The sequence below is a fragment of the Podarcis pityusensis genome (genome assembly GCF_964106645.2).
Source record: "Podarcis pityusensis genome assembly, chromosome: 1".
In the NCBI taxonomy this organism is placed as follows: Eukaryota; Metazoa; Chordata; class Lepidosauria; order Squamata; family Lacertidae; genus Podarcis; species Podarcis pityusensis.
This window is the reverse complement of record NC_138028.1, coordinates 138,674,243-138,801,296: the sequence shown is the minus strand read 5'-3', so window position 1 is coordinate 138,801,296 and position 127,054 is coordinate 138,674,243. Positions and strand designations below refer to the sequence as shown.

Here is a 127,054-nt window from a genome sequence, read left to right as displayed (position 1 = left end):
ATTCACCAATTATGTGCTAACTGGCAGCCTTCTGTAGTAAAATTTCTATCTGAACTTCTGCTGGGCTGTGGCAAAGCAACACTGTTCTTTACACGTAACCACAAGATGGCAGTGCAGGAGAACATATTAAAAACAAATATTGATGACAGGCAACTAGTATTTTGAGGCTAGCAGGAAAGAGGGATCCAGAGTATACCCTCATAATACTACTTTTGCCTCTTGTAAGCAGGTTGTTCAAGTTTTTTATTATATTGTTATATATATTATATGATATCGCCTGCAGAATCTGTTTGACTTGAGGTGACTCTCAGCCTGAAGAAATGTATTTGTACACCAAGAAAAGAGAAACCTCTCGTGTATTGCATTCAGGTCTCTCAGAAAACTGTTTGTCACCAGTCAGTGAGACTGGCTGGAAAAAACCTCTGATGCTATGCATCTTAATAGAATACTCTGAAGACCAGACATTTTTGTCTCTCTTCCTTGAATTTCTGTGACGTTTGCATCATATGGAAAGAAATACTGTGGCAGCCAGCCAATAATATGGACCAGCCACATCTACATCAGAGAAGGAATAGAGATAATTTGCAAGGCAGGACATCTGTTATCCTATATGGATGTGGTACAAAAAAAATCCTTTGTGGATTTCCTCAGCAAAACCCCCAAACAGCCCTGTGAAGCATGTTAGGTAGAAAGAGTCAGATCTCATAACAGATCATTTTAAGCCACTCTGGGAGCCCTTAGCTGAAGAGCATAATAAAATGCTTCAATATGTTGTGACCATTTCACGAAGGGGGTTCCTTCCGTTCTTGTCTCCCGCATGCATCAGCGGTGCATATAAACACACCATAGGCAACCCTGTTCCGCTCCTGTTCTGCCTTCTGGATCCAGCATGACACACGTGTCGTGATTGCACATTAATTGGACCTATTAAAATGACCATTGCCAGTAAAACTGGACTAAATAGTCGGGTGAGCTTTGTGGCTGAATGGAGATGCTAACTTGGGTTTGTGCAAGCACTGGACAAGGATCAGTACGAGAAATTAATTGTCCAGAATAGCTACATACGGCCTGCACTCAACAGCTTTCCCTATGCACTTCACTGCCCCTGTATCTCCATTGCTTCCCACATTCTGCAAAAAACAAAGATGCTTCAGTTCCTTGTGCTGTTACTGTGGTGGCACATACCTAACTCTAACCATAACCATAACCATGACCCCAAAATTAAACCAAACCCTAATGCTAAATATAAACCAAACCCTAACCCTAACCCTAACCCTAACCCTAACCCTGAGCCTGAGCCTGAGCCTAACCCTAACCATTAAGCCCAATCATTAAACTTACCCTTACCATAACCCTAACCCTAACCCAACCATAAAAGAAACCCTAACACTAAAACATATCCTAAACCTAAAACAAACCCTTACACTAACCCTTAACCCTAATAGTAACCCTAACCATAACCCTAACACTGACACTAACCCTAACACAAATCCTAACCTAGACCCTAAACCTAAACAAAACCCTAACCCTAACTGTCAGGGCTAACCCCTGGCCTTGACCACCGGCGCCCCCTTCTGGGAATCCTCTGATTCGCTGGAAAGACTCATGGAATCTCTTGAGTCATTGTCATCCTCTTCCTCGCTGTCCTGGGATTCATCCCCATCGCTCTCCATCTCCTGCCTACCCTGTGCCTCTGTCCCTGAACCCCTGACATCCATCCCCCCCTCGAAGCCCCCCCTTCCCCCCTCCCGCTGCTCGGGCGCAGGTTCCGGGAGCTCCGTTGTAGCGGGGGTAGATGCTGGATACAGTTCGTCGACGTCGATCTCCTCTGCTTCCAGTTCAGTGTATGAGTGCTCGAAACCGGGGTCCTCCCCCAACACATCCAAGTCCTCCCCTCCCCCTGTTACTTCAGGCGATGCTGCTTGCCAAGGCCCCCTTCGCCACCCCACTTCTGGTTGATCGTCCCACCAATAAGAGCGGTCCGTGTCCACCCCCGAGCACGATCCCCTTGGAGGGCTCGATTCCGGCGTGTTCTCCTCTGCGGAGGAGAACCCCCGGAAGGTGCTGTCTGAAAGTGTGGGCGTAAAAAGCCAGTCGTCAAAATACTCCGCTGGCATGGGCCTGTGTGGGAAGAGTGCATGGAACTCGTCTTTAAGAAGAGGTTCCTCCAGAGCATAATCTGGCACCCAACTGTTGGCGCTGGCCGGGGTACCTTCCCTGGCGAGGAGGTATTCCACTCCCTCCTTCCCCCATCTCGAGTCCAGAATTTCCGTGACCTCGTTGAGTGTCGGGGTCCTCGGTGACTTCCCCCCCCCCCGGTGACTTTCTACGTGGGTCTGGTGCCGTCCCTGGCTCCTGAAATCTGTGTGGGGCCTTGTAGGGTGTAAGCACCGACCTATGAAAGACCGGGTGCATTCTGGAACCTTCTGGGAGGGTCAACCGAAAAGCTACGGGATTGATCCTGCCCTCAACTTGGTATGGCCCTAGCTGTTTGTGTCCTAGCTTCTTCTTAGCTAACGACTTGGCCGGCACCGCCTGGGCTGCTAACCATACCCAGTCCCCCACCTGGATGTCTTCTCCTGCCCTCCTGTGCCTGTCTGCCTGCACTTTGTAGGCGTGTTTAGCTAGTTCCAAGTGCCGTCGTAGCTCCTCGTGGACCTCCTGCAATTCTGCTGCTAAATGCTCAGCTCCCTGCGACTCCCCCTGCGTCGTTGTCTCCAACGCCGGGAAAGTTCCGGGATGTCGCCCATTGTTGGCGAAGAACGGTGTCACCCCCGTTGACGCGTGCTTCGTGTTGTTGTAGGCAAACTCGGCCATCGGTAAGTAGTCCACCCAAGTTGCAGGCTTTTGATTGGCGTAACATCGCAGGTACTGCTGCATGATGGCGTTGACCCTCTCCGCTTGGCCGTTGGTTTGCGGGTGTCTCGCCGACGCTAAGTTGATCTTGACATTCAGGATGCCCAGGAGCTTCTGCCAGAAACTGGAAATGAATTGGCGACCCCGGTCGGACAGGATGGACCGCGGTAAGCCGTGCACCCGGAACACATGGTCTATGAACAGCTTGGCGGTCTGTTCCGCTGTTGCCACCTTCGCGCAAGGAATGAAGTGCGCCATCTTGGTGAACAGATCTACAACCACCAGCACCGCCGTCTTGCCCCGCGAACTGGGCAGATCAGTAACAAAGTCCAGCGCCACCCTTTCCCACGGCTGTAGTGGCGTCTCCAGCGGTTCCAGCAATCCTGCTGGCTTCTTGTGCACTGGCTTGGACCTCTGACAAGTGTCACACCTGGCGACGTAATCCGCGACCTCTCCCCGCATCTGGGGCCACCAAAAGTCTCTGGCTACTAAGTCCGCCGTCTTTTCTTTGCCGAAGTGACCCGCGCTGGGTGCGTCGTGTAACTGCTGTAAAACCTTCGCGCGGAGATCGTCTCCCGGCACGTAGAGAGCACCTTTGCGGGTCAGCAGGCCGTCGCGTATCTGGAATTCGCCGTCCTTTGCTGTCCCTCGTCGCACCTCCTCCATCTTGGATTGTGCGAACGGATCCGTCTGTAGCGCGCGTCGTACCGCGTCCAGGTCCACGGCGGCGGAAGCGCACGCCCACGCTTGCGGTGCGAAAATGTGCCTGGCTGCCACTGGTGCCGCTTCCTCGAGATACTGCGGTTTCCTGGAGAGCGCATCCGCTATGACGTTGTTGTCTCCCGGGATATACTCTATCCGGAAATCGAAATCCGCAAAGAACTCCGCCCATCTCATGGAGCTCTGGAGCTTCGCCGTGCGCCAATACTCTAGGTTCTTGTGGTCCGTACGGACCTGCACGGTGTGCTTGGCTCCGATGAGGAAGTGCCGCCACGCCTTGAAAGCCGCGTGGATGGCCAACAACTCCCTGTCCCAGATGGTGTAGTTCTGTTCCGACTTGCTGAGCTTCCGGGAATAGAAAGCGCAGGGCCTCCAGTTCCCTTGCGGATCTTCCTGCAAGAGGACGGCCCCCACTGCTCTGTCAGATGCGTCAGTCTCAACCCGCATGGGCCTGCCGGGATTCACGTGTAGCAGCTGGTCTTCGGACACGAAGAGACTCTTAAGTCTCCTGAAGGACTGCTCCGCCTGGTCCGTTCAGGTGAACTTTTTCTTCTTGGAACTGAGGGTGTCCGTGATAGCTGCCGTCTCTTTCGCGAAACCCCTGATGAACTTGCGGTAAAAGTTGGCGAAGCCGACGAACCTCTGGACCTCCTTCCGATTGCGCGGGCTATTCCAGTCCAACACCGCGTGGACTTTGGCGCTGTCCATGGCTAGTCCCTTGTCGGACAGCCGGTAGCCCAGGAAATCCACCTCCGTCACGTCGAACTGGCACTTCTCCAGTTTGGCGTAGAGTCTGTGCTCCCGTAGCCTCTGCAGGACCTCCTTTACGTCTCTCTCGTGAGTCTCCTGCGATTCTGAGAAGATCAGAATGTCGTCGAGGAAGCATACGCACTTCTTGTAGAGGAGTCCTGCTAGCACGTGGTGCATGAATGCTTGGAAACAGTGGGAGCCATTTTGGAGACCAAACGGCATAACTCTGTATTCATAGGTGCCCAGCGGCATGAACCTGGCCGTCTTCCACTCGTCACCTTCCCTCATGCGTATTAGATTGTATGCTCCGCGTAGATCCAACTTGGTGAAGATCCTCCCCTTCCTCACCGTCGCGAGCAGGTTGTCAATCTTGGGCATGGGGAAGGCCTTGGGCTTTGTCATCGAGTTGATGGCCCTATAGTCCACAATGAGCCTTTTTTGGGGCGTGTCCTTCTTCTTCACGAAAAACACAGGACTGCCCCCCACTGCCTTGGATTCTCGGATGAATCCCCGCTTCAAATTGTGATCTATGAACTCCCTGAGTTCCTGCATCTCATCTTCAGACATGGAATACAGCTTCGCAGTCGGCAGCGTCGCCCCTGGTAAGAGGTCAATTGCACAGTCGTAGGGCCGGTGGGGTGGTAATTGGTCAGCTTCCTTTTCGCAGAAGACCTCCAAAAACCCCTTGTACTTGTGGGGCACTGCCTGCACCATGCCTAGATGCAACTGTTGCCCTTCCTCCTGGCCCTCCTCCTCCTGGCCGGTCTGGATGCAATGTTGTGCGCAGTAGGACGAGCCAAAGGTGAGCTGCCGCTGGTACCACGCTAATGATGGGCTGTGTCTATCCAGCCAACTCATGCCTAACACTATAGGCGTGTCTGATAGTTGGGTGACATTGAAACTGATGACCTCACGATGATTCCCAATTTTCAGCAGCATGGGTGGCGTCTGTTGTACCACTTGCCCACCCAGCAACTTCCTGCCATCTACCGTGACGACGTTCAGAGGCAGCGTGGCTGGTAGTAGCGCTATGCGATGCTGCTTGATGAACTGCATCCCCACGAAGTCTGCGTTGGTCCCTGAGTCAATCGTAATGGGGACTTCCAGGGTGAGTCCATTAGGTAGCTGGAGAGTAGCAGTGAGCTGTACCACTGGCTTGGGTGGTAAGGGGTCTGTAGGCTGCAAAAGCGCTGGGGACTGCTTCACTGACTTGCCTGGTGGAGCCCCAGCATCTCTGCTTCCAGCCAGGCATTCTCGTTTCCCTGAAACTGTTCTCCTTGGAACGCTTCCCCTGTTACTGTTGCTAAGGCTGCAGTGTGCTTCTGAAGCCTCTGGGGACACTCTTTAGCCATGTGCTGTGCACTGTCACAGATGTAACACTTCCTGGTCCCTCTAGGAGGCTTCGCCTTGACTGCTCCGGACGCTGAGGCTCCGGCAGCTGTCTGAGCCTTTGCACCACCCAGCTCCATTGGTTCCTCCCCTCCCTTCAGCATAGGCGAGGGATTTGTACGTCCCAGGTCCCTGGGAAGAAAAGGAGGCGCTCTAGCTGGTGGGCGGACGTGACGCCCCTCCTCACTGTGCCAAGGGCGTTCTTCGTGGCGCACCCCTATCGTGAGTGCCCTCTGCACGACGTCTGCTAGGGTTTGAGGTCTGTCTCCCCTAGCCAGCTCATCTTTTACTGAGCCATGAAGCCCCTCCCAGAACAAGTCTCTCACTGCCAGGGAGTCCTTTTCCCAGCCCAGCACATTCAGCAATGCAAAAAAGCGAGAATGGTACTGACGCACTGTAGCCTTGCCCTGCCGCAATCCATGCATCTCCTGGCGCGCCACATCAACGTCAACGGTAGATTGGAAGCAAGCGTCCATGGCTTTGATAAATTCGTCAGAGTCCCTGCGGGCAAGACCATCTTCGCGCCACAAATTGCGTAACCAGGTTCTAGCTTCCCCATGCAAATGGGACACAATAAAGCCTACTTTCTCCTCCTCATCTTTGAAGTCTTTTCGAAGCAAATGCAGCGCGTATACGACGTCTGCTCTGAAATTGGGATAATGCTTCAGGTTCCCATCGGAGTGGGCTACTAAATTGCCCCCCCCTCCGTCCGAGCCCGATTCCCTCTGATCTGGACCCCGGGAACCCCTGTTTGCACGCCTGATCCCACCTGGCTTGCAGATCCTGGCATCGCGCTTCTGCTTCGGCAACTGTCTTCTGAGAGACCCGTACTGCAACGGAGAGTTCAGCGAGTGCGTTTTGCAGGGTTGTTATCTGCTCCTCAGTAGTCATGTCTGCCAAACTTCGTGAGCTTTGCAAAAAAAAATTTTTTGCGGTGGAAGGAGAGGGGACTTACTGTCAAGGCTGCCTCAAGTCTCAGCTCACAAAAGACCAACGCCTATCTCTTCTTATATACAAAAGTGTTTATTGCAGTTCATTGTTTGCTTCACATCCGAGGCGCGCAGCCCTACGTCTGCTAGGCTTAGACCGCTGAAGTCCCCTCTGAATCTGTCCCTCCCCTGCACCAGTTTAAGAGGCTTGCGCTGCTCCACCTCTTTCTCTCTTTCCTTTTCCGCAGGGTCTTTCTGCCCGCTGGGGTTTCGCCCCTCCTGGATTCCTCTGACGCGGAATCAGACTGCTCTTGCCCCCTCCTGCTGGCTTTGGGACCTGGCCCCTCCTCCGGGCTCCCTGTACTTCCGCGCGCCTCTACATTTGAACTTGGCGCGCGCGCCCAACCTCTAACCTTCCTTTTAACAGCTACACTACTCCCTTCACTACTCCCCTCCCCTTCCGGGAGGGTGGCTTGCTCCGACCTCCCTCCTTTCTCTGCTGCCGGAGCCGCTTCCCCTGATACACTGAAACCTCCACCCCCTTCGCTGCACTCTGGCGGGGAGGCTGGTCCTGACGCCCAGCTGCCACTTTGGGATCCCCCGCTGGCCCCCTGCTCCTGACCCGTGCCCCCTGGGGCTCCCCTGGCCTTGACCACCGGCGCCCCCTTCTGGGAATCCTCTGATTCGCTGGAAAGACTCATGGAATCTCTTGAGTCATTGTCATCCTCTTCCTCGCTGTCCTGGGATTCATCCCCATCGCTCTCCATCTCCTGCCTACCCTGTGCCTCTGTCCCTGAACCCCTGACAGTAATCTTTGAATTTCTTCCAATCTTCTTCTGTCGGGCAGATTGATTTATTGCTCAGATAAGCCTGAGGTCCGGCACACTTCCCATCGCAGGCCTCTGCATTCCAAAGTCCACATTCCTGAGCATAGCAGAGATCGACAGCGGTAAGAGAAAGACCGCAAAAACTCCAGTGCATTCTTCAGTGTGCTTAAATAAAGTCCACTCAGGATCTTAGCAGCTAAAAGCAGTTTTATTTACAGCAGACTATCCATTATCTATCACAGCGAACAGCATCGTGAAAACGCGTCCTCTCTCCTCAAAAGCGAAAGTAGAGAGAAAGAACAAAGGCTTGAGGCTCTCGGAAATGACGCAGAATTTCCCCCTCCTCTCAACAGTAGGCAGGGCGTACACTCTGAGCTGTTTAACCCTGTAAGCTCAGGTTCTCCTCACACCCCCTCTCGCCCTGCACTACTGTGGGGAAAGTAAGTACAGAACTTACCCCCAACTCCAAACCACCACAAAACTCCCCATGACGCTGGAAGCTTAAAGGTTTGGTAAATCCATCGGCCAGGTTACTGTGACTGGCACAGTACTTCAGCCGTATCAAACCTGACTGAACACTCTGACACACATTTTGGAAACGTATGTCCAGATGCTTGGTTCTGGCCTTAAATTGCGCAGATTCAGCCAATTTCAAACAGGGTTGATTGTCTTCCCAAACCGTGATGGGCAAGCTACAATCCCCATAGATCTCTTGCACCAAGCATCTATAGAACTCAAGTTCCCGGCACAAATCTGACAGTGCACTGAATTCAGCCTCAGTAGAAGACGGCGCAATGAGACTTTGCTTCCGGGACTTCCACCCAACTAGTGACTTCCCAAACTTTATCACCAACCCGGACACAGACTTGCGGTCCTGCGAATTCACCCAGTCACTGTCCGCATAGCATGTGAGCTTCGCCTCACCTTCAGCTGGCAGCTTAAGACAGAAGTCTTTGGTATGCTGCAGGTAGCGCAGTACCCGCTTGATACCGTGCCAGGCACTCACACTGGGCTTTGACGCTTCCCTACTTAGCAGGTTGGTAGGAAAGGCAATGTCTGGTCTGCTCCATTGGGACAGATACAACAGACTACCTAGAGCTGACTGAAAGAGCTCAGCATTCTCAAACTGAGCACTTTCTGCTTGCTGGCTATCTTTCACAAAGTTCGTCTCCATGGGTGTCCGAACTCCTGCACAATCAGACATTCTGAACTTCTCCAGCAACTGCTCAATCTTGCCTTTCTGACTGAGCAAGAAGCTACCATCCTCAGTTCTCGCTATCTGGACGCCTAGGTAGATCTTTACTGCACCCAGGTTCTTGAGCTGAAACCGTTTCCCAAGCTCTTTGGCAAACTTCTGCACCTGTTTGTCTGCCTTTCCAACATGGATGATGTCATCAACGTAAAATAACACCAGTTCCTGTGAGTCTCCTGATCCTCTAAGGAACAGGCAACTGTCAGCAAGACTCTTCCTGAAACCTAGCTTCTCCAAAGCTTCATTCAGGCACAAGTTCCAATTCCTGGCCGACTGCTTCAGGCCGTAAATTGACTTGTGAAGTTTCCACACAGTACCTCGCTCATTGCCCTCAAACCCTGGAGGAGGAAGCATGTACAGATCCTCCTGGAGGTCTGAGTTCAAGTAAGCAATATCCACATCAAAGTGGTGCACCAGCAAACCTCTTTGTGCAGCAATGGCCAAGACCAAGCGTAGAGATTCACTCCTACAGGTGGGAGCATAAATTTCCGTATAATGCAACCCCCTGCGCTGCGTGAATCCTCTTGCCACTAATCTGGCCTTATTCTGCGGTTCTCCTGTCGCTGTGGGCTTAAGACGGTAAACCCAGCGGCTACCCACTGTCTGTTCACCCACCGGCAACTTCGTGAGGGAGAACACACCTAGAGACTCCATTGAGTTCATCTCCTTCTGCATCGCCTCATGCCATTTCCTGGCTTCTTCCTGAGGCAGTTTCTGAACATCCTCAAAACTCTCGGGTTCACACTGTGCCATTCCGACCCACACACTAGTGACGGCAAGCCTTTCAGGAGGTTTCCCCTTTGTCGTCTGCGTTGAACGGCGCAGCACTACTTCTGGAACCCCCTCTGACCCACTAGGGCCAGCCAGAACGTCCTTGGCATCAGAGAGCTCCCCCTCTGACTTACTGCGCCTTCTGGACTTCTCAGCCGAACTTGTGGGGGAAGATGGAGCACTGCGTTGCTCAATCTTCACAGCCTTGGGAGAAGTTCTCCCCTCTGCCTGCACTGGGTCTGGACTCTGAGCCTCAGTAGCAGGTTCAACCTCTTCCTCTCCTTCATCAGCAGAGTCTAGCAGACTCTCTGACAGGATGTCAGGGTTCCCATGTATCCTTGCCCAGCCACTCTGCTCACAGAATTCAGCACTGTTGCTGAGCAGAATCCTGGACTGATTCCCTGACGGATAAGCAAACCTCCACCCCTTGGTCCCTGGCTCATAACCACAAAAAATCATCTTTTGGGACTTGGGTTCACCTTTCTTGCGTTTGGCCTTTGGTATGAGGACCCAAGCCTCACAGCCAAAAACGCGGAAGTAGTGCACCTTAGGTTTCTTTCCATGCAGCAAGAAGTACGGTGTGTCACCTACCACTGAATTGAACGACCTGTTCAGAATAAAGTTGGCCGTTCGCCAAGCCTCCCCCCAAAAGCGCTGTGGGAGCCCGGCATCAAACAAAAGAGCTGCGGACATCTCCCCTAGAGTCCTGTTCCTGCGTTCCGCGATCCCATTCTGTTGGGGACTGTGTGGAGAAGTCAACCTGTGTTGAATCCCCTTTTTGCGGAAGAAACTTTGCAGTGCAGACCCGGTGAACTCCCCGCCGCGATCGCTCTGAAAGTTTTGCACCCGTGTGGAAAACTGCAGTTCCACAGCCGCAATCCAGTCTTTGATTAGCGGCGCAGCTTCATTTTTGTGTCGGAGCAAGAAGACCCAGGAGTTCCTCGTATGGTCATCAATCAGAACCAGCGCAAATTTGGCTCCGCCCATACTGCTCACAGAAAACGGACCACACAAATCTGCATGAATTAACTGAAAAGCCCTAGTGGTCACCCTCTCAGACCTTGGGTATGTGCACGTTTTCACCTTTGCGGACTTGCACGCTCTGCAATCTAGAAACTTAGCACATGATTTCATTTTGCACCCTTGCGTATACTCTGGGATCTTCATCACTGACCCCCAGGACACGTGTGCCATGCGTCTGTGCCATAAGTGAGCACACGCATCATGAACTGGAACATTGGCACACTGTGCTTGAGCCTCCTCCGTGTCATCTGGACCTGCAAAAGAAGCATCTATCACAAACAACCTGTCTTTACATTCAACATTGACTAGGTGCTGTCCATTCTTAGAAATAGAACACTTATTGTTCTCAAAACACACTCTGTAGTTCTCCGCAAGAAGTGCACTGACAGACAGCAACGCGCAGGACAGTCCTGGAACAACAAAAGCCTGGATTGAATCCTGTAAGAAAGAACAAAACAGTGAGCCAGTCTGCGTGAGTGGGTGTCGAGTCCCATCTGCTAAACAAACAGTCTTCCCAGATTTTACAGAGGTGCAGTTCTCCAGGAATCCTGCAGATGGCACTAGGTGATGGGAAGCTCCACTGTCTATGACAAAAGCCAGCACAGCATCCTGTTGACAACTCTTGACTACAGCCATAGAGGCTGCCAAATGTTTACGTTCAGTGTCTCTGCCAGCTGCCTTTGGCTTGCCTTTCCCACGCTTTGAAGAAGAGCCCTTTATCTGGTTGCTACGGGAGACGGCCTTCGGCTGTGCCTGTGCCTCCACTGGACATTCTCTCACCAGATGGGAGGGGGAGCCACAGTGATAACAGCGGCGAGAAGCAAAAGCTCTCACAGTCTCCCCTCCGGCTCTTCCTGCATTCCCTGCACCGCCACTCCTGGGAGCACAGCCTGGGCCTGGAGCTTTCCCCCCAGCTCTCTGTCTGCGGGATTCTTCGTTGCAGAGGCGGCCCGCCACGTAATCCAGATTTAATTGGTCCGCAGGCATCGCTTCCAAGGTCAGACACAACGTCTCATAGCTCCTGTCCAATGAGCTCAAAAGAATGTACACTTTGAGCTCCTCAGAGAGAGGGACCTGTAGCTGCCGGAGCCTGTTGAACGCTGCCAGCATCTGGGTTATATGCTCCTGCATTGACCCCCCCGGCTGAAGCTTCAACTCAAAAAGGCTCCTAGTAGTATGGATCTTGGCCCCAGCCATTGTTCTCTGGTGGACACGCTCCAAAGCGTCCCAGACGGCTTTTGCAGTGGTCAGACCATCAACATGAGGGAGCTGGGATGAATCCAGGGCAAGGATTAAAAGCCCATGTTATGTACTGAGAACAATAGGATCCAAAAGGCAGCAGTCTGATTGGTCCTAGAACAATAGGATTCAGAATGCAGCAGTCTGATTGGTCCTAGAACAATGCAGCAGTATGATTGGTTGGCAGGAACCACCCAATCCTGCTCCAGATAGAAGTGAATCCACAACCTGATTGGCTTACAGTAGAATTCCAGAATTAGCCAATCATGTGCAGCCCATTGTGTAAATAATGTATATAAAGCAGATACTGTGAGGGGACATTCATTCATTCCTCCTCACCACTATGAGCTGAATAAAGAGCATGAAATCACTTTGCGACTCTGAGTATATTTCACTGGCGACGAGGATGGGATCCCGCTGAGCTGACTGCCACACACAGCACCGCAGCACCGCCAACTGCCGCACCGCTGCCTCGCACCGTGTATCCAGGCTTCAGCTCCGGGGCACAAGGAACTCAGAATGGCAGCCAACAGCAGCTTCTCGCCATTCAACCCAGCATCTGGAGACTGGGAAGCGTACGCCTCCCGTTTCACCTTCCTCCTAGAAGCCAAAGGGGTCACCGACGAAGAAGACGCCAAGAAGAGGGCGATATTCTTCAGCGTCTGCGGAGAGGAGACGTTTGAAATCGCCCGGGCTCTCCTTGCGCCTGAAGACGTCGCTACTGTTCCATACAAAACAATAATGGAACAGCTGAAGGGGCACTTTTCGCCGCAGCCCTCAGTGGTGGCTCGTCGAAATGCCTTCTACGCAAAGCGGCAAGCCCCTGGGGAAACCATAACTGGGTTTGTGACCTCTCTCCGCCAAGCCGCCCGGTTCTGCAACTTCTCAGAGCTGGAGAACATGCTTCGTGACCGCCTCGTCGGTGGCCTGAAGGATGAGAAGCTGCAACGACGCCTCTACGCTAAGAAGGACCTAACGTTCCAGGTCGCTCTGGAGGAGGCCCTGGCAACAGAAGCTGCCGAGAGGTCGACCCAAGAGGCACGGCCGAGCCTGCCATCCCAACCGAGGGTCCACCATGAAGACCTCACCGACGACTCAGGATCCGACAGGGAGGAGGTGCACCGAGTACAGCAGCGCACTCAAGCAGCGCACAGACCACAGCTGCCTCGACGAGAAGGAGGGAACTGCGCAAGCTGCGGGGAGAGTCACGAGAGGAGGACCTGCCGTTTCCGCAACGCAGAGTGCAGGCAGTGCAGAAAATCGGGACACATCGCCCGGGTGTGTCGGGCTCGGCCCACCCGACACCAGGCATCAGATGACCAATCCAAGAGCCCCAGGTCCCGGGGCCCAACGCACCAAGGCAACTCGACGGAGCTCACGGACTTCCAGGTATACCAGTTGCCCCACCCCAACGTAGAGAAAATTTATGTAGAGGTACAGATAGAGGGGGCCCCATGCCGCATGGAGCTTGACACGGGTTCAACTCTATCCATAATCTCGGCAAGGACCTTAAGGAAACTGTGTCCCACTGGGGGTCCCAAACTCAGGCCGGCCCCATTCACCCTCCGGGACTTCCAGAAACGTAAGGTCCCCACAATGGGGGTGGGGACCTTCAGGGTGCAATACCGAGGGCGGACGCGGCAACTGGACTTGCTTGTGGTCAAGGGCCCCTACATTAGCTTACTGGGATTGGCATGGTTTGGACCACTGGGGCTAGCTGTCACCGGGGTGAACCACACTAGCTTACAAGTGGACGTGGACGCCATATGCAAGGAATTTCCAGGGGTTTTCGATGGGAAATTGGGACAGTATACGGGCCCCCCCATTGCGCTACAGCTTGACCCCGCAGTACGACCGGTCAGGCTCAAGGCCCGCCGGGTCCCGTTCGCCTTGAAACCCCGTATAGACGAGGAATTGGACCGACTCGTAGAGCAAGGAGTGCTGGAGCCGGTGCCTAATGCTCCCTGGGAAACCCCAATCGTCACACCCGTCAAGCCTAATGGTTCGGTCCGCATCTGCGCAGACTACAAATGTACCATAAACAAGGCCCTCACGGCCCACGCATACCCAGTGCCAGTGGTCAGCCATGTCCTTGCCACCCTGGCTGGGTCGAAAATTTTTGGCAAGCTGGACTTGGCCCAAGCATATCAACAGCTGCCAGTAGATGAGGCCACAGCAGAGGCACAGACGATTGTGACGCACAGAGGAGCGTTCAGGGTAAAGCGGCTGCAATTCGGTGTCAGCGTGGCACCAGGCATATTCCAGAATATAATGGACTCTCTCCTTAAAGGGATTCCTGGCGTCACCCCCTTCTTCGATGATGTGTTGATTGCCGGCCCCACACCAGAGGAGTTTGAGGACCGCCTCCGCACCGTTCTGCACCGTTTCCAGACGGCGGGTCTCAAGGTGAAGCGGGAAAAATGTCTACTAGGAGTGCCTCAGGTGGACTTTCTGGGATTTATGGTGGACGCAGAAGGGGTCCACCCGACTGGGGACAAGGTACGGGCCATTTGTGATGCCCCAGCGCCCAAGAGCAAGACTGAACTTCAGGCCTTCTTGGGACTATTGAACTTTTACCATTCCTTCCTTCCCCACAAGGCGGCGGTAGCGGAGCCCCTACACAGACTCCTGGACAAGCGGGCCCCTTGGGTGTGGGGCCAGCGCCAGGAGGCCGCATTCCAGGCAGTCAAGGACTTGCTTGTCTCAAACTCGGTCTTGGCACACTTCGACGAGAGGCTGCCGGTGGTGCTAGCATGCGACGCCTCACCCTATGGCATTGGAGCTGTCCTGGGGCACCAACTCCCGGATGGAAGAGAGGTACCGGTGGCGTACTTTTCCCAGACACTCAACACAACCGAGCGGAACTACTCGCAAATCGACAAGGAGGGTCTGGCAATCGTAAAGGGAGTAAAAAAATTCCATGATTTCTTGTACGGGCGGCCCTTCACCGTGGTGACTGACCACAAGCCGTTGCTTGGCTTGTTTGCCCCCGAAAAGCAGACCCCCCAAGTGCTGTCTCCTCGCGTCCTCAGGTGGTCAATTTTCCTTGCCAGCTACCAGTATGCACTGATTCACCGACCTGGGAAGGCGATGGGCCATGCGGACGCCCTCAGCAGGCTACCACTACCGGAAACAGGCCCTGACCCAGCACCTGCACAAGAGGTTATGAGCCTGGAGCTGCTTCCCGACCGCCCCATTCAGGCACAAGAAGTTGCACACCATTCCAAGAAAGATAGGGTCATCTCCCGGGTCCTGGACTGGGTGTGGAGGGGATGGCCCAGCAGCAGCCCCGGGCCAGAATTCGCCGGCTACACAACCCGCAAACATGAACTGTCGGCCCACAAGGGGTGCCTGTTATGGGGAAGCAGAGTCGTTGTTCCCCAGCCCCTCTGCAAAAGGGTCCTCACAGCCCTACACGAGACACATCCAGGGGTAGTAAGAATGAAGGCCCTTGCCAGGAGTTATGTGTGGTGGCCAGGGATCGATGGAGAGATAGAGGCCTGGGTCAAACACTGCCAGGCCTGCCAAGAATCCCGCCCAGACCCCCCAAGGGCCCCAGTCCAGTCCTGGGAGTCCGCCCGAGCACCATGGTCACGCCTGCATGTGGATTTCGCTGGCCCCTTTCAGGGGAAAACATTCTTCATAGTGGTGGACTCCTACACCAAATGGCTGGAAGTCGCACTGGTACCGTCCACTTCCACGTCCGCAGCCATCCGGGTACTACGCAGGCTGTTTGCAACCCACGGGCTCCCTGACACTCTCGTCTCAGACAACGGGACTGCATTTACGTCAGGAGAATTCCAAACCTTCACAGCGCAGAACGCCATCCGCCACATCCGTTCGGCGCCGTTCCACCCTGCCACCAATGGCCAAGCAGAACGCATGGTGCGGACCACCAAGGACACCCTTCGCCGCATGACGCAAGGGGACTGGGAGTACCGCCTTGCCACATTCCTTCTAGCACAGCACAGCACCCCCAGCTCAACGACTGGCCGGAGCCCCGCTGAACTACTAATGGGTCGGCGCCTTGCAATCAGATTGGACCGCCTTCACCCCGATAGAGCTCAGGATGAGGTAGTGGTGGGGGAAGGCAGGAACCCCCGGACCTTCGAGGCCCAGGACCCAGTGTACGCAAAGAATTTTGGGGCAGGCCCAGCATGGGTACCCGCCACAATCACCAGGGTCACTGGCCCCGTGTCGTACGAGGTGCTAACGGATGGGGGGCAATGCTGGCGCCGCCACTGCGACCAGATACGGCGACGATTCCCGGGAGAAAACCAGGAGGAGGACAGGTCAGAGGAGTCCCAAGGGAACAGCGGGGCAGTGAGGCCCATAGAGCAGGAGGGGCCAGCAGGAGAGGCAGAATCAGTAAATACAGAGAGGACCCGTGAGGCCGAAAGGACACCGGAACCAGAACCACGACTGAGCGAGCCGGTTGCACCAGACCAAACAGCCGCATCACAGCCAGCATCCTTGGAACACGAGCCAGAACCCGGAGCCCGGACCAGGGAACACCCCAGGCCACAACGCACACGTAGGCCGCCGGCATACCTTGAGGACTATGAATGCGACCTCCCGGGCAGGACTGGAACTTAGAGGGGAGGGGTGTTATGTACTGAGAACAATAGGATCCAAAAGGCAGCAGTCTGATTGGTCCTAGAACAATAGGATTCAGAATGCAGCAGTCTGATTGGTCCTAGAACAATGCAGCAGTATGATTGGTTGGCAGGAACCACCCAATCCTGCTCCAGATAGAAGTGAATCCACAACCTGATTGGCTTACAGTAGAATTCCAGAATTAGCCAATCATGTGCAGCCCATTGTGTAAATAATGTATATAAAGCAGATACTGTGAGGGGACATTCATTCATTCCTCCTCACCACTATGAGCTGAATAAAGAGCATGAAATCACTTTGCGACTCTGAGTATATTTCAGCCCATAAGTCCTCTGGTCCCTTCTCTGTGCTGTAGCTGCCCGCACTCTGGCTGCCTCATCAGCACCAGCAGCTGCTGGGGTAGGTTCACGTTGAACACAGTCCCACAGGCCTTTCCCTGTGAGCCACGCCCGTGCTCTTCTTGACCAGTCCTCCCAATTTTGCTGATTTAATCTTTCAAAGGGGACGTTGAAACTCTCCTGGAGTTCTGCCATCTCCTCCCCCGGTCCCCCCTTGGGGCTTTGGAGTACTCACGCGTACCAACCGGCTCCGAGGATAGGCCTCCGGCGTCCCTTTGCAGCACACAGCTTGCAGCCAGCTTCCCTGCTTTTCTCCCAGGCAAAGCCTCAAAGCAGGACTTTTTTTTTCCTTCCGGCAGCAAAACAGCAGCTTCTCAGGTTTCTCAGCCTTTTTAAGCACACAGCACATCAAAGCAGGCTTCCTCTAATTGCAGTAACTGCCCCCATAACCTGTCGGGCAGATTGATTTATTGCTCAGATAAGCCTGAGGTCCGGCACACTTCCCATCGCAGGCCTCTGCATTCCAAAGTCCACATTCCTGAGCATAGCAGAGATCGACAGCGGTAAGAGAAAGACCGCAAAAACTCCAGTGCATTCTTCAGTGTGCTTAAATAAAGTCCACTCAGGATCTTAGCAGCTAAAAGCAGTTTTATTTACAGCAGACTATCCATTATCTATCACAGCGAACAGCATCGTGAAAACGCGTCCTCTCTCCTCAAAAGCGAAAGTAGAGAGAAAGAACAAAGGCTTGAGGCTCTCGGAAATGACGCAGAATTTCCCCCTCCTCTCAACAGTAGGCAGGGCGTACACTCTGAGCTGTTTAACCCTGTAAGCTCAGGTTCTCCTCACATCTTCCACCGACTCTTCTCCCTGGTCACGGATTCTGCCAGTCATTTCCGCCAATTCCATGTAATCCATCATTTTCATCTGCCATTCCTCCAGTGTGGGTAGCTCTTGTGTCTTCCAATACTTTGCGATGAGTATTCTTGCTGCTGTTGTAGCATACATGAAGAAAGTTCTATCCTTTTTTAACACCAGTTGGCCGACTATGCCCAAGAGAAAGGCCTCTGGTTTCTTCAAGAAGGTATATTTAAATACCTTTTTTAATTCATTATATATCATCTCCCAGAAAGCCTTAATCTTTGGGCACGTCCACCAAAGGTGAAAAAATGTACCTTCAGTTTCTTTACATTTCCAACATTTATTATCAGGCAAATGGTAGATTTTTGCAAGCTTAACTGGGGTTATGTACCACCTGTATATCATTTTCATAATATTCTCTCTTAGGGCATTACATGCCGTAAACTTCATACCTGTGGTCCATAACTGTTCCCAGTCAGCGAACATGATATTATGTCCAACATCTTGTGCCCATTTAATCATAGCAGATTTCACCGTTTCATCCTGAGTGTTCCATTTCAGCAGCAAGTTATACATTCTTGACAAATTCTTAGTTTTGGGTTCTAACAGTTCTGTTTCTAATTTTGATTTTTCCACCTGAAAGCCAATTTTCTTATCCAAATTGTATGCCTCCATTATCTGATAATAATGAAGCCAGTCTCGCACTTTGTTTTTTAGTTTTTCAAAACTCTGCAATTTCAATCTGTCTCCATCTTGTTCCAAAATTTCCCAATATTTTGGCCATTTGACCTCCATATTGAGCTTTTTCAAGGCTTTCGCTTCCATTGGTGACAGCCACCTTGGAGTTTTGTTTTCCAATAAATCCTTGTATCTTATCCAAACATTAAACAGTGCTTTCCTGACAATATGGTTTTTAAATGCTTTATGTGCTTTGACCTTGTCATACCACAGATATGCATGCCACCCAAATACGTTGTTAAAACCTTCTAAATCCAAAATGTCAGTGTTTTCAAGAAGCAGCCATTCTTTCAACCAGCAGAAAGCTGCTGATTCATAGTAAAGTTTAAGGTCTGGCAGGGCAAATCCACCTCTATCCTTTGCATCTGTTAATATTTTAAATTTTATTCTGGGCTTCTTGCCCTGCCAGACAAATCTAGAAATATCTCTCTGCCACCTCTTGAAACAGTCCATTTTGTCCACAATTTGCAATGTTTGAAATAAAAACAACATTCTAGGCAATACATTCATTTTTACGGCAGCAATACGACCCAGCAGTGAAAGCTTCAAATTTAACCAGATTTCTAAGTCTTTTTTCACTTCAGCCCAACATCTTTCATAGTTGTCTTTAAATAAGTTCCCATTTTTTGCTGTCAAGTTAATCCCCAAATATTTAACTTTCTTAACCACTGTTAGACCTGTCTCATTCTGAAACCTCTCTCTCTCTATTGGTGTTAGATTTTTCTCTAAAACCTTAGTTTTTACCTTATTCAATTTAAATCCTGCAACTTGACCAAATTCTTGAATCAATTCTAAAACCCTTTTGGTACTAGATTCTGGCTCCTGTAACGTCAATACTAAATCATCTGCAAATGCTCTCAATTTGTACTGTTTGGCTCCAACCTGTATACCCTTAACCAACTGATCCCTTCTAATCATGTTCAGCAAAACCTCCAGGACCGAAATAAAAAGCAATGGGGAGATTGGGCAACCTTGTTGTGTCCCTTTTTCAATCTTAAATTCTTCCGTCACCACATTATTTACAATTAATTTAGCTTTTTGTTCTGAATAAATTGCACTTATACTGTTTTCAAAGTCTTGGCCTACCCCCATACCCTGTAGGTTCTTCTTCATAAAACTCCAAGAAATATTGTCGAAGGCTTTCTCTGCGTCCACAAATATCAAAACTGCTTTAGTGTTTATATTCACATCTAGTTTCTCCAAAATATCAATTATGTTCCTCATATTATCAGACAAATGTCTACCCGGGAGAAAGCCTGCTTGGTCTTTATGAATCTCTTCCAACAACACTTTTTTCAGTCTCTTAGCCAAAATGTCTGCAAAAATTTTATAATCCACATTAAGTAATGATATGGGACGGTAGTTCTTAAGCTGCGTCTTTTCAGTCTCTGTTTTCGGTACAAGTGTAATATAAGCTTCTTTCCACGACTCCGGTGCCCATTTCCCCTCCATTATTTCATTACAGACCTCTTTCAAAGGTTGTACTAACCATTCTTTCAAAGATCTGTAATATCTAGAAGTCAGTCCATCCGGTCCTGGAGATTTACCCAATTGCATATTTTGAATGGCACCTTCTATCTCCTGTTCAGTTATTTTGTGGTTCAACATCAATTTATTTTCTTGAGAGATTTTTTGTAATCCATTTGTTTGCAAAAATCTATCTACATCAGTTTCTTTCAATGGCCCTTGTATGTATAATTGTTTAAAGTACCTCTGGAAACAATTTCTAATCTCAGCTGGGTTCTGTATATTCCTTCCTTCCACTTCTAAGTTTGTAACTGTATTTAATTTTTGTCTTTTTTTCATTTGCCAAGCCAACAGTTTCCCGCATTTATTGGCCAACTTGAATGTCTTTTGTCTCATTTGTTTAATTTTCCATTCTATCTCCTGATTCGTCATTTTCATATATTGTACTTGGTATAGCTTTAATTCTCTCAGAATCTCTTGGGATTTTGGTTTTGTTCTCAGTCTTTTTTCACTTTCCTTTATTTTCTCCAATATTTTATCCTTCTTCTCATTTTGAATTCTCTTCTTTAATGCATTCTGTTGTATCAAGAACCCTCTCATAACCGCTTTACTTGTGTCCCAGATTACTCTTTTTTCCACATTGGTGCTCATATTTATCTCAAAATAGTCTCTCAAGGTTTTTTGGGCTTTCTTTAGCACTTCTTCATCTCTAAATAAGGTGTCATTCATCCTCCATCTAAAGGAGCCAGTTGGTGTTAGTTTCATTTCCATCTTGACAGCATTATGGTCGGAGCAAGTTTTCGGGCAGATTTCCACCTTTCTTGTCTTTGGTGCCATTCCTCTAGTTACCCATATTTGGTCAATTCTTGTCCATGTCATTTTGGCTTCAGAAAAGAAGGTTCCCTCTTTAGCCATGGGGTTCCTTGTTCTCCAAATATCAACTAAGTCCAAGTTGTCTGTCATCTCAAAAAAGGTTTTCGGTAGTCTACCATACTTGGTGACTACCTGTCTTTGTGCCTTGTCCATATGTGTAGAATCATAGAATCATAGAGTTGGAAGAGACCACAAGGGCCATCGAGTCCAACCCCCTGCCAAGCAGGAAAGATACCACTCCATTCATGTCTCCCATCAAAATCATGTTATAATCCAGATAGTCCATCAAAGTCTCATGCAACTTCTTAAAAAAATCAGATTTCCCCTCATTTGGTGCGTAGATCCCTACTATCAAAATTTTTTCTCCTTGTGTTTGAATTTCAATTGCCACAAATCTTCCTTGGTCATCTTTAAAAATAAATTTCGGTAATAATCTGTCCTTTGCATAAATCACAACTCCTCTTTTTTTTACTTTATCCGATGAAATAAACTCCTGACCAAGTCTTTTATTTATCAATAATTTCCTGTGCAACCTTGTTATATGTGTTTCTTGTAAACAAATCAAATCCAATTGTTCCTTTTTTAATAAATGAAACACAGATTTCCTTTTCTGGGGAGAGTTCAAATCATTACAATTCCAACTTAGTAGTTGCAGGGCCATGATGTAATTATTTTGCTTCTCCTCCAACAGCACCCAGTGCCTGCTCCTGTTCCGTGGGTGGTATCACCTTTCTCAGGCGGTCTTTTAGTTCCAAATATAGTTCTGGTGTGTCTAAAGTTTCTCTTACAATTGCTCTTAACTCTCCTGTAACTTTCTTCTGTAGGTCTTCTCCGTGGTCTCTCCAAAATTTATCTTTGTCGTCTTCTGATCTTATTTTTATCTTCTTTCCTTTATAACTAAATGATAGGCCTTGAGGAAATTCCCACCTAAAAATAATTCCGTTGCTTTTCAGCAGGGTAACCAAGTCTTTGTAGTTAAACCTGAGGTCCAGAAGATGTTTTGGAATGTCCTTGAATATCTTGACTTTTGACTGTTGTATTTCCAAAGTCTTCTGGAAATGCAAACTCAAAATCTTATCTCTCTCTTCTTTTGTTCGGAGGGTGATCAAGCAGTCTCTCACCCTGTTCTTTCTCCCTCCTTTTCCAAGTCTAAAAGCACTCACTATCTTGAAGCTGTCTTTCCCCAAATCTGGGTTCCAAAAATCTAGGAATTCCTGCATAAGAAATTCAATCAAATTGTCTTTCTCCACTTCAGGTACAGCCCTGACTCTTAAGTTCACTTGTTTCTCCTTCAACTCGATCATAGACAGAATTGACTTATGGTCTTCAAGTTGTTTATGTAGCGGTGGTATCTTCTCTTGAACCACTGTAGCAGTAGCTGTAGCAATTTCTTTAGCCTCTTCGGCAGTCTTACGTGTCGAAGCAGATTCCTGTAATAATTTCTGAATAGTTTCTGTATTAGTATTTACTTTCTGTCCCAAATTATTAATACTTGCCGTATTTTGATTAATACTTGTCATATTTTGATCAGTCTTATCCGATGCCTCAGCTACTTGTTTACTTATTCTATCCAAAGATTCATTAATTTTAGCTAGTGCCTGAGCCAGGGCATCGTCACTTGCCATACCTTTAGTTTTGGGTTGTGCCGATGAGGTTGCTGTTGGAACTCCGGGGGGCCAGATGTCGAAGCCCTTCTTTGCAATCCACCGTCTGTGCGAAATACTCTGCCAGACCTCGTTGCTTGTAACAAATCTATCTTCTCTTTCCCATCTGCCATACCCCTCAAGATAAAACTCAAGGTCAGTCACACAGTCAAAATCAAAGTTGTTTTGAAATGGAAAGTTCCCAGGAAATTGTTGTGGAAGATTTCCTCAGGCCAGCTGCAGTTGTAACTAATTCCAAATTCCACTAGGGGGACACTGTAACAGTCATAAAGATCTTAAAGTAATTTACTTCTCCCTTTAGTCCCCCAATTCAGCAGAAAGACAACATTCTATCTCAGTCTGTTACTTTAAAACCAGGAGATACCTTTCAGCAATATTGTAACGAAGTTGTATCTCAGATGCAGAGCTAGCTGTCAAAATACGTTCAGAGACAGCGCAGTCTCTAATAAGGCTTCTTACTGACACTGGGAACCCGTTCCGGGGGTTTTGAGCGATGGTTTTTATCTCCTCTTCCTCTCTTTTTTTAGGGAAATAATGTTCAAACCTTCTCCCCCCTCCTCCCCCACATCGAGGGGTGAAAATCACAGTTTTGATGATCGGATTGTAATCCTTTTGCGCGTCTTTTAAAGCTTCCGCTTTCAAGTTCAATGCTTTGTTCTGTTTACATGAGCGGGAGGCAGACTTCCTATTTATACCTCTCCGCTTCGGTACCCAATTATTCCAGATTTTATACAGTTCCTTTAATTGCGAAATTATCCTACTCACGGATCGTTGTTTTCAAAGCCAAATTGTCACAGGAAAAAGGCAGCGCTCTCCAGCAACAGCTGCGCGGCTTCACTCCACAGAAGAAGCAGACGACTCACAGCACAGCGCCACTTCCCCGCTCTGCTCCGGAGCCCGTTGCCGGGTTCCTTTGCTGATTGGGGGGGCGCAGACAGTGCCCGCCGAGTCCCAGGGTCACAGGCTTCACCCGCCTGTGATTTAAGGGGTCCCCGCTGCGCCGAAGCGGTGTTATACCCAATTTCTGTGGAGCAGTTTCCCTCCAGATCAGAGGGAATCTGCCATTACCGTTGGCGCCACCTCCGGAATTGAGCCCAAGACATTTTGGCACCTGAGGCGAGCCACAAGATGGCTCCTCTCCACCCGCCAGTCTAGCAATTTAGAGGCTCTAGCCTTCAGCTCCACAGTCCCACCTGGCTTTGGTGCTGAGTGGAGGTGGGGAGAGCCCCTCAGTGGTGGCCAGAGTGGGTTTCCCTTCTGCTCCGAGTTCCCGAGGAACCAGTGTAAAGCACTTTGCACATTTAAAGGCCAATAGAACAATGGCTTCAAGTTCAACCATCTTACCATCAAGGGATGCTTCCCGCATTAAGTTGGCTACCATGCTGGGAACAAGGGCACCTGTTGCATTTCTGCCTCCTTCTAGAATCTCAGTGAGGGACTGAGGTGACAAGGACTGGAAGAGGAGTCTGAATCTACATCAATATTAAGTACACAGAGTGACAAAGAAAGAAGCTGGAGTTAGGAGATGTGTGCATGTATTTCAGTTACTGCGTGGGGAAAGATTATCACATCTTAAACTGCACTGCTATTTAAAGGCTGCAGCCCAGCTAAATTTGTTGTTGTTAGAATCATAGAATCATAGAGTTGGAAGAGACCACAAGGGCCATCGAGTCCAACCCCCTGCCAAGCAGGAAACACCATCAGAGCACTCCTGACATATGGTTGTCAAGCCTCTGCTTAAAGACCTCCAAAGAAGGAGACTCCACCACACTTCTTGGCAGCAAATTCCTTTTTTTAAAAAAATAATTTTTATTCAGTTTCCAATATACATTCCATCCAAATTTAACATCTACTTCTAACATATACATTTTTTAGACTTCCCTCAGCCTATCTGACAATTTCCATATAATCACAATTACTCACATTTCTTAAGTTTGTATTGCGCTTTAACAATCTTAATCTTATCATATCTTTTAAGCAACATTTCTATCCTTCATTCTCACAGAGCTTCTTGAAAGCCAACAAGCATTATTTGCTTCTCACATACATTTTTGATATACTCTGTAAATTTATTCCAGTCCTCCGTGAATCTCTGATCACGTTGGTTCCGAATTTTCCCTGTTAATTTGTCCATTTCTGCATATTCCATCAATTTCATTCTCCATTCTTCTCTCGTCGGCATTTCTTCCCGTTTCCATTTCTGGGCCATCAAAATTCTAGCAGCTGTCACTGCATACCTAAATAATTTCACATCCTTCTTTTTAATTTCATTCCCTAATATTCCTAATAAGAATGCTTCTGGTTTCTTAACAAAAGTATATTTCAACATTTTCTTCATTTCATTATAAATCATTTCCCAGAAGCTTTTCACTTTCTTACACTCCCACCACATGTGGTAAAATGTTCCTTCTTTTTACTGACATTTCCAACATTTATTACTGACTTTATACATCTTACCAAGTTTCACTGGTGTTACGTACCATCTATACATCATTTTCATAACATTTTCTTTAATTGTAGTACATGCAGTGAATTTCATTCCTTCTTTCCACAATTTTATCCACTCATCAAATTGTGTGTTATAACCGAAATCTTTGGCCCACTGAATCATGACTGATTTAACTTCCTCATCTTCCTTTGTATGCCACTCAAGTAATAGTTTATACATTTTTGATAAAATTTTAATATCACTGTCCAAGATTTATTGATGAAACCTAGATTTCTTTTCCTGAAAACCTCTCTCTGACAACTCTTTTTTAAACATTGCATTCAACTGAAAATAGTGCAACCAATCATTAACATTTTCTTTAACTTCTTCATATGGTCTCAATTTCAATTTGTTACCTTCTTTAATTATCAAATTCTCATAAGTGATCCATCTCCCTGTCATATTGATCTTTTTCACACTCATTATCTCCAATGGTGATAGCCAGTATGGAGTTTTAAATTCTAATAAGTTTTTATATCTATTTCAGACTTCAATCAACGATCCTCTAAAGATGTGGTTTTCAAAGCCTTTATGCACTCTATTCTTTTCACACCATAAATATGCGTGCCAACCAAATCTATTATCATAACCTTCTAAGTCCAACAATTCTGTGTTTTCTAACTTTATCCATTCTTTCACCCAGCAAAGACACGAAGCTTCATAATATAACTTTAAATCTGGCAGGGCAAAGCCTCCTCTATCTTTTGCATCCGTTAATATCTTAAATTTTATTCTCGGCTTCTTGCCCTGCCAGATATATCTTGACATTATTCTTTGCCATTCTTTAAATATTGTCACACCTTTAATTATTGGGATTGTTTGAAACAAAAACAGCATTTTCGGTAACACGCTCATCTTTATCGTTGCAATTCTTCCCCATAATGATAATTTCATTCTTCCCCACACCTCTAAATCACGTTTGATTTTATTCCATATTGGTACATAATTGTTTTGAAACAGATCAATACTCCTGGGAGTTAGCATAATCCCTAAATACTTCACTTTCTTAACCACATTCATCTCTGTTTGTTGCTGTATTCTTTCTATTATCTCTTGATGCATATTCTTAGCAATTATTTTAGTTTTTTGCCTATTTAACTTAAAGCCGGACACCTGACCAAAATGTTCTATCTCTTCTAACACCTCCTTAACACTCTGCATAGGATCTTCTATAGTTATAACCAAGTCATCGGCAAAGGCTTTAACCTTATATTCATTACAACCAACTGTCACACCTTTTATTTTTTCATTGTTTCTTAGTGTTCTTAGGAAGACTTCTAAGACCGAGATGAATAGTAACGGAGATAAAGGACACCCTTGTCTTGTACCCTTAGTAATGGCAATATTTTCTGTTATAACATTGTTAACAATTAGTGTCAGAGCTGCTTCCAGATCCTAGCTCACAGAGGATCACGCTAGCCAGCGATCATTAAATAAAAGTCTTTATTGAGTTACAGTTTCCATTCTCAAGCTGCTGCGTGCAACTCTACGTCTCATGGTTAGATCGGCGAAGCTCCATCTGAGTCTCCGCCCCTTGTACACCAACTTAATATCCTAGCCTTGCTCCACCTTTTCCGCCTGACTGTTCTTCTCTGGGTCCCTCTGCCCCCCGGGGTCTCTTCCTTCCGGGATTCCTCTGACGCTGACCCCCCTGACTCTTCTCCCTCCTTTCGGCGGGCTTTAGGACCTGGCTCCCTTTCCGGGCTGCCTACTGCGCCACCTTCCTGTGCATTTGAACTTGGCACGCGCGCCCAACCTTCCACCTTCCGTCTGACCGTTTCTTCGCTCCCCGATGGAGGTGTGGCCACTCCTGACTCGTGCCCTCCCCCCTGTTGTGAGCTGCCAGCGCTTGATCCCTGGCGCCCTTCCTCTTCCCTGCTCTCTGGCGGTGACGCTGGTCCTGATTTCCAACTGCTCCCCTCTGAGTCCCCTCTGGCTCTATCTTCCTGGGGTGTCCCCCTAGGCTCCCCCCTTGCCCTGGCCACTGGTGCTCCTTTCTGTGAATCTTCTGATTCACTGGAAAGACTCGGAGATCTCGGGTCGTCGTCATCACTCATCTTTTCTTCTGCCTCCTCTCCCTCGCTCTCTGTTTCCTCCCTTGCCCTTGCCTCTGCTCCTGAACCCCTGACATCCATCCCCCCCTCGAAGCCCCCTCTTCCCCCCTCCCCTCCTTCCGGTGCGGGATCTGGGTGCTGCCGTGTCAGGGGGACGAATGTCGGATACAGTTCGCTTCCCGTGGCGGGCCGCCATCCGAAGTCTTCCGGTTCTTCCTCCCTGCTCTCGTTGACGACGGTCACCTCCGCTTCCATCTCTGTGCCGCCGTGTTCGAAACCCGGGTCGTCCCCGAAAACGTCCATGTCCGTCTCTCCCTCGTTGCCTTCTGGAGACGTTGCTCGTCCTGGACCCTCCAGCCACCTTCTGCGGAACTGCTCCTCTGGTCGATCATCCCACCAATACGAGGGTTCTGAAGCAGATCCCGAGGGTGACCCCTCCGGGGAACGGGCGTCTCGTGTCGGTTCCTCGTCCGAGTCGAACCCCCGGAACGTGCTGGCTGAAAGCGTGGGCGTGAAAAGCCAGTCGTCGAAAAAGTCTGCTGGCATTGGCCTATGTGGGAAGAGGGCATGAAACTCTTCTTTGAGCAGAGGTTCGTCTAAAGCGTAGCCCGGCACCCAGCTGTTGGCACTGGCCGGGGTGCCCTCCTTGGCGAGAAGGTATTCTACCCCCTCTTCCCCCCATCTGGAGTCCAAAATCTCCGTGACTTCATTGATGCGCTCCTCCTGTGCCACTCCCCCTTGCCCGGTTCTCTCTCGGAGCGGACCCGGTGCCGTTCCTGGTTCCTGAAACCTGTGAGGTGCCTTGTAGGGAGTGAGCACCGATCTGTGGAACACCGGATGCATTCTGGAACCCTCCGGAAGAGCCAGCCTGAAAGCCACCGGGTTGACCTGTTCGTCGACTTGGTAGGGCCCCAGTTGTTTATGCCCTAGTTTCTTCTTCGCCAACGACTTGGCCGGCACTGCGTGGGCTGCTAACCAGACCCAGTCTCCCACCTGGATCTCTTCGCCAACCCTTCTGTGTTTGTCCGCTTGTACCTTGTATGCGTGTTTAGCCAGCTCCAGGTGCCGCCGCAGCTGATCGTGGACCTCCTGCAACTCCGACGCGAACGCATCTGCTGTCTGCGGCTCCCCCTCCCCCATTCTTTCCAGTCCCGGGAAGGTTCTAGGGTGCCTCCCGTTGTTGGCGAAGAACGGCGTGACCCCCGTGGACACGTGCTTCGTGTTGTTGTAGGCGAACTCGGCGAGAGGCAGGTAATCCACCCACGTCGCAGGCTGTTGATTCGCATAACATCTCAGGTACTGCTGCATGATGGCATTGACCCGCTCCGCTTGCCCGTTGGTCTGCGGGTGTCTAGCCGACGCCAGGTTGATCTTGACGTTCAGGAAGCCCATCAGCCTCTGCCAGAAGTTTGAGATGAACTGTCGCCCTCGGTCGGACAGAATAGACCGCGGCAGACCGTGAACCTTGAACACGTGGTCTATGAACAGTTTGGCGGTTTGTTCCGCCGTGGCCACCTTCGCACACGGAATGAAATGTGCCATCTTGGAGAACAAATCCACCACCACCAGCACAGCCGTCTTGCCCCTCGAGCTGGGCAGATCCGTGACAAAGTCCAGGGCCACTCTCTCCCATGGCTCGAACAGAGTTTGCAGCGGTTCCAGCAGTCCGGCCGGCGGTCTGTGCACTGGTTTGGACCTCTGGCAGGTGTCACACCTCGCCACGTAGTCCGCGACTTCCCCTCTCATTCCGGGCCACCAGAAGTCTCTGGCTACTAATTCCACCGTCTTCTCCTTGCCAAAGTGCCCGGCAGTGGGCGCGTCGTGCAGCTGCTGCAGTACCTTGGCGCGAAGTTCGTCTCCCGGCACGTAGATGGCCCCTTTACGGATGAGCAAACCATCTCGCAGCTGGAACTCGTCGGTCGCTGCCGTGCCCCTGTGCACCTCTGCCATCTTTGCTTGCGCGAAGGAGTCATCCTGCAACGCTCGTCGCACCGCATCCAGGTCAACTGTCGCCGCCGCGCACGCCCACACTGTCGGTGCGAAGATGTGCATGGCGGCCGCTGGCGTTGCCTCCTCCAGATACTGTGGCTTACGGGAGAGAGCATCCGCCATGATGTTGGTGTCCCCCGGGACATACTCTATTCGGAAGTCGAAATTCGCAAAGAACTCAGCCCAACGTATCTGCCTCTGGTTCAGGAACTGTGCCGTGCGCCAGTGCTCTAGATTCTTGTGGTCCGTGCAGACCTGCACCGTGTGCTTGGCGCCGATCAGGAAGTGCCTCCACGCTTTGAACGCTGCATGAATGGCCAGCAACTCCCTGTCCCAGATGGTGTAGTTCTGTTCGGACTTGCTGAGCTTCCTTGAGTAAAACGCTCCCGGCCTCCAAACCCCCTGCGGGTCTTTCTGCAGCAGGACTGCTCCCACGGCTCTGTCCGAAGCGTCTGTCTCCACCCTCATCGGCCTGCTGGGGTTGACATGAAGCAGCTGCTCTTCCGACGCGAAGAGACGCTTGAGTGCCTGAAAGGACTGCTCCGCCTGCTCTGTCCAGATGAACTTCTTTTTCTTGGAGCTGAGCGTGTCCGTGATGGCCGCTGTCTGCATCGCAAAGCCTTTGATAAACTTGCGATAGAAGTTCGCGAAGCCGACAAACCGTTGGACCTCCTTCCGGTTGCGTGGGCTTTTCCAATCCAACACTGCTCGGACCTTGGCGCTGTCCATGGCGAGCCCTTTATCAGACAACTTGTAGCCCAGGAAATCCACCTCGGTCACGTCGAATTGGCACTTCTCCAGCTTGGCGTAAAGCCTATGTTGCTGTAGCCTGCTCAGCACTTCCTTGACGTGTCTGTCATGCTCCTGCTGCGATTCCGAAAAGATCAGGATGTCATCCAAGAAACAGACGCACGTCTTGTAGAGGAGCCCCGCCAACACGTGATGCATGAAAGCTTGAAAAACGTGGGAGCCATTTTGCAATCCAAAAGGCATAACTCTATATTCGTAGGTGCCGAGGGGCGTGAACATGGCTGTCTTCCACTCATCTCCCTCCCGCATGCGAATGAGGTTGTATGCCCCTCGCAGGTCCAACTTGGTGAACACTCTGCCCTTCCGTACCTTTGCGAGGAGGTCGTCGATTCGGGGCATGGGGAAGTCCGATGGCTTGGTCACACTGTTCAAGATGCGAAAGTCCACTACAAGTCTTTTTTGGGGCGTGTCCCGCTTCTTAACAAAGAATACCGGACTGCCCCCCGCTGCCTTGGACTCTCGGATGAAACCGCACTCCAAATTATGATCTATGAACTCTTTGAGTTCCTGCAGTTCGTCCTCAGACATGGAATACAGCTTCCCTTTGGGCAGCGCCGCCCCCGGCAGCAGGTCAATTTTGCAGTCATATGGTCTGTGGGGGGGTAGCCTGTCTGCCTCCTTCTCGCAGAAAACCTCCAAAAATTCTGCGTACTTGTGGGGAACCGTTTGCAGCGTGCCTAGCTGCAGCTGTGACTCCTCTTCCCCTCCTTCCTGCCTGGGCACGATGCAGTGTTCAGCGCAAAAGGAAGAGCCGAAGGTCAGCTGCCTCTGGTACCAAGCCAGCGTCGGGCTGTGCTTGTCCAGCCAACTCATGCCCAATACAATGGGCGTGTCCGATAGTTGAGTGACATTGAAGCTGATGATTTCCCTGTGATTCCCAAGTCGCATCACCATTGGTGGCGTCTGCTTCACCACTTGCCCCCCTAGCAGCTCCCTGCCATCCACCGTGACAACCTGCAGGGGCAGCGTGGCAGGCAGCAACTGTATAGCGTGCCGGTCGACAAAGTCCTGCCCTATAAAGTCCGCATTGCTTCCGGAGTCAATGGTGATTGGCACGTCCATGGTGATTCCATTGGGCAGCTGGAGCGACGCGGTGAGCCTCACTACCGGTTTGGGCGGGAGGGGGTCCATGGGCTGTAAAATCTCTGGGGACTGCTTCACTGACACGTCTGGCTGGGCCCCAGTGCCTCTTCCTCCAACCAGACTCCGTCGTTTCCCTGCTGTGGTTGTCCTTGCTGCGTTGCTGCAGTTACCATTGCTGAGGCTGCAGTGTGCTTGTGGAGCCTCTGGGGACACTCTTTCGCCATATGCTGTGGATCATCGCAGATGTAACACTTCCTGTTCCCTCTAGGAGGCTTCGCTTTCACTGCTGCCGGTGCTAGGGCTCTGGCTGCTGACTGAGCCCTTGCACCTCCAACCTCCATAGGTTCCACTCCTCCTCCTGGCGGAGGCGTGGATTGCGCACGCGCTGCTTCTCTGGGAAGGAAGGAGGAGCCCCTGGCTGGTTCGCGCCCTCCACGCCCTTCGCCACTGCTCCACGGACGTCCTTCCAGCCGCACCCCCACCGCCAGCGCCCTCTGAACGATCTCCTGCGTGGTCCGGGGTCTCTCCCCCCTCGCAATTTCATCTTTAACCGAGCCGTGCAATCCCTCCCAAAACAGGTCTCTTACAGGAGCTGAATCTCTGTCCCATTCCAGGGCACTGACCAAAGCGAAAAAGCGGGCATGGTACTGCCTTACGCTGGCCCTCCCTTGCTTCAGTCCATGTATCTGCTGCCGAGCAAGATCCACGTCAATGCTTGATAAAAAGCACCCATCCATCGCTTTAATAAAGGCATCCGCATTTTGGAGCGCCGGATCCTTATCTCTCCACAAATTGCGCAGCCATGCTTTAGCATCTCCATGCAAATGGGACATGATGAATCCCACCTTCTCTTGCTCATCTCTAAAGTCTTTGTTCAGCAGTTGCAGTGCACACATTACATCTGCTCTAAAGTTGGGGTACTGTTGCAAATTCCCATCGAAGTGAGAGACCAGACCGCCTGTTCGTCTCCCCAACCCAATCCCCTCCGGTTTGGGTGTCAGTTGCCCTTGCTTCGTAAGCACTTCCAACCTGACCTGGAGATCCCTGTAGGCGGCAGCTGCGTCCTCCTCTCTCTTCCTGGATGCAAGAGCCTCGGCATTCAGTCGTGTCACTGCTTCTCTGAGTTCCACTATCTGCTGTTCGGCCGTCATGTTGTCTGCCGTTCGTGAGCTCGCTAGTAGGCACCCGCTTTCTCTCCTCTCCGCGAGGACGTAGATGCCCACAATCTAGGGATGGAGCTTACTGTCAGAGCTGCTTCCAGATCCTAGCTCACAGAGGATCACGCTAGCCAGCGATCATTAAATAAAAGTCTTTATTGAGTTACAGTTTCCATTCTCAAGCTGCTGCGTGCAACTCTACGTCTCATGGTTAGATCGGCGAAGCTCCATCTGAGTCTCCGCCCCTTGTACACCAACTTAATATTCTAGCCTTGCTCCACCTTTTCCGCCTGACTGTTCTTCTCTGGGTCCCTCTGCCCCCCGGGGTCTCTTCCTTCCGGGATTCCTCTGACGCTGACCCCCCTGACTCTTCTCCCTCCTTTCGGCGGGCTTTAGGACCTGGCTCCCTTTCCGGGCTGCCTACTGCGCCACCTTCCTGTGCATTTGAACTTGGCACGCGCGCCCAACCTTCCACCTTCCGTCTGACCGTTTCTTCGCTCCCCGATGGAGGTGTGGCCACTCCTGACTCGTGCCCTCCCCCCTGTTGTGAGCTGCCAGCGCTTGATCCCTGGCGCCCTTCCTCTTCCCTGCTCTCTGGCGGTGACGCTGGTCCTGATTTCCAACTGCTCCCCTCTGAGTCCCCTCTGGCTCTATCTTCCTGGGGTGTCCCCCTAGGCTCCCCCCTTGCCCTGGCCACTGGTGCTCCTTTCTGTGAATCTTCTGATTCACTGGAAAGACTCGGAGATCTCGGGTCGTCGTCATCACTCATCTTTTCTTCTGCCTCCTCTCCCTCGCTCTCTGTTTCCTCCCTTGCCCTTGCCTCTGCTCCTGAACCCCTGACAATTAGTTTCGCTCTCTGCTCTGTATATATTGCCTTTATACCACTCATGAAAGATTGACCCATATCCATATATTCCAAATTTTTTAACATAAATTCCCAAGAAATGTTATCAAAGGCCTTCTCTGCATCCACAAATATCAGCATCGCTTGTTTATCCTTCCTGTTTGACAGATACTCTATTATATTAATTACATTTCTTATGTTGTCTTTCATCTGCCTACCAGGAAGGAAACCTGTTTGGTCCTTATGAATCATTTCCTTTAACACCTTTTTCATCCTATTTGCTAAAATATTTGCAAACATTTTATAGTCATTATTCAGTAATGAGATTGGCCTATAATTTTTAACCTGTGTTAAATCAGAGTCTTGTTTGGGAATAAATGTTATGTATGCTTCTTTCCAGGTCTCAGGTATTTCTCCTTCTTTCAAAATATTATTCATTACTTCTTTCGATGGTACAAGTAGGGTGTATTTCATTTCCTTATAGTATCTTGCACTAAATCCATCCGGTCCCGGCGACTTCCCACTCTTCAAATCTTTTATTGCCCTTTGAATTTCTTCTAGCTCTATTGGTTCGTTCAGTTTAATTTTATTACTCTTTGATATTTTTTGCACCTTTTTCTTCATTGAAGTTACGGACTCTAAGGCATTGATTTGGAAAGTTAAAAGATCATTTCGGCTCAAGTAACAAGGAAGAAAGTTTAAGACTGCGGACACCAACATTTTTTGTTTTAGATGCTGGGATTTTCAAGGACTTTGTGATTATAAAATCCCTTCTTTTTGATGTGGAATACAACCACCCCCTCACTCTTTGGAGTTATAAGTTAAACTACAAAGTGCCATTTTGTTGCCAGTGAAGGAGCTTCTTGTAGCCATTTTGTTGTTACTGAAGAAACTTTCTCTTCCTCTGTGGATATAATTGCAGAGGCTCTAGTTTTTGAAGATACATTTGGATACGATAGTCTGGAAGAAAGAGGTTCCTTTTTATATGGTTTTTCCCTTTTTTCCCTCTCTCTTCCTTCTCCTCGAAACTACCGGTTGGAACTTACAGTCTTCTTTTCTTTTTGTTTTTGAATTCACCGGTTTGAATTTACAGTTTGCACTCTGGGTTTTTCCTTTATTTCATATTTGTATTATCGGATTGAAAATACTGCGATCTCTGCAGGAGGTTGCTTAAAGGGATTTAAGAAAGGGAATGTTCTTTGTTTATTTTGTTTTGAAACTTGCAACCAATTCCAGGGATATAGCCAATCAAGTGGCAAGAAGACTGTTTAGATATATTTACTGAATTTAAGGGTTTTGACTTATCTGCTGCACTTAAAGGAGTATAGCTGAAAATCTGGAAGGAGTATATTTTATAACTTTTATGAACTTTTTATTCTGGTCTAAACTGAGGTTTTGATTAATGAATTAGAAATTGATAAGAGTGGTATTGGAAATTGTTTTGAAAATTGAAATTGATTAATTTGTTAACATTCACTCTTTGTTTTGGAAAATAAGATTTCTGGTTATTTTGTATAAGCTAAAAAGGGGAGGAGAGAAGTCAAAATGTCGTATACACAGAAAAAAAGTGAGGGTGCAACACCAGGAGAAAGAAAGAGTTCAAGACAAGAACCAGAGTGTAAAGCAGATATTGTAAGGATGTTTACAGAATTGAAGACAGATATAAAAAGCAGTGAGAAAAATATTGAGAGTAAATTAGGTCAGATGGAAACAAAATTGGAACAAATGGATAATAAAATAGATAAAACTGTTAATGAATTAAAAGATCAAATGAAAGAAATCACTAAAAAGAACACGGAGATTGTTAAAAGAACACAAAACTTAGAAGTAGGAATGAAAAGGACAAAATTAGAAATGAGAGAGGTACGAAAGGAAGAAGAAAAAATTAGGGCGGAAATGTCAGAGGTGAACAGGACGCAAGACGAGCTGTGGGATGCGGTTGCGATGAACGAACTTTGGCAACGGGAAACTAACTTGAGGCTGAGGTCTGTGCCGGAAACCCAGGGAGAAAAAATCAAAGAGAAGTTGACGGCAGAAATTGCCCAATGGTTGGAGATGGAAACAGAAAAAGTGGAGAAAACAATACAAAATGCATTTCGGATTAAAACAAGATCGACTAGAGCTAAGAAATTTCCCGGTGACTGTTTAATTATCTTCAAAGATAGAGAAATGAGAAATTTGATTTTGCAAAAAAACAGGGAGAAACGTTTGAATATTGACGGAAATTATATAATTATTTTTAAAGACGTGCCGTTGAGGCTTTTGAAAAAAAGGGACCAATATAGACAATTGGTGCAAACTTTGAAGAAAAATGAAATCGAATTTAAATGGAAATTTCCAGAAGGAGTGGCATTTGCATACAAAGGGAAGAGGCACAGACTGACAAGACTGGACGAGGTGGATAAATTTTTCAGAAGATACAAAGAACTGACCAGAGAAGGAGAAGAAGCAGAGGCGGCAGAAGCAGGAGGGGATGAAGGAGACTCTGTGGAGCTAGAAGAGGAAGAAGAGCGAAGCAGAAAGGATAAAAGAAGAGGAAGGGGAGAAAAAAGGGGAGAGGAAGAGGAAATTGAAGAAGAACAAGAAGAGGAAGAGAAATAAAAATATAAGAGGAAAATATATTTAATTGGCAGACACTATGGCACTAAAACTATGGACATGGAATGTGAATGGAATTAACGATAAAAAAAAGGAACAAAGTGGGACAATATTTGAAACAAAAGAATTTGGATATCATTTGTTTACAAGAGACTCATGTTAAAAAAACGCACAGGAAAATTTTAATTAACAAAAAATTAGGAAATGAATTTATTTCATCGGATAAAAGCAAAAAGAGAGGGGTGGTATTGTATATAAAAAACAAATTAGAGGCACAACAACTATTTAAGGATGAAGAAGGTAGGATCATAGCAGTCCAAGTCATTTGGCAAGGTGAAAAACTGATAATTATTGGAGTATACGCACCGAACGGTAGTAAAGCAGAATTTTTCAAAGGTTTTGAGGAAAAATTATTTGAATATGTGGACCAAAAAGTAATAATAATGGGTGACATGAATGGGGTGGTATCAATGGAAATGGAAAGACTCCGGGCTAAAGGTAAAACGAAGGAAGGGAAATTACCAAAAACTTTTTTTTGACATGGTGGAAAACTGTAATTTGGTGGACGTATGGAGATTGAGACACCCATTAGAAAAACTTTCTATTCAGAGGTCAACCACTCAATGTCAAGAATTGATCAAATATGGGTTTCCGGTGAAATAACCACAAGAATAATAAAGATTGAGATTCAACCTAAAGTTTTATCAGATCATAATGCGGTTAAAGCTATTTTAAAAGGGAAGGAAGAAAAATCATTTCGGTGGAGATTAAATGAAGGTCTTCTAGATGATCAGAAGATAGTGGACGGAGCTCAGAAATGTTTAAAGGACTACTTTGTAAACAATGTTAACAAAGGAACAAAAATGAGTATGGTTTGGGATGCAAGTAAAGCCGTTATGAGAGGATTTTTTATTCAACAAAATGCAATTAAAAACAGAATGAGAGAAAAAGGGAAAAAAGAAATTTTAAGACAAATAATGGAGAATGAAAAAAATTAACTATAAGACCTAAGGATGAGAAGGTGAAGCAAAGTATTAAAATGCTACAGACACAGTTTGCGATGATAATCAACAAAGAAGTAGAATGGAATATAAGAAGGATGAAGCAAAAGAATTTCGAATATGCTAATAAATCAGGGCCTTGGCAGCAAATTCCACTGTCGAACAGCTCTTACTGTCAGGAAGTTCTTCCTAATGTTTAGGTGGAATCTTCTTTCTTGTAGTTTGGATCCATTGCTCCATGGCCGCTTCTCTGGAGCAGCAGAAAACAACCTTTCTCCCTCCTCTATGTGACATCCTTTTATATATTTGAACATGGCTATCATATCACCCCTTAACCTCCTCTTCTCCAGGCTGTTGCTGTTGTTGTTTAGTCGTGTCTGACTCTTCAACTAAATCCAGGCACGGCCAAACTCGGCCCTCTAGATGTTTTGGGACTACAATTCCCATTATCCCTGACCATGTGAGGAGAATCTGAGCTTACAGGGTTAAACAGCTCAGACTGTACGCCCTGCCTACTGGTGGGAGGGGGGAAATGCTGCGTCATTTCCGAGAGACTAAAGTCTTTGTTCTGTCTCTCTACTTTCGCTTTTGAGGAGAGAGGACGTGTTTTCGCGATGCTGTTCGCTGTGATAGATAATGGATAGTCTGCTGTAAATAAAACTGCTTTTAGCTGCTAAGATCCTGTGTGGACTTTATTTAAGCACACTGAAGAAGGCACTGGAGTGTTTTGCAGGCATTCCTCTTGCCGCTGTCGAAACTCTGCTATGCTCAGAAGCATCGGAATGTGGGCCTTTGGAATGCAGGCCAGAGCTGTGCGCAATGGGGAAGTGTGCCGGACCTCAGGCTTATCTGAGCAATAAATTCAATTATCTAACAGACCATTGGTCCTGTTAGCTAGGAATGATGGGAGTTGTAGTCCCAAAATATCAGGCGGGCCAAGTCTGGCCACGCCTGATAATTGCATTGAAAGCACAGGGATTTAATCATGCCTAAATTGTTCACTTGGGCTCATTTCATGGCTAACTTTAGCTAAGTCACAGTCCTTTAATAGAACAAATACGATTTTGGATTAACAGGTGCAGTGATGCCTCTGCACATTGAACACTGCTTTTCCTTACACAATTATTCAGAATACAGCATCACTTTTTTGGTGAGCAGTGTTTGTGTCACATGCTCTGTGTATTATCTCTGTTGAGGACTAGTGTAGAAGCAACAGAAATATGATTTGAGGGGAAAATGCTAAAGCCCTGCTTTCCTTAAACACAAACTCAGCTTTAGCTGAGATTTCTGCATTGCAGGGGGTTGGACTAGATGACCCTCAGGGTCCCTTCCAACTTTACAGCTCTATGATTCTATTATTCCCCTCAACCTGCCTGTGACATTGTATGGCTACCCAGTCTGACAGGTAGATGTAATAGCCAAATTAAAGTTATTAGACAGCAGCCTACTCTTTTTCTTATTTCTTCCTGAAGAACAAATGTATAGGCAGATGTATCGCACAGTGGTTAGAGTGTCTCACTAGGACTGGGGGAAATGGCTTCATATTGCTAACCCTTCATGGCTAAGTGTTTGGGACAGTCACTATTTCTCAGCCTTGCCTGTTCCAGAGATGTGAGGGGAAGAATGGGCAACACATCATGTATGCCCTTCCAAACTCAATGAAAGCAGTGTCTAATACATCCTTAATGTTCATTAAAAATAAAAAATTCAAGTTTGATTTCTCAATACCTTCACCCTGCATCCCAATTAAATATAGGAACTAACCCCGCAAACATAGATTCCTAGAGAGAATCTAATTGTCAGGAATCAGGTAGAAGTTGCTTCTTTCCTGTCTGCAAGCATGCACAAAATGGCTTAGCTGTTCTTATGGAGACTGTGTTATGAATGGTTGGCAGCCTATCCATGCACAAACTAGTGCAAATATTAATTTGGACATTTGCCTGCATGCCAGGGTTTAAAATAGGAACATGGGGGTGGTGAGGGGGTTTGGTGGAGGAAAACATGGAAACCTGACACCACCCACTTCTACAGCTGGCTGGCGCATTAAGGATTACATTGCTTCTCAAACCCCACCTCGCTGATGCACCTGGTGCCTCTTGAGTTATGACCATTTCACATGTAGAAATTTAATAAGGTTAAGACAGACTGTTGTGGAATAAGCTGACACTTGGCTAGGGGCTTAAAGTAGTTTTATATGTGCCCAGGGGATGGGGAAAGTGTCACAGCTGAGACCCAAGGTATGCCAGTAATGATGTAGCTTTGTTGTTTAATTACTCTACAGCAGCCATCAAAGAGTAAGATTAAACCAAGGTCTTAACTCTGTACTACAAATGAAATAAACCTTGTTTTATCATTGCCAACATAGAAATTAACACAAGTGGCTGTGATTATTAGGTGGCCCAATAATTTTTTACTCACATTTGAAATGCAGTTAAAATGAAAATATTTGTTGTTGGGTCTCACATTTTTTGTAAAATTCTGATTTGAATCACAGATCTCCCATGTCCAAGCTGATGATGTTAGGCTCTGTGTTTGATTCAAACTGGAAGTTCTACTTTATGGCTCAGTCTTACAAAATCCCACTTTAGAAAATTCTAAATGAGCTATTTTGCATGGTGCAAGTTAGCTTTTAAGTTCAATGTGGCAAATGCATTTTAGTGGCATTCCTAAAATAGTTTATAAACACATTTTTAAAGGGCACTATTTGTCAACCTCTCTAAATTCAATGGAATCTGTTGCTTCTGACTTTTGCTACCTACTTTGGTAGGAAGAGACATTACCATTACCACATGCTCTTTCCTTCCATTCCTTTGAGCCACAAGGAACTGAGAAGATGCTAAAGGGCACATGCCTATGACAGAGATAATTTAATTACTTATTCATCAGCTGCCTGGCACCTGTCCCTTCAATTAATAAGTTGTAAAGAATGTACTGGCCAATTAAAGTAATTAATGGACATTCTGAAGTTTTCTTGGATAAGAATTGAATATGTTCCAATGAAAAATTTGAAACCATTGAAGAACTGTTAAAAAATTCACTCTATCTCTCAGCCCCAAGGAATTAAAACTGCTCTACATGAAATCAAATTGAACCTCAGATAATATCTTTTTTTGATAAAACTTTATTGTATGGAATACAACATATAGAGAAAATAAATTAAGACTTCAAATTTGTTTTAATGGGGATCTGAACAGATTAAAGAAAGATTTTCCAGCCATTCACTGACCACAGAGATTTATTATCAGATTCGTATTCCCCCGGCCAAGAACATACACTGTTTTCATGGTGGACAATATGGAAAAAAGATAATTGGGCTTAACAGCTGTGGCAATGTAGTCCTCATTTGCCTTGGCAAGTGCTTCTTCTGTGAAGTGTAAAAACTTTGAGATTCAATTGGTGTCTGATGCTGATGGCTTTAAAAAAGGGGGTGATTGGAAGGCATCTATTACAATCCTTTAAGGCTCTAGGATGGTGTTACTGGATGGAACAATAGTTTCCTAGATTTGTAGATCTCAAGTGCCCACTGATCTTGTTCTGTCAAAAAGCAAAGCAAATATCATTAGATTCTGTATTTTATTGTAAGTTGGGGGGGGGATGCCTATATTTACATTTTCAACCTGCAATAAATACTTTCTCTCTGAAATAACCCTATGAGTAGGCAGCAATAGTTCCATTTTACAGATATGAAAACTGAGACTGATAACAACTTGTTCCTGGTCAACCATAGCTGACTTGGTATCTTCTGGATCTACTGATGAGACCACATAAGATCCTAAGTGTTTATGTCAGGTTATTTGGAGACCAGAGTGAAATGTATAATATGATTAAAGCCCCAATGCTGCTATTAAGTTATTTTTGTGTGCCTATGATCTATGTTTAAGAATCATAGAGAAATCCTGAGAAAAGTCAGCATTAGACAGGAATTGTGGACACAATCCAGCCCAAGTGAAGCTCTTCTAATGGACTTTAATGAGAGACAGAATTGCTCTAAGTGGGACTGAAACACAATTCACTTGGGCTGGGCCATGCCTTATTTATGTACTTGTTACAGTTGTGTCAAACCCTTGAAAGGGATTAAATGTCACAGGGTCCTTTTTGTATTATAAATCAATGCAGCTCTTTTCAAATTGTCACCCACAGAAATTCAGCTGATACTGGTAGGGATGCTGCCTATAGTAGCTCAGTGCTACTGCTGGCTACATGCAGATAATAAAAGGCACCCACCAGAAACCAGAGCACGTGTACAGAAGGAACTTACCAAACTACGTGTCTTGAGAAATCTGTTTAGACAGACATGATGTGCCTCACAAATGCTGTGGAATAAAACATAATCAATACGTCATGGAAGCAGGAAACTTGAAAAAGACATTGCAGTATCGAGTGCTCCTGCTCAGGACACTCCATCCCAATCCACCTCCCTCTCGGTTTTCTTTTTCCCTTCCCCAAGAGCCAGTCAGCATTCCATACCCACAGAGTGTGCTTGGTCCACATTGGACTATTAGGACTAGGATTCCCCCCCCCCCCGAGGTGTGGGTTTTTTTTGTTTTTTGTTTTGGTACTTCTGCAAACTTTGGGGTTCTCCCTCAACCCGCTGCTACTGCTACTTCCTTCTCATGCAAGGCTGGCATCATTTTAGCTCCTTAAGAACAATCTCTCAGTAGAACTGTGTTCACTGTTAGTATATATAAAAATAAAACAGACATTTCCAGATGTGTCAAAATTATTCTGTACTGAGAGCATATTTCAGTGGAACTGATGAGCCAGTAGTAGAATTGCAACATGAGCTGAACCCCGTGGGTGGTATTTAACTAAGTTTTACTCAGAGTAGACCCATTTAAATTAATGAACACGACTAAGTTAGGTCCATTAATTTAAATGGATCTGCTCTGAGTAAAACTATGAGGTTGCCTTACCCAACATGTGCCCATTCAACTGATTGTTTAGTGTGGTAGCGCCTGTACTTTGAAATTCCCTGCCTATTGAGAGCAAGCAGGTGCCTTCACTGTACTCTTTTTGGTGCCTGCTAAAAACATTCCTGTTTAGACAAGCCTACCCAGATGCTTAGAAAGTTGAGATAAGGTTAATCTGTTTTAGTATTTTAACTTTTGTATGTTTTAAGGTATGGTTGTAAATTAACAATGATTTTACTGTTTTATCTTTTTCTAAACTGCTTTGAGGCTTTTTACAATTGTGGTGTGTAAATTTATGAGAAAGATAATAAAAAAATAAAACTTGACTATCACCTCATTTAATTAGTAGCCCCTGCCACCAGTCAACAAATGACAGCACTGATAAATCCAAAGTGAGATGTGAATTCTCTGATCTCCTGTCTTTCTTGGGATTACTTCTCATACTGTACACTCTTGGGCCCTGTTGCTTCAGTCCCAGCTACCTCACAAAGTAAGCAGGTTGTCTTTGCACAGGGCCATCTTAAGCATATCCAGCGCCGTGGTGCAAATATCCCTCTGGCACCGCCCCCCCTTTCCCAGAGTTGCCAATCTTTTTTAGGGAGGACAGCGCTGCTGGCTACACGCACAGCTTTGCAGAGCTGGAGGAGGCGGGCAGCGGCTGGAGGGGAAAAGGCGGAGGCTGGACGCGGAGGCTCGCGGCTCAGCTGGCCGCTTCGTGCCGTGGTGGCCATGGCAGGCGGAGGCTCTGGGCATGGTGCTGCTTCAGTGCGGCATGGCGGAGGCAGGCAGCGAGTTGATGCCAGGAGGCGCCACGTCCAGCCTCCGCCTCTTCCCTGGCAGCCTCCAGAACTTGGTGCCCTGCGCCACTAGCCTCTATGGGTAAGACGCCCCTGTCTTTGCCGTTCTTGTAGATAGAGCTGGATGGAGGACCATATTTTGAGATTCCTGTATTGCAGAGGGTTGGGCTAGATGGCCCTCAGGGTCCCTTCCAAGACTTCTATGATTCTATGAGGATCTGCTAATGGTTCAGAGTCCTTTTTTCATGCAATTCCTGATCCCTTTCTGTCATTGCATTTTTTCCAAGCTACGGTAATTGTCCCCCCCCCCCCCCTTAACAGTCATTCCAGCTTCCACACTACCCCACGCTCTGGATGCCACACTTGTGGCATTTCTCTCTGATCCCTGCCTGTTGCTTTTCAAGTGAAGCCATGCAGGGATTTCTCCAGCTGCTCTTTGTTTGTTTGTTTGTTTGTTTGTTTGTTTGTTTATATGTTGGACTTATCATGATATACAAAATAAAACCTAATATTTAAACCGTTTTGAGCATTTAGAGCAGCTGCTTCCTTCAAAACGCTATTAAAAGTCAGCATAAGCACAACAACAGCAACAACCCCCAGTGGAGTCACACCATAGTAAGAAGCCTGAGGAATGAAGTCTGCCTGATCTCACACAGGACAGCCATGAGACAACTGTTGAAAGTGCCCAGCAACCTAACCATCTTTGGAGGCAGGCATATTAACAGGGCCTGCAAGGTAGAGCTTTACATTAGGGCAGGTTGAGACAGGTACAGATGAACCCATCTCCAAACCATTTTGGGCACTCTCAATTGGGCCCAGAAATGCATTGGCAACCAGTGCAACTGATGCAATATTAGTGAATTATGTTCCAAATGCCCGGTTTCCAAGTGACCATGTTTTGTACCAATCAAAGTTACCAGACCATCTTTAAAGGCACCTCTGACATGAAGTGCATTATAGTAGTCTAGTCTAGATGTCACTAGTGCATGAGTAAGTGAGGCAAGCTCTGCTCTCCAAATAGGATCACAGCTGGCATACCAACCTAAACTGGCAAAAAGCATCCTTGGCCACTGCTGCAACCTGAGCACCCCCAATTTGCTCTGAGTCCAGGGTCACACTCCCAAACTGCAAACATGGTCCTTTGAGAGGAGCACAGCTTCATCTAAGACCAATGTAAGCCTCTGTCCAAAGTTATGGGTTTCCCTGCCCAATGGATTCAATTTCAGCCTGTTCATTCTCATCCAACCCTGTACAGCCTCCAGTCATTGGTTGAAAAGTTCAACAGCCTGTGGGGAGCTGAGGTAGAGCTGACCAAGTGTCATCTGCAGACTGATGACACTTCAACCCAAACCTACATGAAATCATTGGGAGAAGTCATTGGGAAATGCTGAAAAGCTCAACATCTAATAAATTAATAGCTCAAAAGCATCATGGCTGGTGTGGTAATGATAGGGAGCCTTTCATTCCTTTCATGGAAAGACAGGTGTTCCAGTGCCAGGAGTGTTCCAGTGCCAGGAGCGAAAAGAGAAACTGCTGCTATTCATGCACCATTCTCAGTGCTGAAAGTGGGCGAGGGATGCCATACTTTTCATGTGGCCCCATAAACAATCTCCTTTCTTTTCCGGTGGACATGAGCCTGGGCTAACCATCCCACTTCTTTTCTCTCTCGCTTTGGACACTGGCCACCCGCTTTCCCCTGCAATGAGCTTGTTCGCACTGGGCTGCTGATAAGGGCACACCACAGATTCAGCCCCATCATTTGGGAGGGGGACGTGGCTCAGTGGTAGAGCATCTGCTTTGCATGCAGAAGGTCCTAAGTTCAATCCCCAGCATCTCTTCAGAGCACAAACAGATGTGACATGAGAAATCCATGATCTGATATGCCAACTTAAAAAGGAAAGGCATCTGTGCTTGGGTGAGGGATGGAATACACTAGTGAAATAGTGCTGGGGAGAGGATATTTCTCCCTTTCCTCCTGCACGTTTTCCCCAGCTGAAATTCCCCCAAAGCTACTGGGGAGGAAAACACAGGTACCACTGTTTTATATTGGGTCTCCAGCAAAGCAAAGAAAATAGCAGCTTGGGGTGTGCAATTTACTTGGGAAAACAGCATGGGTGAGGGAAATGTTAAATTCTCCTTCCTCCAGCACCGCTGCCCTCTTCCATTTGACCCCACCCCATGGCTGCTTTCCCCTACTGTATAGTGGAACTTACCCTCGTAGTTGATGCAGCCGTTGGAGTCTTCCTGCCCTTTCATCAGTTCTTCTACTTCTTCTTCCTTCATCTTCTCACCTAAACCACAGAAGATATTTATGGTGGTGATGATGTTATATACAGTCGTATCTTGGTTTTCGAACACCTTGGTACATTTGGCTTCATACATTTTGGCTTCCAAATGCCCCAAACCAGGAAGTAAGTTTTTGAACGTTCCGTTTTCGAACATTTTTAGATGATGAACATCCAACACGGCTTCCTCTTGAGTGCAGGAAACTCCTGCAGCCAGTTGGAAGCTGAGCCTTGGTTTTCGAAAGTCGAATAGACTTCCCGAACAGACTACATTCGAGAAGTAAGGTACGACTTATATACTGCTTATGTGCCAAAATTGCTTCTAAGCAGTTTACAGATCTAAATATAAGAAAAGCCCTGCTGGATCTGACCAAAGACACATTTAGTTCAGCATCCTGTTCTTACAGAGGCCTATGCTGTGATGTGGGGTGGGGGGCAAACAAGAGACTGGCTTTGTGTTATGTGTCAGCTATCACTCATGGTGTGTTTCACTCCAAAGAAACCCCAAGCAGTTTGTTCTTAGTTTGTTCTTAGCTTACTGGCTCATGGTTTCTTTCAGATAAACAAACTACGAGTGCTGGTTCACGTGTAACACACAGCTGGCCTCTGGTTTATCTCCTCCCTGGAATGACAACAGCAGGAACAGGGTGGGGGAGAACTGAAGTGGAGACTTCTGAGCAGCATGCACCAGCACACTCCTCGTTCCAATTAAACCATATTTTAACTGTAGATGTACAAACTAGGTCAGTGTATCTGTTCTGATAGCTCTTCATTTCTGACACTAGTGATGTCATGGGACTTGCAGTGTTGTAGCAATCTATGTGGACTTTCAGTCAAGGGTGCAATGTGGTTAGGCAGTCAAAATGCTGACATGCAGAACTCAGGGTGGATCACCTTTGTTTCCTGCTGCTGTGGAAGCAACTTTCTAGATGCTCACAACAGATCCATGACCACACAGGATATCAAAGGAGAGGTACCCCTGCAAAAGGGCATGTTGAATTATTATTCAACTTTCAAATCTAAAAAGTTCTAAAAAGTTGTAACATGACTTGGGAATTCAAAAGATATTTTGGTTAAATTAATATACTTAAGTTTTGCTTGGTAAATAAAATGTTTGTAAAATTGCACAGAAATCATTGCAAACAACTGCCAAGTGCTTGGACTTGTAGTTTATATTCTTGTCATCATCTATCTGTCTATCTATCTATCATCTATCAATCTATCATCATTACCTGAGATTTTCAGAAGGTAAAATTAAAATTATCTAGTTTTTTGAAACCTTCATCAAATCAAATTACCAAGCTGAATGTTGTCTAATCACAAAATAATAGCAAATATAAATTCCTCAAACTCTAAAACATATTTTTAAGACCCTTCACTGAAGAAATTTGCAAAAATTAAGTTTCACCCCCTGTTCCTGAGGTTATATGATTCTCAGTGTTTTTGAAATCTATTTCTTTTTAACCAACCAGGATTTAATGATGCTTTATTGATGTCTGTATGTATGTTTGTATTACCTGCTCTCCATGCTAAGATCCCAGGTGGGCTACATCATTAAAACATAATATAAAAACAACTTAAAACAACTTCCAACCTTAAAAATAAGGTGGGTCCAAAAACATACACCTCAGGTATCAACAGCCATGGTAAAGAGTTACTTTTAATTACACTTTTAGTTATTTTATTATAATCTTGAATGTTTTATATCACATTGTTATACTTCAGAGAAAGTGTGGATTATCCAAATTTATATAAATAGGCCTTTGCTATTAAAAATATCAATTTTATTACATTGGAAATAATAATTGGGCACTAATGCCAATATAGATTTAAAGTGGTTAAAAAGTTAATCTTCTCCAGCTCCAGAAACATTTACTTTATTTTCCTATTTTTATTCCAACCCGTCTCTCAGAGGACTCCAGTGCTTGGTTTAAGGGGGTGGAAAGCCTTGGGATCCCTTACAGAGAATTCTCGGTGCTCTGACCAAAATTCCAGTTCCCAGATTTAATTGAAGAAAGCCAAAGGAATGTAACTTTTATAAAAACAAAACATATCTGTAGTACAGTTAACACAGGGTCAGGGGTTCAAGCCCCATGTTGGGCAAAATATTCCTGTATTGCACAGGCTTGGACCAGATGGCCTTTATGGTTCCTTCCAACCCTATGAGAAGAAGAAGAAGAAGAAGAAGAAGAAGAAGAAGAAGAAGAAGAAGAAAAAGAAGAAGAGTTTGGATTTGATATCCCGCCTTTCACTCCCTTTAAGGAGTCTCAAAGCGGCTAACATTCTCCTTTCCCTTCCTCCCCCACAACAAACACTCTGTGAGGTGAGTGGGGCTGAGAGACTTCAAAGAAGTATGACTGGCCCAAGGTCACCCAGCAGCTGCATGTGGAGGAGCGGAGACGCGAACCCGGTTCCCCAGATTATGAGACTACCACTCTCGACCACTACACCACACTTTTGGAAGCCTTACCCAGAGTGGCCAATACGTGACGGAGTTCAGCACCCATGACGGTCCCATTCCCCTCTTTGTCAAAGACACGCAGACCTTCAACGAAGTCTTCAAAGCCGCCCTGGTCCTTGTTATTGGCTGCTGCTTGCATCATGGGCAGGAACTCTTCAAACCCAATTTTCTTGGCATTCATCTCTACAAGAAAACAACATTATCAACAATGTTCTCAGATATATTTGTGATGCTTTAGGAAGTTCTCCTGAAGTGCTATGCTGTGATTTATATCTGTTTCTCAACCAAAACTATGCTTCCTTTAGAAATTAAATTTCTTCCTTCACAATATGGCACTACTGCCAAAGCTTTCAGGTAGTCATAAAACACTGAAGTCTTTGCTTATTGTTGTACTCATCATCAAGTGATGCTACATACACATAAAGGAGGCAAATCTGTATTCAGTGGAGGGGGACGGTTTTTACAGGAATCATAATTTAAACGGTTTTTACAGGAATCATAATTTAAACGGTTTTTACAGGAATCATAATTTAAAGGAATCGTAATTTAATGGTTGTCCAGCTCCATTTCTAAGGAAACACAAGCACACAGTGGTTGCACTGCTTGTGAAAAAGGATCTGTAGTTTAATTTGAACACGCTATTTATTTCATGCATTATCTATTTATTATAGTTTTATAGTGGTGTTTCTAGTGCTGTGTACTATGGCTTTTCGTACAGCACCTTCACACTGGTAAAGCTTGCTAACAGCTTTAAAGGAAAATAAAACAAGGGGCTGTGAGTTAGATATTGTTATGAGTTGTGGGGTGAGGAGTGCCAGACCCATGGGGGCAACCAAGGGGGGATGGGGGAAGCTGCCCCCTGTAAATCAATAAAAAGCAATAAAAATACTTAACTGAGGTTCTGCCTCCCCCAACAAAAGCCTGCCCCCCTAACAAAAACCCTGGCTAGACCCCTCTAATCCTTGGATTCAGCAAGTGTTAAAAGCTAATCAAGACTTCTGATTCCTGGAAATAGTTAAACTAGCTACTGGTGAGGTGATGGGGGCTTAAGGGGCTCAGTACAGACGGCAATTTCAAGTCAGTTTATATAGGTCCCACCAGGCACTAGTCAGATCTTGAACTATTTAATTTCATGAAGTAGCTGTATCATATGTCTTCAGATATGCCCTTGGCACATGCTTGACTCTTTCTCATCAAAGACATCAGGATTTTAATTTGGGTGGGTAGCTGGAAGCTACTAACATGAGTTGGACCAAACTGAGGGAGGCAGTGGAAGACAGGAGTGCCTGGCATGCTCTGGTCTATTCTACGGGTTCACGAAGAGTCGGACACGACTAAACAACAACAACAACAAAAAAGCTGGAATAAAACTGTTGAGCTGAAAAAATTACTGTGCACATTCACAAATTCTACAAACTCATGTCCATAATAACCAAATATTAAATGCTTTAATTTTTTTAAAATAAAAATCCCACCACCACAAATGCTTGTGTGGTCAAGGCTTGTATAAGAGGAAAGCACACTCCATCTTCACTAAAATTAAGGTAGTGGGAAAGGAGAATTTGACTGAACGTTAAGAGAACATATTATGGACCATTTCATCTCAGAGCCATTACCCTCATTGCTGGGGTTGCCCATGATCTTCTTGACCTCAGCATTGGTGGGGTTCTGCCCCAAAGCACGAATGACATCTCCAACCTGGCTTAGGGTGATCTTGCTTTCACCAGTCCTGTCGAAAAGGAGGAAGGCCTCCTTAAAGTCTGCAAGAGGAAAGTGTCAGTGTCACCATAGCCAAACAACTTGCCCATACACTAGTTTGTATCTACTATGGTATAAATATTAATAGGGCCACTTTCTCTGCAACAAAATTCCAGTGGTGTGACATTTGCATAATTTTACTGGTAGTAGATTTGGCCCCCTCCCTTGTCCCTTTTTTATGGAAGCAGTGAGCCCCTTTGGTTTACAACCCTGCCCCCAATAAATATTGACTGTTTACCATACCTTATGATGGCTAAGAGAGCCCTGATAAGGTTGATACATTTTAAAATCCTCCATGTGAAACAGCCACATTGCCATAGCCCCATGGAGGAGGAGGTAAGATATGAGCTGGGGCATCTGCTCTGACACCTGATCCCCAGGAAAACTCTGCCTATCTGCTTTCACCCCACTTTTGAGAGAGAGAGATTGCCTGAGTGGAGTCTCCACAGAAGGAAGCACTGGTGTGGATCTCTCACCTTTTTTGGTTACTCTCCTCTGCGGCTGAAGCAACGGGGCTGTGTCACATGTAGGAGCTTTTATCGTAACTGCCTGCATGCATGCATATAGATGTTATATATGTATATAGTTTTAATTAATAAATAAAAAAGGTAAAGGGATCCCTGACCATTACGTCCAGTCGTGGCCGTCTCTAGGATTGCGGTGCTCATCTCACTTTATTGGTCCGAGGGAGCCGGCATACAGCTTCCGGGTCATGTGGCCAGCATGACTAAGCCGCTTCTGGCGAACCAGAGCAGCACACGGAAACGCCGTTTAATTAATATCCATATTTAATTATTAATTAATATTAATTAATTAATATCCATGTTTAATTGTCTTTCCTGTGTTTTTAATGGTTCTTATTTTTATCTGTAAGAGGCCTTGAGTCCCATTACAAGAAAAGGGAGGGGTATAAATCAATATCTCACCATCATTGCTATCATCATATAAAGCAAGGCAGAACCTTGCAATTATGGTTACAGTGGGCCATTGCAGACAGCCAAAAAGTTCAGCAAATGGAAAAAGGATCTGACACAACTAGCAGCTGAAAATAGCAAGCATTGTGTCTTGACAGTAAAAGTACTTTGAGAGGCATAGAAGCGAAGCTGTATGAATAATGTGGGAAGGCAAGCAGGTCCTACAGAAAGGCAAGACAGCATGAATAGGTGTGTCTTTGGAGGGGTTTAAAGTTTTCACCTTCTACACTGCATTTATAAGGCTGTTAAGAACCCAGAGTGTCACCTAACTGCAGTCGCCACAGAGCAGTTTTGAAATTTCTTCTAGACCAATTTGGAATTTGTTCTGAAGCCACATCATGCCTAGCAAAGCGTAAATTTCTGCTTTATATAGAACCTTGCTTCTTCCGTCTTTCGTAAGCCACGGGGCAAATTATGCAGCCTCCATTCATTTTCTCCTGGGTGCTTGTGAAGCTGTACTATTTTGGTGCTCCCTCTTGCCCTCCTTATACTGCCTCAAGAAGTTCCCTAGCCCTCTCCTGAACCGCTGAGGCAGGACGTGCGGTTGCTAGTCTGTAACCCAATATATCTGATATTAATCCCCTCACTGTCTGATGCGTTGAGACCTGCAAGGCACTTCAATAGCTAGCCCTCTCCCATTACAGCTCATAAAGTTCTGGCCTTTTAGAATTGAAGAGACGAGACGGCTACATGCTCCCAGGCTCACATTTGATATTTCCTCAGTGGCTACAAACAACAGAACTTCACTCATTTACACCAATGGAAGATCTCATCACCAACTCATCACCGTTTTTATTCTTCTTTTTAAAAGACTACCCACTTTCGGGAATGTAAAATGCAAATTCCTCATTTTCAGCTGCTGCAAACAGCAGTCAGTTTTCCATGTATACTGGTGGGAAACAGGTTACAGTGTGATTCTGAACAATATTGGCTCAGCTTTTAAGCCTGGTTTAACATTTTTAACGGTAATAATAGGCTCAGTAAAGTATGCTTCAAGCACGTTCTTCTGTCCCTCAGATTCTTTTTGCTCTGTATTTTGGATCAGTGTATTTGCAGCCCAAGAACAGATGGGCATTGCTGAAACAATTGGAAGGCCAGAGATGTTTCCTTTCTTTATAGGCACGCATTGTGACTGAAATTCTTTCCTCTCCCCTCCATGCAAGATCTCAATAGGTTTAAAAATATGTTTTTGCAGTAGGCAGAATGTGAAGCTAAGTCCACAGATGTGTGTGGGTGCTTAAAGACACAGCTGGGATTCTGATTTTACCCCCCTTCATGTTGCACAGTGCAATAATTTATTTATTAACCCAGAAGTAAAAATTTTATTTTAGGGTTCTTCCACGTCTTCTTTAATTGGCTAGGTGTTTGTCAACTTTTTAATAAGCCAAAAAATTGATATTAAGTGGGGGCAACTTTTCTTTTATAGCAGTTTAATATGACTAAAGAAAGTGTTTCAACTGTTAAAAGTGTTCTTACTAAATGTTGGCCAGCTCTTTTGTTTTGAAATACTTTGGTTTTGACTAATTTAAAATTAATCTAGCAAATTAATCAATCTATGGTCACCTTAACGAGCAACTCCAAGAATACCCTTTAATCTGGAATGTATTGCTTGTGAAAGTTGTTAATGCAGAGTGTGAAGCTGGAGAGAGAGCTTTTTAAATCAAAGGTACATTCTAGGCAAGGTTGGTTTTTCATTCAATTTATAGGTCTAAGAAATGTAAAAAACAATAGGTACTCACTACAGCAAGGGCATATCAAATCAAGTTAAAGAAATCTTGCCATTTGATGGTTTCATTTAGAATCCCCATGTTACAGTGAACATCCAGATTTTACTGAATGTTGCCATTTAAATGTGAATGTTGGAAATCCAGAGGAATTTTGTGAATACCTGAAAACAGATATATATCCCCCACCCCACCAGGCTCTTTGTAGATATACCAGTGAATGCTGACATTCACCATATCTGGGGCATTCTGCATCATATACTCATATCTTAAATCACATAATGCAAGCCAATTATTTGACAAATAAAATCCAAAGCGTTGTAGTATATTGATCCTACATATGAGTGGTAGCATATCAACATGCCATTCAACTGCTGTGACATTGCATTAAAATGGATGATAGGCAAGAAGCCTTATAATGCTACTACTATAAGGCTGTAATTCTAGCCTCATTTACTTGGGAGTAACCACCATTGAATTCAATAGGATTTAGTTCTGAGTAGAGAAGATTAGGGCTGTGATGTTAGTGATAAAGGTGTCTTGCTTTTAATTTTAATTGAATAATAAAAGACTTACATAAATTGGGATCAAATAAAACTATCTTACAGAAGTAATATTTTAGGATATTTAATTGATAAAGGGGTATTTGTTTCTTTTGTCTGACAAAGACACACAGACTGATTTTTTGTGGGGGTAGGAACATTAATTTACTGGAATTATGAAATGTATACAACAGGCTGATTACAATAAATAAATAAATAAATAAATAAGCCCCAAATTCCCTTTAATTCATGACACTCATATTACATAGAATATTCTTAGTTAAATTGATTTAGCTCTGCCCCACTCCAGCAATACAGCTTGATATTCCCTTAGCATTTCCTAGGAGTCATAATCATACATGCATTGGCTGGACAGTCATGAATCCTTCATTTATTTATTTATCAATATGCAACATTTATAGATTTTTGTTTCTGTGCTTTCTTCCTTACTAATGGCTTTAAACCTCATTCTCTCATTACTGCCTTACCAGCTCTCTGAAGAGCTATGTGCCAGAAGGAGAAGGCAGCACTCTCTTGGGATCTGTGCTTCAAGGCAGTCAACAGCAAAACATAAAACATCTAAAGAAGTGACTTGGAATCTGTGGCCTGATCTTTAAGTGGTGGAAGTCTACATGATTGAAGTCAATTTAGCTTCACTGGTTATACCAGCGGGCATATTCCAATGATATTAAAATACCTCTCTCTATGTTTACTGGCTCTCCTCAAAAACTTACCATCCTGTTGTTCCTTGGAGAACTCGATCTGTTAGAAAAAAAATCAATCACAAAAAGCCCCTTTTTTAAAAAAAGAGAAAGACTTGTTGGACTTGACAGCATCCAGCTTGCTCCTTGAAACATCTTCCCAAGATGCAAAGAAAAGGATTTTGTCCGATTTTTCAAGTGTAGCTGAGATGCCACCAGGTTGCTAATGGAACAATGCCTACTTAAGCTAATGAGTATCCAGTATTTGATGTTCCGTGCAATGAATCACATCAACACGCAGGGAATTGAATTTATGTTCCACTTACCAGCAATCTGATCAGCGCTGAAGGACTGCATTTGGCAAAAGAGAGAGGAAAGTAAAAAGCTAGTACTCTTGGAGGGAAAATTGCATTGACAGACAAAAGTTATACATATCCTATAGTGTGTTTATGTGAACTAATTTGGCCACAAATGTATTTTATGTATTCCATTATTTGAAATCTTTCCAGGCCACCTTTCAGGGCAAAGCCCTACAAAAGCAGTTTATGTTAGAAAAATAATAATAATAAAAGCAGATAACAATGTCATGTAAGTATTTGAAGTCCATTATAGTATCTTCCTGCACACAATCAGAAGCACAGATATATACAGTATGAGCTAAATATCCTAATCCTTTTTAGAGGAACATATTATTGCATTACAGTAGAGAACATAATGTAAATCGAAAATATCATTGTGCAATAAATACTACATTCAAAAGAACTAATAAAACAGAAGGTTTAAGACCCATATGTTCTTTAAGCCTTTATTTTAAAAACATGCCATTTTGTTACTGTTCATAGGCAGGTTGTGCATCTGGATTCTACTGCACATATATTTCAGCAAACATGAATTACAGGCAATTGATAACAACAACCTGCTATAAAAGACAGGAAACATGCGAGCTATTACATAAGACAAGATTTCCCAAATAATCCCAGTAATTTCACATTAACAATAAGAATAGATGCACACACTCCTGCATGATTTTGGTAGGACACTATATTGGTTCTCTACTCCCTTATGCTATGCATTAATTACACACTTGAAAATGACAATGTTAGATCAAACCACTGGCTCACTATGCAGAACTAATTTTCTCCTGCACCCACCATGATTGCGAAAGTTGGAAGGGAAGAGGAGGAGGCAAGGCTGGAAGCTGCCTGAATCCCTGAGAGTGGTCCTGACTCCCTGGCCTTATTTCTTCTTATTTAACATAAGCCAGTGACATCATGGGCAGGATTAAGTGTCAGAGAGTAGTGGCCACGCCCCCTAGGGGAGTTCTTTAACTTTCTTAGGGCAAAGTCAAAGAAGGATCCATTTCTTGATGGCCCTCTCGTAGGCACTATTTTTAGGAGGGTGAAGAGCAGGCAGGGAGCTGCTGCTTGCTTTCCTGAGTTTGAATCCTGTCAGCACTTTTTCACTCTGCAGCGTAAAGATGGAATATTCCTTATGTAGTCTTCCTCAAAAAAGGCTTATCGCTTATGGACGCCTGTTCATATTGAGCCAGCTATTGAGCCAGCTGGTGGGACAGTGGACCTCTCAAGGGTTTCTCCAGCTGGCTGCCTTAAGCATTTTCAGCTAGGTCTGATACCTTTGGTATTGAGAACGACATTTTCTAGCCAGCGAATTTAAGAAGCTTAATCCCAAATTATTACACACCAGGGAAACCACCCCTCCTACTTTCAGTCAGCATAGTTCACTTGCCAGTTAAGGCAGAGAGTTGGGCAGGTTTACTTGGAAGTAAGATCCACTGTGTTAAGGGAACGTTACTCCCAGGTTAAGTTCACAAAGGAAATGATTAAAGACCCAAGAAAAAGTAGGAGGTTTTATTATAAATTTGGCTTGATTCATGCATTAATTTTGAACATGGTAAAGCCACTGTTAAGACGATTTTACCATATCAGTTCTGAGTGGTGAGTCTATATTGTCTCCTATGTAATGTGGCATTTTACTAAGACAGAGCAAACTTTAGCCTTCAATAGTTCAATCTGGCATAGTGAATTCCACATCAAACAAACATTCAGAAAACATTCTCCTGTGTAGAGCTGATGGGATGATTTTACCATGAGCTCAGTGATTTTACAACATCCATGAGCAATATGTGAATTGGACCTTAGGGGTGTAAAATTAGATTCAAATAGTTTGACTTAGCCAACCAATGGCTTGATAGCCTTAAGAACAAAACTGAACAGCTTGGTGGTTGCCTGAAGTCAAATATGTAATCTGAATTACTTCTAGCATTTAGAGTATGTATGATTCATAAGATTCTGTATTTTTAGATTTTGTGAATCGCGATAAAATGTAGCTCATGTAGGTTTTGGAAAAATGATATGCTTCTGGTTTATGACAGGCAGGAGAGGGTTCCCATCATTATAATAAAAAGCTGGTAGCATATTCAGAGACAGGAGTTTGGAATACGACCATTTCCCTCACTACATTTACAGGTTTATTTGCAATCCCTGTAACATTGCCCTTGCCCTTTTTTGACATTTCTAGTAGCTACAAAATACAAAACTTGCATATCTAACTTGCATATTAAAGTGTGGGTACGGAGACCACATTTTAAATATATTTCGCTTTTATGCAGTTTTGTTTATGTTCAACAGTTTAAACCTGTGTCTCAGGTTTGATTCTGGTTCAGGTAAAAAAAGGAGAGTAATTTACCTTGTTTGAAAATTAATTGATAATTACCACAGTTTTAGAGGTAACAGAATGGGACTCAAAATTGCTTCCAGAATGAGCTAAAAAGGACTCTGGAGTTCCCCTTGGACATAATGAAATGTGAAGCTTGCTGTGGGAAAAATCCTAATTCCTTTTCACTGGCTAAACAAGTAATTGCCATGCTATCATTATTTCCAATTATATTTAATAATTTGTAACTAATAAAGTTCTACATCTACAGTCCCTAATTAACAGGTGAAGAGCAGCATCTGGAGTAGGGCATTCAGTTCCTATGCCAAATCTATTATCAGGAGGTATTTTTTCCTTGTTGAGCCGCAAGACCAAGATCGGTCATTCTCCAGGGCATGGTTACATTTCCAATAAACTCACCCCATAGAAACTTTCAGACTATGAGATTCATGAATGAATCCCATGTAAATTTGGGTTAAAGGCAGGAGTGGGGCCACACCAGCGCTATAGATGGCATCCTACAAGCAAGGAGAATGCACATCCAGCCCCACAAACCAGGCCATTTTTGCACTTCTGTTGCTGTGGGTAAGAAAGGATTTTTCTATTTGAAAGGGAGGATGAAACTTCATGAGTGAAGTTGTTTCCCAGCTGTAACAGTAGAAATTCTTAGATACAGCTAAATTGGCATTATGGGATTGGCTTGCTTATAGACTATAGATTGCTGAGTAGATCCACCCAATGGGACTTACCCACCTGTAAACCCACCTGCAGAATTACAGCCCAAATCACTTTGAAAATGATCAGGGTTGACCTGTCAGTTCTTCAGAGGTAATACTGGTTTAGACAGGATGAGGCCTTGATTGGTGCGTAAGAAGAAAGCTGGGGAATCTTACATGAGTTGTATTCCTCAGCAGTACAGAGTCTGCGTGTGTCGAGGCTGAAGCAAAATGGGTTCTCTACAGATCCCTTTGCCTTTGGGCCTTCTGGGTTTGGTTTGGTTTGGTTTTGACAATGTACTATTCAGCAGAATGCAGGTGGGGCCCTTTAAGAGGTATTCAGTTTTGCTAGCCTCTCCTCCTCAAGACAAATCCTGCTTGGGTGCTTTTGAAAGATGCCATGGGGACCTGGGCTGGCACCTGAGGTGAGCCACAAAATGCTGGGGAAGAAGAGGGGAGTGAGCCAGGATGAAGTGATATGGGAATTATTATTCACTGTCCAATGAATTTATATTCTGTTTATGGAAAAAAGCCTCTAGCTGGCTCAGAAGTAAAACGAAACACACAGAATCATAAATTCAGGTTGTTTAAAATACATGGGCCAAGTAGCAAATGGCATAAACAACAAAACAAAGCTATTGGAATCAATAAGAAATTGATAAGCTTTACTGAAGTTACTCAATAGGCAATATTAACCACTGACTCTGAGCATATATGAAGCTATAATATGTCAAAACTATTAATATTGCTGAAATTGAGGTTAAGAAAAAGTATTTGGCTGGTGCCCCAAGGATTGCACAGTGGTACCTCGGGTTACATACGCTTCAGGTTACATACTCCGCTAACCCAGAAATAGTACCTCGGGTTAAGAACTTTGCTTCAGGATGAGAACAGAAATTGCATGGCGGCAGCGGGAGGCCCCATTAGCTAAAGTGGTACCTCAGGTTAAGAACAGTTTCAGGTTAAGAACGGACCTCCAGAACGAATTAAGTTCTTAACCAGAGGTACAACTGTATAAGGTTACCAGATGTCCCCATTTACCGGGGACAGTCCCTGGATTTACAAATCAGTCCCCTGACAAAATCCTGAATCCTTGGATTCATTGAAAAAAATCTGGTAACCTTAGCATAGTAGGCACCAGGTGGGCTTCCCTGAGGAGGGCATTCCAAAGGCAGGGGGGAAAGCCCCTGTCTCTCCTATGTAGGGAGGTTTTCCATAAGCCCCAGGTGAAAACCAGCACATGATTGAATAATGTGGTTTCCCTCACTGCTTCTAGTTAGGTGCTAATCAGGAGTGAGAGAAGAATTGCTGTCTCCATGTTGAGCCATGCATGGGAATAAGAAATAATGACCATTTGGAGTGGCAGATGAATTATTAGCAAGAGTTCCTGTCTTATAGTGTTACTTCTGACTGAGGAGTGTGAGTGAAAAACAACATCTCAACATTATCCTGCTATACATAGAAATTGGAAACAAACGTGAAAAGAAATAGGGTGTAGTTTTTGTCTTTGGTAGGAGGAAATTGTCATTTCCCAGGACTACTTTCAATTTTACTAGGTGACCCTCAGGGTCCCATCCAATAGTACAGTTTTCAAAATATATAAAGAGAAATGGCTATGGATATGTCTTTGTAATGTCTGAAAGTCCATAGCTGGGTTGTCACCTTTGTTATGGGCAGTCTTAATAACTACAGAATGGGCCAAACTCAGAAGATGAAGCTTTTCTTGGATGGAGGTGTGGTGATACAGGAAAGTTGTACCACCGGCAGATTGCTGTCTGCCATGCAACTGCTCAAAGCAGGTGAACCTCTGCCCATAAAAAAGTGAGGCGGGTGGGTGGCAAATGTGTGAAGTGTGAGGAAGGATCTAGAAGCTTTACCAGCATTTGTTATTGGTAAATAACATTCTAGAATTCTGACACTTTTGCAAGTGATGAGTCAGACTTGGTTACGCACTATACCTTTAAAGCACATTCTTTACCTCAGAGAATTCTGGGCTCTGTAGTTTGTTATGGGGTGATGGGAACTCTAACTCTGTGTGGGGTGCCCAGAATTCTCTGAGGGGCAAAATGTGGTCTAAAGGTGTTTGCAGCCCAATATGCCTTAACTGACATATTGGTCAGATCAGTGGTCTGATCACATTAAATTAAACGGTCAACATTACTACAACCATGGATATCATATAATAATAATACTGGGCTGTGACACTTCAAACAGTGGTTATCTCTCTCCCCCCCCCCCTTCTTTAATCAGCTTGCCTGGGCTGCCTCCTGTTCCTCATGCTGCAGTTGGCATGGCTGCCTAGTGGTGCATGATGGCACCTTACGTTTTTATGCATATAGAAAGACAGTGAAATCCTACCATACAATACTGTATTTGGTAAGATGTTCTGTCTAGCAAGCATGTTTAGGATTACAGCCTTAATCCTTTTTGTGTAACAGATTTTGTCACTGTTGAATCTAACCGTAAATGCTATTTTCATCCCATCCCAGCTGTGAAAACACACATCTGGGTCTAGTCTCTGCACAAGCATGCAAAAGAATGCAGTGATACTGTGCCACTTCAGGTTGTAGGTGCAGGGGCTGACATAATTAAAAAAATAAAAAAAATCCACGCAAGTAACAACAATCCTGTGTATGTTTATTTGGAAGCAAATCTTGTTGATTTTAATGCAACTTACTTTCAAGTGAATGTGAACAGAATTGCAGGCTTGGCCTATTCTGAAGCTGTTGTTTATTCACACCACTTTATCTTCAGCATAACCCAATTCACTTGTATATACAATGCTCACCTAAATACGAGAGGATCTGATGCTAAGAATCTGGGGCCCTGATCCATAGCTCTCACCTAAAATGTGATGTGTGTGTGTCACCTATATGGACAACTCTAAAAAGCCTCAGTCTACATTTATGTGGTGAAAATATGGGAATGAAATTCGCCATTAACGTGTTTCTTTGGTGTGGAATTTAGAAATGGAAGTAACAAGGGCTAATTGTATACGTTTTTACGTAGCTTTAGGAGTAATGATTCTTTAAGAATAGAACCACCACCACATCTTAGCACTTCCATTTTCTTCACAACTAATTTTCTAATCAGCACGGTAGAAGATGAAGAAACACAGTGCTATTGACATTTACAGTGAGTTCCAAGGGACCTGTCTCCTTTGAGGTGCTTCCAGTGGCCATGTTGAGGTATTAATATCATTAGGGTTGGTGCTATTTGCCAAAATATGTAACTTCTTTCTGTAAACGGCAAGCGTGCCAAATATATATTCAAGGAGCATATTTAAAGCCCACTCTTTAATATCTCTTGATATATGACACCCCTTTGATAGTCATTATCCAAATGTACAGTCTTGTTTCTTCAACGTCTTGATTTTTCAATATCAGAAAATTAAATTTGTATTCTTGGCCAGATTAATTCAACTCTAGGGTAAGAAGAGTTCTTGACCTTTTAGATGCCAAGGCACAATTAATTATTTTGCCTATAGCACCTCAAGCAGCATCCAAGCAGCAGCAGTGGGATGTTTTCTCATCGTTGCCATAAAAAGGTATGTCCTCTGTAGGAACAACATAAAGGTTCACACTGTTGCTCACAGATACTGGGCTGGTCAGTGGTGGGGAAGGTTGTGGGTATGGATTAAAAGAAGACCCCTCTCTTTGCTGAATGAAGACACACATGACTGACTTAAAAGTAAACACCATGGCTCGGTTGCTACTGTACCGCCAGCACAAGGATTTAGGATTACCTGGCCATCTCACATGGAATAGCTTATCCAAAAGTTACTACAGGTACATAGAGTCCTATCTGTGAGGAAGTGATTTTCAGTAGCAACCATTACCTTTGCATTAACATTTAAATATTCTAATAACCATGCCATTTGAGCATCACATAATACAAATTTGGAATTTAGGGTGGATATGGGTGTGAATGCTACTTGTGCTGTATCTTCTAACACTCATCACTTTGGTGATTCAGCCCATCAGCTGAGTTTTTAAAATACAGAAATTTCTCCTTATTTCCCCCTTATTGGGAGCAGTAATTTTGTGTTTAATAATACAAATTTGGGCATGGCAGGAACTGAGTCAAGAACTTTTAGTACTAAGAAGAATATGAATCGCTATTTAGTCCAGGACACTGAATCAGGACCCTACATGTATAAAGCAATCCTGGTAAGATCCCTGTCCAGCCTTGTCTTAAATCTTCCTCATTGGAGGGTAATATCATGCCAGCACTTTTTTGAGCTTGTTGCTTCATGCATATTCTGAATAGATATGCAAAACTCTTCTTAATGATGTACTTTTTGACATTCAAAAACCACAAGTATTCAAGCAGCACTGAAGCAAAAAACCTTATACAATCAATTTAGTTAACTGGCATGTATGTTTTACAGGCAGAGGCAATGGAATAATAGAATTATAGCTACTTCCTATGGTGTCCAACCTTAGGATGGATTCATTAAGGTAGGGAAATCCTCTTTGCCAGGGGTAGCCAATGTGGTGCCTTCCCGATGTTGCTGGAATACAACTCCAGTCATCCCTAACCATTGCCCATGTTGGCTGGGTCTGATGGGAATTTCCATCCAAAAACATCTGGAGGGCATCACATAGCCCACTTTTGTCCAGCACAACCACCTGCCACTTAAGCATAGATTTATAGGAAATTCCATTATTTAACCCATCAGGATAGTAAGTTTAGGCAATGGTTATGCTCTTGTAGGACCAGGAAGACTTAATGGTCTAATGAATCCCTTCCAACTTTATACTTCCGTCTAACAGGAGAGAAATGGCTTCCAACCCTCAGAGACCACTTGGACCAGCCTTGGGTATAGTGGCAGGTCAATAGATCTTACCCACATAGGACTTCCTTCACAGATGCGAAGTAGAGAGAAATTCTGTCTGTCATTTGTCCTTGTGCAAAGCAATGCAGCAGTATGTATGGTATTGATGCTGTTATCAATTGTAAATCTAACACTATATAAGACTTTAATTGCAGATTCTTTGGTTGTGTGAGCACACCTGCTATCAGGCCTTAGCATAATGGGGGTTTGAGGGTTGAAGATACATGGTTTGTTTTAATAAACTTTTCTTTTTCCTCTTTTTTTGATACAAATAGGAGTTTCACACTACTGTGAGTTGTCTGTCAAGGCAATTTATCTGTTTACCTTCTCTCCTTATACCACTTGTAGTGTTCATTCAGCGACGACCTGGTTGAGTAGTAATTGTGAAAGCCATTGAAGAAAATGGTCAAAATATGCAAAAATTCATATATACAATGGCATGCACATGCACAGTCACACATCAACACTTCGCACATTGTATGACTCTATGCAAGACAATGCTCATTTGCCTTCTGCTTTCTCCTTTTATAGTTCCCTGTTTAAGAACTGTTGGATCCAGCCAAGCAAAAGTTAGTTCCAGTATAGCAATGCAATTCTATCTACACTTGTATGGGAACAAGACCCACTGTATTGTCTACACAAAGGTAAGGTTGACTGAAGTATGGGTATTTATTCACTCAGAAGTCATTGTGCATAAGACTGTGGTCTTAGTCACGACTAACTTAACAGTGCAATCCAATATATGTGCATTCAAACAATTTCTGCCATACTTTCAATGTCTGCTTGTCTGAATATCCTGAAATGCTGGTGAGCTTTTTACAGGATTTGTGCCCATTGCTCTTACTGTGCTGTATATGCTACTTATTATTAACAGTCTACACTACTCTGCAGTCCCCTCATTCCAGACATTTTATTTCATGCACTGCAATCTGTGGCCCTACTCAAAGTCGGCCACAGGATGGCAGAGCTCAGCCAGGAGTCGAGATGGGCATGCAGGCAGCCCTCTGAGCTTCAACCTAAGACCTGGAGGAGGAGGAACTATCCTTCGTAGAACTTTGGACTGCCAAAGTAAGAGTCCTTAAACACGCAGCCTTTCACTCCTGTGAAAGAAACATGTATGCCAATACTATTTTATCAGCCTAGAGCAATACCCCTATAGGCCACAATCCAGAATCTGATATTTGGTTCAGCTATAACCTCCGCTGTAGAGAGCATTTGTATGATGTCAGACCTTGCTCTTCCAGAGTCCTACATTGCACAGGAAACCTCTTTGAGTAGAGAAGGCTCTTCACTGCAGACAACGGAGGCTGCTTTACTGGGGCAAATGGAGCACAGCCCCACAAAACTGTTTTCCCTCACAGCCCCCACCTGCCTCCCTTCCAATTTACAACCAGTCATGTGTTAGTTCTGTCTGTCATTGAATACGTTATTAGAAGGTAGGGTGGAGGAGCAAGTCCACTGTCAGGGATTGCTGTCATTGGACTCCCTGCTTATAGGAGCCTCCCGAAACTCCTGCTGCGTGCTGGTGGCAGCAGCTGTTGCCCTTCTGCATGGGGCCAGCACCAACTCCCCCACCTGTTCTTTCCTTCTAAATCTGACAGCAGTGGCAAAAAAGAGGATCAGCTACTGCCGCCCCCAGCATCTGGAGCATCCCTACAGGCTCTCTCTTGGTCTAATGCAGGGTTTCCCAAACTTGGGTCTCCAGCTGTCTTTGAACTACAGTTCCCATAATCCCTGACCACTATTCCTGCTAGCTAGGGATGATAGGAGTTGTAGTCCAAAAACAGCTGGAGACCCAAGTTTGAAAAACCCTGGTCTAATGTGATGGCCCTGGTAAGCCACTTCTGCCCCTTCTTGCCACCAGCATTTGCTACAGAGGGAGGGAAGCAGTAAGTGAGCAGAAGTGACCAAGTGGTGACAGCGGCAAGCAGGAGCAGCTTGACGTTATCCTACAGGAAGGCTCAGTATATTGTTTCAGACATCCATTCTGACAATGCTGCTCTTTCAGCATACAGTATTAGAGGAGAGATCTGGTTTTCTATGAAAGTTGATTACAGTGGTACCTTGGTTTAAGAACAGCTTAGTTTATGAACAACTTGGATTAAGAATGCTGCTAACCCGGAAGTAGGTGTTTTGGGTTGTGAACTTTGCTTTTGAAGTAGAACATGTTTCGCTTCCTGTTGCATGTGTTCCATTTGTAAATTGAGTCCACCACTGCTGTGGGAAAGCACTCCTTGGTTTAAGAACGGACTTCCAGAACGGATTAAATTCGTAAACCAAGGTACCACTTTACTTCCCATTTTTGCTTTCCATGGATGTTTGCTTTCCTGAACTTTGGGTGTCTGGGGGAGAGGTGAACGTCTCCTACAGTGTCCATCCCTGCTTGCAGCCTCCAGAGCACCTCCTCTGATACCTCACACCCCTACCAAAGAAGCCGAACCCTCTCAAACCCCCATACCAGGTTCCAGAGAAAGGCCAGACTGGGGACAACTTAGATTGGCATGTGAAGGTGACCTGTTGTCTAGGCATTCCTTGCTGAGTCCTGATGTGAGGGTGGGGTGGCTTGGGTGGGACTAAGGGAAATCTGCAGTACACACTTTCCTGATACGACTCACTCATTGTTGCTTTCTTTGAAACAGAAATTAGGTGTATGTGATCAGCAGAGCTCTGACACCAAACCCACATAGATGTACATGTGTATTCTGCTAACACAATTTTGCCTATTTTCTAAAGGACAGGGCAGGCAGAGGGAAGGAGACTCCTCTTCCTCTGCCCCCCCCCCCTTTAAGATGCAGGTGGGCAGCATGCACCTTTAGGGCCATATGCACTCACAGCCCAAATTTGTACTACACTTGGCCTAATTTCATGTGAGGGGTAGGCAGAGGTGTACATGGGGTTGACCAGGTTGGGCCCCACCAAGGGCACAGGACTGGTGTGTGTGCATACAAAAATTGTGCCTCTCCACTCTGGCTCGGAGTGGCTACCTGTCTGTGTGCTCCCTGAGCTGCTCTGAGTGGCCAGGCAAGACGTGCAAGCTCCTCTGGGTGCATCGTCTGAGGAATCCTGTCACTGGTGTGGGCTGTCGCTGCAGCCCTAAGGGGCTCCCTCCCCAGTCGGCAGGCAGCAGAAAGGCAGGCAGGCAGACTAGAGGAGGAGAGGCGGAGCCAAGCCAATGGTGATGGAGGAAATCTCTGGTGGAATGCAAAAGGCAACAAAAAGCAAACTTTTTGGGTTTCTGGTTTACAGTCTCTTTGGAGGTGCCAACATTGCTCCTTGCCAAGGGAGCAAGGGACTGGGGTGGGGTGCGGGGCTGATTATCTTCTTGCCAAGGGTGCAAGGGAACCAAGGTACGCCTCTGGTGGTAGGGAGAGGAATGGAGGTGACCCCACCCCTATTTGAATCTGGCCCCACCCATCCATGCAGCCTCAAGAGCAAAAAGGCTGCCCTTCCCCCTGCTTTAGGAGATGTGGAGAGGACGAGGGATGGATAGAGCGAAGGAGGATGCTTTACTCACTGACCTGGCCTTGAAACATATGGGGGAAGAAAGCCCCACAGAGAAGGTGGGAGCAGAGCAGCTTAAGAAGTCTCCTTCTGCACTCTCTGTCCCTCCTTCCACCATAATAGGCATCTGCTGGATCTTTCCTAATAATGAGGATAAACCCAAAGGTCTAGCAATGTTCCTTTTGCCCTTTTCTGTTAATGATCATATTCTCACTGGGCGGCAACTGAAGGTACTTTGACCTGGGATTTGTAGAGGAGGCTGAACCTGCAGGCAGGTGGAATTTTCACCTGCTGTACATGGTAAACATAGAGGAAATATTTGTCACACTCCCGGAGCTCCTCGGGTGTGTTTTTATATCAAGTCGTTTTAATAGAAGCATTTTATTCCAAGTCAGGTCAGTGGCAATTAAACAGATATGTTTTGTAGTGAGCTGCATCACAGAGTGGTTTGATTTGAGATGTACTGTAACTGACACAACAGGGTATTAGAAATTAGTGGAGTTTCCAGTCAGGCGAATGTGTCACATTAAATCAGTCAGAGCTTTACTGTCCAACAGGTGGTGCTAGAAAGCAAGCCATCTAGCACTGCCCTTCAGAAAAAACTGAATTTAAAGGCTATGGATAAGCAAATATTAGCCACCAGAGGATTGTCTACTAATGTTCAAAATTTTAAAGAGAAGCTGGAAATAGTTTATGCAGTGCTTTAAATAAAAAGAATCAACAAAGTGTGCTGGGTCAAGGCTGTTTTCAAATGGTTACTTGGGATTTTCTGTTGTAGGGAAAGGCTGCATATTTCTTCATCGGTTGCTTGAAAACTCTTGTTTCCATTGAGAAAGGAAATATCTGTTCATATGAGGGTTCCTTGACTAAACAGCGTGAGGGTGCCTGAAGGGAAGCTGCAGAACAGAGCCAAATTGAAAAAGAATCCAGCTAAATCAGCTCTATCATCTGTTTGCCTGCTGGGTCACAGACAAAGCCTTGGAAACTTAAATCCCCAAAGTTGAAGCAATAAACTATAGCTTTTGATCAATTTATTCAGTGGCAAATGCCACTAATGCAGCTCCTTCGGGTACCAATGGAAAGGACTCCGGAACATAGCACCCAGGGAGAGGGGGAGATGGATTGAGAGTCTAGGCTGAATGTCCAAGAAAAATGTTCTAAAAAATGTAAATGGCTACAGTGCTGGGCATTTTATTCATCAAGATGGTTCTTAGGCTTGGAGACTAGATTCCCAGCACTAATCCTTGGAACGGCAACTATCTCAGGAGGTGACCTTATCCCCATGAGGCTGTCCAGGCCTCAGTTATGAGGATAAGAATATTCAGCTACCTCACTGGGGTATTGTGAGGATAAGGAGTCTCAAATGTGGTAAAGAACAGGGCCATATAAGTAAGAAGACATATGAGCAGAGCACAGGGCTAGAACACAGGAACCAACCATTATTGTTTTAGGACTGGGTACATCTAAGGAAAGGGAGTGCAATTGCCTCCCACCCCTGTTATTTGTAAGTTGGGATGGTGGCTTTCTCACATCTAGTTTTGTTGTAGAATGGTTATTTAGACCTTTGTCCAAATGTATTTAGACATTTGATACAAGTGTTCAGAGATTACAGGGATCATATGCTTCAGAAATAGAATACTCTTTCAGCAGTGAGTGAGTGATAAAGAGCATGGGCTATGAATTGGTAAATTGTCCATGAACTCACTAGGTGGTCTCGCATCTTCAGTCCCCACACAGGGTAAAAATACTGACTTTTGTTACAAGGTTGTCGTAAGAATTCCTGAGACAGTGTATATAGAGTACTTTCAACTAAAAGGCTACGTCTTATGAGGCAATAATGCAAAATGTTTGTTTAGTAATTCAAGAGGTTTCTCCTCTCATATTGTATTCCAGTTAAATTGGAATATTCATTTTTTGTGCGCTAGCTAATTAGGTATAAAAGCAGGGAGCTCTGGTGCCAGTCACTGAAGGTCCACCTCTGCCGCTAGAGTGACACTCTTGAGTTAGAAAAGTGCTTTCATGTCTGAAGAAGAGGGTCATGCAGGGCTGTTGTGAGGGCTGAAATTACAGTATTCCATCTTTCAGATGATAAATACACCATTAAGCATATTTATGTAAAGGTAAATTAACCGGAGCCACCAGAGTTGAAAATTCTATTTTCTCCTAATGAATTGGATACATGCAGCTTTGAAACTAATGTAAATTACTTCAGTGGAAAATACAGCCCACATTCTTCTTCATAGCTCAGTGTACATGAAATCCACCATCTATTATAATTGGGGGGGAAATGCCACAGATGGTCTTGTTGGAGCCCTGTCTCCTCTCGGTTCAGTTTTGAGACTTTTTGTTTTTCAAATGTCTAGTATCACTGTTTAGGCGATGCAGATATAATGCTCCCTTAGATTTTACTCTGGCACCCCTGTGGCTTGCTTTTTAGGTGTCAAAGAATCAGACCTAACAACACTTTGGTACTGATTAGTGTGCTATTTCAGGATTAGTCATGGAGGACTCTGTAAGACTGAAATCCTAATCATACTTACTTGCTGGAAGTGGGCCCCACTGAAGGCAGTGGCACTTACTTGCGAGGAAACATGCAGCGATAGTATTGCAAAGTAAGCCACATTTGCCAGCTTAAAATGATTAAGAGTTCCCTAGAGGGACCTGGTGGTTCAAATAGAGAGCTACAGTATCAAAATTCTTGCCCACCCTTACAGCATTTTTCACTGTTTAACTTGCCATATTAGGCTTCATTTCTTAAGCAGAGTTTCCTAAATTGGTACTGTGATCAATCAAAGGGCTTATAGGTGGCGAGATGACGCTCTACTTAGTCACTCAGGGAATGTATCCAGCTGGGTCTGTCCCTCTGGCTTCATTCCACAGGCAGACGGCTTCCTTGCGGATCACACTTTGAGGTAAAATCCTGGGCAAAATAGTGACTGCATTGCATAACATTTAATGCCAGCATGCAACAACTAAACGGTGGCATACATCAACTCTGAAAAAGTAAAAACACTCAAAAGGATTTTCATGTCACTGCAATTTGCAAATCATGAACCACAGAGATGAAAGATGTAGTCACTGAAACATGTCAGCTTCTCTTTTAATCTCACATCCAAGTTTGAGTCTGACCCAATTTGAAAGCTTAAAGGAAATGAACTGGGTTGCTATTTTTCTTTCACATCAACAATAAGCAAAGCAATATATCCAGAATGAATGGCTAGTCAGCTGATAACTATATATATATATATAATAATAATTTCAGAATAAAAATTGCACACTAATTAACCCTTATTAAAAAGGAGGGAGATGTGCTTAATTTAATTAATTGCAAATCTGCTGTGAATTTTGTTTATACAATTTTTGATTTATCTGACAAGGTAAGCACAGACAAATTTAACTGAGAAAGCTCTGATTCAGGCCAAATTGAAATAGATTAGACACCAGAATCAAAAAACAAAAACACCGCCATAGGTTTTTGTTTTCTAACATGCCAAGTTCGGCTACTGAAATAAATATTTGCTGTGCCTTTAAAAAAAAATACACATAAGCTGTAAGTATTTCAGAAAAAAATGCCCAGTTTCTTTTCCAGCTCAGCTTCATTAAAGTATTCAAGCCATAAGTAAGACCAGCCAAAAATACTCTTCCAGATTTGAATAAGATAATGCACCTGTTTTTTCTAGCTTCAGTGACCACATAAGTCCATCCATTTACCTTGATGCTGGAGAGATCAATTGCTGCTTCTTTGGGTTTTGCTGGTTCTGGTGCTGGTGCTGGGGCAGGTGCAGGTGCAGCGGCAGGTGCAGCTGCTTTCTTGGCATCTTTCTTTGGTGCCATTTTCTTTTCTTTCTTTTTTAAGTTAAAAGGTGCCCCAAAAAACCCTTATAAGAGATTCCTGGATGAGGAGCAGCAGATGGTGGGGATGATCTACAGCCCGGTGCCTTGGAGGTAGACCCAGTGTGTTGAACACCATAAGGGCATATATATATTTCACTTAGTGCCTAATACAATCTTGACACTTGCAGCTGGATTGGACAGTTTGCTAGTCAAGGGGGATGTCATCCGAGTCAGGCTATAAATGGAATCTAAGGGGGTCAGACCTTCATCAGATTCAAGGGGACTTCTGTGCCCTTTTTTAAAGCCTCCCAAACATTTTTGCAATAGATGAAAAGGAGGGAGGAATATGACAAAGCCAGTTTCAGGTCTCTCGTTGACATTCGTTCAAGTGTAAGATTGACTGACACTTTTTTTTCTTGGTAGAATTACTGTTCTGCTAAAGTTGTAAATCTTATTTTCCATCACTGTATGTCATTATGGGGGGGATTGAATTTCCATCTGGAATTTTGACTTTAAGGGTTGGGAAATGATCACCAGTTTCCATCTCCCCCTCCCCCCTCCCCTCTTTCCTCCAGATCATGTCCCCTCCTCTCTCCTTTACTCCTCCTCCATTTCCTTCCTTTGCAAGATGAAAATGTTGATCCAGCAAAGAGTATGGGGGGGGGGTGTTTAAAAATAAAGGCAGGCGTATATGGAAAACCCATCCTGCTTTAGCCTCTCTCTCCCCTCTCTCATTCTCTCCAGTCCAAGATTCTTCCATCTGTTCTTATAACTCTTTTAATAAAGCTCAGAATCTACAATAAAGCTACTCTGAAAAGCCAGAAGCTCTCCGCTTAATCCAATTTCATGTATTGTTGGCTGACATAACCAAGCCCAATTTATAAAGGAGACAGACATGCCACCTAATGTAGTTTCCCAGAAAGGCAGGAGACTCCCTTCCCTCACAGCATTTATAAAACCAAAATAGCTATCAATCAATGATAGCAGTTGTGTTTATTGTTTCTAATTTAATTGCCAGTCTTCTGTCACGTATTTAGCTCTCTTCACTTCCAGCCTCACAGAGACCTTTCCCCTTCTCATGCTCTCCCGTTCCTTTCCTGAGCAGACAAGTGTTCAAGCTCTTATTAATCACTTCTGTGTTACTCAGAAGGGCTCTGCTCTCATTGTTAATTAAACCCATATTCGGTTACTATACTCTTAGATCCGAAGGATTTCTGACCTCTGCAGCCATCTCAACTGTTGCTTTGTTCAGCTTACTGTGTTGAAAATCATTTAGATAGATTTCAGGATCCTGGTATCTTTCCAATAATAAACACAAAGCTACCAATAAAAATCATTTATATCCTTGCAGATTACAAGTTGGGTTGTATTAAATGTAGAAAACAACCAAGATTCAAGTTAGTTACTTTCCATATTAATTACTGAACTTCCCCTCCCGCAGTAGTTTGGTCTTCTTGAAAGTGTGATCACCTGTTTATCTGCCTCAGAGGGGTTTACCACACATTAGAAGCAGATGTGGCAAAATGATCAATTATTTGGACTCATGGTAACCTTAAAACATACCCACACTCTTCTTGGGCGAGGGCGGGGGAATGTATCTATATTTTAAGGAAGAGAACAGCTGGGAAATGGTCTGACATGGCTGCCAGCTGTATTTCTGACTGTCTACTTAAAATATTGTCCACCCATGACTGGAACCGCCTATATGGAGTGCAAAAGGTCTTCATTTAATTTTGTTTTCTAGTTTTTGGTCACAATTAGGCCACATAATGTAGCCTAACATGGGGTCACACACACAAAACCTATTTGGTTTGTATCCAATGCTGCTGTTATGTTTGCAAAACAAGACTTCTTCTTGGACAATGGTACTGAGCCTTCTCTTTCCCGCAGCCCCCAACCTCTCCCAGGGTGTTGGAAGACCCTTTGGGCACACACAGGGAGAAAAGAGGAAGGGGAAGTATCCTGCTCCATGAGTTTAACTCTGCTCATGCAGTGTTAGATGCAACCCTTTCTGATGTTTTTATTTTTTTTATTTCTATCCTGCCCTTCCTTCCAAAGGAGCCAGAATTGCAGGAGGACTGTGCTAAACACTGCATTTGTCCCTGGTTTATTAAAGCTCTGTACATTTGCATAACATTTAGTTCACATTACTGTGAATCTACACCTTGCAGAACTGTGGTTTAGAATTTGCGGCAAGCCAGTATTCTTCATAATGACTAAGGGTGATATTCAACTACATTTTTGCACAACTTGAGGAGGATTCTGATCTCTCCTTCCACCCCCCCCTTGCCCAGTGCTATACCCAAAACTGCTCTGGAAGGTTGGGGGAACCCCAGGACAGATTTATAGAGTGCATTGGGGCAGGGAGGAAAGGGGGAAGTGATTCCATTGAAGCCACATGCCTAGCACTTCGCTGAATACCATCTATAAATGAGGTTTGCACATTGAAGTTAAAACAACAATGTAATGGGATTATCACCTCCCAGTTTGACTCCACTTGTTAGGTAATTGCCTACTGTTAAGTAGTAGCCCAAGAAAACCAATCTGGAATAGCAGTTTAACACATTGAAATATCAAATGCTAATTAGAATGACCTATAACCGGCAAAATCCAAGAGGGAGGCAGCAGTAGCATAAGACTTTTATTAGAACCAGCTAGAAGTCACAAGGCAGTGAACTAGCTTTGAGTTTCACAAAATTCTTCCTCAGGCTGGATGTTGAACAAAAAATGGAAGTGGGGGAATGTTGTCTCAAAAGGGCAGAGCAAAGGCCCATCTGTAAAATGGGACCATCTTAAGACGGTGTCCCAGACATGCAACCTGATCCTTTGCAAGTTTACTCAGCAATAAACCCCACTAAGTTCAGTTACTCACAAAGTAGGTCAAAGAGCAGCGCCAATCTCGAGACAAATAAACATGTCAGAAACCATCCTCAAAGCCCATTTCATTTTCAGCTTTCTAAAAGCTATTGGTGATTATATATGTGGCTTCTTGGGTGTGTGAAAAGGACCCATACACAAACCAGACAAAAATATATACGAACAAATGCTGCAAATCTGGGTTCCACAAAGAAGGAAGAGACTGCTTTGCAGTATGCATTAGTGTTGTGTGTCAAGCAACTGAGGCACAGGTTTAGGTCCCACAAGGTTTATTTAGAAAACCAGAGCTTGTTTTAACACCCCCAACAACAACAACAACAAATCCTGGATAGATCTAGAACTCTATGGCCTGGGCAGTTCTCCTTCATAGGTTCTGCTCATCCACACTACATCTTCCAGCAAGCAGTGCTCACAGTTGCATTGCTTTTCAGGCAAGGCTGTATCTTAAGATCACCAGAAACAATTAATAGAGACTAAAATCAGGTGATGCTTTTGAATTCTGGTGCTGGAGGACACTCTTGAGAGTCCCATGGACTGCAAGAATATCAAACGTATCCATTCTTAAGGAAATCAGCCCTGAGTGCTCACTGGAAGGACAGATTGTGAAGCTGAGGCTCCAATACTTTGGCCACCTCATGAGAAGAGAAGACTCCCTGGAAAAGACCCTGATGTTGGGAAAGATGGAGGGCACAAGGAGAAGGGGACGACAGAGGACGAGATGGTTGGATAGTGTTCTCGAAGCTACCAGCAAACTGTGGGAGGCAGTGGAAGACAGGAGTGCCTGGCGTGCTCTGGTCCATGGGGTCACGAAGAGTCGGACACGACTAAATGACTAAACAACAACAAAATCAGGTGAAATGGAGGCACTGTCAGTGGGTGGTTTCCCAAGTCTGGGAAGTATGGAGACTGTTCTAGATGGGGTTGCATTTCCATGAAACAGCAGGTTTTATGTGAGGCTGCCATTGAAGATGTTCCAGAAGTTGCAGTTGGTAATGTATAGCGCCTCCAGAATGCTGCACAACTCACCCAATTCAATTCATATTGAATCTGTTTTCTGTGATCTGCATAGGCTGCTTATATACTTCCAGTTCAAAATGTAAATGTTGACTTATAAATCGCTAAGTCATTTGGGGGCCAAATACTCTCGCTACAGCTGCTGTCCTAGGCCCTAAAGTTCTGCAGGGAAGGTCATTCTCATTGTTCCAGTGGGCATGGTCTTTGTGGTGGTGCCCTATCTTTGAACTTATTCCTTGAGCTATGTCAAACTTCTTTGATATAGGGTTTTCAGTGTCTATTAGAAGCACAGTTTTACTTTTACTTATGAGGTTGTGCTAATGGGTGCTATATTGGTTTCATGAACTGGAAACTCTTGGTTTTTAACATTTTGATGTACCGTATTGTGGTTTTATTGGTGTCAAGTATATTCAGTTTTTAATATACTGCAAACCACTCTGGTTTTTCATGAAGGCATGTCTATAAATGGAACAACAACACCCAGTTTATCTGAGAAAGATTGACTTGTGGTGCCTCACTCAATGTATATGGCCATCTCTGGCCCTGAAGTTTCCATTAATAGTCTAAATCCTACAAAGGTAAGTTTGCATAAGCTCCTTTAAATCAATTGGCTTAAACATGCCCACACTGTGTTGCATTTAAGCCAATGATCCCATATAACTTAAGCCTCTCTCTTAGAAAGCTTTATACACCCAACCATGTATCATAAATTAGGCAACATGTGCCCCAGAGTGAATGATAGCTAAAAGGCCAGTGCGCATGGATGTGAGAGCCACTTATCAAGCGAGACAGTCTGGTAGCAGTTCAACAGGTAGATAGATACGTGCAAGCCTCAGTATTATGTATAGTTCAATAATTTATGGCTCACTTAGTGAGGTGTTTCGAAGCAATCTTGGAAATGATGCAGAGGTGAAAGGAAGGAGAAGAAGAAGAAGAAGTGTGGGAAACATAGTGACAAACATGATTTTTTAAAAAACAGAGTCAGATGGCGAGGCAAGCCTTAAAGTGAGGAAAGACTTCATAACACAACCAGTGTGTCATTATTATTCATAGTTTAAAGAAATAGAAAGCGGAAAAACACACGTTTGCCCAACCCAACCCAACTCCGATCACTGTTTTTCTTATTTTACAATTGAGAACTCGGGATAAGAAAATATTTGGATGTTTTTATAAAGGATGTCCCAAGTTTGTACATCACAAGGGATGCCTCCACACACGCTGCAGATGTTATTCTCAGCATGGCAACTGAGGGGGGCAGGAAGAGCAGCACAACTCCAGGGCAGGGCTAAATGGCGAGCTTTGCAGCCTATTTCACCACGCATGCCATCTGTATGTGAGTAACATGTGAAGGTGGCATAAGGATTGGATTAGAATGATGTTAGTTGCTGCCAGACTTGTCATAACACAGCTGTGGAAATCACTGTTGTGGAGAAGCTTATGCATCAAATCTGTGCCGTCAAGGGACAAGCAAAACAGAATACTGTACTTTTTTGCTGAATGCAGTAGTTTGGGCCCCCCACCCCCAATACTAAGATTGACAGTTCAAGGATACTCCCAGCCCAATATGCAACAATTTGGAAATAATAATTAATTATTCAAGTGTCCAGGGAATTATAATCAACTGATGTTGTTTATGGTGCCTTAAGTTTCTGCGACTTTAAATATGTGCGCTCCGCTTAACATAGCCATGTGGACTGTTCTGGGGAGTAACAGTGGGATGTGAGGCACACAGGCATAATATACATGTAGATCTCAGTAAAATAAGAGAACATGGTGGTGTCTGTGTAAGAGACTGTGCAATGAGGCTGGGGAGGGGCAAACATTGGAGGTGCAATCCATTGATTGGGTCAGTGGGCTGTGTGGAAAGGTGGGGGAGGGGGAGAAAGCAGGAGCTGGAAAAGTTAACTTAAAAACAAGCAAATTACGTACAGCCTGTTTCTTTTTGCTGCTGCTCTGAGGCCAATTCATCTTCAGGAAGAGAAGGGCTGTGAACTAGCCCAGTTCTGCTAGGTAACAGAGGGTTAGAAATCAGCATAAAGCTTTTCTTGCCTAGCTTTCACACCTAGTAATAGGCACATATCAATTTGCTGCTGAAGTCTCAAGCGCTGGCATGGGAGGCAGAGACAAGCTGTGGACTGCTAGCTGCCTAGTTCAATCAACATACCAAGTTCAATCGTCATAATCAGCAACAGCCAGCAAACACTACTGGACAATAAGACCTACCTTCCTTTTCCAACTAACCATTGCCCTAGACTTCATGTAGGAGAGTCAATTTTCTGTGACTAACTTCTTGGGTGCCTAGGACAAAGTTTAAGTACTTTAACCATGCGGACAGGAGCTGACCACAGAACTGGAGAGCTCCACCAAGATCTACTTTAAGAAGCCCTGGCTTAGAGGTGCTTTGTACTTTTCAAAGCCCCTGAAAGAAATTGGAACACCATTGAGGAATTCACACCAATTGTTTAGTATGTAAAGCTTAAGATGAACAGCTGTGGATTTAGATGCTTTCCCTTATGATGGCATGAAACAGAAGCATTGAGTGGCATTTGGGAAGCTGGCTAGCGCTCCACTTTGCACTGGAGAAAGACATGGGAAACTGCTTAACACTGACAGTCCAATGTGAACAGTGACAGAGGCTTATCTGTTTCCAGGTGTTACAGAAACAGAGTTTCTCTTCTGCTTTTAACACAGCAAATAACTAAATATGATCACTGTTTCACTCTGTCATCCCTGGCAGTGTGACTTGACAAACTTCACTTGTAATGGAAAGCAAAGGCAACAGCTGAGGATTCGGGTGTTCCATAGCAGCTGGCTTTTTATATGTTCTGCTCCTAGACAATAGACTCCTTCCATCATAGGGCTTGCTGCTAAACTCTCTGAACTGGGGCAAAGGAACTTTGCTTATTAGAAGCATTGCATACTTGCTTTGGAGTTAAAATTGTTATAGTATTTCCACAGAAGGTAGAAAGCTGAAAATTGTCCAAAACACTATTACTGTACTAGAAGAGTCTGGAAACTGAACATCTGTACTTCTTGTCCTCAAAAATGGAGAATATGAAGTGCTCCCAAGAACAGACAAGGCACTTCCACGTCACCTAGAAGCCTGACTTGAACATCTTTCCTTCAAAACAGGTGATGTTCAGAACTGTTTAAGGACTTTTACACTGGCTAGAACGCTACTTTCAATACATATATTTATAAATAATAATTAGTTGCTTTGAATAAGGGTTTTAAGCTACAACCCCATACACACTTATCTGGGAGTACCGGTAAGTCACACTGAGGTCACTTGAGCGTACTCTGAGTGGAAATGAAGAGGATTTTGCTATGAGTCATTGATGGAGAATTTTGAAAATATTTGCATCTGACATCCTCAAAAGCTGTTTGTGTGAGGCTGCAATTCTGTACACATCCAACTGGGAATAAGCCCCATTGATGACAATGATGAAGCTTCCTTCTGAGAAAACATGACATAGGCTTAGATTATGAGGGTGCTTCCACACAAGCAGTTGATCATTGTTGGGGTTTTGCTGTACTGTTACCAGCATGGAATTCTAATTTCCCCATGAGGAGAGACAGCCCTCCAGACAGAGAACTGTCCTCTGTAAAGTAGGACATTACATGGAAAAGTAATTATGAAACATTCTAATGAGCTCTTGCTCCTGCATCTTTTAATTGCAACCTGTTCTGCAAATAACTGCTAATGTTTACTTCCATGCTGCAGAAAGTTTTTTCTGCTGGTTTCTGTTAAAAGCACATTATTTTGAAGATAGAGCTTGGATTTTCAGAACTATGTTTTCCATTGTAGCAGTTGTGTTATTCCACGCGAGAACCTAGCTGAATTACAATTCCATCATGGGTTGGCTTTCTTATAATAGAATCATAGAACTGTAGAGTTGGAAGGCAACGTGAGGGTCATCTAGTCCAGCTCCCTGCAATGCAGGAATTTCTTGCCCTGAGATTGAGCTATCCTGCAGCATCACAGACAATGAGAAAAACACCCATTCATGATAAACTGGATGAATCTGAGACATGGAACAGAAGAGTGGCTATTGAAGTCTGACCGTAATTTACAGATACAAACTGAATTGTTAAGAATTGACACTGATGTATCATTAAAAGAATAAGAGAAGTAGCCCCAAAGAAAGTGATTTTATACTTAAAAGCAGAGAGGGTGAGACAAAAAAGAAGGAAAAGATTTAGTTAGAAGTGTATAAAAAGCAAATAGAAAAGCAAACCGTGAGAAGAAAGCACCTCTTTTCTCTCTTATAGTTTGGGATATGTTTTTTTCCTTTGTGTGACGTGGGGCTGGTGCGGCTGTGTCCAATCGCTAAGAGGAGGAACACCAACTGCTGTGCTGTATATAGCGGATGGCTGACTTTGCAGTTGTGCCTCATTGCCCTCTCACTCAAGGTTTTCTAATTCTGTCTCAAAGCAATATCAGTGTCTCTAAGCGATCAGCCCTGAGGAATGCAAATCATTCCTTCTAGAACTCTCCAGCACCTCAGCCTCTCTCAAGGGGACATAGCATGTCCAAAGAGAAATGCCTTCCTACCATGGCAGTTGTTTACTAGACACCAGAGCACCACCCAGAAGTCCAGATTCAGATGCAAAGAAACTAGTATGCGACGTTCTTTTCTTTAATTAAGGTTTTCTACTCGGGGTGGGGGGAATTACAGAAAATTTGAAAGAATTGATTAGTATGCATTGCGCTGAAGTTAATACCTGAGGCACTTTAAAGACTAGGGTTTGTGTTCTAGGATTACTTCCCAACAATACAAATTAGAAATTTGTTTTAAATTAAAAACAGGGAGTGCTGGGAATCTTAAGTGCTTTGCTCAGATACCAGCTTACATGAAGAATTTCAAAAGAAGCATATCCATGTATACACAGCTTTTTCTCTGAAGAAATGTGCATGCTTGTGGATGGCCAGGGATATGTTTTTCCTTCATTTTCAACAATCCTGAAAACTTCCTCCCTTTCCTCTGTTTTCTTTAAAAAACTGACCTCCTCAAATCATCCTTGGTTTATTGGTAATCCTGGTACCGCTGGGGCTATCAAATGTAAGCAAGCACTATAATGTAACAGGAAAATTTGCGACAGCCACTTTGCCAGCACCTGTTCACAGCTTCTTTTGAGATATCCGCAGTCAACACAAAACACATATAATAATGATTCACATCATGCAGAACCCTTCACAGGGGAAAGAGTTTAGCTGACAGGCCCAGTGGGGTAGTTCTCACTGGATAGTTTAAAATGTGAAGATTAAGCTCTGCACAAGATGCTAATTCCAGCATTCATGCTTGCGCTGCGTGTGTTAAAAATAAAATCTCTCTGGTAATTCTTTGGAAAATTTGAATTCTTGCAGCTTCAAGGCCCCTACAGTCCGTGCATTTACTGTAAAAAGTTTCCACTTCAGACTATTCCCTGGAATGCTGAACAAACAATTCTACTGTATTAATTCTCATTTAAATGAACTGTGTCTTCCTTGAGTCTCATTCAATATTTGCCTTCAGTGACTTCAGGGTTAGAATGAGCATTATAGGATGGAGAAGTAAATAGTGCATTGACCCTCAGAAGTTCTGTATTTCCATATAAATGTTCCATATTTTCTTTCTGATATGTCACGTCCAAGCTACACTCCCCATCTCTCTCTCCTGACATAGAGAACATACAGGGCATAGGGCAGGGGTAGGCAACCTAAGGCCCGTGGGCTGGATCCGGCCCAATCGCCTTCTCAATCTGGCCCGCGGACAGTCCGGGAATCAGTGTGTTTTTACATGTGCAGAATGTGTTCTTTTATTTAAAATGCATCTCTGGGTTATTTATGAGGCATAGGAATTCGTTCATTCCCCCCCCCCAATATAGTCCAGCCCCCCCACATGGTCTGAGGGACAGTGGACTGGCCCATGGCGGAAAAAGGTTGCTGACCCCTGGCATAGGATGATCAAGACAGTCTCCATGCTTAAACTGGGGTGAAATCCTAATTAAAATTGTTCTATAAAATTATTTTGCTCCAGGAGTGCCTGAATCTGGTCAGCCACCACCCACCTTGTTCAGGAAAATATTCTGTGTCGAAGGCAAGATTTCCTTTCGCAACTGTAATTCTGCGGCCTCTGTTCTTTAAGATTTCTAGCCTTCAGTAGCCTCCTATCTCTGCAGCCTAGATAAGTAGGGATTTTAAATTTAAAATAAATCTAAAACTAATTTTTAAATATATATATTTTTAGAGTTTTCCCAGTACTTGTCCATTTATCACTCAGCAAGACCATGGTTTATCATCATGTTTATAGGTAGTGGTGATGTCTCCTACCGCATCACAAAGAGCTTGGGTGCCTGTTGGTTTAGTATTTTAACCTCTGCTGCTTTGAAATTTATATACATTATGCCACTGTTTTGTTCTCATTTTGTTTTCGTTCTGAGTAAAGGCAGGATGAAAGTGTATCATTATGCAAATTTATGTTCCACTTTTATTCCCTGATGGGACTCAAAGCAAAGGTAAAAACAAGAATTGCTAAAATATTGAATAAGCAATCATTAAAAACCAATTAAACATGGATAGGATTAAATCTATCTCTCTATCAACCATCTGTTTAAACCAGGCATAGGCAAAATCCGGCCCTCCAGATGTTTTGAGACTACAGTTCCCATCATCCCTGACCACTGGTCCTGTTAGCTAGGGATGATGGGAATTGTAGTTCCAAAACATCTGGAGGGCTGGAGTTTGCCTATGCTTGGTTTAAACCATACATCTATCATCTGCTTATAGAGGTGGGCTGGCCATCCGTCATGGATGCTTTCGTTGAGATTCCTGCATTACAGGGGGCTGGACTAGATGACCCTCAGGATCCCTTCCAACTCTAGAATTCTTTAATTCTGTGAAATAATTACAATAAAAACAGCACAACACCAGCCCTTTAATTAAAAGCAGTCAGTTCCCAAAGGCCTGTTGGAACAAAAAGGAGGGAGCCAGTCTTACTTCTCCAGGGAGGGAATTCCTGAGTCTGGGAGCAGAAATCTTAACCAGATCATAGGGAAGCAGGTGCTTGGCTCCCGTCTTCTTTGAGAAAGAGCAGAATGGAAAGTAGTGGTGCTTCACCTCCTGCCCCAAATGTGTTACAGAAGAATAGGAGCTTGCCTCTCCCACATTATTTTATCTACTTGTTGATTATCTACAATTCTTTTAAAAATGCATTGATTATGTTGGAAAGATGTAGGATGAAATGCAGCTATTGTTTTTATCAAAAATAATCCGAGAAGCCCCCTTCATTTCTTAAGGCAGCCCTATTCCAAGGCAGATCTTTTAATCTTCCTTAAACACCCATTGCCACCCCCTCAATACCCTATTTAGCAATAGAGGCAAGCGGCATGTAGCTAAAGAATGTTGTTCTACTTCTCATATATCTTACGTGATCAGAGATTGTTAAGAAGGAAACTAACAACAGCTTAGACTGAAATATAGATCTATAAATCTTAAAGAATAAGACAGCAATTCAGAACAGGGTGAAGTCAGACTCCAGAGACTGGATCCAAAGAACACATACAGTGTGTGTGTGTGTGTGTGTGTGTGTGTGTGTGTGTGTTTTTGTGTGTGTGTGTGTGTGTGTGAGAGAGAGAGAGAGAGAGAGAGAGAGAGAAGCAAAGGCAAGAAGTTCAGATTATCCCAAAAAAGTTTTGTTGTTTAAAAGTATAAACTGATAAGAACAAATTAATTCAAGAGGATTTTTTTGTTATCATAGCCAATAGAAGCTCGCCTGGACTGTTTACTAAAGATCAGGAAGCGTACCATGAGAGCCAAGAGGATTCTGGTGTTCTTAAAGAGCAGAGTCAAAGAAGCTATTACAGGTGAGAAGGCTTAATTCAAAACATAGAAGTCTTGTCCAAATGCAGAAAACAAAAAGCATAGTGGCCAGATACAAAACTGGACAGGGCTAGTTGTGCAGAAGAGGAAATTCCAACAGGTGCTGCTGCTACACTTGCTGAGATTCCCTCTTCTGTTAAAGGTATGGGAGTCCACTCCCCTCTAAGCTAGGCTTAACTTTAATATATTGGTCTCTGGCAGAAAAGCAGACTGAAAGTATCTAATGGTCCATCAGGCTATTTTGGGACTATGCAGACTTTTGAATAGACGTAGCAGAAATAAATGAAATCTGTATAGGCTGAAGAATAAAGAGGTATCTAGACATCTAAACATCATAGCTTATTTTAGCAGGTGAACTTGATTCTTAAAGTCAGAAAGGAATTTTGCATTTTAAAATGGCTGTGAACATATGGTACTGCCTTACACAGAGTCACATCATGGATCCATCTATCTGGAAACTGCCTACTCTGATTGGCATTAGCTACTAGTTTCTCAGGCGGAGGAGGGTCTTTCCCCAGGACCTACGACCTGAGATTCTTTTAACCTGCCCAGGATTGAACGTGAGACCCTCTGCATCAAAGCATGTACTTTGCCACTGGCCCTCTACCTAAAGGCAACACCGTTGTTAGCATAATACAAGTAAAATATAATAAATAACTTATCTATGTACTTTTTTACATAAAGCTTTATTGGTATACATATAAATATGACCTATGGGTTTGTCAATGCATTTCTTATGCAACTAAATGCTCCAAGGAATGAGAGGTTGACTGCAGCTGTCACACAGAGCAACAAAAATATGTTAATTGCTTCTTAATTTATTTCAGTCCAAACTACACCTTCTTGTGGAAACTAATCTATGTTCTGGCTTCAGCATCTCCCAGAAACTTAGTTTTTCTTCTATTGCTAGATAGATTTCTGTTGCTTGATCTGTGCTGGTTTTGTTGAAGGAAAAAAGCTTGTCTTAAAGTTAAACCCATTAGGATTTTAAAAACATAATTTATATTTTAAAATATCGATTACAGTGGTACACTTCAGGTTACAGACTCCACTAACCCAGAAATAGTACCTCAGGTTAAGAACTTTGCTTCAGGATGAGAACAGAAATCGCGCGGCAGCGGCGCGGTGGCAGCGGGAGGCCCCATTAGGTAAAGTGGTGCTTCAGATTAAGAACAGTTTCAGGTTAAGAATGGACCTCCGGAACGAACTAAGTTCTTAACCCGAGGTACCACTGTATTATTATTATTTTTAAACTCCACTCTCAGCTTTTGTAAAGGGTGGAATTAAGATCAAAAAGAAATTCTACAGTGTACATATGACTAAAAAATAAATATTGTTGCATTCAATGGGGCATACTCGCAGGAACGTGTGTGCAGCCTTACTGACTAATTTTCTGATATAGACATTTGCTGCTAAGACTTGATCACTGAGAGTATAAAAATGTGTGTGGAAGATCATATAAAACTCAGCCACTTTATGTGTGTGGAAGCTTTTGAGAGCGGTGCAATTCAAAAGCTGTGTAATATGTACCTGTACCATTTGTTTTAGGGACGCGGGTGGCACTGTGGTCTAAACCACAGAGCCTAGGACTTGCAGATTGGTCGGCGGTTCGAATCCCCGCAATGGGGTGAGCTCCCGTTGTTCGGTCCCAGCTCCTGCCAACCTAGCAGTTCGAAAGCACTTCAAAAGTGCAAGTACTGCTCTGGCAGGAAGGTAAATGGCGTTTCTATGCGCTGCTCTGGTTCGCCAGAAGCAGCTTAGTCATGCTGGCCACATGACCCGGAAGCTGTATGCTGGCTCCCTCAGCCAGTAAAGCAAGAAGAGCTCCACAACCCCAGAGTCGGCCACAACTAGACCTAATGGTCAGGGGTCCCTTTACCTTTACCATTTGTTTATTTGCTTAATTTAGAGCATTTGTACCTTGTACAGTCAAAAAGGCTCCCAGAGCAGCTAACAGGCTAACATGAAATCAAAACAAGTCACTCCCTACATGCACGCCTATATTCAAACAAACAAACAAACAACACACAAAGGAAAGGGGACATGGAGGGAAGAGGAAAATACAACTCAAAACTCAGGCATCAGTTTCTAGACCATTGTTCCTATACTGATCGGCTGGCATAGTTCAGTGGCAGGAGGTGCCCAGTGGCTAAGTATATATATATATTAATTTCAAGTGGGAGCAACTGAGGTCATGTTGGCTCTTCTCAACTCATAAAACATCTCTTCTTCCTAAGAGCATGGTAGTACTTAATTTCTAAAATGAGACAAATGTGCTCCAGCATGCCAGGAAGACCTACTTTTGATATGTGAGCGCTAGCATCCTAATCCTAGAAGTGGGGATTGGTGTGGTGATGGAAATGCACTCTGCACATGCTCATAGGAACCTGTTGTTGGTTCGGAAGGCTAAGCTTATACCAAGCGCTCAGAATACAAGAAGGCATATTAATGAATGATACAGTGGATTGTGAGGAGGGTAAATAGGCTGCAGCCAATGCAGGAAGAGAAGCAAATAGTAAAAGTAATCACACTGCTCTGTCTGGGATGAACCCTAATAAAATAAAAACACCTGAGGGGAATTGGTGCAGAAAGCCATGTGCAGATACGATTGTTCTCCTCCTCCCATGATTACTTGAGGGAAGGGGTTTGGCACTTATAATAAAATGACAGCAGATACAGTGGATGCTCGGGTTGCGAACATGATCCGTGCAGGAGGCACGTTCACAACCCACAGTGTTCGGCAACCCGCAGCGCCATGCCTGTGCATGCGCGGGTCACGATTTGGCGCTTATGCGCATGCGTGAGCGCCGAAACACGGAAGTAACCCGTTCTGGTACTTCCAGGTTCGGCGCGGTGCGCAACCCGAAAACACACAACCTGAAGCGTCTGTAACCCGAGGTATGACTGTACTGGAAATTTGATCAACTCAAATAATCCTATTAGAGCAACAGTCGTGAAACATTTGTTCCAGTTCTGTACACTGTTGCATGCTGAAGGGTAACTATTTATGCGTCTGTCTCCAAATGGATTTACAGATGATGAGGAATCGCCCGTGGTTTCAGTGACAGTCACTGCAAAAATTGCAACAAATTGTGGCTGCTGTGAACACCTCTAGCACAAACACTTGTACCTGTTTCCGGAAATTTCTGAGCCATGTGGAAATGCTTTGGGAGAAGAGCTAGTTCATATTTCTTTGCCAGCCTCAAATACCATCCTTGTTTTCTCTAGCAGCAGTCTCCTAGACACCATGTCACCATTTTTACAGACTCTTTACAGACTCTTAAGATGAATCAAGGTCTGAACAGCCACCTCTTGCTGTGGACCTACTTCATAATTCTTTTCCAACCAACTCAGTGGCTGCCTTCTATGTAAGCAGTCAGAGCAGGAGACTGTAAATCAGCCTAGCAACAGTTGGGTAAATGAATGCACAGTGCACAATCTTTTCCAGCTAACCTAAATATTTAAAAAGCTCCCAGTTCATGTGCATGTAAAGAAGAACCTTAGCACTGAATTTGATGTACACTTACTTTAGAGGAAAATACAATAAAGCCAGTAGAACATGCATAGAAATGGACTGGATTCCGCTGCACAAATTGAAGAGTATGTTGCTGCTTGCTTGAGATTAGATGTGTGGGTCTTCTGAGAGAGAGGATCCCACCCCCCCACAACAGCATTTCATGTATCCTATAATAGTTGACACACATATAATGGTCAGCGGTTCAAATCCCCGCAACGGGGTGAGCTCCCGTTGCTCAGTCCCTGCTCCTGCCAACCTAGCAGTTCGAAAGCAAACCCAAAAGTGCAAGTAGATAGATAGGTACCGCTTGGGCAGGAAGGTCTGGGGACAAACGGCGGCTCCCTCGGCCAGTAAAGTGAGATGAGCGCCGCAACCCCTGAGTCGTTCGCGACTGGACTTAATTGTCAGGGGTCCTTTCCTTCTTTTATAATAGTTGACACACATGTAGCATATCGAGATCATAGACTTTAGCATGAGCTTTCTGGATTGTAACTGACAATATATGCCATTCTTCTCTAGTCACTAAAATTGTAGATGGTGCAGATTTGTTTTACACAGGGCTTTTTTCCAGCCAGAACTGGGTGCCATTGCCATTATAAGAGGCAAGGGAGACATTCGTAGTGAGCTCCAGCATCTATTTTTCTAGAAAAATAGCTCTGGTTTCACATATCTGGACATGCAGAAAGGAGGACTAGTTAAGCAATCTGCAAAATTTCTCACACTGGAGATGGATACATATATGTTTATCTTTAAACAATTTGCAGAACTGCAAACTATCCAAACAAAGAATGGTAAAGTTCCCCAAATAATTTAATTATCTTTCTCACCTCAGTGCATATAAACCTACAGATAACAAACTTGTCTCTGTCAGCCAGCTACCGTCTAATTTTGAAATAATCCATTGTACCTTTAAGGAAATTCTGAAACAGGTATATCTATCTCCAGGTGAATAGCATAAAGGGCAGTACAAGCACACCATGTCTTTGATCTAGCCTGATCGGCATACTGAAATGCAGTAATTTGTTGGCCCTATAAAAAAATACCAGCTAGATATTCTGTGGACATAGTTTGAAACCTAAGTTACGTAAACATTAACAGGGGGGTGGCATCCACAGATAAACATTGTTGTCTGACTTAGCTTTAACATATCAAGCCAAAGACTTTGAATTATGCATGTATTTGGTTTATTTTGGCGTTTTCAGCAAAAATTACATCACAGATCTCTTGACTCCAAAAAGCCCTATTCAGGCATCCATTGTGTGAGTGGGGGCCTGTTCCCTGGCCTTGCTGCACCCCTCCACATATTGGGGGGCTTTATGTACGCTTTAGAACCCCTTAAGGGGAGGATGAGGTTAAATCACGCGGAGGGCCTACAATGAGTAGAAACAGTTTCCCATTGTAGACATTCAGCCTGCAATATATAGAGGCTTGTTTGAAAATGCCACCATGTAGGGTCAGGGAGCGCAGCCCCCCATTCTGCCCATCATGTGATGGCAAATGTGTGAGGGGAAATGTCCAAAAAGCCCTAAAGAAGAAAGGGGTACCCACAGATACCAGTGTTATCGGAGGTGCCTTGAGATGCAGGCGATACCAAGTCTCTGTGCTCGAAGCTGTGGTCTGCTAGCCTCCTACTAGTCTGATATAAATCCATTTTGCCTAAAAAAAGATGCCAGTGATCTCCTAGGTGTTTGCCATATAAGGAAAAGTGCTGCCATTTTTTCCTTGTGTTTGCAGCTGTTGCTAATAAGCACTTATAGCATGCATGGAATGTGGAACGCGGCTCAGCCATTCAGTCTGTCTCAAGGGGGGTGGGACGTAGAAGAATTTTCAAGAAGTCGTCTGAGCAGAATGTTAGACATAGCAGCTGCTATGAAGCAAAGGGTTAACGTTGGCCATCTGACATATCTGAAGATTTATCAGTCTTGCATATCTCTGCATGCTTCTTGCAAAGAGTATTCCTTTGTGGTATGCATTCATAGAATTGTTGGAAGTGTCCCCAGGGGTCATCTAGTCCAACCCCTGCAATGCAGGAATCTCAACAGTTCCCCATCCAATCTGAAACTATACTGGACCCTGCTTAGCTTTGCAAACGTGATAGCACTTTTATTCTCATACATTTCAGCAAAGGCATTGTGGCCATACCCTACCCTAAATGTTTCATTTTGGTAACGTTTCTGCTTGACTGCTGTAACATATGGGGGGGGGGGGGGAGTTGCCACATCTCAAAGCTATGACGACACTTTTTCATTTTGTGTAAGCTTTTCAGACTCTAAGCTTGAGGGCAGGGTCTGTCATTTTTTTTTTATTCCTAAACTGTGGGTTAAACCACAGAGCTAGGGCTTGCTGATCAGAAGGTCGGCGGTTTGAATCCCCGTGATAGGGTGAGCTCCCGTTGCTTGGTCCCTGCTCCTGCCAACCTAGCAGTTTGAAAGCATGTCAAAGTGCAAGTAGATAAATAGGTACCACTCCGGCGGGAAGGTAAATGCCATTTCTGTGCACTGCTCTGGTTCGCCAGAAGCGGCTTAGTCATGCTGGCCACATGACCTGGAAGCTGTATGCCGGCTCCCTCAGCCAATAAAGCGAGATGAGCACCTCAACCCCAGAGTCGGTCACGACTGGACCTAATGGTCAGGGGTCCCTTTACCTTTACCTAAGCTTTATTCCTAGGAGCTTTTCTGGCTAAAGGATGGGGTGTAAATAGCTGGAATAAATGACCCACACAACTATGGAAATGTGTGATGCAACCACTGTTTGCCTTCTCCTTTATGTAGGATTCCATGATATAGGTTGAGGGGACGCTTAGTAGGGATGATAGTTCCTCAGAACAGGCTCTCACACTCCCCACCCCCCAATGATTCTGTTTCAATACCTTTAAAAGGACCCTGTTATTTTTTTTTAAAGTTTTTTATTTATACAACAAGGGGGGAAAAAGGACCCTGTTACACATAAATTTAGCAGGGGTTTTCCTAGGACAGAGAGAAAAGGCTCACACGCTAAACTTCTGCAACCATGCTGCTGTTAAAATCAGATGACGGCCCATTTAAAAACAGGAGCAGTAAATCCTAAGAGCCAAGGAACACTGACACTCTGAAAGGGGGCAGAATCCTGCAGCACTTGAAAGCCTCAGCATTTAATTGTTGCATGACTGAACAGCTTTTATACTTCACAAGACGCTCTCAGGGTGTGTGTGTGGGGGGAGGCACAGGGCTCCACAGTTTTGGCTTCAACAGACTAACAGATTTTTGAATCTGGTGACTTTAATGGTTTACATTATCCTTAAGACAGCATCCCAGTGTTTGCTCATGAGAGGCAAGAACCCACCAGACGGCAGCACCACCTGCTGGAGAAGCAGCAGCCCGTTAAGCGCCTCTAAACAATTTTATCTGATGTGTAACAGATTTATAGGCAGGTTGTAATCATGTTGTAAGTCTATAAAAATAACAAATAACACAGGGTGATAAGCAACATTTGTCATACTCTGAGTAGGCCCATTATAATTTGTGGCTTAAGCAGTCTCTAAGTATGACAAACATTACACATCACCCTTGTTCACTGTAAACCCAATATGCATGCTAATTTTTCCACACTTTAAGAACTAAAATCTGTTTTATTTGTGGAATTTTTGATTTTAGGATATGAGTATTGAACATAAGCATGCACACACATATACATGGGCACGTGAAAGATGAAAAACAAGAGTCTATTCTTCAGGGTTGAACTTTATTAAATGTCTCACAGCTTCCAGCCAATGAGCCATTTCCCCCTGCAGTTTCAAAAACATTCAAATATAAGCTGGTACAAATGTTTCTAAATTAAAAGCTGTAGCCATGGTGACTCTGTGGCACACAGGTTCCCCAAAGCTGTTGCGGTGAACCTCCTTGGTTAAAATAAAGTTGTAGCTGAGGACATAGGCAAGCACTAGGCACTGCCTGCTCTCATCTTGGCTCTGGCGTCAAATAGAGGGAAGCAGTTCTCAAAGCAGGAACCCATAAAAGGGCTTAACAACAAACTTCGTGAGTGCACGTGGGTGCAGCTACTGATTTTGAGAGGGGCATGTGTACCTCTGTGCTCTATCAATGCATGTTGGGCTGGAAGAGAGAAACTGTGCCACTCTTGACAATTGCTTGTGTCCTTTTGGGGAGACTCACTGCATACTCTGAGGGCCCCGGAATCTATAGTTAAAGGGAAGATGCAAGTTCAGTGCAGGCTGTAATCTCTATCCTTGGAAGTGCAATTTTAATTTATTCACAACATAGCTGATGTTCAGAAAGAATATAAGACAAGATACTGGTCCAAAGCGGTTTTAATTGTGACAACTGTGACATCTGGCAACAGGCAAATTAGCTTCATTGTGTTTAAAAGGCAGTGTGGAAATGCTTTGCCTGAAAGTCAAGGAGATGGAAACGTCTTCAGAACAACTGGTCTAAAACAGGACAGGGTAAACTTCAGGTTTTTCAGATCTACTTTGTATTTCTGCTAGAACCCGAAAAATCTACAACCCAGAGGCAGACACAAAAGATCTGTCCTTAGAGTTAGCTCATAGTCTTTTAATGCTCCTGGTTAGCTTTCTTCATTTCAGCAGATTAAGTTAGATGGGAAAAGTTGTTTTGTTTTGTTGCTACTATTATTAAAGAACTATTATTAAAACTTATCTACTTACTTATCTACAGCAAATCTACTAGCAGATCCCAATCAACCTTTGGCTGCTGCTCCTCTGAAAGTATTTTTAAGCTGCTCCATTATAATATACACTGGAAAACCTAGTAATTTATGCTGACATGGGATGGGGAAGACTACAGAGTTGTCAGTCGCTTCCAACAATCAACTGGAAGGAGCCAAGCAGTCAGCTATCAGTGACACTTACCAGGGCTGACTCCAGGATTTTGGGGCTCTCAGGCAAGGCCCCCTCAGTGGGTCCCCCTAACCTCGGAGAATCAGGACATGCAAACCTAGAAATGCTTTAGCCTAAATCTGATCATATATTGGATACGCTGGACAAAGGGAACATAGTAGCAGCAATAGAGCAGCAGGCACTCTGGGCATTTTCCAGGACCCCGAGACCAACTATCTCGTCATCCTCTGAAGCAGAACCTGAAATTGAGCTTTCCATATCACTTACACAGCCCCAGATCAGTTGAGGTTTGCTGCCTACCTGACTTCATACGGGTACTTTCCACTTTTAAGAATACTTTGAGAATCTACTATTAAGTCAAGCTTATGCCACGTTGCAGTCCGACACCAAATTACGGTTTAGATAGCCCTTTTCACAAAGATCTGGTAGCACACTGATGCGCTATAGAGGATGCAAATTAGTTCCAATCTGTTGCAGATTGAAAAATACATGAGGTAGCACGTGCAAATGCACAATGTCTCTGTTAGACTAGGTTGCCACAGATCTCAAAGCATTCACTGAAGAAACTGCATTATCACTTCAAGGGGTTATAAGCTTATGCACTGGGTGCTGATGAAGCAAGCAGCAGTAAACAGAACCTTTGGTTAAAAGTAGAATGACGAGACTTTGGTACATTCCTGTCATAGCTACAAGCCTTTGCAGAGATATTGAAGAACGTCATAAGCAAGCACTGCTGCTATTCAAGAACAACCTGTCCTGTAGCTGTAGCTACTTAAAAACCCCCACCAAGGTTCCAGCTTGAAAATGAGAGTATCACAAGACCCTGAGGACAATACCTCTTAACACAAGGGGGAGCAGGAAATAAATGTTATTACCCTCCAATATTAATAATTATTCTTGAAGATTATGAATGCAATAACCCCAATTTACACCTTTTTTCTCTGTATGTTTAATTCCAACTGTATTTTCCCCTCCTTATTTCTTACATGTTATGTAATTTGAAAGATAGAAGGGATAACACACACACACAACAAACAACTGGGCTCCATATATTTTATCCCTTCTATATTTCCAAAACATTAACCAAGTTGCACCCTTATCATTAAAACTGAGAAAGATATATTCATAATGGGAAAAGCCTCCCTTCCTCAAAATAAGATACATAAAATAGCAAGGATTTTTTTAAAAAATACTCCAACAAAATATAGTGCATTTGCCAGCTTTAAAACCCTGTTCCTTACCTGTAAACCTAAACAATGCACATAATAAAACAGCTAGTAACTTTTAAAAGCAGATTGGACACTGAAAAGAATGTAAAATACTGATAAACCCCAAAGATTTTCCCATGTTAGCCAAGATATGAGATGAAATCTATTTAATCTGCCTTTTCCAAAGATATGAAGTGCAACAAGCTTCATGCTGGGATGGAATTTACAGTTCAAAAGCTGGGAACCTGGCCTTGGCTGGTACCAGCAGGTCAGCAAGAAAATATATTGTTCCAGCCATTCCTGAGGAGACAAAAGACATAGAATAGCAATTACTTACAGCATAAGGAATGTGGTGTTTCCTTAGCTCTAGAGCAGCATACGCAACGGACCCTGCAGAATTGGTTTCTGTGGTTCTTTACTGAGCCTGGTGGCAGCCAAACAATCCCTGCAAAGTCTGTAGAAGTTTGTTTGGATCCTGGAGAGTTAGCCGATCAATGGTTCTGAAAGCCAACGCGAGTGGCAACCCAAGTGGAGCAGGATCCCAGATCCCTGGATGTTAAGGACAACCCACAGATCCAGCTGAGCTATGGGGGGCTTCAGCCTAAAGTACTGGAACAAGGGAAGCCAGGCCTACCACAGCTAGACGTAACAAACTTAACTTCCTCTACAGCAGGCACCCCCAACCTGTGGCCCTCCAGATGTTTTGGCCTACAACTCCCATGATCCCTAGCTAACAGGACCAGTGGTCAGGGATGATGGGAATTGTAGTCCAAAACATCTGGAGGGCCGAAGGTTGGGGATGCCTGCTCTACAGTGTTTTCCTTTTCAGTATAAGTTTCGAATGACAGTGCTTCAGCTGATTTGACCAGGCCCCACATGTGCTACTTTCAACCACATGCTCTAGTGAGCTGATGCCGAATTCTGGGCTGGGAGAACTGTGGAGTAGATACATTCACATCTGAAAATCGTTAAGGAGGAACAAGCTTAACAATGATTACCTTCAAAGAGAGAAAATGGAGTGTCTGGTGTCCGACAACCATGCTGCCCATAACTCAAGCACCATTCTGCAAACTAAGAAAAGAAAGAAGTTAAGAAGACTAAGGCACAATCCTGTATTTAAGTACCTCTGTATAATCAGGGGTTATATAATCAGCAGAATGCCTCTGATACGCCAGTGAGCCCTGGGACAAATTAAATACTGGGACTGAAAGATGTGAGGCAGAGTAGCATTAGACATAGATCACCACAGATCTGCCAAAGGTGGCAGGAAGAGAAACATGGAACAGGGACATCGTATTTTTCACACAGCTACTGCTACACTTTAAGTATCATCATATCAAGCATTTTAGAAAAACAGGTCATGCACTTTTAATTACTGTGACCTGTATATGAGTGACTCATTAATAGAAGCACCTTGTGCACAGAGGTTTTGCAACATGTGAAGGCCAGCTTTCCAATTATTATCACATTTCATGATTTCCTAAATCTGGGGAAAACCCTGAAGCAGAGACGGGCTGCTCAGAGCTCATGATCCAGAGGCAACAAATAATCTTCATTTGGGGCCGCCTGTGAGCTCTTTTCAAAATGCAGACAAGCCTTTAAAAAAAGAAAAGTATTCCACATCCCAGGAGTGATATCAAACATCTGTCATACTCAGAATAGATTCACTAAAACCAAGGGACTTAAGTACATTGATTTTAATGGATCTATTCCAAGTATGACTAAAGTTGAGGATCTCCCCGAGTCCTTAGCTGGCTGGCATTTGAAGGCTGATCACAAACAATTTTGTCATGTGCTAGGATCAACCTTCAGTTAGTGGATACAGCTTAGTTTCTTCTCAGGATGTTAGCATGCCCTTTTCTTTATCCAAAAATTGCTTTTGACGACTACCTCAAAAGAAAACATGCTCATCCCAAACAAAGTTCATATATGTGTGTGTGTGTGTGTGTGTGTGTGTGTGTGTGTGTCACACCTTGCAGGCTCTGTAGAGATATTTCATGTCTTGAGTGAGGTTGTAAAGAGTCAGGAACGCATATGCATTGCCAGCTGTACCGTGACACAGCCCGTAACCTTTCTTCAGCAACCCCCACTGCCAAATCACTTCAGCACACTGCAAGGCATCGCTGAGGTACTTCTGTTCGCCAAACACCTGCGGAGACAAGAAGCGTTTTGCCCTGCGGCGTCATCATCCGAGACTGGAACAGGGAGGACTCGGGCATACTTTTGCCAATTAGCTCTTTTATCAAGGACTGGCCTCTCTCTCACACACACACACAAACTTGGACAAGAACACAGTGACTTTGCCTTACCTTCAAAGACTTTTGGAGTGATAAATGGAAGGAGCATGGCCATTATTTAAGTCACAACTGGCTGTCACCATTAGTCAATCACCACAGAACAGGACACATGGCCAACTCTGAGCAATAAGAATGTCCCGCATTCAGGATGCGTGACAAGGACGTCTTCAGGAATCATTTGTAAAAGTCTAATTTCCATTTCAGAAGGGGGCAGAGGAGTTATTGCATTTAAATATTATAATCTCCTTGTAAGCAGGGGTGAAAACTTGTTAGGTTTCCTTACTGTTATTGCCCATCTCTCTTTGGCAAAGCCTCCTGCTTACCTTATAGGCCTGAAGGAGCATGTAGATAACGCCAGGAGCACCGTGGCACCAATGGACCAGCAGGTCTCTCTTATCTTCAATGCATGGCGGGTAATTGCCCGACGGGAACTTCAGCTGGCAGACGTAATCCACACTGGGCTTGACCACATTGTGCAGCTTTGCCTGACTCACTCCAAGGCCAGGCTGAGAGATAAAAGACAAGCACCATGTTAAATCACAGATGAAGCACTGATTCAGCCAGCTTTCAATGCATCAAATATGCTAACTTTGTGTCTTTTCTCATTTTCTGTCTCTGGGGCAAAACAAGAGGTCTGGAGGGTAGCAACATGAAAATTCTCCCCACCCCCGCAGTGGCTCCCTATTTGGGGAATGCTCTCATGCTCTCCCCAGGGAGGCTCACTGGGCACCTTCAAGGCACCAGGAGAAAATGTTCCACTTCAACTAGGCCTTTAGCTGATAAACATCCTATGTCCATTTAAATGTGGGGTTTGGGGGGGGGTTATGGTTTCATTTTGTTTTTATTATGTCTTTCGTGTTTCTATTTTGTATTTTTATGTAGTGAACTGCCCTGTGATCTTCAGATGAAGGGTGGTATACAAATCAATCAATCAATCACTCAATCAATCAATCAATCAATCAATCAGAAGTTTCATACAGTACAGACAAGTGGACCTCCTCCACTCTGAAGGATGCCTCTCACCTGCATGAGATAGTAATAGATCCCTGCTAGGCCATGAGCAGCTCCTACATAATATTCCTGGTACCATTCATACATCAGGGGGCTCTTAGCTGTGAAGTTCCGTCTCTTGGCTAGGTTCTCACCAGATGCCATGACTGCCTCACAGACCTGCAGGAAAATCAGAAATAAATGGTGGATGACAAAAACAAACAAACAAACAAACAAACAAACAAACAAACAAACAAACTGAAGTGGCCAATGGCAACATTCTGAAGCTTTCAGTTTAGAAAAGCAGTCAATTATTTCTGCTTTTCTCAAGTGACTACTGTTCTGAAATGGATGCTTTGAAATTTTGTTTGTCAAGGTCAAATTTAGGGCTTATCCACACTCCCTCAGGCCCCAGCACTTTCTCGGGGTGGGAACACTCTTTAGCACTCAGTTGGAGCAAACAGCAATCATGTTTTCCACACACTGGTGTTTGTTCTGATTTAGAGCTAAGGAGTGGGTTTTCTCTGGGAAAGGAGTGGAGCAAGGGGGAAACCGCTTGGGCCTGTGTTTTCCAGGCACGGGGCACCCAAAAGTGCGAACAAGTCCCTAAAATATAATAATCATGGACTAAATGTGCGTAGCATTCAACTACCGCATCCCATCAGATGAACAAGGATTTCTGCTTGTACAACAGGACTCCCCCTCCCCCCAGGAGGCAGAGAAGATGAATAGTTTAAATAGTTTAAGGTGGAAGAGGAAATGGGCACAGTACCTGTTGAATATGGTTTTGAGGAATCTTTTCCTCTCCAAATTGTTTGTTCACAAATAGCAAAGCATACAAGTACCCCATACGTCCATAGAGCATCTCGTCAGGGACCCGAGGGTCAAGTTTGGGCAGATGAAGCAAGCTTGAAAGATAAAACATGAGACTTATACATCTTAAAACACACACACACAGGATGTACAAATTCAGTGATATACACATTTTTCAATTTGTGGGTACAATTCTAAACAACAAAGTTTGTTACTCCTCTTTGTTTGTAAATCTGGAATTCTACCCACTAAACACTGATACTGTTTGCATGATAATTTCTCCCCAAATCACAAGTGAATAAAGTATAAAATCAAAACTTCAGGGCTATTTTTGACTTTAGTTTCTGGAGGATAACTGTGTTCCCAATGACAAAGCCAGCAGATTTTTTGTGTGTGGTGGGGGGATAGCTTTGCTGCCTGCCGTTTGGCATTCTGAAATAGAATAAGGCTAGGAGATCACTCCTAGCTACAGATGCACAGTAAGGGAGCAGGGCTTGAAAACAGACACCCCCCCCAAAAAAAACCTTCTTAAAAGTTGATTAAAACATTTGTTAACCACTCCTGAGTCAAGGCTGAGGATACCTCTGCAGCCTTAAGTTTAACTCTCCAGCTCTGTAGCCCAATCATTCAAGATGCAAATGAATTCTCAAAGTATTGCTTCTTCCTGTTGTCCCGGACAGCGAGATATAAAGAAAAGTGGTCCTCCCTCCTTACTCAGAGACAACAGCCATTGTTCCAAAAAAGTGGTTGCAGCAGTTCGTATTTTCCCTTCTTGGTGCTGCTTCAGCAGATTTAAGAGAAAGCTGGAAAGGAACCTTAGTGAAAATGGTTCAGCAAAGCAGGGCAAAGGGCACATGGAGAACATCTGTCCTTTGACAATCAGCATGATTCTGTTTTTACTAGCTCTGATTTCTACTGCACTCCTTGATGGTGGTGGTTTTAACCTACTGCCTGCTGGCTCAGACCAACAGTCCACCTAGTCCAGTCTTTTCTTCCCAAAATGCTTCTAGGGAGGCATGAAGGAAACAAATCTTTCTCTACCCCTATTTATTCCCTTAGCATATAGTAGTCAGAGGAACATTTTGCATAGTTGTAGCAACAGAAGGAGTGGGGGGAAACAAGCATCCCTTCATCAGCTTGGCTGGTACCAATGGTTACTGAAAACTGAAAATGCTGATGATAATCTGCTTAGGTTAAGGATGAGAACCATTACGGGCTCTCTGGCCAAAGACGAGTAAACCCATGTCTGGGCTGTATCACTTCAGACTAAATGACTTCCTCTTTTTTTTTTTAAAAAGGCACACCACAAAGTTTATCACCCTTTTTCTGACACAGTTGTCTTCTATGCACACTGATATTTTTGTCTAGAGGAGCATTCAGTCATGTGAACCCCCTCCCATGCAACCTGAAGTGGTAAAGTGTGCACACAAATTTACTACCTCAGTGAGAACAAGGCCTGTGTTATGACTAGTTTGTACAAAGGGGGGGAGGGAGGGGAATGTAATGCTCCTCGGTGTCTCTGAAAATTCCTGGTTGGGGAAGGCGGATGTAAATGTTAGTGCTAGTCCCAGTAACTTGAAAAGGAAACAGAACTGCAATATACGGTACATGAAATTATCAGGAGGATAAAAGGGATTCCCCACGGAGAGAGCTTTTAAAAACAAACAGAACTCTTCAACTGACAAAATAAGCAATGAGAAAAGAAGTCTTCTAAGTTAACAGCTGTTTTTGATCATAAGGCCTAAATCTTAATCACCATGCTAATCTTGACCAAGTAAATGTGCATTACTTGTATGCCAATTACATGCGAAACATCACTCTGACATGTATGGCTATACTAACTAAAAGTAAAATCTGAAGTGGCCTTTAGTGTAGATATAAGGGGAAAGGGCAAATGCACACAGACAAACAAGGGACTCCTTCAGGTAGACCTTCTGGAACTGTTTTTGACCAAAAGACAGGCTTCCCCATTGACTGCTCAATATGGCCCAGTGGCAAGAGAAACCACCAGTGAGAGCACATGAATTTATCATAGTTTCCAACATACTTCCTTTTATAGCATCTCAATACATTTCAGGAAAAAATGAAATTCCAGCAAGATTAATGTAAACTAGGCCTTAAAATGAAGAGACAAAAATCCCACCGTCTATTTTTAAGAGAGGCAAATGTGCACATGGATTCCATCTAACAAAATAATTATGTGCTAGGTGTAAGAAGTATTTCCTAACAATATACTTGGCACTAGCTGGTGGCTCAACTGGAGCACATGCTAGATGTTATGGTCACATCCATACCAGTAAGGATTCAGAGAAGAAATGAGTCAAAATCATGTACGAGGATGGCATAAAGTGGATTGTAATGGGCCATGGTAGCAGTTTTCTGACACAAAATAGAACAACCACTAACAGGAGCAAAACTCCAGAGGGTTGGGAGAAGATGGAGTCAGGACAAGCTGCAAAAAGATCCATGATGAATAAATATGCTTAGGATCGAAAGCAAGAAAGCAAGTCAAAGCACGACACATCAAGATGTTCCGTGGTTGCTCCTTCCTTTGAGGTTTTAATCTCCTGCTATAGAACAGCTATATAAAAGCATTAAAAGTAAATAAAGAGAATGCATATTTGACAACTGCCAGTTCAGGATGCTTTAGACATCCTTTCCCCAAAGGGACTCTTATGCTCCCTTCCCAACACTATGATATATGGCTGCTTACCCTCATGATACCATGAGATGGCAGTGTGGGATTATACCAAATTCCCACTCTGTAGCACAACTGAGGTTAAGTGTGGAAGGAACAAAGGAGTACTGGTAATTTCCAAAATGAAACAAAGAGTGGGATTGCGTTGGAGTGAATATTCTTATTATGGAGAATGTGTTTCTATCTCTAGTGATAACAGGCCCATGCCTTTTGTAAATGCCAGAGCCACATCAGGAAAACAACCTGAAATATGCAGAATCACAACATGACAAATGGGAAACAGCAGGGAATATTGAAATCCATGTTGTCAGGGGTTCAGGGACAGAGGCACAGGGTAGGCAGGAGATGGAGAGCGATGGGGATGAATCCCAGGACAGCGAGGAAGAGGATGACAATGACTCAAGAGATTCCATGAGTCTTTCCAGCGAATCAGAGGATTCCCAGAAGGGGGCGTCGGTGGTCAGGGCCAGGGGAGCCCCAGGGGGGACGTGTCAGGAGCAGGGGGCCAGCGGGGGATCCCAAAGTGGCAGCTGGGCGTCAGGACCAGCCTCCCCGCCAGAGTGCAGCGAAGGGGGTGGTGGTTCCAGTGTATCAGGGGAAGCAGCTCCGGCAGCAGAGAAGGGAGGGAGGTCGGAGCAAAGCACCCTCCCGGAAGGGGAGGGGAGTAGTGAAGGGAGTAGTGTAACTGTCAAAAGGAAGGTTAGAGGTTGGGCGCGCGCGCCAAGTTCAAATGTAGAGGCGCGCGGAAGTACAGGGAGCCCGGAGGAGGGGCCAGGTCCCAAAGCCCGCAGGAGGGGGCAAGAGCAATCTGGGGATTCCGCGTCAGAGGAATCCAGGAGGGGCGAAACCCCAGCGGGCAGGAAGACCCTGCGGAAAAGGAAAGAGAGAAAGAGGTGGAGCAGCGCAAGCCTCTTAAACTGGTGCAGGGGAGGGACTGACTCAGAGGGGACTTCAACGGTCTAAGCGTAACAGACGTGGGGCTGCGCGCCTCGGATGTGAAGCAAACAATGAACTGGAATAAACACTTTTGTATATAAGAAGAGATTGGCGTTGGTCTTTTGTGAGCTGAGACTTGAGGCAGCCCTTACAGTAAGTCCCCTCTCCAAAAACCGCAAAATTTTTTTTTGCAAAGCTCACGAAGTTTGGCAGACATGACTACTGAGGAGCAGCTAACGACCCTGCGAAACGCAGTCGCCGAACTCTCCGCTGCGGTAGTGGTCTCCCAGAAGACAGTTGCCGAAGCAGAAGCGCGATGCCAGGATCTGCAAGCCAGGTGGGACCATGCGTGCAAAGAGGGGTTCCCGGGGTCCAGATCAGAGGGAATCGGACTCGGACGGAGGGGGGGCAATCTAGTAGCCCACTTCGATGGGAACCTGCAGCATTATCCCAGTTTCAGAGCAGACGTCTTATACGCGCTGCATTTGCTTCGGAAAGACTTCAAAGATGAGGAGGAGAAAGTAGGCTTTATTGTGTCCCATTTGCATGGGGAAGCTAGAGCCTGGTTACGCAATTTGTGGCGCGAAGATGGTCCTGCCCACAGGAACTCTGACGAATTTATCAAAGCCATGGACGCTTGCTTCCAATCTACCGTTGACGTTGATGTGGCACGACGGGAGATGCATGGATTGCGGCAGGGCAAGGCTACAGTGCGTCAGTACCATTCTCGCTTTTTTGCATTGCTGAATGTGCTGGGCTGGGAAAAGGACTCCCTGGCAGTGAGAGACTTGTTCTGGGAGGGGCTCCATGGCTCCGTAAAAGATGAGTTAGCCAGGGGGGACAGACCTCTGGCAGACGTCGTGCAGAGGGCACTCACGATAGGAGTGCGCCACGAAGAACGCCCTTGGCACAGTGAGGAGGGGCGCCAAGTCCGTGCACCAGCTAGAGCGCCTCCTTTTCTTCCCAGGGATCTGGGACGTATACATCCCTCGCCTCCGCTGAGGGAGGGGGAGGAACCGATGGAACTGGGTGGTGCAAAGGCTCAGACAGCTGCCGGAGCCTCAGCGTCAGGAGCAGTCAAGGCGAAGCCTCCTAGAGGGACCAGGAAGTGTTACATCTGTGACAGTGCGCAGCACATGGCCAAAAAGTGTCCCCAGAGGCGCCAGAAGCACACTGCAGCCTTAGCAACAGTAACAGGAGCAGCGCTCCAAGAAGAGCAGTTTCAGGGAAACGACAATGCCTGGCTGGAAGCAGACATGCTGGGGGTCAGCCAGGCAAGTCAGTAAAGCAGTCCCCAGCACTTTTGCAGCCTACAAATCCCTTCCCACCCAAGCCAGTGGTGCAGCTCACTGCTACTCTCCAGCTACCTAATGGACTCACACTGGAAGTCCCCATTACAATTGACTCAGGGAGCAACGCAGACTTCGTGGGGGTGCAGTTCATCAAGCAGCATCGCATAGCGCTTCTACCAGCCACGCTGCCTCTGAACGTCGTCACAGTAGATGGCAGGAAGTTGCTGGGCGGGCAGGTGGTACAGCAGTCGCCACCCATGGTCATGCAGATTGGGAATCATCGCGAGGTCATCAGTTTTAACGTCACCCGACTGTCAGACACGCCTATAGTGTTAGGCATGAGTTGGCTGGATAGACACAGTCCATCATTAGCGTGGTACCAGCGGCAGCTCACCTTTGGCTCGTCCTACTGCGCACAACATTGCATCCAGACCGGCCAGGAGGAGGAGGGCCAGGAGGAAGGGCAACAGTTGCATCTAGGCATGGTGCAGGCGGTGCCCCACAAGTACAAGGGGTTTTTGGAGGTCTTCTGCGAAAAGAAAGCTGACCAATTACCACCCCACCGGCCCTACGACTGTACAATTGACCTCTTACCAGGGGCGACGCTGCCGATTGCGAAGCTGTATTCCATGTCTGAAGATGAGATGCAGGAACTCAGGGAGTTCATAGATCACAATTTGAAGCGGGGATTCATCCGAGAATCCAAGGCAGTAGGGGGCAGTCCTGTGTTTTTCGTGAAGAAGAAGGACACGCCCCAAAAAAGACTCATTGTGGACTATAGGGCCATAAACTCGATGACAAAGCCCAAGGCCTTCCCCATGCCCAAAATTGATGACCTGCTCACGACGGTGAGGAAGGGGAGGGTCTTCACCAAGTTGGATCTACGCGGAGCATACAATCTAATACGCATGAGGGAAGGTGACGAGTGGAAGACGGCCATGTTCACGCCGCTGGGCACCTATGAATACAGAGTTATGCCGTTTGGTCTCCAAAATGGCTCCCACTGTTTCCAAGCATTCATGCACCACGTGCTAGCGGGACTCCTCTACAAGAAGTGCGTATGCTTCCTCGACGACATTCTGATCTTCTCAGAATCGCAGGAGACTCACGAGAGAGACGTAAAGGAGGTCCTGCAGAGGTTACGGGAGCACAGACTCTACGCCAAGCTGGAGAAGTGCCAGTTCGACGTGACGGAGGTGGATTTCCTGGGCTACCGGCTGTCCGACAAGGGACTAGCCATGGACAGCGCCAAGGTCCGCACGGTGTTGGACTGGAATAGCCCGCGCAATCGGAAGGAAGTCCAGAGGTTTGTCGGCTTCGCCAACTTTTACCGCAAGTTCATCAGGGGTTTCGCGAAAGAGACAGCAGCTATCACGGACACCCTCAGTTCCAAGAAGAAAAAGTTCACCTGGACGGACCAGGCGGAGCAGTCCTTCCGGAGACTTAAGAGCCTCTTTGCGTCCGAAGAACAGCTGCTACACGTGAATCCCGGCAGGCCCATGCGGGTTGAGACTGACGCATCTGACAGAGCAGTGGGGGCCGTCCTCTTGCAGGAAGATCCGCAAGGGAACTGGAGGCCCTGCGCTTTCTATTCCCGGAAGCTCAGCAAGTCGGAACAGAACTACACCATCTGGGGCAGGGAGTTGTTGGCCATCCACGCGGCTTTCAAGGCGTGGCGGCACTTCCTCATCGGAGCCAAGCACACCGTGCAAGTCCGCACGGACCACAAGAACCTAGAGTATTGGCGCACGGCGAAGCTCCAGAGCCAGAGGCACATACGATGGGCGGAGTTCTTTGCGGATTTCGACTTCAGGATAGAGTATATCCCGGGAGACAACAACGTCATAGCGGATGCGCTCTCCAGGAAACCGCAGTATCTCGAGGAAGCGGCACCAGTGGCAGCCAAGCACATTTTCGCACCGCAGGCGTGGGCGTGCGCTTCCGCCGCCGTGGACCTGGACATGGTACGACGCGCGCTGCAGACGGATCCGTTCGCACAATCCAAGATGGAGGAAGTGCGAAGAGGGACAGCAAAGGACGACGAATTCCAGGTACGCGACGGCCTGCTAACCCGCAAAGGTGTCACTTCGGCAAAGAAAAGACGGCGGACTTAGTAGCCAGGGACTTTTGGTGGCCCCAGATGCGAGGAGAGGTCGCGGATTACGTCGCCAGGTGTGACACTTGTCAGAGGTCCAAGCCAGTGCACAAGAAGCCAGCGGGATTGCTGGAACCGCTGGAGACGCCACTACAGCCGTGGGAAAGGGTGGCGCTGGACTTTGTTACTGATCTGCCCAGTTCGCGAGGCAAGACGGCGGTGCTTGTGGTTGTAGACCTGTTCACCAAGATGGCGCACTTCATTCCTTGCGCGAAGGTGGCAACAGCGGAACAGACCGCCAAGCTGTTCATAGACCACGTGTTCCGGGTGCACGGCTTACCACGGTCCATCCTGTCCGACCGGGGTCGCCAATTCATTTCCAGTTTCTGGCAGAAGCTCCTGGGCATCCTGAATGTCAAGATCAACTTAGCGTCGGCGAGACACCCGCAAACCAACGGCCAAGCGGAGAGGGTCAACGCCATCATGCAGCAGTACCTGCGATGTTACGCCAATCAAAAGCCTGCAACTTGGGTGGACTACTTACCGATGGCCGAGTTTGCCTACAACAACACGAAGCATGCGTCAACGGGGGTGACACCGTTCTTCGCCAACAATGGGCGACATCCCGGAACCTTCCCGACGTTGGAGACAACGACGCAGGGGGAGTCGCAGGGAGCTGAGCATTTAGCGGCAGAATTGCAGGAGGTCCACGAGGAGCTACGACGGCACTTGGAACTAGCTAAACACGCCTACAAAGTGCAGGCAGACAGGCACAGGAGGGCAGGAGAAGACATCCAGGTGGGGGACTGGGTATGGTTAGCAGCCCAGGCGGTGCCGGCCAAGTCGTTAGCTAAGAAGAAGCTAGGACACAAACAGCTAGGGCCATACCAAGTTGAGGGCAGGATCAATCCCGTAGCTTTTCGGTTGACCCTCCCAGAAGGTTCCAGAATGCACCCGGTCTTTCATAGGTCGGTGCTTACACCCTACAAGGCCCCACACAAATTTCAGGAACCAGGGACGGCACCAGACCCACGTAGAAAGTCACCGGGGGGGGGAAGTCACCGAGGACCCCGACACTCAACGAGGTCACGGAAATTCTGGACTCGAGATGGGGGGAGGAGGGAGTAGAATACCTCCTCGCCAGGGAAGGTACCCCGGCCAGCGCCAACAGTTGGGTGCCAGATTATGCTCTGGAGGAACCTCTTCTTAAAGACGAGTTCCATGCACTCTTCCCACACAGGCCCATGCCAGCGGAGTATTTTGACGACTGGCTTTTTACGCCCACACTTTCAGACAGCACATTCCGGGGGTTCTCCTCCGCTGAGGAGACCACGCCAGAATCGAGCCCTCCAAGGGGATCGTGCTCGGGGGTGGACACGGACCGCTCTTACTGGTGGGACGATCGACCAGAAGAGGAGTGGCGCAGGGGGTGGCTAAGGGGGCCTTGGCAAGCAGCATCGCCTGAAGTAACAGGGGAAGGGGAGGACTTGGATGTGTTGGGGGAGGACCCCGGTTTCGAGCACTCATACACTGAACTGGAAGCAGAGGAGATCGACGTCGACGAACTGTATCCAGCATCTACCCCCGCTACAACGGAGCTCCCAGAACCTGCGCCCGAGCAGCGGGAGGGGGGAAGGGGGGGCTTCGAGGGGGGGATGGATGTCAGGGGTTCAGGGACAGAGGCACAGGGTAGGCAGGAGATGGAGAGCGATGGGGATGAATCCCAGGACAGCGAGGAAGAGGATGACAATGACTCAAGAGATTCCATGAGTCTTTCCAGCGAATCAGAGGATTCCCAGAAGGGGGCGCCGGTAGTCAGGGCCAGGGGAGCCCCAGGGGGGACGTGTCAGGAGCAGGGGGCCAGCGGGGGATCCCAAAGTGGCAGCTGGGCGTCAGGACCAGCCTCCCCGCCAGAGTGCAGCGAAGGGGGTGGTGGTTCCAGTGTATCAGGGGAAGCAGCTCCGGCAGCAGAGAAGGGAGGGAGGTCGGAGCAAGGCACCCTCCCGGAAGGGGAGGGGAGTAGTGAAGGGAGTAGTGTAACTGTCAAAAGGAAGGTTAGAGGTTGGGCGCGCGCGCCAAGTTCAAATGTAGAGGCGCGCGGAAGTACAGGGAGCCCGGAGGAGGGGCCAGGTCCCAAAGCCCGCAGGAGGGGGCAAGAGCAATCTGGGGATTCCGCGTCAGAGGAATCCAGGAGGGGCGAAACCCCAGCGGGCAGGAAGACCCTGCGGAAAAGGAAAGAGAGAAAGAGGTGGAGCAGCGCAAGCCTCTTAAACTGGTGCAGGGGAGGGACTGACTCAGAGGGGACTTCAACGGTCTAAGCGTAACAGACGTGGGGCTGCGCGCCTCGGATGTGAAGCAAACAATGAACTGGAATAAACACTTTTGTATATAAGAAGAGATTGGCGTTGGTCTTTTGTGAGCTGAGACCTGAGGCAGCCCTTACACATGTGGATAAGAATAAAACAGGAAATACGAACATGGGGAATATATAAAGATGACATGCAATGCACATCATTTGTTGCCCAAATGGAAAAAAGTTTAAAGTAGCTTTAATTACAGAATGAACTATAATGATACCGGTCAAAGTCAGTAGCATAACTGATGAAGGGTGTATTTTCTATTCATATCAATGGCTTTTATGCAAGTCCTAATAGTATGACGGAGTGTTGTGCCCTAACTCTATTAGGTGGGCTGTGGCCAAGATGTGTAGCCAACGCCAAGGCTCTTCTTCTCATACTCCTGGTTCACCTGAAGTGATACATACATTTATACCAGTAAAACACGTAATAAGCTATCTAAGATGCAGAGACGAGGCAGCAACGTCCATCTGGGACCAGCTGCCTAAACTGTCTCTTAAGTGCTCATTCCACCCAGTCATAAACATTTATGTAACATGATTTAAGAACCAGTGGGTGAATTTGCTTATTGTCTCTCCGGCCTTTTTTCTTCTCATGTTGTGTCTGCTGGATTGCATGCCACTATTAAAACTGTACACTTCGCTGAATGCATTAGCAGAAACACAGCATACAAGTACGGCAAGTAAATAAAAATATACCTGATGGAACACACCTAGGACAGAGATGCTTTGGGCTGCAATACTATACACTTACTTGGGAGTAAAATCCCAGTACACTGCAAAGTTAGACATGGATATGATTTGTGACTTTTGCAACACTTCCCTGACAAACCATTTGGTCAAAATAAATAATGCAAAATGTTTCGCAGTGTATTAACAGCCCTTTCCAAATTTATGTCAATATCAGTTACAGTGGCAACAGAAAACACTGGCTTTTATTGAGGCTGAAGTAATGGGTATTGCATACTGAATGGAGAACTCCCTAAACGTTATTGTGTTTTCATGGAAACGGTATTTGAGTGACCTCTTTGACTGCCTTCTCCTTTCTAGATATTACAGTTTACCCTGGCTGAGATGATAAATCCTAGTGTGGTGAGGAATATCAGCTGAAATACCCTTCAGGCATTACCGGGCAATGCAATCTTCTGCTTGCTTGTCGTTCTGCAGCTTGTGGAATACCACAGCAGCCACTGCCAGAGGTCCAGCATCCCCACACAAGAAGGTGATGGATCGCTTTGTCAGGCAGCTCAGGCTCTTCTTGACATATTCCTGGGCCATCTGGAGGAAGGATGGGTCTCCATAGACATTATACAGATGTAAGTATAGCAAAGCAATGCCTGCAAAGAGATTAAAGAAGTTAACCCAAGTTAACTCTGATGTTGTGTAACATTTTAATATCTATTTCAGCAATTATGCGCTGGTGCAGATCAGAAATGCAGCAATTGTTGACACCCACGTGGGCATGCTGACAATTGCAGATTTATCCAGAGTGTCTGGAAATACAGAAATGCATTTAGGTGAATGCAAGTCTTGTCCAGTGAGACTGTAAACATTTGCTGCCGTGTCTTTCAAAAAAATAAAATAAAAATGGAGAAATAGATATGCATTTTGTGGTAATTCCCTGGTGTAATGCCTACAGCTGTTTCATTTCTGACATTCCTTGTGCATGTAGTTTTTGTGGAAACTGACAATTGCTGAGGTTCTCAGAACATTACTTTAGACACAACCACTTTTCTACTTTGAACTGGAACCTCAGTCTCCTGCACCATCACCACACACACTTTTGAAGCTTCCCATCAGTTTCAAACTTCAGCTTCATCAAGTCACATTTCTAGCTCCAGTTCTGCACTATAGGGCAAGAAACCACCATCAAAAGACTAGCTCATAAGACTGTGGCAAGGATAAGGAGGAACAGGACTGTAAAAAGAGCTGGTTTGGTAAAGTGGACAAAGACTGAGCTGAATCAGGAAGCCTACAGTTCAAGCATTACTTCTTCCAGGAACTCACCATGGCCTGGTTCACACATAATGCTAAACTATAGTTCATTATACCATGGCTCAGCGTTATGTATGAACTCTGCCTAGTTGCTTAATTGTGGTTTGCCTATTGCAAGCAAATCTCGATCTGAAGCTGAGGTTTGTTGTTGGCTTACTAAACTGCGCTTGTTTTAACGATGTCGGCATCACACATGAACATATCCAATGTACAGGACTGTTGTAAGGATTACAGTAAGATTAACATACTGGAAGGTCTTTGAATACCCTTAGAATGCTTCATAAGCACTTAGTTTTCTTATTAGGCACAAAGCAATTATGAAAGTGCTATATACATTATAAATGGAAATAGTTAACAAGGCAGTATTTCTGAGGGTGTCCAAGCAACAATCCTCTTTTGACAGCAGCCATACTGGAGAAGGAGGAGCTGCTAAGGCCCCAAATAAGCTAGGCTCCTTTAGTTACCGTATTTTTCGCTCTATAAGATGCACCAGACCACAAGACGCATCTAGTTTTTGGAGGAGGAAAACAAGAAAAAAAATATTCTGAATCTCAGAAGCCAGAACAGCAAGAGGGATTGCTGCGCAGTGAAAGCAGCAATCCCTCTTGCTGTTCTGGCTTCTGGGATAGCTGCGCAGCCTGCATTCACTCCATAAGACCCACACACATTTCCCCTTTTTAGGAGGGAAAAAGTGAGTCTTATAGAGCAAAAAATATGGTATTTAAATAGTAATGCAGAAATCTAAAAACAAATTCAAGCAGTGCTTGGACCAGTGTGGTTTAATCATGAGCTGAACATACAGTGAACCACCCTCAGTGAATCCAGTAAGAGCCAGCGGCTTGCATCAACTCCAGAATTCTCATTTTATCCCTAGCAGCGTGCTTTCCATCTCATTAACCATTTTTAAGATGACACAGGTCTCTGTATTTAAGCCTAAATTAATAGAGCCAATGTCTTCAGATTTCAGTGCAAAAAAGAAAAAGGAAAAAGAAGAACAGCCTTCAAAATTACCTTTCAATATACAGGGGATCGTTTTAAATTTAGATCATTTTCTCATTTTGCATGGGTAATCTCCAAAGCTTCACACCACAGACAATTCAATTCAGCATGTATATTAAGGGCAAATTTCCATTTCTTGCTAAAGTTAATAACCTTGTCCGCTCTGTAGGCAGTTTCAGTGTTAGTATTTCCAATGAGGGCAGCTCAGATGTATGCTACTATCAGTCATGTCTGCAAAGGTGTGCACCTGAAGCTGTTTTTAAGAAGGGAAAACCTTATGCTGGCAGGCAGCCAGCCACCTTTCTAGAGTTTGGTAAAGCAAAACACTGCAGCACTGAGTCCTTGACAGACAGAAGGTTCACCTACAGCTGAGTAGTTGCTTGCCCTGGCAGCACAAAATTGCCACTGAGGAAAGTATCTCAACGGTCAGTACTTTTTTCTTGCGCCTAAAGGAAGACCTGGCGATAATGTCATTGCAATTCCTCATCTTTTAAAGACTGGGGGAACTGGCGACAATAACTTCCTTGCCTAGAAACGTTGGAGCTGCCCCTCTGGACTCTTAAAATTTTTCTTGGCTAATAATGCTCTGCTGATCTTTATATCAGTTAGTGAGGCTTGAGGATGTGGACAAGGTGCTTGGATCAGTCAGGTCAACCACTTGTGTTTTGGATGCTTGCTCTTCTTGGCTGACAAAAGCTAACAGGGAGGGAACAGCTGGCTGAGCCAGGGAGGCAATTAATGCCTGTCTATGAGAGGGGATGGTCTCTGGCTGCTTGAAGGAGGCAGTGATAAAACCACTCCTCAAGAAACCCTCCCTGGATTCAAAAAATCCAAGTAACTACCAGCCAGTTGCTAATCTTCCCTTCTTGGGCAAGCTTCTTGAGCAGGTGGTTATGGACCAGATCCAGGTACCCTTGGAGGAAACTGATTTTCAAGATCCATTTCAATTGGGGTTTAGGACCAGTTTTAGCACAGAAACTGCTTTGGTTGCCCTGCATAATGACCTCTATCAGGAGAGAGACGGGAAATGTGTCCCTGTTAATTCTCCATGGCCTCTCAGTTGCTTTCGATACCTTCAACCATGGTATCCTTCTGGAGCAGCTGTCCAAGTGGGAGGTGGATGGCTCTGCTCTGTGGTGGTTCCAGTCCTACTTGTGTGGGGAGTGCTCTTCGGCCCCAAGGAACCTGCAAGGTGGGTTTCTTGGGGTTCAATTTTATCCCCTGTGCTGTTTAACACCTACATGAAACTGCTGAGTGGGGTCATCTGGAGTTTTGGAGTATGGTGTCAGTAATATGCTGATAACACACAGCTCTCTGTCTCATCTGCAGGTGAGGAAGTGGATGTGGTGGACCTTTGTCTTGCCTCGGTAATGGACTGAACAAGAGCCAACAAACTGAAGCTCAGTCCAGATAAGACTGAGGCACTGTTAGTGGGCAGTTCACTAGACCAGATGGATGGGAGTTCGCCTGCTCTTGATGGGGTTACACTTCCTCTGAACATGCCCCTCTCTTGTACTTAAACAGGCCAGACTCCCTGTCAAACACTGGCATGGAACGTAACATGCAGAAGGAACTCCACTAGATGTTTCCACACAGTAAGAGCTTCACAAAAGGATTTGCCCAACTGTGACATCCTTTTTTGTGTATAGTTGTTTTAATAAAAAGCTTTTAAACCAAAACATAACAAATACAAAAGGAATGTACAAAATAACTCAATACCAAAACAATACAACCATAATTTAATATTATGCCAAAAGAAGTTGTGCTGCGGATAAAGATATCCACTTAAATAAGACACCAAACAGATTTTCATTTAAGATGCAAATAGGATTTGCCACCTGCAATCTTATTTTGGCAGCAGACACTGCATAAGAAACAACTTGGCATGTAAATATTTAGATTGCTTTAAGTAGCTGTTCAGTTTGTTGCTTTACAGATAAAAAGTGATCCAGTCCAATATTGGATTCAAGAACTAATTCCTGATCTTCACAGAAAGTATGCTGCTGCCAATGAAATGCAAGGATCAGACACAATCCTTTCTAAAACAACAATTTTGTACCATAGTCAACACGCTTTTAAATTTCAGGTATTTCAAGCATCTGTATCAAGGCAAGATATGAGATGAAGGGGAAGAGCATGGGAAATTAGCATCAAAGGACAAAGGCACAAAACAATAAATGAATTTACTGGTCCAGTTTTCCCTACCTGTTGGGGAGGAAGCTTTCTAGCCAATATTCTAAACAAGCAGCGTCTCATGTGGCAAGATGGTCCTACTTTTGTGTGTCAAATATAGTGTGTAAGCCAGGCGCTTTAACAGGTGAAAATCATTCCCACAACACTCTATAACAGCACCACCTTCTGCTGTGCCAGTTAAGGGGCTGAAGGCAGAAAGCCAAGGCCCTCAGCACAGACCAGGTGATGCAAGTTGCTCCCATCCACCTTTGGTCTGTCAACTGCTCTTTTCCAACACATGCAGTGCATGCTGGGACTTGGGAGCAGGGAGGAATACCTGATCGGTGCCTCTACCATCCATCAGAGGATGGGAGAGCAGTAGCGTGTGATCAGTGGACTAGGGTGACTTGGCTAGTCTCCTAAATGTTCCTGGTAAATTAGAGTATTAAAAGCCTGGTGCCTCCTTCCCAAAGCCCAGGAAGCATCTGCCCAGCTTAGGGAAGGAGGCGTGATGCTCACATGTGCAACACATCGCCCTCACATGCCGGTGCCTCTGGCCCTAACTGTTCCCTACAAAAAATTCACGCCACACCACTGTGGGATAGGATCCCAGAAGAGGCTAAGGAACATCCATCCACTGAAAGGATGGTAACAGAAACCGTATCTGTGAAAGAAAGGGGGAAATAGATGCCTGGTGGCACCGGGTAGCAGCCTAATGACAAGACTCAATCAGAGGAAAACATGCTTCCGAAGCCCAGCGCCAGCATATGCCAAATCACTGCCACCATGTCTCAGCCAGTTCCCTTTTATAGAGGAGGAATTGTGAGGAAAAGAGCCATGACCATTCCTTCCCAACATCTCTTATTAGCTGCCACACAAGCGCCAATTGATTTCGGATTGCCAGGAGATTATCTACATGAGGAGATGCTCAACAAGCCTTTCCCACAAAAGCAATTAAGATGGAATGCTGTTGCCTTGGCCCGATTAATTTCTTATAACCTGAAACCACACTGAATAAATTAACAAAAATAGGATTGGGTGGGGTGTGTGGAGAGCAGGCAAGCCCTGGAACAGCAACACATTCCAGTTTCCTGGCTGTGACCCAGAGGAAATCCTTCAGAGACTCACTCTCAATTCCAAACATGTTAGGCAAACCTGTGAGTTTAGAATTCACAAGCAGAGAATCAAGCAGCAGCAGCAGCAGCAGCAGCAGCAGCAGCGTTGAGACACTTCTCTGCCCCATTCAAGTTCAATTCTGCCTCTCTGGTGGGAAAGCCACTTCTCCCACTACAATTGATGCCTGCAGAAAGTTTAACAATTCCACAGTAAATAAATGCCTCCCCAATCGCACATTTGCTTCTCATGATAAGACATGGAATAATAATCCAGGAAGCTGCAATTAAGCTCAGTTTCAAAAGACGTCAAGGCAGGATCGTGGTTTGTTTCTGCCAAGTCAAGGTTCCTACCCAGCCCTAAATCAAGGTTTGCCGTTGACTTATGGACCTTGGCTTATTAGCTATCAACAAATCACAATCCTGAATTCATACATCACAAGAAGCCAACTCAACTGCTCACAGGAGGAGGAGCAAAGTTGGAGTGATCGGACACCATGTCCCAACACTAGACCAGATTCACACTAAACCACAATAAACTAGAAGGCTGCACATTTTTGTCTACTGATCAGTTTAATTGATTAAAAAACAACAACCAGATTTTTAAAAATGCCTGGCAGATGACTGTTTTTAAAAGAAAAAAATTAGTACATATATTTACAAATCTCCCCCAACTACGCTTTTATTTATAACTAGCAGCCTTGTAGTCAGCATTGCTCAGGAATCCTAAGACACATCCCCCACCCCCAAAAAATGATATAGTTTTGAAACCAGTGAGTAAAATCAGGGCAGTTTGTTTTGTTTAAATTAATATTTATTGCTTTTCCAACGATTTAAACACTACAAAAACAATACAATACAATACAAAAACACTACATAACATTGACACATTAAACTAACAAAACAAAAACAGTTTAAAATAAATCAAACAATTTCAATATCTTATCTTTCATTCACTTATTTCCACGACGTCCTCACACCTCCCTTTTTGTATTCCACTTCTGTTAATTGTTTCAGCAATTCCTTTCCATCTTCCTCTGTTTTCTATCCTATAATTATCTTAACACATTCTAACCTTATTTTTCCTTTAATACTCTATTAATCTATTTATACTTATTTCCTTATAACATTTCTAATAAAGCCATATAATTTCATCCCAACATTTTTCTAACATTCATTAATTTTACAATATTTCTGTAAATAGTCTTTAAACTTTTTCCAGTCTTCTTCCACCAATTCTTCTCCCTGGTCTCGGATTCTGCCAGTCATTTCTGCCAATTCCATATAGTCCATCAGCTTTATCTGCCATTCTTCCCGGGGGGGGGGGTAAATCTTGTGTCTTCCAATACTTCACGATGAGTATTCTTGCTGCTGTTGTTGCATACATAAAAAAAGTTCTATCCTTCTTTGGCACCAATTGGCCAACCATGCCCAGGAGAAAGGCCTCTGGTTTCTTCAAAAAGGTATATTTAAATACCTTTTTCATTTCGTTATAGATCATCTCCCGGAATGTCTTAATCTTTGGGCATGTCCACCAAAGGTGAAAGAATGTACCTTCAGTCTCATTACATTTCCAACATTTATTGTCGGGCAAATGGTAAATTTTTGCAAGCTTGACTGGTGTCATGTACCACCTATAAATCATTTTCATTAAATTTTCTCTTAAGGCATTACATGCCGTGAATTTCACACCTGTGGTCCATAACTGTTCCCAGTCAGCCATCATTATATTATGTCCAACATCTTGTGCCCATTTAATCATAGGTGATTTCACCGTTTCATCCTGAGTATTCCATTTCAACAGCAAGTTATACATTCTTGACAAATTCTTGATTTTTGGATCTAACAGTTCTGTTTCCAATTTTGATTTTTCCACCTGGAAACCAACTTTTTTGTCCAGATTGTATGCCTCCATTATTTGGTAATAATGGAGCCAATCTCGCACTTTATTTTTTAATTTTTCAAAACTCTGCAATTTTAGTCTCTCTCCATCTTGTTCCAGAATTTCCCAATATTTCGGCCATTTGGCCTCCATATTGAGTTTTTTCTGTGCCTTCGCTTCCATTGGTGACAACCATCTATCATGTAATTACGCTGATGTTCCTTCAACTGCACCCAATGCTTGCTCTTCTTCTGTTGGTGGTAATGGTAACACGTTCTCTGAGGGATCCAATCCAAAGGATAATGTTGATATATCCAATATTCCCCTATTTGGTGATCTTCTATCCGATGCTCTTGGCTCTTTTCCAAGTCCCTTCTGCAGATCTTCTTTGTATTTGAACAAAAACTTCACTTTATCTTCTACTGATCTTATTTTTATTTTCCTTCCTTTGAAACTGAAAGATAGACCTTGGGGAAACTCCCACCTAAAGATGATTTTATTCCTTCTCAACAGGGCAACAATATCTCCGTAGTTGGGCCTAAGATCCAAAAGATATTTCGGGACGTCTTTAAAAATTTCCACTCTTGACTGTTGTACTTCTAAGTTCTTCTGGTAGTGCCAACCTAGAATTCTATCTCTCTCTTCTTTAGTTCGAAGGGTGATCATGCAATCTCTTATTCTATTCTTCTCTTTTTTCCCTCCTCTTCCAAGTCTGAAGGCCCTCACAATTTTAAACTCTTCTTGACCCAAGTCCAAATCCCAAAAGTCAGCAAATTCCTGTGTAAGAAAGTCTATCAAGCTTTCCTTTTCCAGTTCAGGTAGGGCTCTAATCCTCAGATTCGTCTGTTTTTCTTTAAGTTCAATCATAGCAAGCGTCAACTTATGTTCATCAAGTTGCCTCTGTAGGCTGGGACTCTCTCTCTCTCCAGTTGTGTTACTTTACATTCAGCAGCAACAGCTTTCTCCCTGGCTTCCTCTGCAGTCTGCCATATCAGAGTAGATTCCTGTATCAATTTCTGGATAGCTTCTGTATTGGTATTCACCTTTAGTCCCAGATTGTTTATGCTTTCCGTTGCAACATCCACTTTCTTATTAAGCTGTTCCAATGAATCGTTTATCTTACCTAATGCAACCGCTAAAACCTCTTCTGACAACATTCCTCTTGATTTTGGTTGCACTGATGCAGAAGCCGCAGCAGAGGAAGCAGAGGGGCCTGGTGTTGAACCTCTCCTGGGTTGCTGCCAAATCTTCCCAGACCTTAATGTTTTTTCAGCAGTTGGCTGATCTGTTTTTTCCTTTCCATTTGCCATAACACTTAAAAGATTCAAGGTCAGTCCCAGAGTCTCACAGTTTTTTATCTTGCAGCTGGAAATTCCCCCAGCCCAACTCTTGTAAAGCAATCAGTTTCAAAGGCTTCCACTAGGGGGAAACAGTTTCTATTTATGTTATTTTGTATTAATCAGTAATGTCCTTTTTTAAACACAGTTCAAACAATCCAAAGTTAGTTTCCATTTTCAGTTACTTTACTCCTTTTTAGAAACAGCCGGAGACAGTAGAAACAATGTATTTCTCTTATTTAGCTAGCTGTCAATGAACGTTCTAAGCGCTGTCAATGAACATCCAAAGGACGTCAGTCCTGCTAGCAGCCCGTTTCCAGGGTCAGAGCGGCGGAATTCTAGCTCTCTTCACTCTCTCCTGCAGGCATACTCAGTCCACAACTTCTCCCCCTCTTCTCCTGCCTCCAAGGGGGGGTTAAATGTTCTTTACCGGTGGGGATGTCTTCTTTTACAAAAGGCTTTCCAAGACTTCAGCTTGCAGCCTCATTGCTTCAGTCTATTTACAAAAGGGGAAGGCGGACTTCCTGTGTTGAACCTCCCCGTTACGATACCAAATTATACGTTTAAAAATCCAATTCTCCCGCTTCAGCTCTACTCATGGGTAATTACTTTAGAGTCAAATTGTCCACAGGAAAAAGTCAGTGCTCTCCGGCAACAGCTATGCGGCTTCGCTCCGTGGAAGAAGCAGACGATTCGAAGCACCGCGCCACTCACTCCGGACCCCCGAAACCGGGTTTCCCCGCGAGTGGGGGAGGCGCAAAGGGTGCCCGCCGAATCCCACGTTCACAGGCTTCTCCCGCCTGTGATTTTTTGCGGGTCTCCGCCTTCGCCGTGGCGGCCAGATCCAATTTCCCACGGGGCAAATTCCTCCCGATCAGAGGAATTCCGCCATTGCCGATGGTGCCAACCCGGAAGGGCAGTTTGAAAAGGTTCAGTCCACCATCTTGATTCAAAATGGCATCCAACTGTATTCATAGGCAAAAAAAAAAAAAAAAAAAAAAAAAAAAAAAAAAGGCTTGTGAATCTCGAGAACCATCTAGGCAAAATGTGGTCATGATATCATAAGAGATGTCCAAATGCTCTGTGAACAAACAACTCTCCCAAATACATAGCCAATTAACCAATTATAGCTGCATAAATTTGCATGTACTGAGTTATCTTTTTAACTGTGCAATAGCTCCAATTCCTAGGCTTTATTAGCACCTTGATATGAAGGCCAATCTGAGACTTTTTGTTACAAGGCCAAACCAAGACACCTGGAGTACTGTGTCCAGTTCTGGGCACCACAGTTCAAGAAGGACATTGACAAACTGGAACGTGTCCAGAGGAGGGCAACCAAAATGGTCAAAGGCCTGGAAACGATGCCTTATGAGGAACGGCTAAGAGAGCTGGGCATGTTTAGCCTGGAGAAGAGGAGGTTAAGGGGTGATATGATAGCCATGTTCAAATATATAAAAGGATGTCACATAGAGGAGGGAGAAAGGTTGTTTTCTGCTGCTCCAGAGAAGCGGACACGGAGCAATGGATCCAAACTACAAGAAAGAAGATTCCACCTAAACATTAGGAAGAACTTCCTGACAGTAAGAGCTGTTCGACAGTGGAATTTGCTGCCAAGGAGTGTGGTGGAGTCTCCTTCTTTGGAGGTCTTTAAGCAGAGGCTTGACAACCATATGTCAGGAGTGCTCTGATGGTGTTTCCTGCTTGGCAGGGGGTTGGACTCGATGGCCCTTGTGGTCTCTTCCAACTCTATGATTCTATGATTCACACAAAGCTAAGCCAGGTTTTATAAAGTTGTGCTTTATTAAGCCATGGGCTGTTGGTGTGTGTGAACCCTGCCCTGCAGATTAAATGTGATTTGTTTCCTAACAGTTATTGGCTTAAAAACCTTCGCAACAAAAGATGCATGCTTGAGCTGCAATCCTAGGCAGAGTTTCCTGAGGGTAAGAAAGCCACTCTGCACATAGAAGTACAGTGAGGGGGAAAGTATTTGATCTCCAACAGGGGATCAAATACTTTCCCCCCTCTCTGTATAGAAATGAAATGAAAAACAGAAATAAATGGGGGGGGGGGATGGCACCTAGACATTCTGTTGTGGCGACCGTAACATAGTTTTATAGTTTTATATGGCAATTACCTTATAAATCTGAGTTTCTTACCCTGCAGGATGTGTCCCTCAGCTGCTCTTTGGCCTGATATCACGTTTTTCTCTGAGTGGCAAATGTATTTCATTCACACATTTTCAGGTGCCACCATCCTACCTGCCCAACCGGTGTAGCCAGTGCAGTCCCTGGGGTCCGCAGACTTCAGGCCCCTTTCCATCTGCTGCAGAAGCTCCCTGATCTTATTGTTCAGGTGCTGAGTGAACTCAGGAGTCAGCTGTGAGTGTTAAGAGAAATACTGTTGTTATGTCTCAGCAGACACACTGAGGCTTATCAAGTTGCAGCAAAACAGCATAGCGGGATAAGTGTTTTAAAGCGCTCAGCACTTTTTAAAGAAAGCTGGATCTCTTTCAGCAACCTCGAGAAAATAAAGAGCTTATTATTCAGGCAGCAATAATTAGAGAGAGACCGAGAAAAGCCCTACTCACGATCACTCCATACCTAAACTCATTCACTTGGGAGTAAAGCCCCACTGATTTCAATGAAGCTTTTGTCCAAATAACTATGATTAAGAACCCAGACATAAATATTGAAAGCCATATTCTCTCCCCCAACGGTAACCTGGTTATCCATGCCTTTATTACCTTTAGGCTATAGCACTGCTGTGCTATACCCTCAGGGGACCCTCTAGCCTACTCAAATTCTAAACAGTAGATTCTGCTAGTTGACTGCAGTTTGACAAAAAAGTATGGGAATAGTACATTACAATGCTGTTTGACGGTCTGCGCTGACTTGCCACATATCTACTGCAAGTTAAGTTGCTGCGCGGGACATTGTGGGATAGATACACCAGTGTTTGCTGTCGTAAGCATAGTCAAGGGTGCCAGGGGGCGTCAGCCAAGCCCTATGCCAAGTCCACTGCATTTCCCTAACTGTATCAGGACATGTGCCTCCCCTGCACACTTTAAATGTTCACTGTAGCAAAAAATGACGTCTCTGTGCTGCTGTGTCTAATGGTTCTGATTCTCGGGGCCCTGGAAAGTGATTGCTACACTGCAAAACTTTGAAAGACGAGAACCCCATGTATGGTGGCGTTTACATGCCAAGTAAGCAATGGCCAAGGTTCTGGGGCGTCTTCAAACCTTGACTTTATTGCCACTACAATGTGGCTCCTTCCTTCACTGCTTAGGAACACGGGAATCTCCAACTTCCAGGAAACAGCAATGATGGAGTTTCCACACTGCTGAACTTAACACAGAAAGGAACTCCTGAAAGATTAGTCGCTATGGCCAAACTAGATATGATGGGGCAGTTTGTTCCTTTTTCTTTTTCCACATATAAAGCTGGGAGTGGGAGGGCTCTACTTTATACTTGTGGAAGAGGATGGCTGATCTTTCTCCCACATGGCTCCCAGTTTGGTTCAGTTCTGGCACTGGAGGCAGGTTGGGGGGGCAGGGAGTGCTTGAAGTGATGGGAGTTGGAGGAGGCACGGCAGGGGAGAATTCATCTCCACTCACCCACATGTAGTTTTTGAGACAAAGATTCCCCTGTTTTATAAGAGCAGATATGTGGTGAAACACAGCTGACCCATCACATTCATATCACAATTTTTTGAACATCTGTACTCAGTTATTCTGCTTTTAATCATACTTTCTGAAAATGTGCTAAGTAATGATTTCACTTTTGAATAAGGCAAGCATTAATCAAGATATTATTATTATTCTTTTGCTGTGGTTTGTCGAGCTGCAGAAGTTTACTACTCGAACCATAACGTTTTGTTCATTCCTTTTCGCTTTAACAAAATAGAAATAAATCCTGACTTTGCAGAATTTTGCAGAATGACTTTGCAGGCCATGGTAAAACTCCTTAAGAACAATCTGTCCCAATGGAGTGATCCTCTCAGCCCTTCCCCACTGAAGCATCTATGTATCTGTTGCCAAAGGCGAAAGTGAAGTGGTGTCAATTAAATAATACTGATGAGAAATTTGAAGATTGGATGGGTCACTGCTGTAGCTCCTGCCTGCTAGAGACCCGAGCTAACACTTCCAAAAATCTTTGGCGAGTCCATTCAGTTTAACAGTCCCCGCCCCCCACCCCAAGCACTAAACTTATGATGCAACCACTGAGCAGTCTCAGCAAGTCCTGCATAATGCCATCAGTTGGAAGGCGTTACTGACACAGGAGAAAGTATGCACTATGTTTGTGTGTGTGTGTGGTTTGAACAGGACTTTTATTAGGGATCATATGCAGGCAACCTGTAAGCAGCCTCAAATTCAGCTAGTATGGATTTCAAATTAATGGCTGGTCCATGCACAAAAGGCCTAAAAATAAATGCTTGCATTACATTGCATTTGTTTGCAATAATCCTGATAATATCATAATATAGACTACCTCACTGTTGTGACAACAGAATGTCCTAAAAGTTATTATTTTGAGAGATATGATATTAAAAAGGAAGAAGTGCCATTCTGAACAGTAGAGCAATGCTGTAAAAACAAATATATTATTCTCTTTACGTTCGGATTCATGAACATCACAGGCACTCAGCAAAGCACATTTTTTCCCAAGTGATGTTATAAACATTCACTACCCTGGCCAAAAATCCTATAGCAATTTTTCCCCCTCTATGGGAAATTTGAAACGGTGATGCAGAGTGTCATGCCCAGGGGCAGTGACGGAACAATTACAATTTCTAGTTTATTGGACAAGTTCTCATGCCACACCCTTCTCTGAAGGTAATTCATTCTTTTCATCTTAGCTTTTCAGCAGTTGTAGTAAAATGGAAACCATGTTCCTAATCTCAAATTCATTAAGGAATAAGCAATATATGCAGGCAGGCCTCTTCATTCTCAAGATTAATGCTTAGTGTGAAGCTAAATGATTAGATGACCTTTCCACTGAAATTGTATGGTGGCTTCTTCTAAAACGAGAATAAAACCAGCTTGGCTTAGATCAGGCTTCCTCATCCTCGGCCAGATGTTTTGAGACTACAGTTCCCAGCATCCCTGACCACTGGCGCTGCTAGCTAGGGGTCATGGGAGTTGTAGGCCAAAAACATTTGGAGGTTGAGGAAGCCTGGCTTAGATAAAGGGGCTTTGAACACTTCACTGAGAAACCAGAACTTTCCCTTTGACTCCTCCTTTTCGTTGTAAGCAAACACGTGCACACATACAGGTTGGCACATGCCGACATACTTACGGGGCAGGAGGAATAGTTCAAACCCACCACTCCTAGTCTTTAAAGAGCAATCAAGTCAGTGGCTCCAATCCTCAATGTTGAGACTCAGCAGGTAACCTAGTTTCTTTCCCCCCGATGCCTTTGCATCTTTATTAATTTCACCCCTTTAGAACTATTAAAGCACACCATTTCTCTGATCCAGGAGCCAAGGCTAAGATTTAGCTTCATTAGCCAAAGAGGTCTTTTGAGCTTAACTCATGCATCTGACAGAGCCTTTCTTCTTGATGTGCAAAACCTCCTAGCAGCTTGAAAACTCTTGCCTGCCAGTCCCTAAGGGACACACATTTCCCCCTCACTAGTGGATCCGTAATGGAGTGATCAGCACCGGTACTTTTGAGAGAGGAACCGAATGGCGGTGGTAGACAGGCAGGGCCAGCTCAAGACATGATGGCACCTGAGGAAAACCAGAAAATCGCACCCCTTCCCAACGACAAGGAAGAAGAGGGGAGTGAAAATCTACCCTGGGAACGAGGGTGGGGGGAGACAAGCAGCTCCTCCTATTCGCCAGGGGGCAGAAGAGCCAGCCTCCAAGGCGCCATGGCAGCAGCCGCAGCACCAGCAGGCATTCCCGGGAGGCTGGATCTGCAGCCCTTGTGGGTCCTGCCACCCAAGGCAGTCACCTCATCTTGCTTCACGCGTGGGTCGGCCCTGAGGACAGGGCAGATGGTTCTGGAAGGTAAACTAGCAGGTTTCCATTTCTAGTTAGAAACCAAGCACCTTGTGACTCTGTTGATGAAACAAAAAGTGAGGTGGTTAGAAATTACTATCTGAGGGGGCAGTATTCAAAATAAGACAACAAAAGAGGCTTCAGGATTAGATCAGGTCGACTATAACTAATCCTGAATCGAAGTGTTGCAAATAGCTCAGTGGGCACAGCGTTGGGCAAGATCCTCCTACATTGCAGGGGGCTGGACTAGAAGACCCTTGGGGTCCCTTCCAACTTTACAATTCTATGACTCTCTCAAGCATCACACAAACCACTTCTTCCACCTTGTTTCCCCGCCACAGAGTACTGTAAAAAGCTTTAAAGCACCACCAAAACTCACCCTCCCCGCAGAGTCAAAGTATCCCGTGGCCAAGGATTTGTCGTAGTCTGCGAAAGGATTCGGGAAGGCCCTCTGGGCCATGGTGGCAACCAGCAAACCTGCCGGGAAAGACAGAAAGACACAAAGCGACACACATGTATGTCTAGATCTATGCGCAGGGAGACCGCGGCGGCGGCGGGGGCGGACGAGCCTTGGGCACCGCTCTGGAAAGCGCTCTGCGCAGCAAGAAGGCCGCCGCGGCCCGGTGCAGCAGGAGAGCAGGAGTGGGGGGGCTCGGAGGCAGCGCTGCCCTCCCGCCGGGAGCCCGCTCTCACCCTGCGCCCGCCCGGAGACGACAGCCCAGCGCCCGAGCGCCTCTCCGGCCCCTTCCTGCGACGCCGCCCAATCGCCGCGCCAAAGCCCGCGCGTCTCCGCCGCCCCGATCCGGCCTCTTAAAGCGACAGGCGCCGCGGAAACGAAAGCTGGCAGCGCGGCATCCGAAGGCTGCGAAGGAGCGCATCAGGCGCGCAGCTGCTCTGTTTGGGGCTTCGCTGGGGAGGCTGAGGTGGTTGGTCGCAGGCCCTGAAGCCTCCCGGCTCCCGCCCGCCTCCCCGCCCCTGGCTCGGAAGCCTGAGGCCCCAGCGAAGCCCACCAGGCTTCACCCGAGCAGATGAGGCCTCCTTTCCCGGGGCTCAGCCCGCTGCCCTGGGTCAAATGCTGGGCCCTGTCTGCAAAGTGATGGCAGAATTGGGGAGGGCGCGAGCGGGGGCTTGGCCACTATATCAGCTGAACATGACCAAGGAAATGACGCCCACAGTGAGATTTTGACTTGAGATATTTAAGAGACTTAAATTCTAACATGGCACTTCACAAGATTATTAAAAATGGTTTGTGTGCTAAAAGGTTTTCTTTGGTAGACAATCCAAGATTTTGTACTAATCAAATATTGTTGTATTCTTGCCATTTAAACTACAGTTAGCAGTTCCAGTGTTTTGTGCTTTTCATTTTTTCTACAAGACATCTTTTTTTGGAAAATTGAAGTTAGCAAATTTTGGGTTCTTTTGGGAGGTGCGAAATAACATGGCCCTGCTTACCAGGGAGTCACAGCCTTATTTCTGAGTTTACAAGAGTAGAGGACTATGCAGTTACAGTGGGATAACAAACCCACTCCAGCCCATATAACCTGGTGCTAAACACACGTGGTGGTCGGGGTGCCAACTTGAATAAAATATGGGGGGGGGGGAGGCCCATTGTACATATGGGAATGGATCACAAGATGTGGTCACATACACCATTTGAATGTCTGTGTCCATCAATTGGGGGGGCAGCCCCCTCAAATATTTTACTGAGGGGGCCAAAGGGGCCTTGACTCCTAGCAGCTGGCTTGATTTTCCCAGATGGATATCAATCCATTGTGTGTGTCGTGTTCTTGTGTGGCACGATCAGGTTCCAAGCAGGCTTTGGCGGATGTGATCCAGCAGCCTATGACATGCCCCATCCCTTTTAAAGGTTATGCCTGTCAGGTCCTAATCTGCCTGCCAGGCTGCCTTTTTGGCAGGCAAATGGACTTTTGTTGGTGGGGGATATTTCTGCTGGTGTGAGCTTCTGTCTGTTGGGCTTGGGGCTGGGGCTGGTTGCACCATACCCAAGCCCCACTATAAGATCAGAAGCAGCAACATTTTATCTGAGCTGCCTGCTGGCCCAGGAAAGGTCTCCCCCGGAAGAGTGCAGTCTATCTTGTTTCTGTTACCATTCTACCTATAAGCCTGGGTCCGGCTGGGGAAAGAGCCTGGTGGACGCCCTCAGGAGCAGACCATGTAGCAAACCCTTTCTGTTGACTGGCTGTGGCTGGAGCTGGCACATAGAGTGGGCTCAGCGTGTGCTTCCAGTATGGAATGAAGAACCTGTGCATGGAAGCAGGTGAATGAAGAAACTTCATAACGGCCCCTACCAGTCCAGTGCCACCCATCCTGCCACACTGGGCTCAGTATAATTTGTGCTTGTCTGTATGGAAAGAGAGAAAGAGAGCGCTGCAGAGTACCTGCAGTCTCTTACTCTCATAGCTTGTGAAATGCCATCCTGGGCTGAGCTCAGTGATATGGGCTGTTTACTGTATTTGAATGGATTTATGCAGCAAGTAAAATTCCTGCTGGTGATTTTTTTCTCAAACCATGACAGTTTTACAGAAAACTAAAATAAAACCTGGCAACCAATCCAAAAGTATGGCTTTTACACACAGTTTTCTGACAAGTGACCAGGAGGTAAAAAACCCAAACCCCTAAAACTGGCCCACCCCTGGTTGACTGGCAGGCCCTGTGGGCTACCTGGGGATTGCTCAGAAAATAATTCAACTGGATTTTTTTCCATCTCAGGCCCGAAGGTTGAAGTAGTACTTAGCTTATATTGTTTCCTCAGCACACATCAGAGATCTATCAGATCTGAGGAATAGCATGCTAAGTGGAAGGAGAGCTCTTCCTTTGGCCTGGTCTGAAGCTGTATATAAAACTGAAGAAAACAGGCTGTAGGATTGTTATTTTCTAAGAATCACTCCTTCAGTACACACAAGGAACTCAGGTAAATAAAGGCTGCCCTGTTCTTTTCTCCTTCAGGGAATATTCTACTTGCAATGGATAAATCCCATTGCCTGTATGTGTTCAGCAGTGTTTTCTCTCAGAGAAACGGGAAGGAGGGAATGGTTTCATGTGTAGATTGGTGTGACTCTGTGTACATTGGAGCCTTGTGCAGTCTGACGTGTTGGCTATTGGTGTTCCATGAGCTGTAGAATCGAAGAGAATGTCTGAAAATACTTTGGTGATGAGGATCATTGTTTCTGTGCCCTGTGCAGCTATGTGCCACATTTTCAAGATCTCTGCTCAGATAAACCACCCCATATACACTTACCTCGTGCATATATTCACAGTTTCTTACTATATTACATAGTTTCTCCCTTCACCACTTCTCTGGAGCAAATTTCACAAAAGCTCAATTATTCTGGCAGAAATAAAAGAAGATGACTGAACCAGTTTAGGAGCACATAACTGTGGACTCTCCTTCACTGGAGGTTAGAGGTTGGCTGCTTTAGTTGAGATTCCTGCATTGCAGGGGGATGGACTAGATGACCCTCAGGGTCTCTTCTTGCTCTTCAGTTCTATGATTCTATATTATTAACTAGCCTCACTTTATTTTGAGCGCTGCTATTTGGATCACCCTGGTTTAGAACCTCAACTGCTCTGGCTGAGGTTAAAAATGTCCTGGGCATTTGCTCTTCTGCAGTTGTTGAGCTCAGATCACTATACTTCAGCTCTGCTGCTGATTTATACAAATAACCTTCCATGTCATGTACTTGGATTAAAGCTGGATGTGCATTATTGGTATTTTCAAAGAGATTGCGTACGTACTTCCTGGAGTGGATCCAGTGTAGCTGCCTGAAATTGGGACAGTTGCCAGAACCTCTGTGCCAAGATAAGTGCTGTGCTAGCTGTTAAGGGGCACTCAGAATGATGTCTGTCAGAGGGTTCTCAGTCATGTCTGAGGTGGTAGAATCATAGAACCATAGAACTGTAGAGTTGGAAGGAACTCCAAAGGTCATCTAGTCCAACCCCCTGCAATGCGGGAATCTGAACTAGATCATACATGACAGATGGCCATCCAACCTCCGCTAAAGGAGAGTCCACATTTATGGCACCAAGAACTGGACACAGTATTCCAGATGTGATCTGACGAAAGCAGAATAAATCAACTGATTCTGGATTGTATCCAACTAAGTTCTACTCAGAGTAAACCCATTGAAATAAATGCACCTAAGTTAGTCCAATACAGTGGTACCTCTGGTACTTAATTCATTCCAGAGGTCCGTTCTCAACTCGAAACTGTTCTTAACCTGAGGCTCGCTTTCACTAATGGGGCCTCCCGCTGCGTGTGCACCTCCGGCACGCGACTTCTCGCATCTCGAGGCAAAGTTTGCAACCAGGAGCATCTACTTCCGGGTTAGCAGAGCTCATAACCCGAAACGTGCGTAAGGAGGACAGTTCGTAACCAGAGGTATTACTGTAGCTAAATTAGGGGAAAGACTGTAGCATCTGCTTTGCACGTTGGAAGGTATTGAGTTTGATCCCTAGTGTTTCCAGGTGGGGCTGGGAAAAGACTCCTGCCTGAAACCCTAGACAGCCACTACCAGTTTGCGTAGAATCATAGAATCAAAGAATGGTAGAGTTGGAAGGGTCATCTAGTCCAACCCCCTCTAATGCAGAAATCTCAACACATGGTCCCCCCATCCAATCTGAAACCATACCAAACCCTGCTTAGCTTTGCAAATGTGCTAGCAGTGGATAACAGTGGGCTAGATGGACCATTGCTCTGGCTTGGTATAAGGCAGGTGCCAATGTTCCTAATTTCAATGACTCAGCTCCAAGTATGAGTAACTTGGAATGCAACCCTCTGTTTCAAGTGGTGGTGTATTCAGCACTGAAGCTCTTCTGAATTGTCTTGGTTTTGAAGCATTAGATATGGGGGAAATTGTGCTGCCTCAAGCCATTTATGCCCTACATGTCTCTTTTTTCACTCATTCCCTTTTTTATCTAATATTTCAACTCAGCTGAGTGTGATATCCAGGTATTAAGAGACAGCTGGCTCCTAGCAGTACCCAGACATTGTTGTTCTGTAAGCTGCAACCAGAATTACAAGTGACTTTCCACACTCTTCAAGTATAGTACTTTTTCACAATGCCTTGTTCTGTTGCACTTGTGGGTATAACATGGCTATATGGATGGGAAAGTTAAAATTCTCTGAGCGTACTATTTCCCATCCCATTTTTAAAAATCAATCATTTTAAGAAAAGAAGAACCAATGATGTCATTATTTAACAACAATGAGTAAATACTTGCCTTTAGAGTGCCAAACACTTTAAAATGTTAGAAAGACTTTTAGGGGCAAACAAACAGTGCTGCAACAGTGGTCGTGACCAGAAGGTCAGGGTTTTGTTTCTTGAAAACAATATATTTTAAAAAATAATTATTACTTCTACACAGTATTTCACAAACGTGTTTGTTTAAAAATCCCATCTAGCATTAATTGCTAGAAAACAAGAATACAGAGATAAAATGACACTCACTGGAAAGGTTAAAGTGCAGGTGTGGCAAAGTGATGATAGTGGCAGGGAGTGGAGATGGCACAAAAACAGTGGAAGGAGGTGGGAGAAGAAAACAAGCGGGCATTTGGGATAGAACCCAGGGAGGTGCATAATTCAGGAAACACCTATAAATAGCTAAAAGGACACGAAAGAGCTAAAAGGACTAAAGAGTGCAAAGAAGGAGGTTTGGGCAGTTCTGGGTGAAAAAGCCCAATGGCACACCAGCAAAAGAGAATAAGATTATTAACAGAGCTAAAGCCTGTGGTGAGAGGGATCCCTAAATCTTTCGGAGATTAGGAATCTTCTAGGCAGACTTGGAAGTAAGAAAGTGCTCTGGGGCTTTGAGGAATCCCCTAAAAATAACATTTGACACTTGACAATACATCACAGCACACTTCAAAAACACACCTGGTTTAAAAGACCAAAGAGTAGAGCTAGGGCATTTGATATCTGCCGGTTTTGTGCCACAATGCTGTTCTTTCACAACAGATGACAAGAACACAAGGAAAGCACAGGTGGTCAACAATTTGATGATGGCACCATATAGCTGCCCAGTAAATGGTGAGTGAACAAAGTGCAACAATTCCACACTAAATGTGTAATGTGGAAGCACCCCCCACCCCTCACACACAAAGGGAGGGAGGGAGCTGTAATATATTTATCTTTTGTGAGTCACAGTACTGACTGCACCTGTGCAGTTCCAAAATTCAATACTTTCTCCAACTGTTTGGGCCCATTGTGGCTAAGGCAGAATTTCTTTTCCTATCCATTGTAAAATATGTGCATGCAAGTGATGTGGCACGTGTTGCATTTAGTTGCCGTGGACTGTCCTTGAATCAATAAATGAAGATCTCATTTAAAACCAGGTGAACTGATATCACATCATGACATGACTAACTAAAATCCATTGATTTAAGTAGAAATCAATGCCAAGTATGACATAGTTGGATATAACCCTTAATCTTCATCTTTACCAGATCTTAAATGGATCAGCTGTCTTCACATGGTACAAGGGCTTTATCCTCACATACCCCAATGTAAATCCACACCCCTCCCCTTTCTTCCAAGTCTTTCTTATTTGCTTCTCAAGTATACCAAACTGGTGAAAATGCTACTTCAAATCTTCTTTCTCTCCAACCCACTCACCATATGTATGGTGATCTCATAATTTTTCCCTGGACTAATTCATCCACAATCAAAATGAACCCATCTTGGTTCTCACCCTTAACCAGTAGGGATTAGCACTCCACACCTTAAAATAGATGCTGAAAGAGAAAAATCCATCCTTATGTTGTGGGTACAAGGGTGGTTAAACTGCATTGAGGGGCAGCCACTTTAATTCACAGTATGTTGTCACTTACCTATTTCTTGGTGTTGATGCAGCAGGAGCCAGTTGAAAAAGATCTTGGCAAAGGAGCCATTGATCACACCTAGCCAGCATGACCCAACTGCCATGGAATGCTGGCCAATTTGCTCTTTGCTTGTCAGCCTTTTCATGCAGATAGTTTCTGTTCTGTTACACCTACCCAATGGAGCCTACAAATCATAATGCTCCTTTAAAACCTCAGTTGCTATATTTTTCCAATATTTATATTTTTCAAATTGGCACGAGAGAAGATAAGCACATAAGAAGAGCCCGATTAGTCAAGTATTATGTGGCCAACCAGTTGCCTATGGGAAGCCTGAAAGCTGATGAAGATACATATTTTTTATTTTGTTTGTTATTAAACTCATTATTTTTTAATTTTGGGGAAAGTTTATTATATCTATATAATATCTAAACACTGCAAACAATAGACCAAAGTGAAAAAACACAACACAACAAAAATAAAAGCAGAACCCCAGTGAACCATTTAAAATAGAAAGTTCAGAACAGATAAAGTCAAATATTGTGCGGATATGATAGCAAAATACTAATAAACAAAAGTGGATTACTATTTTACAGTCTGAAAAGTAGCTCCAGAAGAGTTATTGACAAACTAAAAATGAGTCATAAGTATTATTTTTGGTGTCCAGCTACTTTACAATGATGTGTAATTTCCTAAGCAATCAAGAACATCTATTATTTCCTATACAAAAATATCTCTATAGATTCCGTCAGTAAAAAGACCAACACAGCTTTCAAACTGTTTTATCTTAAAAAGACAATGATGCCAATGTTATGCTAATGCTATTAGCAAACAGAGAGTTGTCCCAATAGCCTCTGGATAAAATATATGGTGCAGGTGAGAAAGGACAATGCCTTCCTACTTACCTTTGCTACAAACAAGTAAACTCACAAGGAAGTTTCAAAATCGAGAGCTAAGTCCAGTGCATGACCTACCCTCCTACATTCCTCAGATGAAAATAGATACATTATATTCTACATCAGTATCACTGTTAGTTGACTGCTATTTATTGATTTGGGGTTTCCTTTTCCCCTCAGGCTTCCCTAAAAGCAATACATAAGCTCAATGATTTCTGTGCTTAAAATACAGCAGTTTCACGTGTTTCCTCTAATAATTTTTGTACTTGACCAGCAGGAAATGCTGCAGCCGTGGTATCGTATGATTGTCTCCGCAAGGTGGTGTTTGGTGAATGTTGTTCAGGCCTAAGGTGCCTCAGGATCGGCTCCTCAGCCTTATGCTGCCCAGCAGCTCAGCAAAATGTGCATTTCCTTTCAGTCAGTACACTTCCCCAGGGCTGGCCCACCCATGAGGTGACTGCCTCAGGCAGCAGAGTCCACAGGGCGGCAGATCCGGCCTTCAAGGAACGTTTCACCTGCTGCTGCCTCCGCTGCCGTAGTGTCGGCAACAGCTGCCGCATGCGCCTTGGAGGCCGGATCTGCCGCTACCTCAGCGGCCCCCACCATGCTGCCTCTGCAGCAGCCTCTTGGTGAATAGGAGGCGCTGCTGGTCTCTTTCCACTCTTGCTCCCTTATTCCTGATATTGATATTCTCTCGCCCCTTCTTTCCTGGCCAAGGGTGGTGGTGCCATTGTACGGTTCTCCTCAGGTGCCAAAATGCATTGGGCCAGCCCTGAAATTAATACATGTGTACCCCCCCCCCCCCATGGTACCAGGGCAAGTCTTTGCTTGCTACCCTCTGCTGTGAGGGGTATTTCTCAAAGATGGGTAGGTTTAAATGGCTCCTTGAGAAGCCATTTATACTCTATGCTATTTTCCTGCAAAGGCAAGGGAGTCTCAAATATATATATATGCACTTCTTCATGC

General features: G+C 45.0%; 2 protein-coding genes and 2 long non-coding RNA genes across 9 annotated transcripts; 2 read left to right on the top strand and 2 right to left on the bottom strand.

Annotated features, from left to right (window-relative positions):
- Positions 1-39,555: 39,555 nt before the first annotated feature.
- On the bottom strand, positions 39,556-68,186 carry MYL1 (myosin light chain 1). 4 transcript variants are annotated; one of them, XM_081019550.1, is made up of 7 exons: positions 67,929-68,184; positions 52,524-52,551; positions 48,408-48,551; positions 46,801-46,974; positions 44,259-44,336; positions 40,597-40,651; positions 39,556-39,872 (listed from the first exon to the last, which is right to left on the bottom strand). In XM_081019550.1, the coding sequence occupies exons 1-6, from the start codon at positions 68,049-68,051 to the stop codon at positions 40,623-40,625; spliced, it is 576 nt and encodes a 191-aa protein (XP_080875676.1). In that variant the 5' UTR covers positions 68,052-68,184; the 3' UTR covers positions 39,556-39,872; positions 40,597-40,622. The 4 variants fall into 4 exon arrangements, with proteins under 4 accessions (XP_080875676.1, XP_080875679.1, XP_080875678.1 ...); XM_081019553.1 differs by lacking the exons at positions 52,524-52,551; positions 67,929-68,184 and adding exons at positions 52,817-52,841; positions 53,642-53,763; XM_081019552.1 differs by lacking the exon at positions 67,929-68,184 and adding an exon at positions 53,642-53,716.
- A 153-nt stretch (positions 68,187-68,339) lies between these two features.
- On the top strand, positions 68,340-83,635 carry LOC308484810. The gene is made up of 3 exons (XR_013990129.1): positions 68,340-79,489; positions 79,682-79,787; positions 80,232-83,635. It is a non-coding gene; the product is annotated as an uncharacterized lncRNA (long non-coding RNA).
- A 9-nt stretch (positions 83,636-83,644) lies between these two features.
- Positions 83,645-87,891, top strand: LOC308484778. The gene is made up of 2 exons (XR_013990117.1): positions 83,645-86,148; positions 86,296-87,891. It is a non-coding gene; the product is annotated as an uncharacterized lncRNA (long non-coding RNA).
- LANCL1 (LanC like glutathione S-transferase 1) lies at positions 87,606-125,347 on the bottom strand. 3 transcript variants are annotated; one of them, XM_081018023.1, is made up of 10 exons: positions 125,205-125,346; positions 118,737-118,834; positions 114,613-114,730; positions 103,987-104,194; positions 93,440-93,575; positions 92,701-92,847; positions 92,001-92,183; positions 91,353-91,529; positions 90,379-90,451; positions 87,606-89,680 (listed from the first exon to the last, which is right to left on the bottom strand). In XM_081018023.1, exons 1-10 carry the CDS (start codon positions 125,338-125,340, stop codon positions 89,604-89,606), a joined length of 1,353 nt encoding a protein of 450 aa, XP_080874149.1. In that variant the 5' UTR covers positions 125,341-125,346; the 3' UTR covers positions 87,606-89,603. The 3 variants fall into 3 exon arrangements, with proteins under 3 accessions (XP_080874149.1, XP_080874150.1, XP_080874151.1); XM_081018024.1 differs by lacking the exon at positions 125,205-125,346 and adding an exon at positions 122,114-122,242; XM_081018025.1 differs by lacking the exon at positions 91,353-91,529 and having other exon boundaries at positions 125,205-125,347.
- Positions 125,348-127,054: the final 1,707 nt, after the last annotated feature.

Coding starts and splice junctions, on each gene's coding strand:
- MYL1 (XM_081019550.1), bottom strand. CDS start 68,051: ATGGCACCAAAGAAAGATGCCAAGAAAGCAGCTGCACCTGCCGCTGCA. Junction 52,552..67,928: donor TTGATCTCTCCAGCATCAAG/GTAAATGGATGG, acceptor TTTTTCTAACAG/ATCGAGTTCTCCAAGGAACA. Junction 40,652..44,258: donor CGGCTGCATCAACTACGAGG/GTAAGTTCCACT, acceptor TTTATTCCACAG/CATTTGTGAGGCACATCATG.
- LANCL1 (XM_081018023.1), bottom strand. CDS start 125,340: ATGAAAAGGCTGACAAGCAAAGAGCAAATTGGCCAGCATTCCATGGCA. Junction 104,195..114,612: donor TGGCTACACCGGTTGGGCAG/GTAGGATGGTGG, acceptor ATCTCTTTGCAG/GCATTGCTTTGCTATACTTA. Junction 92,184..92,700: donor TCTATTACTATCTCATGCAG/GTGAGAGGCATC, acceptor TTTATCTCTCAG/CCTGGCCTTGGAGTGAGTCA.